This window comes from Dermacentor andersoni, chromosome 8 (genome assembly GCF_023375885.2).
Source record: "Dermacentor andersoni chromosome 8, qqDerAnde1_hic_scaffold, whole genome shotgun sequence".
In the NCBI taxonomy this organism is placed as follows: domain Eukaryota; kingdom Metazoa; phylum Arthropoda; class Arachnida; order Ixodida; family Ixodidae; genus Dermacentor; species Dermacentor andersoni.
The window spans coordinates 20,733,773-20,877,951 of NC_092821.1; the positions used below are offsets into that span (position 1 = coordinate 20,733,773).

General features: G+C 46.7%; 2 protein-coding genes across 4 annotated transcripts; both read left to right on the forward strand.

The window, feature by feature from the left end:
• The first annotated feature begins 7,364 nt into the window (after positions 1–7,364).
• Positions 7,365–92,318, forward strand: LOC126526617 (uncharacterized). 3 transcript variants are annotated; one of them, XM_055068259.1, is made up of 8 exons: positions 7,365–8,041; positions 36,081–36,150; positions 45,827–46,075; positions 49,320–49,358; positions 50,325–50,594; positions 67,249–67,489; positions 81,252–81,375; positions 91,883–92,318. In XM_055068259.1, exons 1-8 carry the CDS (start codon positions 7,694–7,696, stop codon positions 92,303–92,305), a joined length of 1,764 nt encoding a protein of 587 aa, XP_054924234.1. In that variant the 5' UTR covers positions 7,365–7,693; the 3' UTR covers positions 92,306–92,318. The 3 variants fall into 3 exon arrangements, with proteins under 3 accessions (XP_054924234.1, XP_050030441.1, XP_050030442.1); XM_050174484.2 differs by lacking the exon at positions 49,320–49,358 and having other exon boundaries at positions 7,366–8,041; XM_050174485.3 differs by lacking the exons at positions 45,827–46,075; positions 49,320–49,358 and having other exon boundaries at positions 7,367–8,041.
• A 20,755-nt stretch (positions 92,319–113,073) lies between these two features.
• LOC129383591 (uncharacterized) lies at positions 113,074–114,414 on the forward strand. The gene has a single exon (XM_055068217.2). The coding sequence runs from the start codon at positions 113,331–113,333 to the stop codon at positions 114,171–114,173; it is 843 nt and encodes a 280-aa protein (XP_054924192.1). The 5' UTR covers positions 113,074–113,330; the 3' UTR covers positions 114,174–114,414.
• Positions 114,415–144,179: the final 29,765 nt, after the last annotated feature.

The window sequence follows — 144,179 nt, forward strand, 5'->3', positions numbered from 1 at the left end:
AAAAAACCTACTCTGGAAGGTGCCAAGGATCTTTCCCATTTGTTAAGGTACTCGATGAAATCTTTGATGTTTTTCTCTTGAATGGACCCAAGTCTTAGAGCTTCGGATGGAATACGTGCTGTCATCGCCTCTATTAGCTTGGCCATTGTGCTGACAAATGCCTCAGTTGCTGCTGGGTCACCCCAATTCCTTTGAATTTCATTCTTGTAAAAGAAAAGGCCACGAACGACTTCTGAGCTGAAAAGTTGGAATGCTAAGTTCACCCTCATTTTCTCAAAATTATTGGGCTTCACGTGGCATGCACTAATTTTTGGCATGACCTTGAGGGTGACTGCACATTTATCTTCCTCGTGTGCCACCCTGATGTGCTCAATGTAGGCAGCACCATCCGGAGTTTTGTAGAAGCACTTCAGGAAACCGTTCCTTACGCATTTTATCAAGTGGGGAAAATCTGACATAAAAAAAAGACGTCTTTCTTTATCAACAGGATGAGCAACCGACGACTTCACACAGCTCGAGGAACCAGATATTCCAAATATGCGCCACATAGAGCGGTTCCATGAAGCGCCATCAGCTGTCACAAAATCAACCTTCAGGCCAGCTTTTTCGGCAAGAATCACAGCTTCTAGGACGATTTTCGACAACAGAGCTGCCTTCACATTGCCCCTTGAGGCAAAAACACCAAGTATTTGATGCCAAGAACCGCTTAGAGGTTGAAACATGACCACTAGACCGTGATCACAAGGCACATGTTTCTCACTTTCGGGGGTGAATTTTCCTAAGTCCACAAGTCCCTCAATCTTTCCCCCTCCAACTACACTGAAACACTCCGACAGTTTCATCTCATCTATTATCAGGCCACCGTGGCACCTGAATTCATCCATGGTCTTCGTTTTCTTGCCAATCCCTGCAAGCACAAGGGAGTTGAAGCCAAACCCGCTCTTATACTTCCGCATATATGTCTTCAAGCAGGTTCTGTTCGGGAGTGTTAGTATTCCCTCTCTTCTGACGTGCTCGTAGAGTCTTGGACTCTTCATGCGCATTATAATGCACTCGAGTAGCCAATCTGGGTTGTATTTCATCCCTCTCAGTGATTTGCGACGAGCTGCCTGAAAACACTGCAGTACCGCGAGCCTTTGCTTAGGTGGAAGAGCTTTTAATCTGTCTTCCAGGACGCTCTCTTCCAGTTCTACACTCTGCCTCTCAAGATCCTTGATGGTTTGTGTGTAGACTGACAACTTGGCCTTGAGTCGCCGAACAGTTTGCGTTTGAAGTTTTTTCTTCCTTGAGAGTCTGGGAGCTGAATTCTGGCTACGACGCTTTTTTGATCGCTGGTTCAAAAGAGCTTTTCTTAGATGCTTGCACATCACACATGGCCTACTGTCATGCGCTACACCACGACACTTTATGCTTGAAATGATTGCGTCAAAAAAGTGAAATTTCTTGCTTCCCAACGCAAACGGAAATTCATCGACTGTGCCGGCTCCAACACAGACTTCCATGCTGTCGACCTCTTTCAAAAGAGATGTAGGATCGGTGGATGACAGCCCCGACTGGCGCACTCCCTTTAAAAAAACATCTTGTTTCACACAGTTCGCTTCTTGTGAAAACACAACCAGCTTGCTTGCATATAGGACCCGTTTATCCTTCCCTGGTTTGCACACACTGTAAGCCACAGTCAACGGCGAAGGGTTCAACGTGTGCATGCCCCACGAACACGACGGTAAAGTGAGGTCCTGAAACGAAGCTGTGCAGTACGGAACCTCCTCGAAGCCCACACTCACAGAAACGGCACTGTCTTCTGCACATTTCTTCTTGGCTGGAGCTGTGGGTTCAGGCTTTGCGGGCCGCTTCCTGTCAGGCGGCAGTTGCTTCGATAAATACTTTGGTAGGTTTGGGAAAAGCGTGGGCACAGCTCCAGGAAGCAACAGAGGCCTGCTTCTTTCGATTCGGACGAGCTCTCCATTCACTGTGTGCTCAAAGTACCTTGAAATGTACCTTGTGTCGAAATGAAGCTCGCACACCGCAGAGTTCTTCTCGAGTTGTTTGTCAGCACGCGGTATAGCCCGCTGCCACTGCGCCAACGCCAGTTCATTCTTGGGTACACCAAACAGCGACAGTTTCATCTTGCACGATTTGTAGCCAGTAGTGCACCCAGGCACAAAACAGTGGCTCTGTTTTCTGGGCATCACCACACATACAGCGCACAAGAAATAACTCACACAACTGCCGGCAAAGCCGAGAGAAACACGTGCAGCACAGCTCACGCCAGCGTATGCCACCGCGCCTTGCCCATCGACTGACGTGCAAACGTCGTCGAGCGCCGCCTGTCGGATCCTCCTCAAAGGCCTCAGTGGACCGCATACGGCGAGCGGCGCGCTCCTCACACTTCCCCCTTGTAGCCACTGTACAGGAAGGGCTGTTTCGTAAACGTCATTTTGACGATGCGTGACGTTGCGCTGGGCCGCCATTGCTGAGATTTTCCGCCATAATTTTTGCTGCGACGAGCCGCGCGAATTATGCTAATGAGCAGCCATATGCAATGGCAGCCGAGAGGAATGCGTATCGCCACATTTTCCCCGTCGTTTGGCACCACGAAAATCTTTTGTTCATAACGCGTGCTCATAGTATTTGCATCGCTCTCGGGTGGTGTTGGCATTTGTGTTTGGGGCCATCATTTTTTAAAAGAACGCGTTTATACGAAATAATATTGGTTGAACATAGCAAACTTTCGGCAATGTTGTCCACTTTTCACTGCTGCATTTGTATTGTAATCAAGATTAATGCATTCTCGCACAATCAAAAGTTATGACAACGGCCTCTTTCTAATTTATAAAAAGAAATGCACGCAAGGCGGCACCTTGAAGTTTCCTCCCTCGGTGCGAGTAACCAGCGAAATGAACAAGAGATGGCAGCGCCGGCGCTTGCGTCGCTCTAGTGGATATCTCTGGCGCGCGCAACGCTATCGGTGATATCGGCCGTTTCTCAGCCAGCCGAGTCGGGCTGAGTCACTTGCGTTTCACGAGATAGCGATAACGTGGCCTAGAACGTGCGCGCATCACCACTGGTAGGTCGCGTATGTTGTCTCAAGCAAGAAAACAAGCGCGTTGGCGCCAACATGCGATGACTCATTCCATTTTTCGGGAACACGGATCCTAGCTATTCAAGCAGACGATGGCTTGTACGCAGCAGACGACGGAAGCGAGAAGCGTTTTCGACGGAATAATCATACACTTTGAGATAGCTGCTTTATTTTTACTGCGGAGGAAAACTGTTTTGCTTTACCGATAACGCTATATTCAGTGCCTTCATTTCAATTTCTTAGGCGAAACGTCAAGTTGGCGTCACGTTACGTAAGCAAAACGGGGCCACCAGCGCCATTTTGTTTGCGTCGCGCCTATGTCATGCATCGAAGAAAATGGCGGAATGTCCAGAATAGCGCCCCAGATTCGCTGATTACAATAGGCGGTGTTTCTTGGATGGAATCGCGCTTACAGTTTAAACTGCAGCTGGTGCAATTAAAGCCCCTCCATCGACGCGAAAGTAAACAACGCTAAAAAACAACAAAAAAAAAAAAACGTAGCGTCACTTCCAATCGGAACAGGAAGCTGCAGCTACGTAAGTTCCGTTTGACGCCGGAAGCTAAGGGGGTGAGTGGGAGAGGCGCGTGGAGGAGGAGGGTAGGTTGGCGGTACTGAACCTGCCCCTCAATCTCCCAAAGTAGCGCCATTCACTTCCCTCCTCCTCTGCTCGGCGCGGCCTCGACGGTGGCGCCGCCGGTGGTGGGCCTGCCGTAGCAGACGACGGCTAACACGCTACGGGAGGAAATCCGCAGAAAAGTTCGTTCGAGCCCTGCGGAGCAGTTTTTTCAATCGAGATCTTTCTTCGTCAGTCGGTAACTGGCCTTTAGAATTTCATGTTGGAATTGCGGAAGAAATAGAGAAAAGGACCATTATTCAAGGCGTATTTAAGGCGTAAAGCGCGCGACGTTGGGAGTTCGTGTTGCTGAAACACGACGCAAGCATGCGGTGTACTCAAATACGCGCGTAATTAGTAGTTTCAGGTGTTGACAGCGTGAAAGTATGTGTGCGTGGTTTCGTAGGTCCATTATGTACCTGCAGGATACTTTTGTTCGGCCGGCGCGTGAGAGATTGCTGACCGCTCACAGCCGGAATGGCTCTGTGCGGTCAGCAATGCCTGGCAACAGGGCCGTTTTTTTTTTCATTGCGGAGTGCTTTGGTAATCGTGACGATATATTTTTTTTTACAAGTACTGCTCCAGGAGGGCACATGTAATGGCTAACGGAGGCCTCTGAAGAGCACGTGACATTACAATAATGCAGGCGTCGCAGGGAGTGTTCGCATACAAAATTGGCTGTCCCCGATCTTATACCCCCTTGGCATGCACAGGCTTCGGCAAGCCCCATCCAGCCCTGGTTCTAGCTTTGGTGTTCCCGTTGCCGCTTCGGTGCCCTGGAGTCAATAATACGAAATAATGACAAGTTGTTACAACTAGTAAATAAAATTTATTGAAGAAGTACAATCGCGTCGAGGCGCCAACTTCTAAAGCAGCGCTAGCGCGCCCGCGCGAGTATTATGAAACGCCAACGAGGAATTTACCGGCCCACGTACGACTCTACGATCAACGTGCACGTTAAACATCCCCAGGCGAGCTAGATAAAGTTATCCGGAGCCATCCACTACGACCTCCATCCTAGCTTTAGTCGCTTCTTAACGTTAAAAACGTTAATCACCATAAACCAAATCAATACATGCGGGCGTACATTCGAAGCTAAAAGACTGCATCGTAAGTCATATTGAGCCTTGCAAAAGCGTCGAGAATGTGCCAACTTCTGGTGGAGCTCAAAACACACCCTGAATAAAGTCGCTTTTATGTCACAGGCCAGCTGCAGATGCGTGCATTTCACCGCAATACGAAACTACATGAAATAAAGAGAGCACATTCGAAAAAAAAAAAAAACCACGCAGAGCATGAACACACACTTTTTCGAAGCGGAAGGCGTGAACTAAGCTCGAAATAAGAGGTTGTGAGTAGCCGTGGCCCTTACTTCGCTAAGCCGTACGTTCTTTGCCATTTCCTTCAAGTCAGCCCGCCCGATCCTGCGAATCCACACTTCTTTTTGCGTTGCGCCCGCCGGACGGCAACGCAAAAAGCTTTTTGCCCTCGCTGTGTCTGTTGCGGCAACCGAAGGCGTAGCAGCATGGCATCGCAATTAAGTTCTCCGCCCTAAACATTCTTTTACGCTAACGCACTCCGTCAGTCCGCCTGCCGTACTTTCGTCGCGCAGGCCCAACAATGGAGGTCGGCGCGCGCTGGAAAGAAAAAAATATACAAAAGCGCGGCGCCTGCTCCGCGCTGGAAAGAAAAAATATACAAAAGCGCGGCGCCTGCTTCCACGTGACACAGCTTGACCAATGGGGGAGCGGAGGAGGCTGGGGCGACAGGAAGCGTGGAGGAGGAGGCGCCAGGGTGAGCGGGGTGGCGGAAAGATCTAAGAATGGCGCTACTTTTGAAAAATTGAGGGGTTTTAATTGAACCTGGTCGGCGGAAACGTGTATGGAAAGGCTTTAATGCTGCCAAAGGGTACCTCTGGTAGCATATACAGTAACTCTACCTATAGATAGAGTCACTGGAAAAACTCTACCTATAGAGGCGCCACTGAGAGCCACTTATAAATAATGGCATTGAGTATCTGACAGAGTACGAAAAGTATGTAACGACTAAAGGTAACAGAAATGCAGCGATTATGAAGAGTAGGGCACTGTGGAACTACAATAGGGGCGAAGTAGTACGAGCGATATGGAAGGGGGTAATGGTTGTGGGCCTGACTTTTGCCAATGCAGTTCTATGTATGAGTGCAGAGACCCGTGCACAGTTGGAAACTAGGCAACGTACGGTGTGGGTAGGTTCGCTCTAGCACATGGCAAGACACCAAACCTTGGGGTGCAGGGGGATCTGGGAGGGTCTTTCGAGGGCAGAGAGGCTAGTAGCAAGATAGCATTTTAGGAGCGATTGTAAAAAATGGGCGAAATACGGTGGGCTAGGAAGGTTTTTCAGTTACTTATACACGAGGAATGTTGACACAAGGTCGAGGAAGCGAACTAGAAAATTGTCAAGCAAATACTTGAGCAGCAGTGGGGGGACAGCTAGGTAAGGAATCATCCGTCAAGAAAAAGGCTAATTAAGGAGGCAGAGAGGGCTATGTGGAAAACAGAGATGCAAGCCAAATCAGCATTAGAGAGATACAGGACGTTTAAGCAAGAAGTAGCAAAATAAAATATTTACGATAACTCTAAGGGAAGCTCATTGTTGTTTGAGGCCAGGACAAGTGTACTGAAGACTAAAACGTACCGAGCCAGATACCAGGAGATATACTTGTTGTGCGAGGCGTGTGGAGAGGAGGAGGAAACGGGGGAACACTCTAAGAGATTACACCCTTTGGCGTGCCCCTTCTGCCACACAACAATAATCGTCATCTGCCTTGATGAGTTTCCTTTCGTTATCGCTGCGAGCCCGGAACTTTCCGGTAACGAACGGCACGCGCGTTATCAGAAGGGGCACTCCAAAGGGTGTAAACTGTTCTATGCTGATAACGCGCGTGCCGTTCGTTACCGGAAAGTTCCGGGCTCGCAGCGATAACGAAAGGAAACGCATCAAGGCAGATGACGATTATTGTTGTGTGGCAGAAGGGGCACGCCAAAGGGTGTAATCTCTTCTTAGAGTGAACACTTTTGGGTTTTAAAGACAGTGAAAGTAAAATAGAATTTGAACAGGTAGAAATAACTAAACTAGGGCTATCTGATTGGTGGACAATATCAACGCAAAGCTAAAGGAGTAAATACATAGGTACACTCTAAGAACAGTTTACACCCTTTGGCGTGCCCCTTCTGCCACACAACCATAATCGTCATCTGCCTTGGTGCGTTTCCTTTCTTTAACGCTGCGAGCCCGGAACTTTCCAGTAACGAACGGCACGCGCGTTATCAGAAGGGGCACTCCAAAGGGTGTAAACTGTTCTATGCTGATAATGCGCGTGCCGTTTGTTACTGGAAAGTTCCGGGCTCGCAGCGTTAAAGAAAGGAAACGCATCAAGGCAGATGACGATTATCGTTGTGTGGCAGAAGGGACACTCCAAAGGGTGTAAACTGTTCTTAGAGTGTATACCATTAAAGACTAGGTGGCGCGCGCCACCGCCGCCCGATTCAAAAGGTTGAGCCTCATTCATCCATCCATTCATCCATAAGCGGTGCACTAGGCGAGAATCGTGCGCCGGAACTGCCGTCAGTAAAACCCAAACCGAAAGCGCAGAGCAGACGACGCGTCCCATGAGCCTTTGCGAGTTTACGTTTCGAAACGATAAAACCAATGTGCTGCTGCGTTGCTGTCCACTGACTGCATCATGCTATTTGACAGGGAGTTTTCGGTACTCACATGTCGTCCACGTGCACTGTATTCGCTTTATCCGATTATCATTTCAGTGTTGTCGAGCGTTAACATGCGTTAACCATAAGACGGTTGTGCTCTAAGAGCTTGCGTAGCGCGGGAGCAGCATCTGCGGGAGCATCGCGACAGTCGCGCGTTTGACAGCACCTCTCAACCGGCTTGATACGAAGGCGTCTGCTGGTGCTGCTGCTACTTTTCGGGAACGGCGCCTGGTCGAAGAAGTCTAGCCATGGAGCGTACTACTCGGTGCTGCTGCGTGCCTCTGTGCGGCTCACGTTCCGCACCAAGTTTCATCGCGTGCCACCCACTGCCTTTGGAACCGCGCGTACGCCAGGCGTGGATAGAGTTCGTGCGTTCCTGTCCCAGTGGCGGCGAGCGCGAATGGGCGCCTCTGCAATCCGGCGAGGAAGCGGCGTTCGTGTGCCACCGACACTTCGCTCTCGGCTGCTTTGATTTCCGGCGGGAGGACGGTCGTCCGAGAGTGCTCAGGGCATACCTGAAGGCCGATGCCGTGCCCTCAGTCTACCTCGATGAGGAAGGCCGGTTGGTCGCCGCTGCGGACAAGGCAGGTGCCCAGGTACTGTTTTATTCTCGTGTTCAGATCTGTCATTCAAATTAGTTGTGCGGGCGCTTCCAACCTTTGCAAACACTAACTGTGACGAAGCTCATCTTAAAACTGCGACGCGCACAAATGACGAAGGACACAGGGAGTTTACAAAAAAGCGCCGTTTGTAGACATCCAATCGTTGTGCGCGCTGCAGTTTCACTATATGTTATTACGGACTCGCGCAGGTTTCAGTGTGGCACGTGCGCGCGGCACGGGCTTTTAGAATTGCAGGTTTCAGTTATATTTACCAACGAAATTTACGGAAAGGCGCTGGTCAGCACGTCACAGGCACGGGTCACAGGTCACGTGGCGTGCGTGAATACAACTACAGTCAATCGAATGCATATGCTGTCAATCTGCGTGAATAACGTTATCTGCTGCTAAGGTGAAGCGTTATCTTTGTCCATGTTCTACGTGATGTCCTACCAGCGCGAAGTCGGACGGAGCATAGCAGCATATCTAGGTCGACGCAAACGAGACTCGCATTTTATGCGTACTGTTAAGAACCGCGTTGTGTCACTTGCATAAAGCGCGGTCAACAATCCCAGCTTTCTTGTTCAGCGAGACCTTGTGTCATTGTTGATTCGTAAGCCTTGACTCAAAGCTACAGCAACCCTTGTCATGTTTGAATTAGAGTGAGGCATTTTACTGCTTCCTGTTCACTGTTTCTGTTGTGTGTAGACGTGCCAACTAGTCTGGCCTGACACATTCACTCCTTTAGCTGCCTGTTGTTCCATTCTTTGTAGTCGTTAATTTCAGTGTCACGGCCGGTTGCAACAGCCATACGACTTCTGATATTTTTGGTTGTGTAAAACTCATTGTATATAAGAGTACAAGGCTTTCTTAAATGTAATCATGGACCACTAAAGCTCGAGAGCAGCTGAAAACTGAAGAATTGAAATTACGGGACGATAGTGAGGAACGGACACACTTATCTAATGGAGGCCGGCCCTGTTTCTTTTTTGTCTGAAAAGAAACTAAGCTGGTATGCAAAGCTTTGTGTTGTCCCCCAGAGGGGTGTCTGCATCAGCAGGGTTTTGGTGAGCACACGAGGATTGGACCCTCCCACTTCTAACAGTGCGTGGCTTAGCCGTTTATGAGGAAAGGGGGATCCTGGGGGTTTAGCTGTTGCCGGGTGTTCGGACCTTTAAGGCCCCCCGGCGGAGGCAACACACCTCTTTGGCCTCTGCTTCACATAGACTGCACCTCCAGACTGACCCACCTGGAGGAAATCGGCAGTCGCCTTTTCCTGTCCCTCTGTTCAATCTTTCGCTTTCCCTCTTGCTGTCTCTTCTTTCCTGTCTTCTTATCACTTCTCACTTCCGAATTTCTGGGCGGCAGGGATTAACCTGGTGTAGGTATCCAACCATGGGTATATATATATTTTTTTCAAATCAAACATTTATTTGACATAATAGTTCTGCAGAAACCCGCAAGGTGAAGAGAAGTAATTAATAAAAGGAAAATGAGACATGCGTAGCAAATGCTACAAAGGAAACCCCATACGGGTTCCTCGAACGAAAAGCCTTGCAGTTGAAGAAAAATTTGTCCTGGTCTGGGACTCGAACCTGGGACCACCGCCTTTCCGGGGCAGCTGCTCTACCATCTGAGCTAACCAGGCGTCTAGCACATGGCAGGGCGAAGTCGAATTTGTCAACAACTCGAAGCAAAGGCAAGAGTTTGATGTAATAGCTCTGCAGAAACCCGCAAGGTGGAGAGAAGTTACTTCTCTCCACGTAATAATTCTGCGGAAACCCGCAAGGTGGAGAGAAGTAACTTCTTTCCACCTTGTGGGTCCCTGCAGGAGCGTCAGCAGGCATTTGGTGTGTTGCGACACCACGTACCTGAGCACATGAGGGTCTCGCCCTCCCACATTTAGCTGTGCACGGCTTGCCATATCTGGGGTAAGAAGGATCCTGGGGGTTGAGCTGATAGCAGGTGTTCGGACCTTTAAGGCCTCCCTTTAAGGTGGAGGCAACACACCTCTTTGGCCTCTGCTTCACGTAGATGGCACCTCCAGACTGACCCACCTGGGGGAAATCGGTAGTCGCCTTTTCCTGTCCTCCTCTTTGATCTTCGTCTTTCTCTCTCTCCTTTTTCATTTTTCCCGTCTTCACTGCTCCTCACTTCCAAATTTCCCGATGGCAAGGGTTAACCTTGTGTGGCTAGCCAGCCTTGGTTATGCTGTATTTGGTTATAGCAGCGATGTACGGCTGGCGTTGGCAGGGTTTCTCCTGCAGGAACTTCTCTCACGTCTCCCTGTTGGGCTCCATGGTGGGTGGATGGCACCGCGGCCGAAAACCCCATCTATACTTATGGAAATCTCTTTTCCTAAACTCCCCGATTGCCTTCAGAAACGAGGGCGCACCGAAGATGTCTTTCAGTTTTTCGGACGCTAAGTCCACAACTTCCCTCGTTCCCATGTAATTCACTCGGAACAACCAAACAAACCAGTGCGAATATTTTCACCATTTTTTGTTTTGAAGTCTCTTACTGAAATTTTTGGTCCAGGATGCTCGCAAGAGCGCGTGTCCAACGCCTCGCAAGAGGCAATAGACACAACAACCAGCCAGACTGTGCCACCAGCACCTAAGGAGTGGCGAGCCTCTCTCGATCACTCCAAAAAAGACAGAAAAGCATGTCACGGCCCCTGGAAAGGGCCCGTGAGCTAATCTCCATCTCTTAAGACACACAGCACAAGGCACATTTATCATCATGGAGACACAAATAATACAATGGAATGCTAGAGGACTTCTTCATAGCCTAGATGACATTACATAACTACCACAAACACACAATCTAATGTTGCTGTGTGTTCAAAGGACACATCTGAAACCTATAAACAAATTTTCTTTGCAATTACTTCATCTTCCGAAAGGACTGCGACGAGGCTAACACCTCTGGTGGTGTAGCAATAGTAGCTGACAAGTCTGTAGCTTGCCGACATGTCGCCCTTCAGACGCCCCTTGAGGGGGTGTCAGTTCGGGCTATTTTTTTCAGTAAATTAATCACTGTATGTTCCATTTATATACCCCCAACCCATCATCTCGAAAAAAGAGACTTTTATGACCTCATTATCCAGCTTCCCAAGCCTTACATACTTGTGGGAGATTTTAATGCTCACCACACAATGTGGGGAGACTCACGATGCGACGCGAGAGGTTGAGTGATAGAGAACTTTTTAGTAAACACTGGTACATGTCTGTTCAATAAAAACGAACCAACTTATTATAATATGTATCACAATTCTCATTATTCTATAGACCTAGCTATTGGCTCGGCAGCTATTATCCCTTACTTAAAATGGAGCATTATTAAGAATTCTTATGGAAGTGACCATTTTCCTGTACTTTTAAACTTAATTGTACAACATGAATGCCCTCCGCATGCGCCTCGGTGGAAGCTAGCTTCTGCCGACTGGGACCATATTAAGGAATTGACCTACCTATCATGAGATTTTATCACCGATTTTAGTATTGATGATGCAGTAGCCTATTTTACCGCTTTTATCGTCGAAGCAGCGAATAACTTCATTCCACAACCAGGCGGTAGCACATCCAAAAGGCGAGTTCCATGGTGGAATGATGAGAGCAAGGAGGCGCGGAAAAAACAAAAAGCGTGGGCCATGCTGCGATCCCCAACTGCAGAAAGTTTGATAGAATTGAAAATATTAAATCACAGGAAAGGCGAGCGCGACGGCAAGCTAAGAAGACAAGCTGGGAGAGGCTCTTGTCTGGTATTAACTCATACACACAGGAGGCAAAAGTATGGAATGTGCTAAGGAAAATTAAGGGACAACAAATTCATCCATTGCCCCTTGTTGATATAGACAGAAACAAGTTGGAAGACCAGCTCGACGCTCTTGGTGAGCACTTCGAGCATGTGTCTAGTTCCACACACTATTTGGAGAACTTTTTGAAACATAAAGCAATAAAAGAACTTAAGCCACTGAATTGGAAATGTATCCCAAATGATCCTTATAACCGACCTTTTACCATTGCTGAACTTAAAGTTTCCTTATCAGCATGTCAGAGCTCTACACCGGCCCCGATAGAATCATGTACAGTCGCGGACAGAATAAAATGGACCACGGGATCTCCGAAAACGCTCAATTCCCGAGCAGCCTGTAGCAGTAACCAGTAAAACTGCCCACGACAACGTTGTTAGCATATTCTAGTCGAGGTCCAAAATGCAAATACCAGATTGCGTTGTGAGGTTGCGGAGATATTCAGCTTTTTCTTAGATTTCATGGTCTGTAATATTCTGTCCGCGACTGTACAATATGCCTAAGCACCTGCACTCCGACACACAAATCACGCTACTCGCACTTTTCAGTACTATCTGGGCTGCTGGTTATCTCCCATCTAAGTGGGAAGAAGCTATTGTGATCCCTGTTTTGAAGCATGGTAAAAATGCTTCATTGCTTACTAGCTACCATCCTATAGCGCTTACGAGCTGCCTTTGTAAGCTTTTTGAAAAATGATCAATCGCCGTCTCGTACATTTCCCAGAGTCCAGCAAAATGCTTGACCCATTTCAATGTGGCTTTAGGGAAGGGTGATCTACAACTGACCATCTTTTGTGCATCGAAGCAAGAATTCATGATGTTTTCTGTTTCTTAATATGGAAAAAGCATACGGCACAACTTGGCGCCACGAAATCCTGCGCGACCTTTCAGTGCTGGCCATCTGTGGCAGTATATTAAACGTTATAAAAAGCTACCTAGACACCCATACACTTCGGCCGAAAATAGGTCATGCACTGTTACGTGCATTCATACAAGAAACTGGTGTACCCCAGGGTGGCGTACTCAGTTGCACGCTCTTTGTCATTAAGATGAACGCGCTTCATGCATCATTACCACCAGCTATGTTTTATTTCGTCTACTTAGATGATATACAAATAGGTTTCAAATCCTGCAACCCCGCAGTGTGTGAGAGACAGGTACAGCAGGGCTTAAACAAGGGGTCCAAGTGGGCAGACGAAAATGGACTTAAAATCAACCCCCACAACAGTTCTTGTGTTCTCTTTATGGGAAAGAGAGGCCTAGTTCCAGATCTTTTTGTAAAATTGGGTGGACAACAAATTCCTGTCAACAAAGAGCTCAAATTTCTAGGTGTTATCCTTGACTCCAGGCTTAATTTCATTTCACAAATGAAACGTTTTAAAGCAAAATGTCTAAAAACAATAAACTTTCTTAGAATCCTATCCCACACAGCATGGGTTAGCGACAGAAAGTGTTTAATGAATGTTTACAGGAGCTTAATTCGATGTCGATTGGACTATGGTGCCGTGGTATATCACTCTGCCTCCTTGAGCACGCTAAAGATGCTAGATCCCATCCTCCAACTGGGTATCCTCCGGCCACTGGGGCATTTAGAGCAAGCCCTGTCAGAAGCCTATACATAGAGTCAGATGAGTGGTCACTCCATTTTCAGAGAACATACATCAGCTTCACGTATTTTCTAAAAGTGCACTCTAATCAGGAACAGCCGTGTTCCACAACCGTTCACGACTTGACATGTGAAACACTTTTTCATAACAGACCCTCTATGAGACTTCCTTTGTCACTGTGTGTTAGAGAACTTAGCGAAGAAATGGATGTCTCGATTCTCGAACATTGCCTAATGCCTACTGCTAAGCTATTACCACCCTGGGAGTGGCAGGTGATAGACTGTGATGTATCCTTTGTAGAGGTCACAAAGCATGCTCCTTACCTCGAAATCGCTATGCGTTTTGTGAACTTCAGTCGAAGTACTCCTGCTCTGAATTCTACACAGGTGTGTCAAAATCACATGCTGGCGTATCTTATGCTCCCGTTGGTCGCTCTTTTTCTAAATGTGAGGCATTAAACCCCCTGGCAAGTATCTTCACTGCAGAAGCATATGCAGTACTGTCTGCAGTAAAACATATAAAGAAATTAAAAGTTGACAGAGCAATAATACTCACACAGTCGTTAAGTCTTGTAAAAGCATTAATTTCTTTACAAAAGCATACAAATCCTGTTTTCATTTAACTTTACTGACTCTTATGCAACATTTATTTATCACATAGACATGTAGTATTATGCTGGGTATGTACTAGCTGACAAAATGGCTGCATCACTAGCTATTATTCCTACGGTTGCTGTTTCTGTCACAGATCTGAACTCTCTTACGAAAGAAACTACGAAACCACTGGCAACGCATGTAGGATGCAGAGATAAATAATAAACTGCACGTTATAAAGCCACGGTTAGGTTTTTGGCCCTCCACTACAAAATCGCAACGAGCAGATGTCCAATTCTGTCATCTCAGAATGGGGTACATATTTGGCACCTACAATTTCCTGCTTACTGGAAATGAACCTACAACCTGTGGTAGATGTGTTGAGAGGCTAACTGTCCTCCACGTCCTCCTGGAGTGTCGGAAAAGCCGAAGCTGAAAGAAACATTTTCCTCTTGCATATCATTATTGCGTTCCTCTTCACCTGGCTATGTTTCTTAGTAAAGAACCGTTTTTTAACACCAAAGCAGCCCTCGATTCCTTGAATGATGTTGTCGTACATGTTATAAGCCCATTTAATTCATAGCGCATTCTTTCTTTCGCTGTGATAGTTGTCTTGTAAAGCACATGCCTCCAGGCCCTTGTCTCAAGGGCCCTAACGAGTCCGTGGTGCTCTAGTCAATTTTAGCATCTGACATATTTTGTATATACCCTTAAGGCGCGAATTAAGAGAAACGCGAAAGAAAATTGTGGTTCCTTCAAATGTTGCCTCTAAATACCGACCCGAACTCAGTGATACGAATGAAAACATGTTTATTGAGCCAACAAAAAAATTTTTCTGATGTGTACATTTGTACACATGGCGCCTCCAGGACGTAAATTATCTCGACGGCCACTTACACAAGGAACAACTGCTGTCAGTTGCTGTTAACTTGGCAAAAGTACTTAAGAGTGTATTTACAATGCATCTCAGCTTGCCTGCTTCGACGGATCCTACTTTTTGACGTGAAATTCATAGTAGCAATCCTTTGTGGCACTTAGGCAGAAGAAAACACCGCATTTGCGACAGCAAACTCGAGACTTCGAAGCACAACCTGTGTTTCGGCAACTTTGCGGGATGTTCGCACTGATGTGAATGGGCCAGTGGTTATTGCCGTCAAACCTTGTGGAATTTGTTGGCAGGGGCATACCGACGTGATTTTCGGACAGGATTTGGAGAGGTGGTGCTTGGTCTTCCCCTCCTGTTTGGCGCAGTCCTGTTTCTTGAAATCAAACGGCGTGCAATGTCCGATTGAAATGCCATAACATCTTTCACTTACTTTTAGGGCAGTCCTTCTGCATTCGTGTCGCGAATGTATTCAAGCCAGCTGTTGCACACTGCGAAGCAAATGAAGTGGGAGATAACTCTTACTGGCCATTTCTTTGTCTTTGCTTTGAGGGGATAGAGCGACATCAAAAAGTCCAGCTTGTCGACGCCACCCATGAATTGATTGTACTCGGCGATAACCTGCGGACAATCGATGTCGACATGTGCCTTGGCAGCTTCGCTCCACCTCTTCACCTCAGTGATGTTGCGTAGTCCTACAACTGTAGAGACCATGTTGACTGAACCATTGTCGTGCCAGTGAACAATGACGACGTCTTCCTCTTCGGTAATCTTGAAGTCGTAGCTTCCACGCCCTTCCTTTTTCAATTCTTTTTTGCTTTTGAGCTCCCAGCCTATAATTCTGTTAGCCCTAATCATACCAGAGGCCAAAATACCAAGCAATTTCAGCTCTCGGAAGAGCGGCACAGAAGAAAAATAATTGTCCATGTAGCATCTAACGTTCAGACCGTGCGGGAGTGATTCCACAAGTCGCATCACGACCGATCCACCAAGACCCAAATGTGAATGGTTCTTACTTAGATTAGTGCCTTTCCCTTGGTAGAATTCAAAATCATGCACCATGCCGTCCGAATTGCAGCGGACGAATACTTTTATTCCTTCAGGGTTTGGCTTATTCTTCACGAACTGCTTAGCAGGGACCCTTCCTGTAAAGGGCACCATGTGTTCGTCGATGCTGCTTTCGGCGAGAGGCTGCAGAGCAAGACATCGACTTCTGACAGCATCAATGATTGGTGCCACTTTCCAAAACTTGTTCTTCGGTGGATCCAGCGGAGCATTGCCATCAGTAACATGCAGTGCTGCTCGAAGCTTGAAAAATTGTTTGGATGTCATTGCATCCGCAATACATAGTATTCTTGTGTCCTCCTGCCAATACATGTGGATGTGAGGAAACTTCAAGATTCCCATGTGTATCATAATGCCAATGAGAACTTTGATTTCTGCCGATGTGATATTTAGCTCTACTCCATCTCTTTGCAGTGCATAAATGTTGGTGAAATGCGCTATGTCATCAAAAATGTTCTCTGGAAAATACTTCACAAAGTACTCAAGCGGCTCAAAAATAGCTGATCCTTGGTCAGTGTGAACCTGCACTCAGTGTTTACTGGTGAGAATTTCTTCTTAATCCAATTCACAACCGTTTTCTTCCTTTTTGTTGGCGGTGGCTGCACATTCTCTTCATCTTCACTGCTACTGATGTCGTGGTCCATTAGGTAAGAATCTTCATTTGAAGAAGTCTAGAATAAAATGAAAAAGTTATAGAACTAAATAATAGCAAAATATAAACATTCTTTTGAGTAGTGGCCAAATTGACCACAATTTCGGCAGATTCTTCGAATTCATCGTCTGAGAAGTCCCCATCTGAGATGTTCCCGTCAGCTATTCTGGCCAAAAAAGCCTAGGCCGACGTCGTTGATGCCTTTTGCCGGCATGCTGAATGATCTCTAAGACCTATAACGCGTAAAAGATATGTATAAGTTCAGCATTACTAGTTAGAAACAAAATAAAATGCCCAGGTAAAATGATCTGATGAGACAGCCTTGAGGCGCAATGTGTACAATTGTACACACACATATTTCATTGCCCGGCACCGAGCCATCCTTAAAAAAAAAAAAATTGTTTGCAACAAGCCATAACCGTATTTGTTAAGCTGATATGAATATCATTTTTGTAAACCAATTTTACACGAGCAAAAACAAGAATAATCGGAGTGCACTCACGTGCCGATCCGTAAAAGGTAGAGGCGTCCATCTTGAATGTTTGTTTTGACTTGTGCTTTGCCGTAAAAAACCTAGATGGCGCTAGCTGTCCACTAAAGCAGCATGTCTCGATGCTCACGTGGCGTGTTATGCAATTTGAAGCAAAGGCGGGCGCGCGACATGGCGCCAAATTTAATGTGTGCAATTGTACACACTGCCGCTGAAGGGGATATCATATAATTCTTTCGCACTGCACCTTAATGCTCATAGACGCATCATTTGTCATTGCCGTAATCTTATTACACATAGACTTTACGCAATTTAGAGTGACCATTTTTAAGGCCCCTTTACAGCCACGTCACATCAACTTCATAGAAATCCATGCGCAAGGGCCATACCTGGCCCTTGCGCCATTAAACATCAAACATTCATTCATTCACCTTGTGGGTTTCCGCAGAACGATTAGGTCAAACTCTTGCCTTTGCTTCGAGTTGACAAATTCGACTTCGCCCTGCCATCTGCTAGCTGCCTGGTTAGCTCAGATGGTAGAGCAGCTGTCCCTGAAAGGCGGCGGTCCCAGGTTCGAATCCCAGACCAGGACGAATTTTTCTTCAACTGTGAGGCTTTTCTTTCGAGGAACCCGTATGGGTTTCCTTTGTAGCATTTGCTACGAACAGGTGCATGTCTGATTTTCCCTTTATTAAATGTTTATTTGTTTTTTCAAAGCATGATTACAACAGGAAGGATCCCAAGGAAGGGTCCCAAGGTCACAAGACTGTACGAAAACCCGGGTTATAGTAGCTACATACAGCTGGCGTCTGCGTTTCCTCCTGGACTCATGGTGTCCCCATGTTGGGCTCAGTGGTGGGTGGCTGGTGTAGCTACCGAAATTAAATGAATTCTGTATGGCTTAGACGCCATTCCCCCTTCTTTCCGATCGTCCTCTTTCCAAAAGAGGGCGAACTGAAGAAACTTTCCAGCTGTTCAGCCAGCGCAAGGACTTCTCCCCACTTCCATGTGATACATGGCCAAGACCCTGAAAAGACAGTCAGAATTATTTTGCCTTTTATTGTAGCTAAATGTCTCACCGACACACTAGGTGCTGGCTACAAAGTGACAAAAATGACCAGTGGCGACCTTCTTCTTGAGGTCCGCAACCAACAGCATGGCAAACTCTCAAATCTCTTAGCATTCCGTAATGTGGCAATCACTATCGCCCTCATCGATCATTGAACACATGTAAAGGAGTTATCTCTGATGATCTCTTGAGCCTGAGCGAGGAAGAGCTCCTGGAGGGCTGGAAAGAACACAATGTAATTCAATTGCAAAGAATAAAGACCAAGCAGGACAACCAGGATATTCCAACTAAACATCCTCACCTTTGCGTTGAGTGTGCTACCGGAAACCCTAGAAACAAGATGTACCAAAATTCGAGTTAGACCTTGCATCCCAAATCCCCGAAGATGTTTCCACCATCATGGGTCGCAAAGCTGCCGAGGCCAACCGACCTGTGCAAAATGTGGTGAACACGAACACGAATCCGACAACTGTAGTGGCACACTCCACTGTCCCGACTGTGACGGTGTACACGCAGCATACTTTCGAACTTGCCCTTACATGGAAAACAGAAAGACATAATCACAATGAAAATCAAGGAGAACATTTCATTTCAAGAAGCATGGAAATTAGTTTCCTTTTTCTCTGCCTCAAGGTATGCTGATGCGTCGAGCAAATGGGCAACGTCGCGGCAGACTCCAGCATCGGCCCGGCCCACAAAGAGTGTGGTTGCGGCCCTGCCACCAGCCCCCTTGGCGACATCAGCCAGCGTTGCTACGTCATCCCTGAAGGAGGGCCCATTGACCTCTGGGTTGGTGGCCTCCAAGGCCCTGCTTTTCAAGGCAAGGCCGAAGTTGAAAACACCCCGTTCATGTGAACGGAAGTCCAGCAGCTCCCAAAAGTTGATGGACACAACCCCAAGCCAGATGGCGCATCCAGCACCTTGGGAGCGGCATGAATCTCGTGACCGCTCCAAGAAAGACAAAACCCGAATCCATGGGCCTGGAAAGGCTCCATAAGCCAACTTGACTCCTCTTGACACACAGCATAAAAACACAAACAATATGGCTACACAAATAATACAATGGAACGTTAGAGGTCTTATCCACAATCTCGATGACATTAAAGAACTCTTGCACAAATACATTTTAAAAGTGCTGCATGTTCAGAAGACACATCTTAAATCTACACAAAGAAACTTTCTTCTTCCGTACACCATCTGTCGTAACGACCGCGACGAGGTGAACACCTCGTCTGGCAGTGTAGCTATAGTTGTTGACAAGTCTGTCACTTGTCATTATGTCGCCCTTGAGACGCCCCTTGAGGCAGTGTCAGTTCGGGCAATCCTTTTTAATAAATTAATTGCCGTATGTTGCATATACCGCACTTATACCCAAATTACCACCTTGCAAAAAGCAATATTTATAACCGAATTGATCAGCTTCCGGGCACCTACATACTCATAGGTGATTTTAATGCCCACGACACCATGTGAAGAGACTCGCGATGCGACGCTAGAGGTCGTTTTTTCTTGTAAACTTTGGTTCACAGGAAAACAACAGGAAGGGGCCAATAACAACAGGAAGGAGCCAACATATCAACAGGAAGGCTCTTCAACAGGAAGGAGCCAACATATTATGATTTTTATCATAACTCATATTCATCAATAGACCTGTCGATTGGCTCTGATTCAATATTCAGTGACTTGCAATGACATGTAACCAAAAATCCCTATGAAAGTGACCACTTCCCTGTAATGTTAAATTTAATAAGTCAACACGAATGCCTCCACATACCCCTTGGTGGAAACTATAGCCTCCGCCCAGTGGAATCGTTTCAACAAATCCACTTACTTATCACAACATCTTATCACCGATTTTAGCGTAGATGAAGCAGTAGCGTGTTTTACTTGTTTTATACTCGAGACAGCAGAAAAAAATCATTCCAGAAACACAAGGACTCTCATGCAAAAGATGGGTCCCCTGGTGGAATGAGCAGTGCAGGCTGGCATGAAATAAACACAACAAAGTGTGGAGTTTGTTGCGTCGCTCCTTGTCTGCAGAAAACCTAATAGAATATAAATTGGCAAAATTACAAGGAAGGCGCATGTGGAGAAGGGCAAGGAGGGCTAGCTGGGAGAAGTTTCTCTCGGGCATCACATCCTACACTCAAGAGTCTAAAGTATGGAATAATGTAAGAAACCTAAAATGGCAGCAAATCCACCCATTGCCATTAGTTGACGACCAAGGGATTACCTTGGAAGACCAGGCCAATGCTCTGGGTGAACACTTCGAGCATGTATCAAGCTCCACACATTACACAACATCATTGCTTAACTCTAAACAAGTAGCTGAACTTAAGTCACTGGACCGTAAATGCCGTCTGAATGAACCAAGCAACCATCCTTTTAATATTGCCAAGCTTAAAGCTGCCTTGAGCACATGTAGAAGCTCTGCACCGAGAGCTGATAGAATCATGTATGAAATGATTAAAAATTTACACGAAACACAGATGACACTTCTGGCACTTCTCAACTATATCTGGGCTGCCGAAAACCTCCCATCCTCATGGAAGGAAGCTATTATAATTCCCGTCTTGAAGCTGGGTAAAGACCCTTCCTTGGCAGTAAGTTATTGCCCAATAGCTCTTACAAGTTGCCTGTGCAAGCTTTTTGAAGAAACAATTAATCGTCGACTCATACATTTTCTTGAACTGAACAATATGCTTGATCCCTATCAATGTGGCTTCAGAGAAGGGCAGTCCACAACTGAGCATCTTGTGCGCATTGAAGGAAATATCTGTGATGCATTTGTACATAAACAGTTTTTCTTATCGATATTCCTTGATATGGAGAAGGCGTATGACACAAGGTGGCGTTATGGGACTTTGGGAGACTTGTCGGGAGTGGGCATACGTGGAAATATGTTAAACATACTAGAAAGTTACTTGTCCAATCGTACCTTCAGCGTGAAAATAGGCAATGTATTGTTGTGACTTTTTATACAAGAAACTGGTGTAACCGAAGGAGGCGTGCTTAGCTGCATGCTCTTTATCGTGACGTTGAACATGCTTCATGCTTCATTACCACCAGTCATTTTTTATTCTGTCTATGTAGACGACATACAAATAGGTTTCAAATCCTGCAACCTTGCAGTGTGTGAGAGGCAAGTACAACAGGGCTTGAACAAAGTGTCCAAATAGGCAAGCAAAAATGAATTAAAAGTGAACCCCAACTGTTCTTGTGTGCTTAGGGCTCATTGCAGATCCCAATATTAAAATGTGGGGGCAACAAATACCTGTGAATAAAGAAAACAAGTTCTTAGGCATTATACTTGACTCTAAACTAACTTTTATTTCACACATAAAATATCTCAAGGTGAAATGCTTAAAAACAATGAACTTACTGAAAATTTTATCCCACACTACATGGGGCAGCAACTGGACGTGCTTAATGAATCTTTACAAGAGCCTCATTCGATCACGATCTGACTATGGTGCCGTGATCTATCATTCTGCCACCACGAGCACACTAAAGATGCTAGATCCCGTCCACCATCTAGGTATCCGGCTGGCCACTGGCGCTTTCAGAACAAGTCCCATTTAAAGAAGATACTATAGTGGGTAATATGCATGTGGCGCTGTGCGGACTGCTACCGCTGCAGCGCGAGACCGGAGCTCGGGCTGCTGATTCGAAGGACTAGGACTCGTGATCGAGAGCTACTTGCGATCCCTCGAACGAGCTGCAATAAACCTCATTTCATTTGGTGGAGCTGCTGGGTAACCTCGGAAACTGGAACTCCGAAACCGGACACTACTGACTGCTTCGACCATGCCTGACGAAACCACCCAGGAAGATGCACCACAGCCTCCGGCGGTCATTGTTTCTGGTGTGTTGCGCCAGCGTGATCCTGCCATCTTTAGCGGCACCGATGATCATGACGTGGAGGACTGGTTGTCATCTTACGAACGGGTGAGCCAGCATAACAAGTGTGGCGACGTCACCAAGTTGCACAACGTGCTGTCTTACTTAACCGGCGTCGCGAACCTCTGGTTCCGAAACCACAAACACGATTTTACAACATGGAGCACATTCAAGACAAGTTTCGCAGAAGTGTTTGGGCGCCCCGCTGTGCCCAAGCTTCGCGCAGAACAATGCTTACGGGAGCGTGCGCAACGTCACGGCAAAACTTTCACAAGTTACATCGAAGATCTCGTTGACCTGTGTAAGCGCGTGAATCCGTCAATGGCAGAATAGGACAAGATAAAACACATTATGAAAGGCATTGATGAGGATGCTTTTCAAATGTTGTTAGCGAAGCATGCGTGTACCGTGGCCGAAGTTATCAATTTGTGCCAAAGTTTTGACGAGCTAAGGAAACAACCCATCTTAGCTCGGTTCCCACCGCCTACGGAAGATTCATTAGCAGCATTGGTTATTGGCGACAACCACGCAACTTTGATGACGCAAATAAACGAATTTGTGCACGAGGAGGTCGCGCGACAGCTCTCGATTTTGCCGACCACGGATAAGCCTTCTCAATATTTGGCTCCAGCGATCCGACTGGTAATTCAAGAGCAAGTGACTGAAGCTCTTCCACCACCGTGTCAGCTGGCTCCCGTGGCCGCGCCTCGGACGTATGCTGAAGCCATTTTACGGGCGCCTTGTCTGCCGGGGTTGTCTCCTCCGCCTTCAGCGCCTCGCCCGCCGGTGTTCTCTCCTCCGCCTTCGCCTCGCCAGCCGGCGGCTCCATTTTTCAGTGCACTGCAGCAGGTTACAAATCCTTGGCGCACTGCTGACAACTGCCTAATATGCTATGCCTGCGGTACACCGGGACATGTAGCGCGCTTCTGCCGCCGGCGCTTTCCGGCCTTCGTGGGCACCCCGCGACCACCCAGCTTCGGCTTCCGACCATTCCGTACCGCTCAACCACCACCACCGGAAGTCTACACTGCTGATGACATACCAGCACCGCAGTCACAGCTCTATGGTACTTGGCGCTCACCTTCCCTTCGTTGGCGCTCACTCTCACTCATGCGTCGTAGGTCCAGTGCCAGTATTGGCACTGGGCCTACGCCACTTTGCGTACTACTGAGGCGGAAAACTGATTTCCGCAGTTCCTGAGGCACGAACTGCATCATCGGAAAATCAAAGTCCTTGTTTTTCCCCTGCTAACGTTATTGAAGTGTCCTTTGATGGCATCAAATCTCTTGCGCTCATCGATACAGGTGCTGCTGTATTCGTAATTAGTGAGAAGCTTTGTCGTGCATTACAGAAAGTGACCATGATGCCTTCGGTACTTTTGCTTAGAACAGCCAGTGCACAGCAAGTTCAGCCAGTCGCTATGTGCACTGCCAGGGTGCTGATTTGAGACATATTGTATTCGATTGATTTCTTTGTGTTAACTTGTTGCTCCCACGATGCGATTCTCGGTTGGGATTTTTTGTCGCGCCATCATGCCGTCATTGACTGTGCACGTGCTAAGATTCAGTTCTCCATTCCGTGCGATTTGCCATCTCACGACTTTCAAGTTCATGATATTAGCAGGATCTGTGTAGCTTCAGATACTGATCTTCCTCCTCACAGTGCTGTATTTGTCCCTCTTTCATGCGCATCCCTTGCCGAAGCGACGATCATGTTTACACCCGCTGCCATCTTCATTCGCTGCCAGCCTATATTGTTGCCTTTCGCCCTCCTCATGATTCACCATGGTTCTGCAGAAATACTGATTTCGAACCCAAATTCATACACTTTGACTTTGCACTGTGGCGCGACTATTGGTACCATCGAGACTGTGGACGCTGACATCATTGTGCATTTCCCTGTTGCCGACGACGTAGATACTGCCAACGTAACAGCACTGACACCCCATGTGCCAACTAACCGAGTATCACCGGACATTTTTTGTCGCTCTGTTGCTGATGACCTCGAGCCGACTCAACGTGAGCGGCTAATAACTCTATTAAATGATTTTCGCGCCTCTTCTGACTGGAACCAAACATTGTTAGGCCGCACAAGTACCGTCTCTCACCACATTGATACGGGACATCACGCACCATTATGCCAGCGTCCGTACCGCGTGTCATCCACCGAGCGTCGTGTCATCACCGAGCAGGTTGAAGACATGCTCGAACGTGGTGTTATCAAGCCACCCTGCAGCCCTTGGTCGTCTCCCGTAGTACTCATTAAGAAAAAAGATGGTTCGATTTGTTTCTGTGTGGACTATCGTCGCCTCAACAAGATTACATGAAAAGATGTCTATCCTCTACCACGCATAGATGACGCCCTGGATTGTCTACACCTTGTAGACAATCCAGGGCGTCATCTATGCGTGGTCTACATGGTGCTGAATTCTTTTCTTCTTTGGACTTGCGATCCAGCTATTGGCAAGTGCCAGTGGATGAATCCGACCGCTCGAAGACAGCTTTCATTATGCCTGATGGCCTGTATGAGTTTACAGTAATGCCATTCGGCCTCTGCAATGCGCCCGCGACATTCGAAAGGATGATGGACAATATTTTGCGAGGCCTCAAATGGAAGACTTGTCTGTGTTATTTAGACGACGTGGTAGTCTTCTCCCCTGATTTCACCACTCACCTCTCTCGTCTACGTGAAGTCCTTACTTGCCTTGCCACCGCCAGCCTTTAACGTGAAAAAGTGCCACTTCGGAGCACGCCAGCTGACCATACTTGGCCATGTCGTTTCCAAAGACGCCGTCCTTCCCGACCCTGACAATCTTCGTGCTGTCGCAGAATTTCTGCAGCTGACTACAGTGAAAGAGCTCCACAGTTTTGTCGGTCTTTGCTCTTATTTTCGACACTTGGTGCGCAATTTTGCCTGCATCATTGCTCCCCTTACGAAGCTCCTGGCTGGCCCTGGTGACCTTCGCGAGTGGACTGCGGCATGTGACCAAGCCTTCACCACTTTGCGTCGTCTACTTACCACTACCACCCGAGTGCACCGACCGAAGTTCATACGGACGCCAGCGCCGTTGGTCTTGGAGCCGTCCTTGCGCAACGCAAGCCTGGTTATCCGGAATATGTGATTGCATATGCGAGTCGTGCCCTCACGAAGGCAGAATCGAATTATTCTGTCACGGAAAAAGAATGTTTGGCTATAGTTTGGGCCTTACACGAATTTCGCCCTTACTTGTATGGCCGTTCGTTCGATGTTGTGACAGACCACCATGCGCTCTGCTGGCTTGCATCACTGAAAGACCCGTCAGGGCGTCTTGGACGTTGGGTTCTTCGGCTCCAAGAATTTGACATTCAAGTCATATATCGATCCGGGCGTCAACATTGTGATGCAAATGCGCTCTCCCGATCGCCCATGCGATCCGATGAAACGCCATCCTCATCCAAAGAGTGCCCGGTTGCTACGCTTGCCGTTACTGACATGCCGTCTGAACAGAGAAAAGATCCGTGGATTGTCTCTCTTTGACATTCTTAACAGTTCTTCAACGGCTACATGCCCTCGTGCCTTTCGTCGCCAAGCCACCCATTTCGTGCTACGGGACACCATCTTGCACCGCCGAAACTATCAGCCAGACGGTCGCAAATAGCTGCTTGTCATTCCTCGCCATTTGCATTCCGACAAATGCACATATTTCCACGCCGACCCACAACAAGCTCATGCTGGCGTCCTGAAAACCTACGAGCGGCTCCGCCAGCGGTATTACTGGCGCGGCATGTATTCTTATGTCCGCAAATACATTCGGTCATGTGCAGCCTGTCAGCGACACAAGACATCTCCTCATATGACAGGCCCTCTGCAACCTTTACCGTGTCCTGCACGTACTTTTGATCAGGTTGGCATTGACCTTTGTGGGCCTCTTCCATGCACTGCTAACAGATATCGTTGGATAATTGTCACTATAGACCACCTCACAAGATATGCTGAAACTTCTGCACTTGCTTCGGCTGCTGCTTGCGACGTTGCCGCATTCATCTTGCGGCATTTCATCTTACGGCACGGCGCACCGTTAGAACTGCTCAGTGATCGAGCTCCTCGCCGCATGCCACACTATTCACCGCACCTCTACGGCGTACCACCCACGGACTGACGGTCTAACGGAACGATTCAATCGCACTCTTGGTGGCATGTTCAGCATGTATGTTGCGTCTGATCATTCCAATTGGGACGATGTCCTCCCTTTTGTGACGTACGCCTATAATACCGCCGTTCAGGCTACCACAGACTTCTCACCATTTTTCCTTGTTTATGGACGTGAACCATCCACTACCCTCGATACCGTACTACCATATCATCCGGATACCTCTGAATTCACCCCTTTTTTCGAATTTGCTCGCCATGCTGAAGAGTGCTGCCAACTGGCTCGCTCATTCACGTCAGATACCCAAGGAATCCACAAAGATCGCCACGACAACGATCAGTCCACACAGTCCTTCGCCGTGGATTCGCACGTCTGGCTCCAGCTGCCCTTCCAAGCTCCAAGCCTTAGCCGAAAGCTTGCACCGAAATATCAGGGTCCCTACCGGATCGTCGCGTGTACATCGCCTGTAAATTATGTGGTCGAACCGGTGACGCCATCTTCGAGCAAACGCCGCCGTGGCCGCGAGACGGTTCACATCAGCTGCCTGAAGCCGTACCACGACCCCCTTATCGTGTGATCACCTTAGGTCGCCAGGATGGCTCCTCTTCGCCGTGGGGGCAATTGTAGTGGGTAATTGTGATCTGTGGTGCGGTGGTCGGGACGGACTGGAGCAGACGACAAGGAGTGCGCGCGCCAAGGCGAATTCCGTGCTGGAAGGAGAAAAACGACAACGACGAAGAGCGTCTGGCACGTGAACGCGCGGCGCAAGAAAACCAACTAAAAGAAGAAAAGTCAACCAATTAGGAAAGACCACGGGGCGTCAGGCAGCCAATCCGAGAATGCCTAATCGGCTAGAGCGGAAGAAAAGGCGAGGCACGCTGGCAGAAGGGGGAGACGCAGGGGAGACGCCGGGAGAGTTCCAGGAAGCGATGCCAGGAGGAGGTCAACCACCGGACCGGGAGTTGAACACGGGCTGTCGGGTTCCGGACCCGAGCCACCAGGACTTCACCCGACCGGGGCCTCCTGCCAGCCTGTTCCTGTGCGTCGCCCGTCTACCCGAGCGTGCCGCCAGCTGCTCAAGGCCGGTGAGCTCCTGCGCCCGTGGGCAGGGCGAGACCAGTCGGGCTACGGGCCCGAGTTCTACGCCAGCTGCCCGGCCAGAACGCCGCCCCCGTCTGTCGTGCCGCCTGCTGCCCGAGGCCAGCGTTCAAGCTTCTGTGCCCGTGGGCAGGGTGAGAGCAGTCGGGCTACAGGCCCGAGCTCTACGCCCAGCTGCCCGGCCAGAACGCTGCCGCCGTGTGCTCGTGCTGCCAAGCCGCCTGTCTTACCTCTCCAAGCCAGAGCTGGCGCGCTCCGGTCGCCCGGTCAACCAACTTACACCACGACCTTTGGTGAGACCAGCGCAACTCCTTTCGTCAACTTGCCGTCACGTCTCCGCGTCGAGACTGTTATGCGTCCCTGCCGTCGTGGCAAGCCCGGACTCGCGCATGAGGTAGCTCCATACTAGCCCCAAGTGTGTTTCTTTCTGCGATTATGTCTATTTGAGTGTTTCTTTTATGTTTTCTGTTTTCTCCTATTTATTTTAAGCCTTCTTTAGTTCCATTAGAAGTTTGTGTGTGTGTTCGAAACCAACGGCTTTGTCCTCAATTGGGTTCTCGGAGGCTCCGCCTAAGAGAACCGTCAGAACCTTTGAGTGCATGAACCTTTGTCTCCTATTGGGCATCACAGTAATATGCATGTGGCGCTGTGCGAACTGCCACCGCTGCAGCGCGAGACTGGAGCTCGGGCTGCTGGTTCGAAGGGCCAGGAGTCGTGATCGAGAGCTACTTGCGATCCCTCGAACGAGCTGCCATAAACCCCATTTCAACACGTAGAATCAAATGAGTGGTCACTCCATCTGCAGAGAGCATGCATCAGCCTAACATATTTTCTGAAACTCCACTCTAATCATCAACATCCGTGTTCCAATACCATTCACGATATAACGTGCTACGCTCTTTCATAATTGTCCCTCTGTAAGACAGCCTTTCTCACTGCATGTGAGGGAGATTAACGTTGAAATGGATATCCCACTCCTCGAACATTGCTTAATGCTTCCTCCAGCTAAGCTGCTACTGCCTTGAGAGTGGCAGCTGATAGAATGTGATATATCTTTTCTACAAGTTACAAAGCATGCTCTAGAGATCAAAATCTAAATGCATTTCATAGAACTCCAGTACAAGCACTCCTGCACGGAGTTCTACACAGATGCATGGAAGTCTCATGCCGGGGTGTCCTATGCAGCTGTCGGTTCATCCTTCTCAGAATCCGATGTGCTGCATCCGGAAACAAGTATCTTTACGGCTGAGGCCCATGCTCTATTGTTGGCTGGGAAGCATATAAGGAAATCAAAACTCCAAAAAGCAATCGTACATACAGACTCCCTAAGCATCGTGAAGGCCTTGATGTCACTCTGTAAGCACAAAAATCCCATACTTAATGAGCTCTATTCTGTCTTGTGTAAAGCGTACCTACCTATCTAAACAGCATGTCATTATATGCTGGGTGCCTATCTATAGAGAAATCGAGGGTAATGTTCTGGTGGACCAGATGGCCACGTCAATTGCATCGCAAGCTCTGAATCCTACCACTGCTGTCCTTGTCACAGATCTCGGGCCTTTCTTACGAAAGAAACTGCAAACTGTGCCCCACTGGCAATGCATGTGGGATGCGGAAACAAATAGGCTGCACGTGATAAAGCCACAGTTAGGTTTCTGGCCCTCTGCAACAAAATCATGCCGAAAAGATGTCCTATTCTGGCATCTAAGAATAGGACACACTTTAGCACCCATAATTTTTTACTCACTGGGCATGAATCTCCAACCTGTGTTAGATGTGGGGAGAGACTGACCATCCTACACGTCCTCCTGGAGTGTCGGGAAACTGAATCTGAGAGAAACATACATTTTCCCCGAGCGTACCGGCAGCACATCCCTCTTCATCGTATCGCGTTTCCTGGTCCAGAACTGTTTTTTTGATACTAATACAGTCCTAGGTTTTCTGAAAGATGTTGTCTTGTATGTTATTAGCCCCATATATTCGTAGCGCTTCCTCTCTTTAGAGGATGCCACTGCGATAGTAGTATTGTACAGCACATACCTCCAGGCCCTTGAGTTTAAAGGGCCCTGGTGAGGCAGTAGTGCTCTAGCCAAGTTTTTAATCTGACATGTTTTGTATACTGTACCATTTTTTAGTAGTGCATGGTATACGTCGTAGTACATGTCATCAGTCATCGCCATAATCTTATTAGACGTATATTTTACACACTTTAGAGCGACTACGTTTAAAGCCCCTTTACAGCCACGTCACATCAACTTCATAGAACTCACCACTCCACTGCGAAGTCAATAACACCGGCATGGCTCTCTTTTGCCATAACTGGCCCTTGTGCCAATAAACAACACACATTCATTCAGAGCTGTGCGTCATGTTGCGAGAGTGTTTGGGAGAGAGAGTGTGAGTAGGCGCATTGACTGTGAGAGGAAAGCAGAGAAAAATGATTGGGAAATGGAGTTTGTGCACAAAGTGAGGCACGAAATGGCTAGGATAAGGTGTCTCTGGCGCCTTGTCTTCATTTCTTGTGCAGGATCATTCCAGTATGTTGTGACATCGGAGTTTGTCAAAACTGCACAGTCGTGGTGCCACAAGTTCTGTTATAAATAATCCTTATAACTTCAGTCAAAAGCCTAGCTTTACAACAGTGACATACCTTCTGCGCAGTGGCACCTTTCTTTGATAGACCTTTCTTTTATTGTATTCTGCAAAATTAATTCTGTGCTGAAACCTGGAATGAAACTTCAGTCTTCAGATCCCCAGTTCATTGAGGCAGGGCTGGTGGAGCTTCACATTGCTCAGACAGAGAGGCAAGACACCATTCCATGAGGCACACCATGTGAAGAGGCATAAACGTTAGGCTGTTAAAATATCCATGTCTGGTTGAACAAGTCGCATACTTGGATATTATTGCCTTTCAGTGCACATGATTAAAATGAAAACCAACATTTGAAAAGATAATGTTGCTGGTTGTGTCTAAAGGAGAAAGGAGTGGGAAATCTTGGAAGCATTCTCAATGGCATCATAAAAACCACAACAATTTGTCAGCAAGCCATTCATTTTGTTATCAATGAAGGAGGTCACGTTTTTTATTTCTATACCGTAACCAGGAAAACATAACAAAGTTGAAAGGTTGCAAATGGTAATTGCAGGTTGTGTTGCTTGCTTTCTGTTTCGTTTTATTCATTGTATCTTCCTTTCTGTGCTGCTATATTTTTAGGCTACAAGCCTAGATGGTGTGGGAAAATAATAAGCAGCCTTGAGCTTGCTCTCATCGAATCCATGTTGGCTTAATGTATCCCTGTTTCCTTTGTACCTTGCAGCAGCACAGTTGTGACAGAATCATAAAGTACGAGCAGCTCGTACAACCAACTCCAACAGCTGCATTTTTAGGAATATAGGGCACTAGGTCAAGGAGAAATGAAGTATTTATGAGTGCACACAGTTTGAGAATGAGAGAAATTAGAGGAGAGTGCCAAAGGACACGAGAAAAAAATTAAAATGAGGAAGACAAGGCCATTGCTAGAATATATTCAGGGAGCCGGTAAGACAGGCTATAAGGATCAGAAGTCGGACAAGTACCAGATTAATTAATATTGTCACATGGTAGTGACTGCGAAGAAAGCAGCCAAACTGAGAAAGACGAAACTAGCGTTTTATTGGGCGAACTTGTGCCCTTAAAAACAGGCTACACTCAAAGAACTGCGACAGCGGCGAACACAGTCGGCGATCGGCGAAAATCTGATCAGCGGGTCAAGCGCGTCAGCTTTTATACAACAGTCGTCGAATGTTCCAGAGTAATTGCTGGGACCCGCGTGCCTTCCAGAAAGTTGTACATTATTCGTGTCCCGCACAGACGCGATCGGATTACACATCGTTCGGTTGCAGACAGCCGATGGGAGCATTGATAACATTCCAGAAACTTCCGATACATGCAGGCATGTCTTGTGCTGTGTGATAACATTTGTTAGGCAGTGAAACGTGTCGCCCAATAAAGACAAACAAGTACACGTGTCAATATGAATACACACACCAACCAACTCTCTTGAAGTTTTTGTGAAGTTTATTAACTTGTGCCCATGCTATGATTTCATAAATCTTTAAGACAAGTGTTACGAAGGCTAGGTTCTGCTCACAAAAAGAAGTTCTAAAGGCATCGCAAGATGGGGCAGTACAAAAGTTGCAGAAAGTGCGTTCAAGAAAATGTTTAATGGTCTGATCGATGATGGTGATATCATCGTTAAGTATCCGGAAGCCCACCGGACCACCCAGGAACTTCTGTACGTCGAAATTTGCCATGGCAGGGATGGGAGCACCCGCAACCGTGATTCACGATGGTCTCGTCCCCACCGGATGGGCCCCGCATAGGTGGAGTGAGCGGCACTTGGCGGGGTTAAGAGCGAGACTGAGTTCTGAAGCGAGAGCTTCAATACGATCAATGCGGGCCTGCATCACCCCGGCACTGGTTGCCAAGGGTGTCAGATCATTGGTGTACGCCAGGATGTTGTGCTGATGATCACCACCCTGTATGGCTTGGATGACGGGGTCGACGGCGAGGTTGAACAAGAGCCTGCTAAGAGGATAGCCCTGACGAATCCCGGCAAGGATGGAGATAGGCGTGGTGATCCGTCAGCAGCGATGGTCCTCGTACAGTAGTTGGCGTACTGGTCGGCTATGAGGTCGACAAATCGATTGCCCGCGCTGGCTCCCCGAAGTGCATCCAGCAACGCCTGATGAGGAATGGACCCATAGGCGTTAGTGAAATCGAGGAACGCGACGCAGATGTCCTCATGGCCACTGCGGGCTTTGTCTAGCCGTTCCTGGAGGATGAAGTTGTGCTTAAACACTCCATCATGAGGAAGAAGCCCCTTCTGGCAAGGGGAGAGGATGTGGTGCTCCCCCAGCCAGTCTTGCATACGTCCTCCCTGGCACTTGGCATAAAGCTTGGCAGCTGTGTTGCCAAGAGTAATAGGGTGCCAGCTGCGGGGGTCGGACTCGTCGCCTTTCTTGTGAATAAGGATTGTTCAGGAGGTCCTCCAGCTGTCTGGTGTACGATGGTACATTTCTTGTACAAGATGGTGTACAAGAAAGGGTGCCTGTGCCACCCTCTCGTGGCTGCGCAAGACACCATATACTCATCGGGCAAGTTTATCCAGACACTCGAAGCTAGAAAAATCGGCAGCAGCAAGTGCGCTAGAAAAGTCACTGCGGTCTTAAAAACGGTGCGTTGCTTTTCAATCGCTGCTGTGCACAATTTTCTTGCTTTTGGTATGCTGCATCTGTAGGTGGATTGTCGTTAATAAAGTGCATATGTATCTCACAAAAGATGCATGCTTAGGGCACAAAACTGCATTTAACATTCCGCTTTGTCACATCTGCTGACTTTTTATGACTTTTGGAGCTCACAGATTGGCAGGTATGAGTATGTGCAAGGAGAGATGTGTCCAGCGCGTTATTGTTCACTTGTGCATCAAATGGGACCAGCCTTGACCGCACACAATGGCTTAATGGCTGTAGCATTGCACTGCTTAGCACCAGCCCGCGGGTTCTGTTCCTGGCCTAGTTTCAGTGGAGCTTAAATGCGAAAACAATGGTGTACCGTGCATTGGGTGTACGTTAAGGAACCCCAGGTTGAGAAATTTAACCAAGATCCCCCACTGTGGTGTGCCTCCTAATCGTATTGTGGTTTTCGCTCGTAATATCCCGGAATGTTATTTTTTTATTCATTTCTTGAACACCGTGAATCACTAGCCAGAGCATTCAGGTACAAGATTTCACCTGCGTGCACCCTCTTGCACCACACCAAATACTAGTTGTGATGAGGCACAACATTGTTGTCTTTGAACATTGTCACTGCTTGCCACAGGTAAAAAGAGCACCGCTGTCATACTTTGCGTGCACTTAGCAACACTGTGTCTCGGGTGAAGCGTATGTGCACAACTCTAATGCAACAAATGCACAGGGCAGAATGACACAGCAACGTCCTCCTCTGTGTGGTTGGTTTCCACCTCTCTCTGAAGCCTGATTTACTGTTCAGTCCACTGCATGTCGTGCATGTCACACTGTTCCTTGAGTAAAAAGCGGTGGCAGCACATTCCCTGAAGAGGTGCAGTAAGGAAGTTGGCTGCCATGTAATTATCATGTCCAGGCATTGCCTCACTTTGCCTGTCTATGAAAATGAAAGATTACATGTTGCCTAAACAGCTAACCACGTGGCTTGCCCGCCATCATGTGCACGTGCAGGGCACTTTAGCACCTATCAGGCTAATGCTTTCACATTTTGATAGTTCTTGCCTTTGTGCTGCAGTGCTTGACCGCCAAAGCCTTAGTTTCACTGGTATGGTATACACAACGTGGTTATCTGCTGTGCTGGCTGAGTGCCTATGTCATTCTGCTGCTGAGTTTCAGGTCACAGGTTCAACTCCCGGCCATGGCAGACACATCTCAATGGGGGTGGATTGCAAAAATGCTTGCACATTTAAATTAGGTACATATTAAAGACCCCTAAATGGTGAGAATTAACTCGGAGTTCCCCACTATGCCTCTATGTTAAACCTCACAATTTGATTTTTTTTGTCCAGCAAGTTTGATTTTACGCAAGAAACCATCACTATTGCCAATAAAGAAAGCCACCTTGCTGTCAGGAATTTCTAGCCTCAAAGAAGGAAAGAGCTTGGGAAACAGGATTTTGGCTTTCAGCAAATATTTAGAACTCCTTGCTGGGCGAGTTGGTGCATGGCTATGTTAGAAAGAGTTGTGTGTATAAAAGGACGATCACAGGAAAAAGACGAAATAGATGGAAAGAGCGTAAACTATCAACTGATTTTATTCGTTTCAAATCTGCATATATAGCCAGCGTTCACACTTGATTAAAGAAGGGAATTAAAAGCAGAGCGGCAGCTCTATGCAGGGATTTTGAATTGTCTAGACTTGCAAATTCAATAAGTAATTGTAGAAAGAAAGCACTTTTGGTGTTTTTCACTGCAAGAACCCAAAAGGTCTCTGTGCTTCTCAGAACAATCATCAGTGAAAAGGGTTTGTGGCAGTTCCTAATTAGCCAGTATTCACAGAAACATTTCAGTGCTGTACAGGTTGAAGACCCATTAGCCACAAAAGAATTCTGGTGATGTACGTTTATTGAATACTAATGCTCATGTTGGCTACGTTTTTTCTGTTGATGTGAACAATTTGTTTTATTCCGTGCCTCATGATGAATTGTTCGTAGCCATCAGAGAATGCATTGAAAGGAATGGTGAAATAGGGTTTCAGAACTCCGCTGGGGTACCAGTAGACAGCTTCATGTGTTTGCTCAAATTTTGCAAGCCGCCTTTATATCTTTTAATTACTTTTACATGCAACGGCAGAGCATTTGTATTGGTTCATGTGTTACCCCAATCCTGTGTGGGATATATTTTTAGCTGACATTGACCGCTCCCTAAATCATGAGTTTTATATAGGTGGTTAAAGCTTTTAGATATGTTGACAACTTTTTAGTTGTTGTATCCAAACAAAGTATGTTAACCTGCACTGATTCAGTGAGCAGTATTCTAACCCTTTTTAGACAATATGGAAAGGGTTTGGCTTTCACGCACGAACTTCCTACTAACTGTTTGTTGCAGTTTTTAGATCTTACATTGCAGTTCGGCTTGCATCATATCTGCCGGCAGTATGGACCATGAGCACAGCGAGAGCTTTTACCTTATGCTACGCATTCGAAGATAGTTAAGAGGGTGATTGCAAGTTCGTGCCTGGAATCTGCTCTCGCAAAATCAGTGCAATGCAAGACAGCTTCCATAATCAAATTAACAGGCTGCTTTCAGCCGGCTTCTCCTACGAAGTCATCACAGCAGTGGCCGAGAACTTTCTTAAGAAGGTAAAAAAAAGAAGGAGAAAAACGTGGCAGCACCACTGAGTGCTTGCTCAGAAAGAAAGCCACTGTTGTGCCATATATGCACAAAGTTGCCTGCAACATAAAAAAAAAGTGGCGAAACGCCATGGTGTCCCTGTAGTTCTGCTCCAAATAAGCTCGCTCGGTTGTGCCCGAAAATCAGCGGAGAAGGAGCCAGATGAAGCAGTTGCAGAATAAAGCATGCCGAAACTTTCATGAAATGCGCCACTGGCGTGGTATATCAAATCTCGCTCAAATGTGGGTGAGTATATGTGGCCCAAATAGGGCGCCGCGTGCATGAATTTGCAGGCGAGCATGCATTGTCAATTCAGAAAAGAGAAGGAGCACACTTGCCCACTCATTGCCTTGCATGTAAAGGATGTAGACCACTCTTCAACAAAATTAAGATTCTAGGCAAAAGCAAAAACAAAATAGTGCATGAGTTTTTGGAAGCTTTTCACATCAAGGAAAAGGGCGACGACTGCATAAGCGATACTTCTGTTGCCTTTATTATGCTGAACACAATTTTCTGTGCAGCTTGTGTTGACATGAGGCAGATTTGATTTTCCCTCTTCTCCTCCTTCCCTCCCTTCCTTTTTTTTTGTCACATGTGAACACTGCCTATATATGCAGATTCAAAACGAATAAAACCAGTTGATTGTTTGCGCTCTTTCCATCTACCTCATTTTTTTCCTGTGTTCGTTCTTTCTTGGGCCCAACTCTTTCTAACATAGACAGCAAATATTTGCTGCTTGTTGCATCTGAATGGACCAAAAGTGCTTGTGTGCAGCTGAGAATCAAATTTTTTTCTGTTGTGGCCAACGTGTTTGTGGTAACTGCATTTTGGTTCTGCAGGGAAGCAGTGTTCGGGTGCAGGCCTCTTCAGTTGTCCAAGGTTCACAAGAACACAGCTGTCCAAGCACAAGTTAGTATGTGCTCTTGATTACCTTGAATTATTGGGATCGTACTCTCTGTGCTCTGTGTGAAGCCCAGTGAAAGTATGTGCTGCAACTGTGACCATTCTACCACAAACAAAAAAAGCTTCCTCACTACAGGAATATGCATTGAAGACGGATTCCTGCAAGTCACTGCCTGTTATAGGATCACGTGCCATATTTCAGGTTTGCTAGCGGTGATTGAAACATGTGATTATCAAAATGCTGCTGGGAATTTCACGAAGTGCTGAAAAATCCTAGAATATTGCTTTCAGCACTGCTTATTGGATCATGTTTGTACATTTGCCCACAATATTGACCAAAGGCCAAGCCAGCCTAATCCAGTTAGTATTGTTGTGGTGAGAATTGCCCTTTTGCGGGTGATCGGTGTTGAAGGTGAGTTGGTGCTCTTTCATGGTTATGGGCACCACGAACAACAAGGACAGAAAGAAATCGCACAAGCCATCGCTCGCCTATGTAATTTATTTCTCCGTCTTCATCTTTCACGCTGCTGGTAATTATGGATTGGTGGTGGCTTAATTGTATTTTGTCACATGCATACAAAAAAAAAAAATTTTTTTTTCCTTGTTGAGGAAGACATCGTTACTTTTTCATGTGTTCATACTGAACACTGCTTTAGTCCTTGAAAATTCATTGGGAGACACCGGGTGTCCTTTTAAATTTTGGAACTTTTTCAACAACTTATGCTACAATCCATTGGTGTGTTGACATTTGTCATGGCTACGAGGGAACTACACTCAGACCCAGCACAATACAGCCTCATGCAGCGCCAAGCTGGTCTTCTGCTTGCCTTGCCCCTGGTCTTGTGCTACCATGTTCATAATTATTTTCTTCGCTCTGGTTTTTACAATCTGATATTGTAGCACTTGTTTTGCCTTGTTTCGACAGGACGTGGGGAATTTCAAAGCCACTGTAGCAAATTTTCAGCACACAATTTGGGTCATTCAAGATCCAAAGGGTGCACTGCCTACTCATGGTTTGCATAAACCACTGTCAATAAAAAAAACTGGAAGACGAAGCATGGCAAGCTTTGTGACCAGCCTCAGTGGTTGTGTGGCTGTGGCTTTTGTAGCTTGCATCGCTTCCTTGCTGAACATCAGCAGTGTTTTCGGATCACCATTGTGAACAGAAATGGGGTCTTGCATACCGAATGTACTATGCTAGGCTGGCGGCGTCTTCACTTGCACTGATACCAAGTGATGCATTCGAAAAATGAAATTTGTTTTCCACTTTTACCACACATTTATTGAGCTGTATTCTACGAATTCCCATTTTGATAAATATGCGAGTTTGCTAGGGGTATGCTTCAGTGCCATTCATTCGAACGCTAAGGGTACTGAGGTAATGTCTTCAGCTGTTAATTTTTGTGTGTTAAATGAAGAAAGCCCCCCAAAAATTCTGGCAGTCCTCAGGCTTCCCTAAACAATTTAATTAGCTTTCTGACAGCCAGTTTCGGTAACGTTTTTGGTGTGTCATGACATCATAGTGCAGAAAGCAGCCACGAGGGAGGGAGCAGGACATTGCGAGGTTCTGACACTTGCTCTGGCTCGCTTGGTCACCTCCTGTGCCGGTGCGCATTGTGAGACCCGATTTGGCAGCATAGCAGACAACTGAGCGAAAGATGACAGCAAGTTGATAGCAACAAGATGTGTCCTCGAAAGCAGACTGAGGCTGTTCAAAAACTATAGTCACTTTCTTGTTCTTCTTCTTTTAAACCTGCTGTGGTTGCTCAGTGGCTAGGGTGTTAGGCTGCTGAGCACAAGGTCACGGGATCGAATCCCGGCCAGGGCGGCCGCATTTCGATGGGTGCGAAATGCGAAAACACATGTATACTTAGATTTAGGTGCACGTTAAGAACCCCAGGTGGTCGAAATTTCTGGAGTCCTCCACTACAGTGTGCCTCATAATCAGAAAGTGGTTTTGGCACGTAAAACCCCATAATTTTTTTATTTTTCTTCTTTTATGCTTAGCACTTATTCGTGCCACAGTTCTATGTTGCAGCCATGCGACCATGTAGGCTCTACAGGTAGGTAGGTACCTGAATGATAGGCAATATATTGTCACAGATATAAAACTATTTACACAATGTATTTAAGAGAGATACATAAGCAGCAGTAGAGAATCCTGAGAGGCTGTTGCCACTTTGTCGTCTTCACCGTTTGAATTACTAAATCAATCGGGCGTTCAGTCTCGAACACAGAGCCTTGTTGGAGTGATCAAAGCTTCTGTACGAGCCCCTTGACAACAAAATCAAAATGTCGACATTGTCCTCTTTTTCCCCCGTAACAATATTGTTACGGAAGGATGAAAGAAGAGAGAGGAAGAAGATCGCGGGACGCTAGCTGCTGCGTGTTGTTCGTGGTCAGCCATCTTAGCTACTCCGACTCATTTTGTATATATATTGTAAATGCACTCTTTCTATATTCCTAGCATCCCCGTAACAATATCAGTGCATTGGCGCTAGGAGCGTCAATTGTGAAAAAGAGTGTTCGCATCAAGTGTAGGAAATTGGCCACACCGCAGAGGTAGAAAGGGGATGAGAGTGCTTAGAAGAGCACATATCTGTGTGTGTGTGTGTGTGTGTGTGTGTGTGTGTGCGTGTGTGTGTGTGTGTGTGTGCGTGCGTGCGTGCGTGTGTGTAGGCAATTTGCTTTGTTATATCTAAGTACTGTTTTATTGAAATTTGATCTTTTATGCAAATAAGTACAGTTGCCCATCGATTTAACTCGTACGGAAGGGGCAGCAAAATTCTCCTAATTATCGGCCAAGCTAGAAAAGCAAATGAGAATGGGGAAAAAAATTAATTTTGTTGAATTTCCGAATCAATGATGAAAGATGCGGTTTCATGCAATGTCAATGATCTCTTCACATTGCCGGTACGAATTAAGCAAAGGCAGCCGTACTATTGCATCCATTCTGTCCCTGTGGCTGATAATGTCACCCGCAGTGGGACGACGCTACTATGAAAAACGCTGGCAGCAGGAAGCGACTGCTTCGTCCGCCTCGCGCTTCAACACGTTTTCGAAATTGGAGATTACGCAACCTCCAGTACTAAACATGTGGGAAGACGGCGCATATGATGCCATGGCATCTCAGCATGCCCACGCTTTGCACATGTTATTTATTATTATTATTTATTGATACTGTCAACCCAGGATGGTTCATTACAGGAACGGAATAAATACAGAAAGAACGTGCAAAAGTGTTACATTCTTTGCCAGGAAGTGTAAAAAAAGAAATTGCAAAATAACAAGCTGTACAGATGAAACATCGTACATCAATGTTGATTTTCTAGTAAGGATATTGTGACACATGAAAACTTACTAAAAATAGCAGTACCTAGGTATACAAAATCATAGAAAAGTGTTGTACACAAAGGCACACAAAATTGCCGTACAGAAATGTTGCATAGAAAGACATACAAAAGCGTTGCAAATCCTAGCAAGGGCAACAAACAGTATCGATTGAAACATTGCACTTCTATTACTGTTTTCTAGTTGAACGAATATTCTAACGGACGAACACTTACTGAAAAATTCACTGCAGAGGTATACTCATGAGCAATAAAGGTCACAGGCGTCAAATTATGTAAAATATAGACTTTTTCCGAAATTGATAGTTTCGCTATAGTTCCTGGTAGCCCATTTCATTCATTGGTGGCCCTAAGAAAAAAACTAAAATTAAAACAATCAACGAATACCAAGGGAGGGGCGATGTACATACTATGTCTGTGCCTAAAATAGGAGTCTGGTTGGATGTTAAAATAATTGTTTTTATTTAGGCTAACGAGATCATGAATGAAAAGAAAGAGAAATTTTAATCTTTCAAGGTAAGTTCTAGATTCTATAGAGGGAGATTGGAAATTTTGTTAAGTTCTGAAGAGGAGTCATGCCACCGATACTTATTATAAAAAAAAACTTAATGTGAGGCGTTGAATTTTATAAAGTTTAGATGTATTTGTTACCATGTAAGGTCCCATATTATTTTGGCGTACTCCAAGGTAGGTCTAATTATCGTTTTGTATGCCAGAATTTTTATTTCAGGAGTTGTACTGTGAATGCATCTTCTTAAGGACCATAGTGCATTGCGTGACTTGGTACATACGTCATCAATATGATCATTCCATTTTAAGTCGGAACTAATAGTAACATCAAGATATTTATGAATGGAAACCCTTGTTAAGGAAGTGTTGTCAATGGAGTATGTATGAATTAGAACTTTCTTTTTTCGTAACTCACATGGCAACAGCTTTCTTTATGTTTAATACCATTTGCCATGTGTCACACCATGTTTTAATCTTTTGCAAGTTTTATTCAAGAAGAATCTGGTCATTGGGATTTTCTACTTTGTTATACAAGACATATTCGTCTGCAAACAGCCGAATGGGCACTGTGATATTATTGGGCTTATCAATAATCAAAATGAGAAACAGCAGTGGACCCAAAATGCTACCCTGAGGTACACCGGATAGTACCGCTGAGGGGTCAGAGCAACCGTTTTCAAGCACAACATGCTGTTCTCTGTTGGAAAGATAAGATGAAAACCATTTAGTGATGAGTGGATTTTTGAAAATGTTCTTTAGTTTAGGGTGAGAAACTTTAACGAAAGCTTTGGCAAAGTCAAGGAATATTATGCCTGCTTGTTTGCGTTCATTCAAGGCACTTGCGAGATCATAAGTTAATCCAACCAACTGAGTTACTATCAAGTGCTGCTTACGGAAACCATGTTGGCAGCAATCTAGGATATTGAAATCGGCAAGGTATGCAAGGTATGACAATATGTTCTAGTACTTTGGCACCTGTACTAAATAATCAAATAGGTCTATAGTTACAAACATCCAACTTATTACCACTTTTGTGAATTGGAACAATTTTCGCACACCACCAAGCAGATGGGAAGCAGCCAATAGAAATTGAAGACTGGTAGGTAACTGTAAGGTATTTAGTGGCCCACTCCGCATATCCATACAAAAAACTCATTCGGAATGTTATCAAGCCCTGGACTCTTCTTACTATCAGTGTTCAATATGAGACTGAGATTTAATACACCCTGTTCATTTATTTCAATGTCATTCATGGGGGTATTGGGAACTTCAGTAAAATTAGGTGTGGAGCCGTCATCTCTAGTGTAAACGGCAGTAAAAAGAATGTCAAGAGGCTGAGCTCATTCTAAAGTATTAACCATACTGGCAGTGCAAGATGAGGGATTGACGTATCTCCAGAATTTACTGGGAACACTTGTGAGGAATGATGCCAAGGTAGTGTTGAAGAAGTTAGATTTTGAGTTTTTGCTAAGTTGCTTCAATTCCTGGCTCGTATTCTTGATAACATTATTGGTTTGTGGGCAACCAGACTGCGCAAGCACCTGACGCCTTCATTTTAATCTTCTGTTTACATGATAAATGTCTCTGGTTTTTCATGGTTTTCTTTTTCTAGTGTTAAGACGATGCGGAACATAGGAATTTCTGCAATGTTGAACCACATTGGAAAAACGATCCCAAAGTTTGTCAGCGCTCTCACCAGAATGGCACATGGTAATGAAATGTTCAAATGATGAGGCAAGGTGATCTAGTATGCATACATCATTAGCTTCTTTAAAATTCGGGATAATCCTTCTCAATCGGTCCTCAGAGATTCTTGCATCAAGCCTAAGACATGTGATAATCATTTTGTGGTCATACATTCCATCCTCAACCCAGGAGATAGATAGGGACGGAATTGCTCAGAAAGAAATACAAGATCTAGGATAGAGGAAGTATCCACACATACCTTAGTATGTTCTGAGACAACTTGGGATAAATTAAAGCAGAAGGTTAAATTAAGCAATTCTTCACAGGTCTGAGGTTCACATGAGCCAGGATCCACCTATACCCAATTGATTGTAGATAAATTAAAGTCGCCAATCAAGCATATATTATCTTTCTGACAAGAATATTTTTCCATAAAAGCTCTAAACTTTCCCATTATGCTATCGTAGAGCTGAGAGGCCTATAAAATGCTCGAGTAGGATACTTTCTAACACGTTTAATTTGTTCAGTATGCTACGGGCATTAAGATTTATGATCTTGAAACAGGCAAGGCCATTTGGATAAAGTCGCACACCCCTGCTTATCGAAAGATCTGAGCACGTATACAGTCTGACTTTCGTCATCCCAAGCATATACGGTTTTATTAATTTTTAACTTGTCAAAGATGAGCTTGACTCTAGCACCCCTCTTTTTTTCCTTGACTGCTGAAATGTGTTTTTCTTTAACCTTTGAGCAACTGATGAGCGCCTTCTTTCCCTGAAATCAGCAAAGCACAAGATAACTGGCCTGTTTCTTCCGTTTGTCTTCTTACCAAGCCTGTGGATATGTTAATTCGAGTTCAACTTGACTTTCAGTATTTGATCAAAAATGTCAGAATTTAATTTGTGCATGAGATCTTCATCTGTTTCTTTGTCTGCTTCAGCGATTTCTCTAATTATAAGGTTATTTCGCATTGAGTGATTTTCTGTATCAATTCTTTTAGCCAACAGGCAGATCTCGCCATCAAATTTACTCACAGCACAGTCAAATACTGAAAGTTGCTTATAAACATCGTCTATGGATTCAATTTTTTTTCAGTAGCTTGAAGTATACTGTCAACCTGCTAGAGGGAGGTCTCTGATGTTGCTTGCTTCTCTCTAATTTCCGTCACTTTCGCAAGTAGTTCTTTTTGAGACTGTGTGAGCTGCTCAAGCATGTTATTGCTAGATCCTGGGTTTTCTTCGATATCCCCATAAAATTTCAGTAGCAGGCTTATTATGGATAAGCATTCAGTGACACAACAACCAAGGGTGCGTGGACACAGCAGCACTAATAAGCAGATGTAATCACTGCAGAAATCATATTTGCTTTTACCAACCTGCACAAGAAGCGGAACTTCAGGTGACATAGTCGCGGCGGTGCTGCCGTGTCCACTGCTGGTGAATGAAGCCGGCATCCCTTTCAAAGGTGTCGGTCAGGTGATCACACAGGCATCTGTTGACCTCACTCTACGAGAAAGGTGGGCGTGACTCGTATCATCCACGTGCAGTACGGCTTGTGTGTCTAATGTCGAAGGTGCGTTGATCCTGACGCCCATGTGCAGATGCAGCAGAGCGCTGTGCCTGAAGACACGTCCATCAAATGGAAAAAGGGCACCGTGAACGATCCAAAGCAAAGACATCCGTAGAACGCCTGCACAAGAAGCAGAACTTCAGGTGACATAGTCACGGCGGTGCTGCCATGTCCACTCACATGTGGCAGATTACCTTTATTAAAAGAAGGTGTGCAGATAGCGTATATACATGCTCTGCTGTGGTGACAACCATGTGTTTCCTGCCACGGCCATGCTAGAAAAGGGTATAAAAGCCATGCTGCTCGCACTTCCTCCCCACTCCTCTCTCGTGCGCGCTTGATCACATCACTGTGAACTCGCTCTCTTCCCACCCACCTCGATTCCCCTCGCTCGCGTGAGAAGGTACTGGAAAGCAGCTTTTATCAAGTCATCATTTTACTCGACTCCCCCTTACACACTTTCACTCACAGCCAAAGAACACAACATGCGGGGTGCAAAAGTATTTTATGGCACTTTGAATTCGGGTGGAACATCGCACTGCTCCACTTTGGGGTTTGTGCGGCACGTGATTTGAGAGGTCTGTTCGCAAGCAGACGCTTGTAATTCAGCCATTTCACCATCTGCATCTGCGGAAGTTTCCATTTATTGTCTAGGTATTTCTTCGCAGTGTCAGTGAAATTTCATTTAATTGAAATTCTATATAAACAAACCTCATTATGTTGAGCCTTTAAATACATGGTGTTCCATGGACAAGAAGTTATAAAAGTTAAATGCTTCATTATATTGAGAATTTTGTTATACGAAAGCTTGTTATATCAAGGTTTAACTGTATATATATTTAGTGCAACTAACGGTGTTCTAGTGCAGACCGCCGCCAGTTGCATTTCGTTCCTTGAAGAGACAGGGTGTGTGTCGAACGAGCTCTTGAAGAACATTTTGCAATGTGGTGAATGGGGTTTATATCATGGATCCGGGTCTTCAAAGAGGCGTGACATAACACTAACATAATTCTTTCGTATCTGCCGCGACTGCATATTTACCACATGGCAGTGACAGGTTCAAGTGAGTGACATAGGGAACTTCAAAGCCAAAATCAGTCTTTTAGGCAACCTGTGCCCACAAAAGATCGTCAAACTAGGCATTCATATTGGCAACCCTGAGAACTCTTGTATAGTAACCAACATTGAGAGTGCATGTATCTTGTGAAGAGAGGAAAGCACGTGAATTCATATCATATGCAAAAGCAAGCAAAAGGCATTGCAAGCAAAGGACACGTGGCCACATGGTAGGGGCAATAAAGAGACACTTAAAAAAATGCAAGTCTGATAAAGCATTCTTTAAAAACTTTATTTGTATGAATGTTACGGTGATAGGTTGATTATTGAAAGAGAAAGCCGTTCAAAGTCCCATTTTTCAATTTGACGTTGTAACCCAAGTGCCAGTGCGCGATTGTAAAGTCGTGAATTTCAATAGCAGGTAGGTTTCATGTAGATCCGTAAAAGTTCCTGAAACTTGTTCATTTCAGTCTTTGGCTTCTTCATAATACAGCATACTTGATCTTTGTCAATAAATAATTAGCTGTGCTTGAGCAGGTGCCATTAAAATCTATGACGTCATGATGAGCTGGTGCAAGGACTTCAAGGCAGGGTCCTGCCTTTTTGCTTCCTTTCCGCTTTATCCTGATGATAGCAGCGGCTCTTTTGATATTGTAGAAGGATATTGTACTAACACAGGTAAATAATATTTCTATATGAGTGATCAATAGGCATTACGGCATAAATGTTTTCTGCTAAAGTTACTAGAGAGAACTTGGATACTGCAGTTTTTCAGCTACCATTGCAGCAAAGGGTAGTGCATGGATTTGATGCTTTTAGCCTTGAATGCTGTGATGCCTCTGCAATGGTTCATGCTTAGTTGTCACTGGATGGAAATAATAAATTGGTGCTGTGGTCCTTCAGAAAAAATGAAGAGACATGTGACCCACTGGTGCATGTGAGACAGGAATCTGAACCTTGTGTAGCGAACCTGGCACCTCCCCTGAATTTCCTGTAATGTTTACAAATTTCGGCTCACTTTTCAACACTATTACAAATGTGTCAAGCTCTATGAAAAATACATTCTGTTCGGCAAAAGGTTCCGTTGGAAGTCTTCTGATGGTGAAAGAACCCCAGTGTACTTGCTCGGAGCAAGTTTATACAGATAAATTTCTGAAGCAGGCAAATTTGGCAACAGCTAAGTCGCTGAAATAGCCAACTGAAAACGATGTCTTGCTTTTCAGTCTTAACTGTTCCAAGTTTGTGTGCTGTGTCTGAAAGTAAAGCATGGTTATTAAAGTGCAGATGTATCCCTCAGAAGACATGTGTTCAGAGCAAGCTTTAATAAAAATGCACGGTCTTCCCTCCCCCTCTCTCAACAACCATCGGTAATGCGTATCCAAGCTTCTCAAAATTTTAATGTACATGGGCTTGCAGGTGTGTTGTAAAGTTGCTGCTACATCAAACGCATCGAGCACTTGACAAGCTTGGGTCATTTGTAGCCCTGTTACGCTCCTTCTTTGTCTTTCTAGGCTCGCAAGGCAAAACTTGTCTCGGCAAAAAGCATCTCGTGCCATCCGTGATGGAGCAGCTTGTTGCAGCCAAAGTAGCTCGGATGGAACCAGGCACTCAGTCTGAAGTCAAGGCAGCTACAAAGTCCTTGTCAAGTACCGTTCACGCTGCTCCTTCATCCGTGGAAGACAGCATGCTGAATTCGTCGAGAACTGTGAATGTACCTGAGGTCTCCTTGTGTCCAAACCCAGAGCTGACTAAGAAAGAAGGTGATTGCTGTCTTGGTTTTAAAGGGGGCAGGCAGATGTAAAGTTTGCGGATTCTATCATTTACAGTTGTTTATTGGTGAGAGCAGCACTAATTCATCCAGTTTGGTGAAGTATTTAAAAAAAATTCAAGTTTAGTGTTTGAAAGATATAAGGTTCAAGTTTATAAAGATTATAAGTAATTTGGAATTTAAATTTAAGATTTAGATAAAAGTGTAAGGTTATAAGGATTCAAGTTTGGTGGCTAAAGGATATTAGTGGAAATGAAAAATGGTTAAAGTTCTCTCCTCAATTTTCACATGTGAATCGCAGTGCCGGTATGTTGGTGTGTCATTACAGATTTCAAAGAAGTTCAGCATGTTTGGTTCATCATGCAGGGTAATGCTTATTTAGCTCTAACCTGTTAACTGCAATAGAATCTTGAAGATATGAATCTCTTCGGATACGCAAGAAATTCATATCACCTAAGAACTAACAAATTGTGAAATTGTTCGCGGCGATACAAGGGGTGACCTGGTCAAATTTTTTATATTTTATATATATATTTTTTTATTTGTAAGAACTTGCTGTATCTCATGGCAAGATATTACGAAGAAATGCACAGGGGAACTTCAGACACTTGCACCTTTTTAGTATGTCATCTTCGAAATTGAGAATGAAATCGGGCTTGGGCAGGTGCTGTTTCACCACTCATCGCACGGTTTTCCGCTGATGCAATGCCACCATCTTGGTATCGCTGTAAGCACGAGAGATCAGAGGGGGAGTGACTTAGGTGCCCTGGCAACATGAATGGGACCAGAACATCAGCACGCCGGCTTTGCCAGGGATCGTGCGGTGACTGGGTCGTTCATATCACCTGCCGCAGCACAAAAGATGGTTCACAGCATTCAAAATTCAAGACGTCAGCTAATGAACTTGAGCTGCAACTCTTCAACAATTCTTATCATCCCAAAAATTAGTATCGGGCGTGATCGCATCACTGAAACTCTACTGAAGTCCCAACCAGTCGTTGTCCAAATCGCTTGACATCATTAGGAGCTAGCACAGGAACTTCGAGTACATCCTCCATTTTAATATGAATAGCATTTTTGACATTGTCGGGCTAGTTTGCTTTTTGGCTATATAGCTATCTTGCGAACAATGTGGGCCGATTCCAAAAGTAGTGCAGTCTAAAATGTGGGCCCTTCACGTGGATAATGCCCCGTGGTATCTGCTGCTCTTCAGTGAACCTCTTTTGGTGCCAAATTGGGTACGTGCCAGAGGGTATGCGTGACTCTGCAATGAACCTCATTGATTTGGCTTGCTGTCTATGTGCCACTGGGTATGCGCTGACTTCGGGGTGCCGGCACCAGAAGGTGCAGCATGTCCAGAGGCGAGCTGCAAGAGAGGAGCTTGGCTGCAGTACACGCCTCGTACATGACATGTCTTGGCTATTTGCATACTTGGGTAGTCAGTAATAGACGAGTTCTGCACTTTTTTTGCTTGCCAAGGCACCACTTAAAGTATGATTGATGCTTCTGGCATTCCAGACGTATAGTTTACAAGATTAACTTAATTAAAAAGCCTCCTCCTACGTACCTTCCTTTAGTTACATTTTTGAAATTTGCCCACATGTCATGCATGCCACTCAGTTGCTCAAGTTCCGTGTATCACGCTCAGTTTTCCTTGTAATGTATGTATGTATTTTCAGGAGTGCTTCTACTCTTGTTTGCACATTATGCTTATCGTACTCGTTGCACAGCAGTTGCTTTTTTTCTGGCCTGCAGATCACTGAGGCATGTCTGCTGTCATATTGCATCAGCCCAGCTCTATCTCAATTTCAGTATTCAAGATATAAAAAAAAAATAACTCTTTTCGATAGGGGTACGTTAATACCGAATACAGTAGTACATTTCGTATCGATATTGTGTCGAATACTGGAAAATTATTCACAAAATTCTACAAATTTTTGGGCAAGAAAACACAGTGGTGCACAAGCTTGTTAAAACTCCTAGCATTGCATAACAAGAATGTAGCATGTTATCGGTAACCTAGGTACATAGAAATCAAGATACTATACAGTACGGTCTACTCTTATACGGAACACCGAATTAGTGAGCCAGCACTTGTTACAGCTCGGTTCTAGTATGTGAAAGTCTGGAAAATGTTTTTTTATCAATTGAATTTCTGTTGAACAGAATCAAGTGTATTTCTTTCCCACTGAAGCTAACGAATTAGTGATATTGATCTGTGCTGAATACCAACAGGTTCTCAGTTTAATAGTGGACCTGTTTTGCATCAATCCTTTAATTATCGGATAAGATGTTTTGGTTACAGATATTTCTCCAATGTGCAGAAATTCTGCCCCAACTTTACGGCAGGTGGGTTATCATAAGGCCAATCTGTGCGACAGGCGAAATGACCGTGCATGACATGGCTCGATCACTGCTGATGGTAAATAAAGAGCAGGTGCTGTCCGTGCAGTTTCATTGTCAGGTTCGGCACGTGATTTGTCAAAGATTCTGAAATCTAGAATGACATGACAAGTTTGCACCACACCAGGTAGCTCATCAATTGTTTTCAGTCCCAAGATCATGCTTGCAGGTTATGGTGGCAGCTGCTGAAGTGGTATGAAGTTCGTCGCCGCATATTCAACACGATCCACATGCCTATTGGCAGCTACTAATCAGCCTGATCTTTGCACATGCTTTTGCACTTTACGAAATACATGCTGCTGTTGTTGCTGTTACTGCTGTCCATGTCACGTTATCATTTCAATCGGTTCTGTGGAACCGGATGAACTTTGTAACAACATAGCTGGCCCTGGCCGACACAGCATCATTGCATGCAATCTTGCATCGGGCCGACGTCGGGGAGGGCTCGCACTGACAGTCTGATGCCACTTCAGTTGGGGGTGGCTCGCCTGTGGTGTTCTCAGCGCTCCATTTGCGCCACTAACGAAGTGAAAAGCTCGTTTGGGCAGCATCGAGCATGAGCGACTCCATGGCTCACGCAACGTGTGGCACTACGTGGATCTCCATATAGATTATTCTAAAAATCGAATAGTAGATGTTCGACTCGTGAATTGAATTATTTGAATGTTCACTAGTCGATTCACCTCGGGGTTATTTCAGTATTTGCACACCCCTACTTTTCGGTGCTTTGTTGATGCATGCAAAAAAGGGGCATAAGTTGTTTCAGACATAGAACAGTACACAGTTTTCGAAAAAAGTTTCTAGAGGGAATTGATGCACTGTATTGTTTACAGATGCTGATACCATGGTGGTTCAGCCAGCATGGGGCACGAGTACGTGGATTTGTCTAAACTTCCTCTTTCTGGCTTGCGACTTTGGAAACTGACAATTTCCAACATGGTATTGCATTTCTGATGCAGTACCTTGTTGCAGTTATTGTAACTGTCAATTATGTGTTTACTTCCTTCATGGGTTTAGAAAATATGATTGCCCAGAAAGTTGGAAAGACCACGAGTAATAAATAATGTGTAACCTGAAGCCACCAAGAAGACAATTTCTTGGTGCTTCAGGTGACAGAAGAAACAAGAGAAAAGAAACCAAAGCATGGCATGCATGCTCCACCAGCAGTTGCACGACAGTGTGATAATTGGCAACATTGTTTACAACACTCATTCCCATGGTAGCCCAGCAATCGCAGCTCCAAAGTCCCCTCTACTAATTTATGTAGAAAACTGTGGTACCATACAACCTGCCTGAACACTCTAACCAATTTAGAAACATCTTCAGTCTAGTGACTATAGTAAGCGGATTTCTGGTTTAAGCCATCAAGTGTTCTATGAAAATTGTTGAAAATTGCAGAATTGAAAAAAAAAAAAAAGCTTGTGTATAAAGTTTACAACGCTAGCTTCACATTAAAAATGGATGTTACAACACTAAACTGCATTTAATAGTACATGTAAAGTGGATGAAATTAATGTATTGTGCACCCTTAAATGTAAGCCATGAATTTGTCTGCTCAAAAGATGCAGTTTACAGAACTCCAATAGTATCTGTTTTTGGTGCGGAGTTACAGATTTTTAAAGTTTGTGCTTCAATTTTTTTGAAAATCATAAGTTTTCTGGAATTTTGTTTGGAAATTCGAGAGCCTAAATCAACATTTTGCTTCCTAGAGTCGCAGTAATTTAGCATTCTTTCATTTAGCATTCATTCATTGAAGTTGAAGTTGAGCCTGAGCTGAAGTTTCCTTCTAAGTGCTCTGCCTCTGTAATGTTATCCTTCATGACATTGCTTTGCCCCAGTCTCGCAGGGCAGAAAACGTACCAGGAGCAAGCGGCAAGCAAGCTCTGCCATGAGGCAGCACGTCATGGCCAAAGTTGCTCGATTGCGAGCGGGCATGCAGGACAAAGTTGAGGCGGCTGCTAAGTCCACATCGTGCTCCATCAGAGCTGGTCCTACATCTTTGGAAGGCTGTGTGGAAAACACCTCCAAGAGCACGCAGGCCACTGGAACTTTGGATGCATCCGAGGTTGCCTTGAATGCAGAAATGGAGGAGCCAGCTGACGAGAAAGGTGAATGCAGCCTTGCTTTTCTTTTTTAATTGCAGATTCTTTAGTGCAATACTTAAAATGGGCAGCACTTGTTATACCCTTGGCCAGAGCCTAGTGAGGTTCTAAAGGAATATATGCAGGCAATAGGTTATGAAAAAATGCAGACAAGATACACGAAATTATTTTTTCAGCAACCACTATTGGTGCAGCACTGTCTATGTTCATTAAAACAGGTCTCCATACAATATACTTTTGATATAACTGACTATACTTCTTGCGTAGTTTGGCCTGCCTGTAATATCCCTGCAACAAAACAAATTCTACTTTTAATACATCCGGTTACAGTGGACTACTGGCTACAACAGACTAACTTTTGGGCTAAATTTTGTGTAGATACAGTGCACATAACATTGTAGTTTGCTACAGTGGTGTGTGCAGGTGTGTGTACTTGCATGTGTGCACAGCAGTGTGCCACATACAGCTTTTCCCAGCTGCTAGCCGATAGTGTAAAAGTACACTTTCTCTTGAGTTTACATACATACACACATGTCATCTACACATTTTAGTTTTATGTGCTGAAGCTTGGGCAAGTTTAGTGTTACTGTCACGTAAACGTTAATGCCTGGTACGCTTCCTTGAACAGGCAGAAAGAACACATGAACGCAAGGTGCAGCACACACACAACATTAATTCGATATGGACTTTTAACAACAGGAACATACGGTAATGTTCACCACTTATTTGCAAACGGACTGCGTCCTCCCTTGCTATGCTTTACGCTCGCACTATCGCGTTAACCAACGTCTGTGCTGCGATCGTCTATACGCTATAGTAGGGGCGCTTACAGTACCGGTTCTGTTTGGGCCGGATATCGACGTCCCCCGGTCTGTGGTCCGTCATTGCAATGCGGTCGTCTTCAGTCGTCGCTGCTGTCCGGCGTCACCGATGCCCCGGCTGATGTGACGAAGGCACAGTCACTGAGGAGCTGTCGCGCTCCGGCAGAGCGGGGCTCGTGCCGGCTGGCGCTTTTGGTGCGCGCTGGCCCAGCTTAGTTCGGTGACGGTGACTGGCTGCAGCCAGCCTCCGCGCATCTACGTTCAGCGGCGTAAACGCTGACGTGTCCTGGCAGGTAGGTCCAGGTTAGCGGTAGTTCCGGGAACGTCGGTCATCTGCTCGCCGAGCCTGGTACTCAGGCGAGACGTCGATGCATCGCCTAGGTACTGGGGCAGGACCCAGAGAGGCGATCTCCGGCCATCTTCTCCTGAAACGCTGCGCCCCGGCCACCACGTCCTTCTCTGCACGTGCCCCCTTCTCCAAGATGGTGGTTCCACACGCTCGCTTCACTCCCTCTTCCTCATCTTCTTTCTTCGTTTATGCTTATCACTCCTGACAGTTACTCTTAAGTGGGTTCTTCTTGGCGTTAGTGTCACTCACAAGTTGCACTTGACACTTGACAGGATCCACTTGCCAGAATGTCCATTCCGCAAACTTGGTTCACTTATATAAACGTGCTTTGGTCTCAAAAGTAGCAATGGTAAATATAAAAAACAACTGCACACAAATGCTATTGTTTTTCTCCTATAATATTGTTACGTAAGAAGACGCCGATGAAAAGCTATATACAAGTATATTTACAACGTAATACGCCGCACTTGGCCAGGATGCAACAGCTCGTGCTAGCCTCCAATCGTCGTCGTCTTCTTACTGCTCGCCTCTTCGTCATTGGAAATACTATTCCGTATAGCATTATCCCTGGTGGCAAAAGTGTCGTCCCGGAGAGACGAAAGGCCGAACTCGGAAGCAGTGTAGCAGGCCTTGAGCCTACAAATGTGCACGACATCACTAGATGCCAGAGTAGATGACGAGGTTGAGCTCACAGGAGCAATTTTGCACGTCACAGGTGTCACCTGGCGCAGCACGCAGTAGTGCCCTGTGTATCGCGAAAGGAGCTTTTCTGAAAGTCCGACGTGACGAGAGGGCTACCACAGGAGCGCGAGCACACTAGGCGAAAACTGTACATCACTGTGGCGGGCGTTGTACTGACGCTGCTGAGTGGTTTGCGAGTCCGTCAGTCGAGCACGGGCAAGCTGGCGTGCATGGTCGGCGAGGGCGATGCCGTCATGCGCATACTCGCTTGTTGAGATCGCAGCTGGAGGAAGTGCCGTGTCAAGGGGCAAGTTCGGTTCGTGACTGTAGAGTAGATAAAATAGAGAGAATTCGGCGGTGTCATGCCGAAAAGAATTATAAGCAAATGTGACGTAAGGAAGGGCAATGTTCCAGTCATGGCGGTCCTTGAAAACGTACTTGGACAGCATATCGGTAACAGTACAGTTTAACCGCTCTGTCAGGCCATTGGTTTGAGGATGGTATGAGGTAGCCAGCTTGTGTTGAGTGGAGCAGGAACGCACACTGTTGGCGATAACTTTCGAGAGGAAGTTACGACTACGGTCAGTAAGCAGCTGTTGCGGGGCGCCATGAAGTAAGATAATGTCACGCAAGAGAAAGTCCGCGACGTCAGTGGCGCAACTGGTAGGGAGAGCCCGCGTGATAGCGTATCGGGTGGCGTAATCAGTTGCAACGGCTACCCATTTGTTCCTAGAGGATGATGTGGGGAAGGGACCGAGGAGGTCTAATCAACACGAAAGAACGGTTCCACAGGGACGGTGATCAGCTGGAGATGACCGGCAGGTAGCACTTGAGGTGTTTCCCGATGCTGGCAGGTATCACAGGCAGCAACATAGCGTCGGACGGAGTGAGCGAGACCAGGTCAATAGAAGCGGCGGCGGATGCGTTCGTATGTGCGGGTTACCCCAAAATGTCCTGCAGTGGGTGCATCATGCACCTCAAAGAGCGCAGTCTGTCGTAGCTGTTTTGGCACTACAAGAAGAAGATCAGAGCCGTCAGGTAGGAAGTTCCTTCGTTACAGAATGTCGCCCTGGAGGACATATCAGCGAACGGATGCATCGGTAGGTGTAGAGCGCAGACGCTCGATGATTGCTCGCAGCGATAGGTCTCGGTACTGCTCATCGGTGATGTTAGCGAAGGCAGACACAGAGAAAATGCCGTTGGTGGTACTACTGTCGGCGTCGTCAGGCTCGTCTACCGGGTAACGAGACAGGCATTCAGCGTCCTTGTGTAGTCGGCCAGATATGTAGGTTACAGTATACGAATATTCTTGGAGGCGTAAGGCCCAGCGACCAAGTCTTCCTGTAGGATCTTTCAGTGAGCATAACCAGCAAAGTGCGTGATGGTCTCTGACAACGAAAAAGGGTCGGCCATATAAGTATGGGCGGAACTTCGCAACCGCCCAAACTAGGGCCAGACACACATGCTCAGTGATGGAATAGTTGCGCTCAGAAGGTGAGAGGAGCCTGCTGGCGTAAGCGATAACACGGTCGTTGCCGCGCTGGCGTTGTGCCAGTACTGCACCAGTTCTGTGACCGCTGGCATCAGTACAGGCTTCGGTAGGTGTAAAAGGATCGAAATGGGCCAGAACGGGAGGCGTTGTGAGAAGGTCGAATAGATGCGAGAATGCAGAGGCCTCGTTATCGCCCCACTGGAAAGGGGCGTCTTTTTTCAAAAGCTTGGGTTAGTGGTCGTGCTATGGCCGCGAACTTTTTCATGACACGGCGGAAGTACGAACAAAGGCCGATGAAGCTGTGTACATCCTTGACACACTTCGGAACAGGGAAGTGTGTAACAGCATGGATCTTGCCTGGGTCCAGTTGCACTCCGTTTGTGTCAACGAGATGCCCAATGACGGTAATCTGGCGACGGCCGAATTGGCACTTCGATGCGTTGAGTTGCAGACCGGCTCGACGAAAAACATTCAGGACTATCGAGAGGCGCTCGAGGTGAGTAGCGAACGTTAGGGAGAATACTATAACGTCGTCCAAGTAGTACAGGCACGTGGACCATTTGAAACCGTGAAGAAGGGAGTCTATCATGCGTTCAAAAGTGGTAGGGGCGTTACATAGACCGAACGGCATCACTTTGAATTGATAAAGACCGTCGGCTGTTACAAAAGTGTCTTCTCGCAGTTGAGATCGTCCACGGCAATCTGCCAGTAGCCAGAGCGGAGGTGAATAGAGGAGACGTAGCGAGCAATGTAGAGGCAGTCAAGGGCGTCGTCAATCTGAGGTAGGGGATACACGTCCTTTTTGGTAACCCTGTTAAGGTGCCGATAATCCGTGCAAAAGCGCCATGAGCCATCCTTTTTTACCAGTACAACAGGTGACGCCCAGGGACTACATGACGGTTCTATGATGTTCTTGGTAAGCATTTTGCGAACTTCTGCGTGAATAACTTGACACTCAGCCGGTGACACTCGATACGGGTGGCAATGAATAGAAGGGGCATCACCGGTATTAATGCGATGTTTAACAGCTGTAGTTTGGGCCAAAGGACGATCGTTAAAGTAAAAAATATCAAGGTGGGAAAACAGAACGCGGTAGAGCTCACGAGCGTGCTCGGACGGCATGTCGGGCGCAATAATTTTCTGTAAGTCGGCGATGGTACAAGTTGCCGACTGCGATGGTAGAAGAGGATCAGCTGAATTGTCGACTACTGCAGTAGATGCTATTGAGTGATCCTCGAATGAGCAAAGCTGGGCCAGAGGCATCCTGCGTGGCAGCACTTGTGTCATCAAGTCAAAATTGACCACTGGCAGGCACACGCAATTCACCCTAATAGATAAAACGGTATGAGCTACTGTGATCCCGTGTGTAAGTAGGACATCTTGCACAGGAGCTGTGATGTAGTGACCATCGGGCACTGGTGGGGATGACACTAAGTCAACGTAAGTCAGTGCAAAGGTGGCAAGCGAACGAAGTCGACGGAACTGAGGTGACTGGGGTGTGGTTCAGCGGGATCCAGAACAGGCAGGTCAAGGCAGAGAGTACTGGCGGAACAATCAATGAGAGCAAAATGTGCGGAGAGTAAGTCTAAGCAGAGGATGATGTCATGGGGACAGTGGGCGATGACTGTGAATAGCACGATAGTGGAGCGATCGTTGATGGAGACGCGTGCGGCACACATACCAATTACAGGGGCTGTTCCGCCATCGACGACATGGACAACAGGAGTCGGGGCGGGCGGGATTATTTTCCTCATCCGGTTGCGTAGGTCAGCGCTCATTATCGACAAATGCGCCCCAGTGTCTACAACAGCAGATACAGAAACACCATCGACTTGCACGTCAAGAAGGTTCAGATGAGTGGGCAACGTCAGTGGAGGATTTGGCGGCGTAGGGAGCAATGCAGCATCACCTCGAGGCGCTGCATCATCTAGTTTTCCGGCTGGGAGCGGCGTCCAAAGGAGTCGGTGAAAAGGAGCGACTGGGCTGGGGAGGGCGAGATTGTCGTCGTTGGGGCGAACGTGAACGAGAATAGGGGCGGTTCGGCGTAGGAGAATCAGTGGCGCCATTATCGGAGCGTGCGGAATAGGGATGAGAAGGGCCACCTGAGGGGCGAGAGTAGGCAGTATAAGCAGACCGGGTCGGGGAAGTCCAGCAACTGCGACAGTGCCGACAAATGCGCCCGATTCGAAGGCAGTGAAACAAATGGGCTTGTCGTCAGCAGTGTGCCATTCAGATGGGTTGCGGAAACGTGGTGGGTAAGAAGATGCGGAACGGTTGCAATCGAAGAAGCCAAGTGGGTATCAGGGCGATGGATGGTGTGGGCCAAGCAGATGGTGTGAAGACCCATGTTTTCGAACTCCTGGAGGACAACTGCGTGGATCAGTGAGACCGTGACTGCAGGTGCGTTGGTGGGGCTGGAGTCGAAGGCAGCCGGATAGGCGGCCTCAATCTCATGCCGGACGATTCTGGTAATATCGCCAGTGCTGTTGGGACTAGGAGCATCGGCACAGGAAGATGTTGCTGGGGTGTTGGGAAAACGGGCAAACTGCTGGCCGATACGTCGGCTTTTAGCGTGTTCCAGGCGGCGGCACTCTTTTATAACTGCATCCACCTTCGCGACGTTGTTGAATGCGAGGAAGTTGAAGGCGTCATCGGCAATGCCTTTGAGGATGTGGGAAACCTTGTCTGACTCAGTCATGTGGGTGTCAACTTTGCGGCACAGAGCCAAGACGTCCTGAATGTATGTGACATAGGGCTCTGTTGACGTCTGCACACGGCTGGAAAGCGCCTTCTGCGTGGCCAGTTGGTGACCATAGGGGTTGCCGAACAAGTCTTGGAGCTTTTGCTTGAGCGAATCTCAACTGCTGAGCTCATCTTCGTGCGTCCGAAACCAAACTCGAGGTGTGCCACCGAGGTAAAAGACTGTTGGCGAGCATGATAGTAGGGTCCCACCGGTTATTGCGGCTGACGTGTTTGTACAGGCTGATCCAGTCCTCGACGTCTTCCCCATCTTTGCCCGAGAATACGCCAGGATCATGAGGAGCAGGGAGAGTGATGTAGGTCGTCGAAGTGGCAGCAGGTGTCGGAGGCGGCTGAGTCGAGTTGTCATCGCTGGGAGCTATGAAAGAAGGCTCGACGTACCGTCCACTGCGAAGCTCCGTGACGAGGTACAGAGAACGTCCACCTCCACCAGATATTATATGTAAGAAGACACAGATGAAAAGCTATATACAAGTATATTTACAATGTAATACGCCGCACTTGGCCAAGAGGCAACAGCGCGCGCTAGCCTCCAATCATTGTCGTCTTCTTACTGCTTCCCTCTTCATCATTCGAAATACTTTTCTGTAGCAATATCTTGACAACACTTTGTTATGAGCACATGAAGCCAACAGATAATGAAGGCAAACAAAATGTGGCGGAAATTCTTTGTAGTTCTTAAATTGACATGTAAAAATGATATGATAAAGGGAAATGAAACTGGATGAAAAAACAACTTGCCCCTCATGGGAGTCTACCGGTGACAATTAGTTTCTACATCCAGTTTCATTTCCCTTTTGCATATCATTTCTGCACTTAAATTAATAACTAGAAATAGTTTCCCTTATGTGTTCCTTGGCTTCATTATTTGTTGACGCTTCCGGAGCAGCATTTCTGGCACTGTGCAGTCAAGCTTGGTATCTTTGCACAGGGCCAAGAACACTGTCTGCCCTGTACTTTGATGCATCCAGCTCTCATTCTCTCTAGTTCCCATGCAAGTGAAAGTATCTCTGAAATTGATGGGCCAATAATACCACCCCATGGCTGTTGGTGCAGCAAACTATTACCAAGCAATCCAGCATCAATAATTACTTCAGTTATTCCTGCTACATGAAAAGTAAACACAGCATCCTTGTGTCACGCAGTTCGATCCTTCTTTTTCAGAGCTTTATTCTTTTCGAGTAATTCAAAAATACATTTAATTTCAAGATTTCTTGCGGTCTGGTGGACTTCGAATTACCAAGGTTTTACTGCAGTATTCGGAGCCCAGAAGCAGAGACATGCCAGTGTAGCTTCTGTTGTAAACAAGCTTGGTGAATGCACACAACTTGCACATGCCTAACTGCCATTGTGGCAGATACTGTGCCAACAACAGAGGCTTTAGCAGCCATGTGACCACAACTTCATCAGATGTAGTTTGTGCTTTCAAGATGAAGGTGAGAGTACTTTCGAGCCCTCTGAGCTTGAGTGCACCACCATGAAAGAACTACAGTAGAACCTCATTGATATGTTCCTGCTGTGTACGTTTTCGTGGCACCAACGTTCGCAATCAAGAACACAAAAGATGACCCATTAAAGTTATGTTCATTTTTTACCTGTTCATACGTTCCTGAAAAATGCAATTCTTCGGAACTAATGTTCAGTTCATCGCCAAACTGCGATCGTAAGATAAGTTTTCCGGCTGCTAGATCTTATGCAAACAAGAAACTGCAAGGCGCGCAACCGAGAACAGTATATAACTGCCCACCGTGGCAGCTTCCCCGCAATACTCACCCACTCGTCTCTCGTGAAAACGCCAGCGTGCACTCAGTTTCTCATTTTGGCACCAGCAAATCTTCTCCAAGGTCGTTGCATGCAGCATTCACAGCTGTCACCGCCAATGCTATTGCAATGAGCATCTTTACTTATCGGTTTCACAACGTGTGGTGCCATTGGAAGCGTAGCGCATGCTTTTAACAGGCCAAAACCGAAACGGGCTGCCATTCCCTCATGCAGACTGCAATCGTATACGTTTTCCAACCACTAGATCCCATATAAACGAGAAAAGGCACAAGGCGTGCTCGATCGAGAACAGCACAAATATAGCCGCCAGTCTCACGTGAAAATGACTGCGTGTACTGTTTCTTATTCCGGTACCAGCAAATCTCCACCCGGGTCGTCGCATGCCGCATTCACAGCCATTGCCGCCGAACCTATTGTGATAAGCATTTTCACCTATCTGTTTTACAGTGCATGGTGGGTAGTGCCATTGGTAGTGTACTGCATGTCTTTAGTAGGCGATAATCCTAATGCATCGCCGTTCCCTGCTGCAGGTGGCATGATGTGGCCATCACGTTTCGCTTCAGCGGCATCCGGCGTCGCTCACCAGCTCAATTTTGTCTCGGTTTTCCGTTGCCCTCTTACAATACCACGCAATGGGAGAACAACAAAACACGTCTCGTGCTGCAACGATCCGCGCGATGCTTCGCATTACGTAAGATGTCCGTAACAGTTGAGTCTGTCAAATTTGTTTAGTTACTTCGGATCGTACGTTTCCCGGCTAGTATGGTTTTTCTCGTGATTTTCTCCAAAACGTATGAACGAGCTTCTGCTGTAAATGGGGGTTCTGAGCACTAAGTTTTGACTATAAAGCAAATGTACCGTTACTTATTCCACCATGCAAAGAGCGATGGAACGAAGATTGCTAGCCATAACTTTAAGAGACAGAAAGAGAGCGGTTTGGCTCGGAGAGCAAACTGGTATAGATGATATTCTGATTGACATAAAGAGAAAAAAAAATGGAGCTGGGCAGGTCATGTAATGCGCCGGTTAGATAACCGTTGGACCATTAGGGTTACAGAATGGGTTCCAAGAGAAGGGAAACGCAGTCGAGGACGGCACAAGACTAGGTGGAGCGACCAAATTAGGAAATTCGTGGGCGCTATTTGGAATCGGTTGGCGCAGCACAGGGGTAATTGGAGATCGCAGGGAGAGGCCTTCGTCCTGCAGTAGACATAAAACAGGCTGATGAGGATGATGATGATGATGATGATAATGACCTTCACTCAACAAGAAGCACTTCTAGCATTTGGTCAGCAGCCATCACTGCAGAGGGAGCTTGCCCATATACATGTTGTTTGTAAGTGCTTACTGACGAGATACTATGACAAAATTCAGGGTATAATGAAGCAGTTAACTTTTTACAACTTTTTGTCCAAGACACGTGTATTTTCTCCGAGCAGGAGAATCACACATGATGCCAGATGGAGACTCTGAAGACTAGTTGTGTGCACCTTGCTCACAGTGGCAACATAGGCTACGTGCCCCCAAGAGCTTATGCTGTCATGGTTCCTAGACATTTAGCATGACAATGCATTGTCCATATGAGCAGACGTATAACAGGCTATATAAACATCCACTAGCCAAAATGCTAGTTAGTTCCTTAGAGAGGCTAATGCTAAGTAATAGAAAAATTTACCTTGCCACTTAGGAGTACCAAACAAATTCCCACCCTTTTGTGACTCTGGGATGTCAAATATACACTAAATGCTGTCCTGTGGGCTGAACTACTACTAGCCAGATTGTGCTTTAAAATCAAAGATGTGCTTTCAAAGTTTTAAAATTTTGTCACAAAATGCTGTATTTCAAAATCCTGCTTATCCCCGCTGTTGTTGCTTAGTGGATATGGTGTTGAGCTGCTAAGCACGAGGTTGCAGGATCGAATCCCGGCCACGGCGGCTGCGTTTTGATGGGGGCGAAATGTGAAAAGACTCATGTATGTACTTAGATTTAGGTGCGTAGTAAAAAAACCACAGATGGCCAAAATTTCTGGAGTCCCCCACTACGGTGTGCCTCATAATCAAATCGGGGTTTTGGTTCGTAAAACCCCATAATTTAATTTTTGAGCCTGTTTACACTTGTCATACTGACACAAATAATTTTGAGTCTCTATTTGCATGCAATTTTGAGCAGAAGGAATGTCAAAGCTCAACAGATACAGTTGCAAACCAATTTTTCAAATTAGCTTCATTATCCTGACTAACTAGCCAGAAACTACCGCATTCATGCATGAAGTTCCTGCACAAACAGAATTCTTGTATATGTGCAGATGACTCCTAACTTATGGCATCCTCGTAAAATCAGCCCAAGGTGCCTTGTAAAACCATAATAAACCACAAACCATGGTTTGTGAAAAAAAAAAACATGGTTACCACAGTTTACAGGGCTCCTCACTAGGTCTGGCCATTTTGAGCTGACGAGCACAGAGCATACTTTGAGTGATAACGATCATGTCTGCAAAGTATTACATTGCTACGCACCGCGGAAAGACCTGAAATTTCAAATCGAATGCTGTTTTTTCTTCTCCTCGTGGCCGCCACGCTCCAAGCCAGGTGGTGACATAGTCGTGTCCCTGTGCCTATGTAGTCATGTGTCTGCAGTGTGACGTCGCTCGTGGTGTCGCGACTTCGAGAATTATTCAAGACATCTGTTATCTGTGTGATCTGTTGTTTGAATTGACGAATTGAAGTTTAGAGAAATAATAAAATATGCAAACGGAATGTCTGCATGTTTTTTGCTTTAGTTCGCTCCGAAAGAAGAGAGATGTACTTCCACTTTGTGTGCTTGTTCCCACAGTCATGCAGTCACATGTGCAGGTACTGAAACTATGCCATTTTCTACCGCGCTCCAGCGCATGATCATGCTCTGCAATCTGCTGGTTCAGCCTCAGTATTCGTGTAGCACGGAATTATGCCGCTAGTCATGTTTCCTTGTGCACAGCGTGCGCTGTGTGAACGAGACAACAGCTCGCGCGTGACGCCGTCAGCAAAAATGGGTAGCGAAAAAAAAGAAAGGCGGGGCCTGTGTTGTATGCGTCACGTGATCCTCGAGGTCTGGTATGGGAGGACCCAGGGAAGGAATTTCACTTGCCAAGGCTAAGTGGGGCGAGTGGAGAGGGCGTCTTGCTTGGCAGCGGAGCCCGCCTGCTGAAATCATGGGTTCGCGGCACTGAAATATTTCTATCTGGGCTATTAATGAGCTGATTCGAAAAATTTTTGCGGAAGAACGCTCTCTAGAGGACATGTAACAACTTCCAGCGTATAACCAAAATTTGCTATGGGGCCTGGTGAGGGGCCCTTTAAGGACACTGTATCAAACCATGACAAAGCATAGCTTTACACCACAATTTGACATGTAAAATTGCTGCCATTGCGAGTTAAGGTGCTAGTACGGAATTGCGATTTCACAGCATATAAAAAAGCCATCTATTCTTAGAAAAGCTAAACATTTCATGCGCATTTAGGAGTTCCATTATTTAGATAAGTGCATGAGCATATGTAGCCACTGAATTAACAGTACTAATAAAGGCCTGAGCTGAGGAAGTGTAAGAGTAAGGATTAAGATTACTATGCTAAGGTAATGTTCAATAGCATGGCAGGAGAATGAGAATTCGTGATTGGCAGTCAACCTCTAGAATGTGTGCAAGAGTGTTTATCTAGAACAATTACTCACAGGGGGACCCTGATCATGCTCTTTGGCCATTTCTAGCCTTCGCAGCTTAAAACCTCGTGCATCATCGTCATTAAAATAAGGAAATTTATGCGAGAGTAAAGGTGGGTTGGAGTGCGCGCATAAGGCAGGCATTACCAAATCATGACCGGCAGCTTACCGGTATCCTTGAAAAGAAAAGTGTGCAATCATTGCATTCCACTGGTACTAACATATGGGGCATAAAGTTGGAGGTGAACAATGATGCTCGAAAATAAGTTAATGGACATGGAATGTGCAATGGAAGGAAAAATGCTTTGTGTAATGATAAGAGACAGGAAGACAGCAGTGGGAATCGGAGAGCAAACGAGTTAGGGGGTGTCCCAATTGACATCAAGAGAAAACAATGGAGTTGAGGAGATCATGTAATGCGCAGGACAAATAACCGGCACTCTATTACAGATATAGAATTAGTGCCAAGGGAAGGGAAGCGAAGTTGAGGATGACAGAGAATGGGGTGGTGTCATAAAATGAGGAAGTTTGCAAGCACAACATCCTACAGTTACCATCAAAAAAGGCTGATAATAGTCTCAGCACAAGCACAGGCAAGAAAATGCATCGGCGCCTTACAGTGAAGATGTGTCGCAGCGAATGGAACAGCCTAGCAGATGATGCTGCGACTTGTGTGCACTTTAAATGCACACGATTGTCCTTGTGGATTTTACTGCTCTGCTCTGCTTCAAAGCACTTATGCACTACCAGGTTGGCTCTCACATGCTATTAATAATGAATTGCATGGCTGTACCACTGTGATGCTATTACACTGCTAAGCATGAGGTTGTGGGTTCAATCCTCAGCAGTGGCTGCCACTTAAACGCCTGCATACTATGCATTGAGTACTTGTTAAAGAAATCCAGCTGGTCAAAATTAATCCAGAGTCCCCCGCTACAGCTTGCCCCATAATCAGATTGTGGTTTTGGCACATAAAACCCCAGAATATAATTTCAATTTCTAACTGCAAGTTAATGTTTCCCACATTTGTTGGCACAGAATGAACAAAAAAGGGACCAGTGTTGTCAACAGTGATTGAAATAAAAAATTCATTAGTATTGCCATTCATAATTTGTGCAGGCCAATCTAGGTGCAAGATTGTAGAGCAGTACCATAGGTTTACAGCACTCCTAGCAAGCAACGTTGGTGAGCTTTTTATTAGTCAATGTATTTGATGGTAAAATTATTTATGGTTTTGTTTCAATACTATATTTAGACTGTGACTTGTGCTTTTGAAAAGTGGGCAATCAAAAATCTTTTGGCAAAGCCTACCAGATTGTGTGCCGTTGGCCTGTGTGCACTCACACAAAAACAACAAAGATGAGAAACTTGATTTCTGGCGCACTACCTCATGCAGCCGAGTGGGAATGAGAGAGAATGCTGTCCTGCGTAGCAGCACTCAATCTGTGACCAACCAACTTAGATGTTGTGCTAGTGTAATGTAGGAAAGACATATTAGGGGTCACGAAGCAGTCGAGTGTGTCCATACAGTACATACAAGTAAACCTCGCTATAACAAAATTCAGGGTATAATGAAGCAGTTAACCTTTTACAACTTTTTGTCCATGGAACACCATGTGCTTTGAGCTTCAATATAACAGTGTATTTATACACAATTTCACTGCCATGCAAAGGAATACTAAGGCAATAAATGGAAACTGCTGCAAATGCAGTTGGTTGAACAACATTCAGCTGCTTGCAAACACAGCTCTCAAATTGCATCAAAACAGCTGCCCAGAGGGCAACTGATGAAGCAGAGCAGCGTAAAAGCAACACCCTTGCGATAGCACATTCCTTACAAGGTTGAAGAGCGATAAGATACTATCATTCCCCATGCTCTGTATGCAGTTGGTGCGAGGGAATCGCTTGTTTTCCCTCTCACTTACAAAGAAAGATGGTAGCTTGCCCCCACTGCAAGCGCAGCGGGGGCAAGGAGGGGTGGGAGCAAGCACATGGTAATGTGGTAATGAGGGGGTCATAGCCCCCTGCTGGGCTGCGGCTGTGTGCATGGCTTTCAGTGCTGCTGAGTGCACACGATATCCGCACATCCTATTTTCAGTGGTGATGTGCAACAGGTGCAAGAGTTGGGTGAGCCAAGATGGCCATGGCTTCATGTGCGCTGTCTTTCCACTTTTTAAGTGCTGTATGTCACATAATCTCTGGTTTTTGAGACGTATTGAAGCAAGAGGCACACGAGGTGTTCACTCCCCTGTGCCTGCAATGTTGATAACGTTGGTTGTGGAACCCTATCAACCGTGGTGGCAGAGTGGACACGAAAGCTTTGCAGGCTACATATCGAACCGGCAATGTGAAGGTATCCTCTACATGGCATGAAATTATAATTGGTCACTAAATGTCAAATTCAACGAAAAAAATTTTTTTTGTCATTCAACTAGCTTTTTCTTTAGATTGCCGGATAATTTGCGAAATTTTGCAGCCTATTCTGTGTCAAAAAAATTCATCAGTGACTGTACTAATTCGCATAAAGGGTTGAATGTCCAGATAGCTTAATTTCGATATAACGAAGTAAAGTGCCAATTTTACTGACTTCATTATGTTGAGGTCTAACTGTAGTGGTGGGTGGTCACAGATAATTTCAAACCTCAGGTTTACAACTTGTGGCTAGTACCTCTAAATTTTTATTGCAATAGCAATTGTGTGGACACTTCAGCCATGCTTGTAGCAATGCTATAGCCATGCTGTTACAGATGTAGCAGTGCATAAGCAGCCCATGTGCGGTATGTTGGAGGTCACATCTGCCGAGTTCCAGAGGTTTGGCACAGTGGAATGGCAAAGGGAGTGACAGTATGAAATGTTCACTTTAGGAAAAACGTGCATGCTCCCTGCTTCTGTTGCACCTAATCACGTGAACGTTGTGACTGCAAGTACTCAGTCATTGAGTGGACTTTGTTGTCCATGTACACCTTTGGTCGCTTAGCACCAGGCATGTTTAGTTAGTAGGTGAATGTTCACTGCTATTTATACTGCCAATAATACTATGAGTACTACATTGTGTAATAGTTTTATAACCAAAGCCATGTGCACCGAGCACCGGTTTCCCCTGCTTCACTTGGGCTCCGACGTAGACTGTTCCATAGTTCTGCATCACCGGTAAGCCATATGGCTTATGCCACAAGGTGGCTTTGTGCAGGCACTGCTTGTAACAAGCAAGATTGTGCACATTGATTCAACGTGTTGTGTGCACCTGGTTGACCCTGGCATGTCTAAAGCCAGTCATCAGGCCATCTTATTGAGTTTTTCGTGTTAAAAGTACTGGTAAAACTAGTTTGTTTTGCAGTTGGATATTTGCTATTGCTGTTGATGCTTCACCCAGATGAAGCTATGACTTCTTTTGTCTTAAAACTGTCCTAAAAATACTTAGTAGGTTTTGTGTGTTGTATTACAGTGCATGTATTACGTGTTCTTTGTATAGACTTTGTTTCATTGGGTGAGGAAGAAAGTGCATATGGCTAGCATTTCCTGCTCTCTGGCTTGGGCGAGCCGGCATGGTTCTGTCTGAATGCGTGGCCGTTACGTGCTGCGGAAATATTCGCCATAGAATTGACCTGAAGTCTGTTCATAAGATGGTCGTCAAAGAACCACTCTGTAGCCTTTCGGTGCAGCAATAACTACAGTATGAGGACATTTCTCTTGGTTGCACAAGCATGCGACATGGATCATCAACCGTGGTGTTTGTATGTGTTGTGCATTGTTTTGGCTGTATCAGTTTTTACTCGGCAAAGATCAGCAGCCTGTGTATTGCCAGTGGGAGCCAAAATTGCCTTACTGTCTGATTGCTTGGCATTAAAACTAAAACATAAGAGAGCTTGAATACGGCCAACCTAATGCAGCAGTGAAACATGTAAGTGCCAATCGTAAAATGTTTGCGTTAGCCACTGACATCGTACTCGCGCATTTCAAATCTAGTAAACTTGAAGTTACTATGCTATGTCAACATTGGTCTTCTGTATGAAGCCGATGGCATTGCTCGACATAGAGATCACTGCAGTTGGTAAACCGACATGATACATGTAAGCTTTGTGCTTTGTCATTGCCTTTTTGCCCTGTAAAGCAATAATATCCAAATGGGATCGCATAAAAAGAATGCAGTGGCCATTTGTGAGGACACCAAACAAAAAGAGATTGGTGTTCATCCTCCTTTCTATTGCAGAAAAGAAAGAAAATGCTGGCTAATGCCATAATAAGACCGTGCATGGTCATGCCGCATGCTTGTACCATGCCCTATACAGAACAAGTGGATCTATAACCCAGCATCTACCGTTTCTCATGCATTGTGCAGCCATTCGCACGACCACTAGACAAGTGGGATTCACACTGTTCGGTATGCTCTTACTAACCCAGTTTATTTTAGTTGTGGGCAGAAATCTTGTCCAACAAACTAGGTAGTTGCGCAATGTATCTACAGATAACCATTTGAATGCTAGTCAAAGTAAACAATGGCAACTAATTCTACAAGCTTGGGATCATCATACGTTTCGTAACTACTTATTGGTGCTAGACCCCGGCTTAGAATTACAGTGACAATGCCGCAGTAAGGCCACTTTTGTGAAACAAATTTTTGGTAATACACAACTGATCTTCGAGGCTGATTGTAGGCTCAGATGAGAGTGTGCACATTGTGCTGGGTGCTCCGTACGTCTCAACACTAGCAATAACGGCAGCCATGCTGACCTAAATCACTTCAATGTGTCTCGCAGAACAGTTTTGCACTTGGAAGCTGCCATGCCATACTAAATAGACCACATTAGTACAAAAACTGCCAGAAACTGCCGCCGAGCCTGTACCTAGCATACAGCACGGAACACTCGCCCAAGCCAGCATGCCGGCAGCCACCGACATAGATGGCGCTACTGCTTGTGCTATATGGTGGCGCCCATAAAAAAAAAAAGTCTATAGCCGTGACCATGACTAGGCAAATACAAGTCCAACTCAATTGAGGTGAGACCAATGTGTGGCACTTGCAATAGCTTGCACAGATCAGTTTGCCTTCACTAATAGATAGAATGATGGCCCCTGCAGCTTTGGAGTGGTGTCCAGCGGGACCGTCTTCATGTGACCGTGTCCGTTGGCCTGATGCTGTGACGAGCAATCTCATAAGCATTTGGGAAGATTACTTCCCTAAACTGAATTCCAACACGGAGGACACATCCCTTTACGAGGAAATGGTTGCAAAGCTCAATGCTGGGCTTTCACCTGGTGATGCATTGTATACGGCTAAGCAAGTTCTGGCCAAGATAAACAGATTGAAGAAAAATTATTGGTAAGTGTGGCATGCATTTGAATGTTCTTGTTTTGTGAGGTTTTAAAGGAACGCTAAAGGGAAATAAGCCAGGTTAGTTCAATAGACTATTCGTCTAGAAGTCTATATAATCATCTGTGTGCCAATGTATGACTGTTGTGTAAAAAATCACCTCCAAAGGTCCTGCTGCTGCTTCTCAATATTAATTGCTAGTGCTAAGACGGAAGAGTTGTGTTGACATAATCGCCACCTGACCTCTCTCTGTTTTACATAATTTATTTTATCTTTTTAGTGGCTGACTCTCGTTTTGCCCATGCAGCAATTCGTTGCCACTTGTTTCGTGTTGTGCCATGCCGAGCCAGTGCTTAAACTCTTCGTGAATCAGCCAGTGTGAATGTCGCCTGGGAGGTACCGTACTCCAAAATAGGTGACCCCACTCCAGTTTTCATCTTCATTATTTTCTTGCTTACAAAACCTCCGCTTTGTCTACGAATGACGAATTTGATATTACAGAGGCCTGATCATTCAATCTTGGTTGGCCTAGCATTTTCCCTTAGTGACCTTTAAAAAGAGTAATAATGCATATTTGAAGTTTTAAAAGACCTGCTACAATTTTTTAGCACACTAAATTGCAACATTTAGTAAATATGGACATTGGGGGAAATTTGTAATTTTGCTTTGGTACTGAAGTTTTGTTCCTGAATGCTGGATCTGCTGTCATCTACGTTTTCGTGACATAGTGAAGCATCAAATTTTGTTGAAGTTGCATAGCAGTGAAGAGGCACGATGTTATTTCTTGTACAAAAATAACGAGAGTGCTGCTTGCACTTCTAGCTCTGATTGCCCATTGCGGCTGCAGCATTTGCGGTACGGAATCAATTGGTGTATCCAGACGTCGTGATGCATTCACCTCCTCGGCATTTAAACTTATTCGTACAAAGACGGGTGTTATATTACATTATACGGGCTGTTGCAAAACTAGCTAGTATATTCTTTTAGATTTACTGGACTTTGACCTTTACTAAAAGGGCTACTGTCGCAACAATTTCGAGTCTCCCTTATTTTTTTACTTTAATTGTAAGTCTGGTAACTCTGAACACCAGGAAAAGTACTGTCAAGGCTCGGAGCACTCTAAATAATTTAATGTGGTAAGTTTTCTACAGCCTGTTCCAGTTTTGTTCCTACTATGTTACGATCCCATGACACGGTACGTGGCCATGTGGGAGCAGGACATTGTGATGTTTTGACACTCACTCCAACTCACTCACTCGCCTGCTATGCTGCTACAGCGACCCTTGAAATGTGTCGTAGCATATGAGGTGACCAAGTGAGCCAAATTGAGTGTCAAAGCATCAGAATTTCCTGCTCCCACGTTGCCACGTGCTGTGTCGTGGTGTCACAACGCAGTATCCTCCTGGGAAATGAAATCAAAATTTGTTGTAGAAAAGCTAATATATGAAATTATTTACGACACCCTGAGGCTGGTCACTACTTTTTCTCAAGCTTAGAGGTCTAGGACCTTCATTTAACATAAAAGAATGAATACCTGAAAATGTCAGTAGTACTTCTTTAAAGAGACACGTGAGGCATGGTTTCATTTGGTTGAACTTGGTGTTTAATGAAATGAGTCATAATTTTGACAGAACCCATTTGCTCTGTTATTGTTTCAGCTTTCATATATTCAAAAGAAGTGACAATTAAAATTCATCTGCCAATGTGCTACCAGCTGCTTGCTTCCTGTTGATAGAGCGGCTCTGTTGGTCTAAACTACGCAGATTAACCCAGGCTTACCCACTTGAACCGGATATCAACTGTTCTGTTCAATACTTTTGTCTTCAAAACTACCTATATGGGATTGATTTGTAAATGTTGCAGTCTGCTTGTGAATCAACTTCTTTTGTTTCCATCTTGGTGTTAGCATTGTGTGTGAAATGTCACACATTGGTGGAGAAAATCGAAGTTTGCCTAATCGCACCCACCAATGGGTGTGGAGAATACAAGGTGTTCCATCTTTTTTCTAGTTGCTACCATGCAAAGAAAACAGATGGTAGGGCCAGAGAAAGTATAGGAGACATTAAATATTCTACAACGGGGATGTTCGCCCAGCAGTACTAATTATAGGTTTGTAGCGGTAGGCTGAAACAGGTCGGTGTTATAGCGAAACGGAGAAGCAAGCGGTTCTCGTCGTCGTGTTCTTTTTCACCTGCACCATGCCCACTGTACAGTGCCTTCAGTACAATCACTCCCCACTGAGAGAGTAGCCATCCTGGTGGCCTAAAGACAGGCGAACATAGGGGGGGGTCATGGCACTGCTTGAGCCGGGAGACGTGGATGTTGTTTAACTGAGACAGACGTTCAAATTGAGAAAATGTACAGGGGCGTGCTTGCCACAGCTGCTTAATAAAGCATCGCATGTGTAATGTGGGAAATGGGGGTTTCGCTCGTACCTGCGGCAAGTTTTTTCTTCTCTTTACATTTAAATTAAGTATAAGAATTAATATTTACTATGCTTTCTCTGGCTTCATTGTCTAATTTCGTCACGTTGCTGTAATCAAATCGGTGTCATTTAATTCTCCAGGTTTCACTGTATTGTCATGGTAGGCATTCTTTTCCAACGACAGCAAACCCATACATAAATTGGCAAGATAATTTTTAATTTTCCGGTCTACTACAATTCAGTGCCTTTTTACCATTTTCTTCTTTTTTTTTTCATAATTCATGTTTAGCTCTACTGTGCCTGATGTTGCCAGATGTTATCTCATGGCAATTGCTTTGGTGATCTGAAAGCTGTCCCCACCAACAGTTTACCTCTCGCACTGTTTTCTTGCCAGTGCATCCAGTGATAAAGGTCCCAACTACTTGTTCTGCATGGATACTGAAGTTGAGGCATCACAGCAGCTCTTGCATGTAGTTGCATTGGCACGGCAACACTGCATACAAGGGTGGGACTCCTGCGCCAATTGCACCATTTTGATGCAAATGCAAATTATTCCTGGGCCAAAGAGAAGATTGGCGGAAACTTCGCCACGCTGCGCCAGATCGGCTTCAGCATATGTTCTCTGGCAGTGGCCACGAACAGCTAGCGAATTCGTTCTCCAAAAAAGAGTGCAGCCATTCACATGCCGTACACTGCGTGATGGCGCCTCCCACACAGAAGTTTCACGCTTATAACAGTGGACATCCTGGTGCTTCTGGCGCGCACATGGCCACTTCGGTTGCTGTGTTTAGAGTGTACTAGGATACGGTTGAGTGGGCCGAACTGCACGGCACACCCTGTAGCTGAGGCGCAAAAAAAACAAAGTAGGCTGGTGGCGCTGCAAGCGAACTAGACATTAGAGAGTTTTAGAATAGGGGCCCCAAACGTTTTGGGGCCCCAAAGAAATAGCGTCGAAGCCACTGCGCATGCACGAGACGCGAACTGCGTTTGGGTTTTGCGTTAGGAACGCTATTTCACCGATTTAGCGGGAGTCCAAATAGCGGTCCCAAAAGCTTTGCGTCAACAAACATGGCGGCACCCATCGAAGTGGCGGCTCTAACCTAGCACCAAACTGGGTTTGATTCGCGGTAACGCATGAAGTTCGCAAGCTAGGAGAAGTGACTGGGGTTATCGCTTTCTCTCAACTAGCGTGTGTTATGAAGATTGATTCATTAGACGCCGCTGATTCCAAATTCGAGTGTGGATTCTATGGCTCGTAGGCCTAACACGGCTAAGCTTGGCTGGTGAAGGCACGTAAAGTTGGGTTTGTTGCTCAAAACTAAGCGCAACTAATTGTTTGCTGTTTGAAGAATAACCTCTAAATTGTAATTAAACGCGAATACACGCAAGTCAATATTATTATTCCTATCATAAAATGGTATATTTTATTGAATTATTTCTAATAGCTTTTCTTAGACGCCGTAGTGGCGCTGTGAGCGCAAGACACGATCCGCAAACGCAAAGCCCTATTCTAAAGCTCTTCACTCCTGCGTGCCCCAACGCTAACACCCGCAAAGCTCTTTGGGGCCCCAAAATATTGGGGGCCCCTATTCTAAATCTCTCTATTAGGGAAGCGCACACAGCAGCACGTTCAGTGGGGGGTGTGTCTCTGTCCCCATGGCTGGTATAAATTAAAGCTATTCCAATCTGTGTTTATAGCCACATAGGCGAGGCGTGAGCCATTTTGACCTAATGGTGGATTTGGAATAAATAGTCAGTTTCGCCCGAAAGGCAAAGGATCGATTGTCATAGCAAATTAGTAGACAGCTATACGAGTCAAGTCAAGTAAATTTTATTTCAGCATGTCTTTTCTACAAAGAAACATAGAAGTAAACATAGTAGCTTTATCGGCCATATAAACTGGTAAGCATTCACTTACAAGCTAAATTCACAAGCATGGTGTCACGTGAGGCCAAGCAGACGCGAACAGATCTCACTCGATGACCGTGGAAACTCATTGTCAAAACGTTGGAGGGAGGAAGCGCAGCAGCAGGGGTGAGCGAATCGACTTGTGGACTGCCTCTTGCTTCAGTGCAATCTAAGCACCGAAAGCACAGCACACACATAGCTATCAGCACTCGCACTCTGTCCCCATTGCAGACTGCTTTCAGGATAGGGCCCGCACAGCCGTGCCATACGCAGCAGCCACCGGAGTAGAACATCCCCTCCCCATCCCCTCGGTGCCTTGCGCACAGTGGAAGATGGCACGCATCCTCTCCGCTTAGCTCTCTTGCACGCTTGAGATTGAACTGCCATCGTCAGAGCACCCTTGCATGCTTTCACTCGCACAACAGCATAAGGTCGCGGTGAGAATGTTGTCGCCCCTGTAGTTTATATGGAACATCATGGCGATGCCAATGGCAGAAATACGCCTGGAATGTCCGTACAATTGCTATCGTAATAAAAAGAGATTGGAATAGCTTTACATTATACCAGCTCAGGGTTGATCGCAGCTCTCTGGGTCTGCGCCAACATATGGCGACCCAAAAGTTATGTTACTGCCTTGATTGGACTGTATACTTTTAGAACATTTTCCACTATCGTCATGATCGTCAGCGCAGGAATATGCAGTTCGGTCATATGGCCGCCAATATTCTCGGCTTTATAAGAAAGCCGGCGCCGTGCCGCCTCTCGACACACTCTTCCATATTCTAGTATGCTATAGCTACAAAGCGCACTTATACATGCTTGGTGTTGTTCAGTTTGCTGTTTCATCATGGTTTCGAAGTGTGCTGCCATATACCATACTCCATTTTCCACTAAAGTTCAGATTGGCCTCCTCCAAGCTGCTCCGAAATGCAATTTCACTTGCTCCAAAAATTGCTCCAAAATGACTTTGGGCTGTGCGTTGTGCATGTGCTGGCATGCAAATCCTTTTTCTCTGGTTTGATTCTTCAAACTAGCAATGTAGGCGCTGTTTGAGCAAACTAAGCTTCTCCTTGTGTTAAAAAAAGAACACAAACATCCTCAACAAGGGTCAAGAATTCTGCTGAAGCATGTTGAAGCAGAAAAGGCGGATAGTTACTGAAGTGGTCTGCAGAGGGCAAACCACATTTCTGAATTGACGACGCAGGCAGCACTTTTAACTGATTTATTTAGGCATTGCAAGAATATTGTTTGTGATCTGGCACGTGGTGTGCCGTGGGCTCTTTATGTGTTAGGACGCACACAGTCTTGTCCATACTTTCAGTATGCCAGCATATGCCAGAACATTATATAAATTCCACTTCCAACACAACAGATTTTTGGCCTCATTTTATTGACTTCTGTTTCAGAAAACAAATATTTTCGCATAACTTGGTATGACACGCTCAGAAAATTAATGAAAGTGAAAAATGCATGACATGTACATGACTACTAAACAACACAAAAGTTCACAGACAGTGAAATAACAAACACGAAGGCCGTTTCATGTACACACATATAAAAGATATTTATATATTGCCCTAAAGACTAAAGTGTAGAAGAGCTTCTGATATGTGCACTGCGAGCTTCTGATATACTCACCTAGATATTGCAAAAAACTGGACAACTTGTATGACATTGTCATGACAACTAAAGAAAGGGAAAATTCACTGGTAGTGGCAAGAACAATCACACACAAAATACCTAGAAAATAGAATAAAATGCTAAGATTTATTTATTGACCACCATACAAAAAAACAAAAGAACTTATAAACCTGCACAAAAGTATATATGAAATACGTGACATGGTTCCTTACTACTGAACAAAATGAAAGACATGGCAGAACAAAAATAACATTGTACTAAAAACGGAAACACACATTGTCACATTATTTTGCACTCGGCCACAACTTGAGTAACGATGGCAAGGGGAGCAGAAGGTAGTCAGCTTTTGCAGCAGCACATAGAAAACGTTAGCAGAAATGCCTATTCTTCAATCAAAGACCAGGTGAAATAAGCCAACAACACGACTTTTCTTTCACCCTGCATGCAATGCTTAGCAGTAAAGTTACGTCACTTAAAGCACTAAGTCATACTACTGGGCACTTGTTGTGTAATCAACACGAACTGCAAAAATCTGCATATAGGACACTTACGATGCTCATGATTTCCAGAAGAAAAAAAAAAAAGCTTGTCATGCCTACACATGAAGATTGTTTGCGCAGTTTTTCTATCGGCAATTACTGAGATAATACATAAACACGAACAGTAATTTTTCAGCTGTTACTAGTACGTTTGTACAACGGTGACACACAGAAAAAGCACTGTGGGCAGAATGGGAAGCTGGGCAAGTTACTGCATAAAGTTGCAGAATGAGACTTGCCACAGAAAAATAAGTCGTCGACCAGGTGACAATGAGGAGGAACATCTATTCGTCAACTTTCTCTACCGGTAAGAGGGAAGTGTAGCACAATCAAGGTGCAGTTACGTCTGGAGACTCATGGAGCACACACATGCACAGGGCCATGTTTGTGTACATGTGTCTTATGTCTTTGGGTCTCCCCACTCACTTGTCTTTAGGCACCCGGAAGAACCTTGCAGGGCTTGTTTTGAGCTATTCGTGCACCACTGCACGATGCACAAGCGGTGCGAGTCGTGAAACGGGTGAAATGTCGCGGAGCACTGGCACACAGCTATTGAGGACCACAAAACTGATGAAACTGCCCACGTTGGTCAATGCACAGCAGCGCACGCTTCCCAATAACAGCAGATAACCAAACATGAAACTTCATGCAGCGGGCTAAGCTGGCACCATGTTGCCGGCATGCGCGTGCGGAGACAGTCGAAAGCGAGAGAGCTGCGAGGGAGGGCAAGGGGAGAGGAGTTGAGAGGAGGGGAGAAAGGGCACGGCCTCACGGATCGGCGCGCGCCGATCTAGGAGGCTGTGCAAGGGAACCGGAGTTGCTTTCCCGCCCTCCTGATGGATGGCTCCAGTTACCTCTGTCACCAAAGCGGTGGAGTTTCTGAGGTCGGTCGGAGTCCGTTGGCCGCGTCCGGTTACGCTGGCTGCACTAGTGTGTCGAACCATTGGTCTAACTGTAGACTCTGTTCTCGCCAACGTGACGTAACGTGTGCTCACGCTCGCGCTACGTTGGACTATATTTAGCCCGCCTGCACCCGCAGTCGAGTGACGCCGGAGATCCCGATGGTGTGCTAGGCCTAGTCCCATGAAGCGCTCCTGGCAACGGCCGCGTTTCATCAACGTTTCGGCACGATGCTACTATTCCGCAGCCAGAATTTCTGCGGCGTATTGACAGTGAAGCTCAAGGAAAACTTTAAGCATTAGTATCAACTCCTGCTACTGACCGTAAATCGGAACTACTAGATCACGTTGACGACACTGCTGCCAGGACAAACGAGATGCTGGCTACATCTGCTGAGCATGCATCTGCTGAAAACTTGCAGCAGGTGCTCAGGAGGCATGACTCTAGTGACACTAGCCAGACAGACTACATTCCTGGAGGCAACTAATGCAGTAGCACTTGTATATATTGCTATGGGATAGTATTTCCAATGACGAAGAGCCGAGCAGTAAGAAGACGACGATGACGATTAGAAGCTAGCGCGGGCTGTTGCCGCTTGGCCAAGCATAGCGTATTTTCTTGTAAATATACTTGTACATAGCTTTTCGTCTGCGTCTTCCTACGTAACATATCTGGTGGAGGTGGACGTTCCCTGTACCTTGTCACGGAGCTTCGCAGTGGACGGTACGTCGAGCCTTCCTTCATGGCTCCCGGCGACGACAACCCGACTCCGCCGGCTCCGACACCTGCTGCCACCTCGATGACCTACATCACTCTCCCCGCTCCCCGTGATCCTGGCGTATTCTCGGGCAAAGATGGGGAAGACGTCGATGACTAGATCAGCCTGTATGAACACGTCAGCCACAATAACCAGTGGGACCCTGCAATTATGCTCGCAAACGTAGTCTTTTACCTCGGTGGCACACCTAGAGTTTGGTATCGCACGCACGAAGATGAGCTCATCAGTTGGGATTCACTTACTGCCGTATTCATAAATGTAACTTAATTTCAAGCTCATGCTTGACTTGATTTAAATGACGCCTGGCATTAACGTGCCCAAAGACGCTCACTGCGTTTCCTTCGGCACGTTCCCGATAGGCGTCACTTAGATGAAGTCAAGCATGAGCTTCAACTTAAGTTGCATTTCTGAATACGGAGGTTAAGGCACAGCTTCGAGACTTGTTCGGCAACCTCTACGGTCACCAACTTGCCGCGCAGAAGGCGCTTACCGGCCGTGTGCAGACGTCAACAGAGCCCTATGTCACGTATATTCAGGACGTGTTGGCTCTCTGCCGCAAAGTTTACGCACACATCACTGAGTCCGACAAGGTCTCCCACATCCTCAAAGGCATTGCCGATGACGCCTTCAACTTGCTCGTTTGCAACAACGTAGCGATGGTGGATGCTGTTATAAAAGAGTGCCGCCGCCTGGAACTCGCTAAAAGCCGACGTATTGACCAGCATTTTGCCCGTCTGCCCAACACCCCAGCGACATCTTCCTGTGCCGACACTCCTCGTCCCAACAACACTGCCGATGTTACCAGGATTGTCCGGCGTAAGATCGAGGCCGCCTATCCGGCTGCCTTTGACTCCAGTCTCACCAACACATCTGCAGTCACGGTCCCACTGATCCGGGCAGTTGTCCGCCAAGAGTTCGAAAACATGGGTCTTCGCACCATCTGCTCGGCCCATCGTCCTGATACCCGCCCGGCTTCTTCGATTCCGCCCCGTCCCGCATCTTCTTACCCACCACGTTCCCGCAACCCATCTGAATGGCGCACTGCTGACGACAAGCCCATTTGTTTCCACTGCCATCGAATCGGGCACATTTCTCGGCACTGTCGCAGTCGCTGGAGTTCCCCGACCCGGCCTACTTATACTGCCTACTCTCGCCCCCCAGGTGGCCCTTCTCGTCCCTATGCCGCACGCTCCGATAACGCCGCCGCTGATTCTCCTGCACCAAACCGCTCCTATTCTCGTTTGCCTTCGCCCCAACGACGACAATCTCACTCTCCCCAACCCCGTCGCTCCTATTCGCCGACTCCCTTCGGACGCCGCTCCCAGCCAAAAAACTAGACGATGCAGCGCCTCGAGGTGACGCTGCATTGCTCCCTACGCCGCCAAATCCTCTACTGACGTTGCCCACTCATGTGAACCTTCTCGACGTGCAAGTCGACGGTGTTTCTGTGTCTGCACTCATAGACACTGGGGCACATTTGTCCGTAATGAGCGTTGACCTTCGTAACCGGCTCAAAAATATTAGCACACCCGCCACGACGCCTGTTGTCCGTGTCGCCGATGGCGGAACAGCCCCCGTAATTGGTATGTGTACCGCCCGCGTCTCCTTTGCCGATCGCTGAACAATCGGGCTATTCACAGTCATCGCTCACTGTCCCCACGACATCATCCTCGGCTTAGACTTCCTCTACGCTCATTCTGCTCTCATCGATTGCTCTGCCAGTACTCTCCGCCTCGACCTGCCTGTTCTGAATCCCGCTGAACAACACCCTATTCGCCTCAGTTCCGTCGACTTCGTTCGCTTGCCACCTTCGACACTGACTTACGTTGACTTCGTGTCATCCCCACCAGTCCCCGACGGTCACTACATCGCAGCTCCTATGCAAGACGTCCTCCTTACACACAGGATCACAGTACCTCACAGTTTTATCTATTACGGCGAATTGCGTCTGCCTGCCAGTGGTCAATTTTGGCTTGACACAAGTGCTGCTACGCGGGATGTCTCTGGCCTAACTTTGCTCATTCGAGGATCACTCTGTAGCATCGATTTCAGTAGACAATTCAGCCGATCCTCCTCTACCGTCGCAGTCGGCAACTTGTACCATCGCCAACTTACAAAAAATGATTGCACCCGACATGCCTTCCGAGCACGCTCGTGCGCTCTACCGCGTTCTCATTTCCTACCAAGATATTTTTTACTTTAGCGATCGTCCTTTGGCCCAAACAACAGCTGTCAAACATCGCATTAATACCGGCGATGCCCCTCCTATTCATCACCGCCCGTATCGAGTATCACCGGCTGAGCGTCAAGTTATTCACACCGAAGTTCGCAAAATGCTTGCCAAGAACATTATTGTACCGTCATGTAGTCCAAGGGCGTCACCTGTTGTGCTGGTAAAAAAGAAGGATGGCTCATGGCACTTTTGCGTGGATTATCAGCACCTTAACAGGGTTACCAAAAAGGACGTGTATCCCCTACCTCGGATTGATGATGCCCTTGACTGCCTCCACGGTGCTCGCTATTTCTCCTCTATTGACCTTCGCTTCGGCTATTGGCAGATTGCCGTGGACGATCTCGACTGCGAGAAGACTGCCTTTGTAACACCCGACGGTCTTTATCATTTCAAAGTGATGCCGTTCGGTCTATGCAACGCTCCTGCCACTTTGGACGCATGATCGACTCCCTTCTTCACGGTTTCAAATGGTCCACGTGCGTGTGCTACTTGGACGACGTTATAGTATTCCCCCAACATTTGCTACGCACCTCGAGCGCCTCTCAGCAGTCCTGGACGTTTTTCGGCGAGCCGGTCTGCAACTCAACGCATCGAAGTGCCAATTCAGCCGTCGCCAGATTACCGTCCTTGGACGTCTCATTGACGCAAACGGAGTGCAACTGGACCCAGGCAAGATCCATGCTGTTACGCACTTCCCTGTTCCAAAGTGTGTCAAGGATGTGCGCAGCTTCATAGGCCTTTGCTCGTACTTCCGCCGTGTCGTGAAAAATTTCGCGGCCATAGCACGACCACTAACCGAGCTTTTGAAAAAAGACGCCCCTTTCCAGTGGGGCGATAATGAGGCCTCTGCATTCTCGCTTCTAATCGACCTTCTCACAACGCCTTCCGTTCTGGCCCATTTCGATCCTTCTGCGCCTACCGAAATCCGTACTGATGCCAGCGGTCACGGAATTGGCGCAGTACTGGCACAATGCCAGCGTGGCCACGACCGTGTTATCGCTTACGCCAGCAGGCTCCACTCGCCCGCAGAGCGCAACTATTCCATCACTGAGTGTGAGTGTCTGGCCCTAGTTTGGGCGGTTGCAAAGTTCCGCCCATACTTATATGGCCGACCCTTTTCCGGTGTCACAGACCATCACGCGCTTTGCTGGTTATACTCATTGAAAGACCCTACAGGAAGACTTGGTCGCTGGGCCTTACGCCTCAAAGAATATTCGTTCTCTGTCACCTACAAATCTGGCCGACTACACAAGGACGCTGACTGCCTGTCTCGCTACCCGGTAGACGAGCCTGACGACGCCAACGGCATTTTCTCTGTGTCTGCCTTCGCTAACATCACCGATGAGCAGTACCGAGACCTATCGCTGCGAGTACTCATCGAGTGTCTGCGCTCTACACCTACCGACGCATCCGTTCGCCGATATGTCCTCCAGGGCGGCATTCTGTAACGAAGGAACTTCCTACCTGACGGCTCTGATCTTCTTGTAATGCCAAAACATCTACGACAGACTGCGCTCTTTGAGGTGCATGACGCACCCACTGCAGGACATTTTGGGGTAACCCGCACGTACGAACGCGTCCGCCGCCGCTTCTATTGGCCTGGTGTCGCTCACTCCGTGCGACGCTATGTTGCGGCCTGTGATCCCTGCCAGCGTCGGAAAACACCTCAGGTGCTTCCTTCCGGTTATCTTCAGCCAATCGCCGTCCCTGTGGAACCGCTCTTTCGTGTTGGATTAGACCTTCTCGGTTCCTTTCCCACGTCATCCTCTGGGAACAAATGGGTAGCCATCGCAACTGATTACGCCACCCAATACGCTATCACGCGGGCTCTCGCTACCAGTTGTGCCACTGACGTCGCGGACTTTCTCTTGCGTGACATTATCTTAGTGCATGGCGCCCCGCGACAGCTGCTTACTGACCGTGGTCGTAACTTCCTCTCGAAAGTTATCGCCGACATTGTGCGTTCCTACTCTATTCAACACAAGCTGACTACCTCATACCATCCTCAAACCAATGGCCTGACAGAGCGGTTTAACCGTACTCTTACCGACATGCTGTCCAAGTACGTTTCAAAGGACCACCACGACTGGGACGTTGCCCTTCCTTACGTCACATTTGCTTAGAATTCTTCCCGGCACGACACCGGCGGATTTTCTCCATTTTATCTACTCTATGGTCGCGAATCGACCTTGCCCCTTGATACGGTACTTCCTCCTGCTGCGATCTCAACAACCGAGTTTGCGCGCGACGCCATCGCCCTCGCCGACCATGCACGCCAGCTTGCCCGTGCTCGACTGACGGACTCGCAAACCACGCAGCAGCATCGGCACAACGCCCGCCACCGTGATGTACAGTTTTCGCCTGGTGGACTCGTGCTCCTGTGGTCGCCCTCTCGTCACGTCGGACTTTCAGAAAAGCTCCTTTCGCGATACACAGGGCCCTACCACGTGCTGCGCCAGGTGACGCCTGTGACGTACGAAATTGCTCCTGTGAGCTCAACCTCGTCATCTACTCTGGCATCTAGTGATGTCATGCACATCAGTAGGCTCAAGACCTACTACACTGCTTCAGACTCCGGCCTTTATTCGCTCCGGGACGGCGCTTTTGCCGCCGGGGGTAGTGCTACGGGATAGTATTTCCAATGACGAAAAGCCGAGCAGTAAGAAGACGACGACGACGATTAGAAGCTAGCGCGAGCTGTTGCCTCTTGGCCAAGCGCAGCGTATTTTCTTGTAAATATGCTTATACATAGCTTTTCGTCTGCGTATTCCTACGTAACAATATTCAAATATCTTGTGGTGGTCTGTTATAAAAATAAGCTCATTTTGTTTTTTTGAGTTTTCTCAGAATCTCATTTTTTGTGTTCTTTAAGCTTGCCGCTATGTCTGTCTTCAGGGCGCATAGAACCATAATTTTAACAGCGGCATGTAGCTACATGTGTGTACTACACAATGCTAGGAGCAGATTTTTTAATTTCACTTTTGTAAATTTTAAAATCTTGCTACTAATTGGACCACATGACCGCCATGTCTGGAGATCAAGTTTCATATTGCTGTAAAATTGGTAATACCTGCAATATAAAAAAAGTGGTCCTACAGTTGTGTTGCTTACACTTTGTAGTATCCGGCCATATGACTTTAAAACATTCTGGCTGATACTCTTCTTACAATTGTTCAGATAAACAATAGGTGATTAATTTTAATGATATCTGGAACCACTCTGTCAATTTAAAAAGTAATTCTATTTTTGAAATCAGCATGAAAGCTCTGTCTGGATGACAATATTTATTCAATTTTATGAAGATTTTTGTTCGCACTGAGACTCAATAGAATATTGTCACTTTCCAGGAAGGAGAAGCATATGGGCTGCGCAAGGGTGTCCAGTGGTCAAAAGTGGTCCATCCGACTTCACAGTTTTCTTGGATCACTGCCAGCCAGTGATGACGATCAGCTCATGGATCAGAATGTGGAGGTGAGTCTTGACTCTTCACGCCTAGCCCATCATCCGCATTTTGTTGAAAAGTATTGAGAGTTAAAACAAGTTAGTGCAATTGTGAAGCATTAATTTCTATATTTACACCTGTAACACCTTGTGGTATTATTGGCAGAAACTTTGCTTTCATGGGTCTTGCAAGGAGGGCAGTATCATTGTCGTATACATACGTCTTCCACTCTAATTTTCATGCAATAAAATAACTGAATAAGCATTGCGTTTGCTCTAACATGTAACCAAATATCTACACAGCTACCATGACTGCTTCATCTTGGCTATTTAGCAGAAATTGTAGTTTTAGGTGCGAACATACTGTCATGTGGTAGTGACTGTGAAGAAAGCAGCCAAACTGAGAAAGACGAAACTAGCATTTTATTGGGCGAACTTGTGCCCTCAAAAACAGGTTACACTCAAAGAACGGCGACAGCTGCGAACACAGTCGGCGATCGGTGAAAACCTGATCAACGGGTCAAGCGCGTCGGCTTTTATACATCAATCGTCGAATGTTCTAGACTAATCGCTCGGACCCGCGTGTCTTCCACAAAGTTCTACATTATTTGCGTCGTGCACACGTGCAATCAGATTACACAAGGTTCGGTCGCAGACAGTGGATGGAACCATCGATAACATTCCAGAAACTTCCCACACATGCAAGCGCGTCCTGTGCTGTGCGATAACATTTGTTAGGCGGTGAAACGTGTCGCCCGATGAAGATAAGTACACGTGTCAATACCCCCCTCTTAAAAAAAGCATCGACCCGATGCTGCAAACAAACGCAAGTAATAAAAAAAAGCAGTCGTAGCAACGAAAACAACAAAATAAGGAAGTTCGTCAGCGTCCGTAAAAGGGTTTAAGGCGCACCACGTGGACCACTTCAGATCGTGCACGGCACCGCTGTGAATGCGAAATGCCATCTGGCACGACCTCATAGTCCAGTGTGCCAATACGTCGGACGACCTTGTAGAGTCTGAAATAGCGTCGCAGTACTTTCTCACTGAGTCCTCGTCGGCGTATCGGGGTCCATACCCAAACACGGTCGCCGGGCTGGTACTCGACGAAGCGTCGTTGGAGGTTGTAGTGTCGGCTGTCAGTCCTCTGCTGGTTTTTGATCCGCAGGCGGACGAGCTGTCGGGCTTCTTCGGCGCGCTGGAGATAGCTAGCGACGTCAACATTCTCTTAGTCAGTTACGTGCGGCAGCATGGCGTCAAGCGTCGTCGTCGGGTTCCTGCCGTAAACCAGCTTGAACGGCGTGATCTGTGTTGTTTCTTGCACCGCCGTGTTGTAAGCGAATGTTACGTACGGCAGGACGGCATCCCAAGTCTTGTGTTCGACGTCGACGTACATTGCTAGCATGTCTGCGAGAGTCTTATTCAGCCGCTCCGTAAGACCATTCGTCTGTGGGTGGTAGGCCGTTGTCCTCCTGTGCCTTGTCTGGCTGTATTGCAGAGTGGGTTGGGTGAGCTCTGCTGTAAACGCCGTTCCTCTGTCGGTGATGAGAACTTCTGGGGCGCCATGTCGCAGCAGGATGTTTTCGCCAAAGAATTTCGCCACTTTGACTGCGCTACCTTTGGGCAGTGATTTAGTTTCAGCGAAGCGGGTGAGGTAGTCTGTCGCCACGACGATCCACTTATTTCCGGTTGTTGACGTCGGAAAGGGTCCCAACAAGTCTGTCCCGATCTGCTAGAATGGTCGGCAAGGAAGCTCGATTGGCTGTAGTAATCCAGCTGGCCTTGTCGGTGGTGTCTTGCGTCGCTGACAGTCTCGGCATGTTCTGACATAACGGGCGATGTCGACGGTCAGGCGCGGCCAATAATACCTTTCCTGTATCCTCGTTAGTGTCCGGGAAAATCCAAGGTGTCCAGTGGTCGGATCGTCATGTAGGGTGTGCAATACTTCTGGACGCATTCCTGATGGGACAACAAGAAGGTAGTTGGCGCGCACTGGTGAGAAGTTCTTCTTGACGAGTAGGTTGTTTTGAAGCGAGAATGAAGACAACCCTTGCCTATATGCCCTAAGGGCAACGTCGGTATGCCCTTCCAAATACTCGATGAAGTTTTTCAACTCCGAGTCTGCTCGCTGCTGTTCAGCGAAGTCTTCCATGCTTAAAATGCCAAGGAAGGCGTCGTCATCTTCGTTATCTTGTGGCGGCGAGTCAATGGGGGCGCGTGATAGGCAATCGGCGTCAGAGTATTTTCGTCCGGACTTATAGGTTACAGTGATATATTCTTGCAGTCTTAGGCTCCACCGCGCCAGCCGTCCTGAAGGATTCTTTAATTTCGTTAGCCAACACAAGGCGTGATGGTCGCTGACGACTTTGAATGGCTTGCCATATAGGTAAGGATGAAATTTCGCTGTAGCCTAAACGATGGTGAGGCATTTCTTTTCGGTTGTAGAATAATTGGCTTCCGCTTTTGACGACTGGCTAGCATAGGCTATCACGTGTTCATGTCCATCTTTTCTCTGGACTAGGACGGCACTGAGGCCTAGGCTATTGGCGTCAGTGTGGATTTCAGTATTGGCGTGCTCGTTGAAGTGCGCAAGTATGGGCAGCGACTGCATGCGTCGTTTGAGTTCTTGAAATGCGTCAGCCTGCGGCATTTCCCACTTGAACTCGACTTCACATTTAGTTAGCTGTGTCAGCGGCTCAGCGAGGCGTGAAAAGTCCTTGACAAATCGCCTGTAGTAGGCACACATGCCAAGCAATCTACGCACTGCCTTCTTGTCGATGGGCTGCGGGAACTTTGCGATGGCAGCTGTCTTCTGTGGGTTGGGCCAGACTCCAGACTTGCTGATGACGTGGCCCAGGAACAGAAGCTCATCGTAAGCGAAGTGGCACTTTTGCGGCTTCAGAGTGAGCCCTGATGACTTGATGGCCTCTAATACTGTCGGAAGCCACCTAAGGTGATCGTCAAAATTTTCGGCGAAGACGATGACGTCATCCAAGTAAACAAGACAGGTTTGGCACTTCAATCCTACTAACACTGTGTCCATGACGTGCTTGAACGTTGCAGGCGCTGAGCACAGGCTGAATGGCATGACCTTGAACTCGTAGAGGCCGTCTGGCGTGAGAAGGCGGTCTTTTCGCGATCTCTCGTGTCGACTTTTATTTGCCAGTAGCCAGACTTGAGATCCATAGACGAGAAGTATTTTGAGTTGCAGAGCCGATCTAATGCGTCGTCTATCCGTGGTAGGGGGTATACATCTTTCTTTGTGGTCTTGTTCAGTCAACGATAATCGACGCAGCAACGTAAGGTTCCGTCCTTTTTCTTCACCAGGACAACAGGGGATGCCCACGGGCTTTTCGACGACTGGATGATGTCGTCGCGCAGCATTTCGTCAACTTGTTCTCTTATAGCTTCACATTCTCGCGGTGAAACTCGGTAAGGGCTCTGGCGGAGTGGTCGAGCGCACTCCTCGGTGATTATGCAATGCTTGGCGACTGGTGTTTGTTGAATCCTCGATGACGTCGAAAAGCAGCCTTTGTATCGTCGGAGCAGACTTCCGAACTGCTGTTGCTTAATCACAGGGAGACTTGGATTAATGTCGTCGTCTGGTTCGGGAACCATGGTCATCAGGGTAGATGCGGGGGAATCCGAGAGGACAAATGCATTACTGGTTTCCAGAATTTCCTCGATGTACGTGATCGTCATGCCCTTGATGTGCTTGAACTCCTGGCTGAAGTTTGTCAGCAACACTTTCGTGTTTCTTCCGTGCAGTCGAGCGATCCCTCTTGTGACGCAAATTTCACGTTCCAGAAGTAGATGTTGGTCGCCTTCTATGACACCTTCTACGTCAGCGGGTGTTTCGGTGCCAACCGAAATAACAATGCTGGAGCAAGGTGGGATGCTCACTTGATCTTCGAGCACACTGAAGGCGTGGTGACTACGAGGGCTCTCCGGCGGTATTGCTTGATCTTCCGACCGCGTTATTGACTTCGACATCAGGTCGATGATTGCGCTGTGTTGGTTCAGCAAGTCCATGCCGAGAATGACGTCTCGTGAACACTGTTGCAGGATAACGATGGTGGCAGGGTAGGTCCGGTCATAAACGGTAATTCTTGCCGTGGAGATTCCAGTCGGTGTGATGAGGTGTCCTGCAGCGCTCCGAATTTGAGGGCCTTCCCATGCAGTTTTCACTTTCTTCAACTGGGCGGCGATGTGTCCACTCATTATGGAGCAATCGGCCCCTGTGTCCACTAAGGCGGTAACTGCGTGGCCGTCGAGAAGCACGTGGAGGTCGATGATTCTTTGTCAGGCGTTGCAGTTAGGCCTCGGCGTCGGATCATGGCTGCGTCGTGTTGAACTGAAGCTGGAACGTCGTGTCGTCAAGTCGTCTTTTGTCGGTGTAGTCTTGGCTTCCTGACTTCGTCAGGACAACGGCGTGTCGTTATTATGTTGTCGAGATGGTCTCTTCGGCGTCTTCGTTGGCGGCGGAGGATCTTCGTCAGTTCGACGAACAGCAACCGCACCTTCATCGGTTGCTGCTTTTAGTTTTCCGGATATGGGCTCGCAGACCGGCCCCGGGCTGTGCCAGTGTATGGTCGGCGCTGTGGCGACAGGTAGCGGCGTGGTGACAGCGAACGGGATGGTCATCAAGCGCTCCACTGAGTGGCGGCAAGGTAGTCGGCCATTTTGCGAGCTCTTTCTCCAAGCTGTGGTCGTGGCGCTTTAACGGCGAACCCTTGCAGTCCCTTTTCCCGGTATGGGTATCGGCGGTAGATGTGACCCACTTCTCTGATGTGGTAGCACAATGTGCGGTGGTCAGGAGCGCGCCAAATGTCCGTCTTCTTCGCATATCGGCGCTGGACGACGGAATTGTGGCATTAAAGTTCCCTGGCGCAGTCGTGCAGTGGGGCCTTGGCCGCGGGCGGTGGCAGTGTAGGTCATCGCTTCCGGCTAGGGCTGAGGTGATTCTGGTTGCACCTCAGGAACTCCAAGGGATCGCTCAAGCTCATGTTTGACGATTTCGGCGATTGAGGCTACGTGAGGGTGCGACCTAGGGTACAACTTCTGCAGCTCTTCCCGTACGACCGCTCTGAGAGCCTCGCGCAGATCGTCGGTGGCCAGCGATTGAATCCCTGTGTAGTTGGTAGAGTTCGTGCGGCAATTGAATTGCCGGTTCCCCATTTCGAGTGTCTTCTCGATGCTGGTGGCCTCGCCAAGAAACTCTTCTACGGTCTTCGGTGGGCTGCGTATTATTGCGCCGAAAAGTTCTTCCTTCACACCACGCATGAGAAGGCGGACTTTCTTCTCGGGTATATTGGGGTCGGCGTGGTGGAACAGACGGTTCATTTCTTCCGTGAATATGGCAACATTCTCGTTAGGTAGCTGCACTCGGGCGTCCAGCATGGCTTCGGCCCTTTCCTTGCGTACGACACTCGTAAAGGTGCGCAGGAAGCCGCTACGGAACAGGTCCCATGTTGTCGTGGTTGACTCCCGGTTGTCAAACCACGTTCTGGCGGCGTCTTCTAAGGCGAAGTGCACATGCCGCAGCTTGTCGTCGGAGTCCCAGTTGTTGAAAGTAGCGATTCGTTCATAGGTCTCCAGCCAGGATTCCGGGTCTTCAGTAGCTGCTCCGTGGAAGGTTGGTGAGTCCCGAGGTTGTTGCAGGATAATGGGGGACGCTGGGGCAGCCATTGGGGTTGTCTTGGCCATGATCTTCTTTGTCGTCTCAGGTAGAAGTCGGTGCTCTGGGGGCAGTCCTTGCAGTCTGTGGCTAGCACGCTGGTCTTGGGCGAAGTCAGTTTTGTGCTCGGGCTTCGGGCTTGGATTGCGGCGGCTTTGCGGGGGCGTTCGGTACATGAACGCACAAGCACCTCCACCAGATGTCACGTGGTAGTGACTGTGAAGAAAGCAGCCAAACTGAGAAAGACGAAACTAGTGTATTATTGGGCAAACTTGTGCCCTCAAAAACAGGTTACACTCACAGAACGGCGACAGCGGCGAACACAGTCGGCGATCGGCGAAAATCTGATCAACGGGTCAAGCGTGTCGGCTTTTACGCATCAATCGTTAAATGTTCCAGACTAATCGCTGGGACCCGCGCGCCTTCCACAAAGTTCTACATTATTCGCGTCACGCACACATGCAATCAGATTACACAAGGTTCAGTCACAGACAGTGGATGGGACCATTGATAACATTCCAGAAACTTGCCACACATGCGTGTCCTGCGCTGTGCGATAACATTTGTTAGGCGGTGAAACGTATCGCCCGATGAAGATAAGTACATGTGGCAATATATCGGACATGTGCATAAACATGCATGCTTTCAGTATAGGTGAACAGTTAATCCAAGGAAATGGTGTGCAACTCAACGTATCGTAACGCTGCTGGATGAATAGGAAGTACAGTATAAAAATACTAACTATAGGTAGCTTCTACGGGTGGGTCCACTATTAGAGGGAAGACACAGGTGCATGGCTCATTCTTAGTGCAGCGCCATGTACAGTAGCGAAAACCAAGCACATGCGCAGGATGACACAGGGGCAGTGCATGCTGCGCGTCGTATATTGCCGAACCACCCCACCACCTTGCTCGCACACGGCTGCCCTGCCATGCAATAACACATCACGAGAAAACCATTTAATAACGAATTAAAAAAAGAAGCACATAAGTGCACTCATTTCTACTACAGTGTCGTAGAATGTGAATAAACAGCAGCAGAAATATTTTGTTTTGGAGACTGCATTTTTGTACAAACGTAAAACATTGCTCTGCTGTGGCTCACGCGAGCGCTCCACAGACGGAAACACATTCATAACACCATTGGCAACTCGACAGAATGAGTGCGACGTAGCCAGACATCACTGAAACATGCCGAAAACAAATTGTGGTGTGCTCTTCACGGAGTCATACGGCGTGCTTCATTCACAAAATGAATGTGTTTTGATATGACTATGATGTGCAATAACATCCAGATGCAAAGCTTCCAGCAGAAAAATAGGGCTTGCTGCCACCGAGAATGTTCTGAAAGCCCAATCATTTCCATGCTCTTAGCAACTAGGTGGCTGCAGGTCGAGCGCAACTTTTTGCTTTAAATCATGTTCATCGCAACCGCGGCTCAAGGTGTGCAGTTGCCCAGCCAAACAGCCTCATGCTGTGGGAAGGCGAAACGATGGAGGTTCAGCAGCAGATGACGCCCCAAGGCAGTTTTTCGTGTGCACTTGGTTTTTGCCGCTTGCTATACATGCTGCTATGTGGAGCATGTGCCACACGCTTGTGTGTTCCCCCTAACAATGGACTGACCTGTACATAAGAAGTCTGACTTACAAAGAAAACTTCTAACATATATATTATGCCGTGGTGCATGTGCACATTGCATTGCACTTACTGTGTCCTTAGAATGTCGTTAATACGTTTTGGAAAAGAAAGAAGGAAAGTGTTAACCAGGAAAGTGTACAATGTAAGGTCACTAAAAAAAGATTAAGCGATGATTACGAGACTCCCTAATGTAAATTTGAGTGCAGCTGTATACGTGTTTTCAGCTCGCGATATATTGGCGGGTGCAGACAGTTTGTCTCGTGCGGCGTGTTGCAAACGGAATGATGTGAGGCCCGACTGCCTCGCCAATCGAGAGATCGCGAGAAACAGTGCGTGGGTGACGTCTGGGTGCGATTCACAGCAGCTGTCACAGACAGGCCTCCGGTCATGCAGCACTTTGTTTCCATATAGAAGTTGTGCGCTGCTCCGACGCAATCTCGTTGCCATTGTTGCTGCAAAGCCTGACTTGCATGGCACCACACTTTTCTTGTCACTTGCCATACCCTCCTCTTCCGCTTTCTTCCTCATGCTCTCTTTGCCATCGTCATCTTTCATCTTCCACTGCGCTCCGCATTCAACTTCATCCTTCGCAGTGTTCCTTCGCTCGATTACGAGGGCAACGCCAATGCTCGCCGCAGGAACGGGTGCCTAAGAGCTGTGCACTAAAATTTGGCTGACTCAACTGTAGTTGACAACTACGTAATGCAAAGTGTTGTGGGAATCGGTGCTGCACGAGACGATGATGCATGCTGAGCTGGTGGAGCTCGAGAGGCCCAAGACCCACATTGTCATTCTTGCGGCTTCGGCAAGCTTAATTTGCACTCCTCGAATGTTGCTCGAGTCAGCGGCTTCTTTGGGTGGGGAATTTTGTCAGGAAGTGATGATGTGTCCACTCTGCAAGAATGGTGTTTTGTGTGTCCAAAGTGTAAAACCAACATAGAAATGACTTTTAAGTTTGTAACCAAAGTAGAAATCTAAATCTTGTAAGCAAAGTAGAAATCAAATTCTTGATGTGACCATGAGCGGTGCAGTTGTCAATGAAGAGCACGACACGTCTGTTCTGAAGGTCAAACTTCCCGTCCAACCTGTGGATGTAACTTTCGAACAACTGCTGAGTCACCCATGCCTTTCTGTTGGCTTCGTACAACACTGGCAGCGTTACCCTTTTAAAGCACCTCGGGTTCTTTGACTTCCCAATTACTAACAAGGGAAGCTTCTCGCTGCCAGACATGTATGTTGCTGCCGACGAGAACGGTCAGCCGTTCTTTACTGTGCTTGCCACTATGGCATGGGTCACTAGCAAAAGCGAGCGTTCTTTCCGGCAACATCTTAAAAAACAAACCAGTTTTGTCGCAGTTGAAAACGTTGTCAGCAGAGAAATGCTGCAACAAAGACTGAAGTTTTCCGTTGCGGTACTGCTCAATAACTGCACTGTCGACGGCGCCGCTCTCACCGCACGTATTCTTGAACTTGAGGTCATTCCGATGTTTAAGGTTCCTCAACCATCCATCACTAAATTTAATATCCTCAATGTCCATTTGAACCGTGAGAGTTTCCGCTTTTTCTTTCAAGATGCAGCCCGAGACCGGCAACCGCTTTGATATCATCGAATTAAGCCACACGACGAGAGCTTCCTCAAGCTTTGGATGAACACCTTCGCTTGCATTCTTTTTTTGGGCACCAGATGGTTTTTCGGCCGTTTCCAAGATCTTGCCCCTGTTCTTGAGGAAATCCGAAACTGTTTGCTTAGAAATGCCGAACTCCTTGCTCACGTCAGCCTGCAATCGGCCGCTCACGACTTGCTTAATAATGGTGGCTTTCTTCTCCATCGTTAACCGACGGTACTGCTTTCCGCGCTTCGATGCCATCGGCGAGGACGACGAAGACGGAGCGGGGGCCATCGAAAGCAAGCGAAATCCTCAAGTTGCGAACAGTGGAGTTCGCTGACGAGAGTCGAAGCATCTAGGCCTAGCGTCGCAGAGCACACTTGACACAACAGCACAACCACACACCACGCTAGCTAAAATGTGGCCTGCGCAAACAAACGAAATGGCGCCGCTCCGGAAACGCTGCCGGAGGTGGAAGTGCGGCGATGAACATAGCCAGAGTGGCCAGACCAAATTGGTGTGTGACAGCTAGATTCGGCTAGTTGTGGTTCAAAGCGGTGATATGCATCGGCTGCAAGTCGATTTCCTTCTCAAGGGCGCTGCGCGAGGGTCCAAAGGACCTTCCGTCGCGTCAAAAAGTCTGGAAAATTGGACGGTGGGAGGTTCGAGCGTCCAAAACTTCAGATGTCCTTACACAGATTCTATGGGGCTCGTGGCGGTGCCACGAAGACGTCCGAAATATCAGGCATGTCCGAAAATTTGGGCGTCCGAAAATTCAGTCGTTGACTTAGTAGCAGTAAGACAAAATGCATAAAAAGTAAATTTATGTTTAAAAATGGGAAGAGAAAAAGGTGCGTGGTGGTGATTTGTCTTTACTCTGTATCTGAGATCGGTTTTAGTCACAAGTAGTACCGCACTAATTCACTTGACTTTGCCAACTTTATGAATTCCTTCTTGCATTCTCACCACCATTATTGCCATTGTATTTGCAGCAGTGCATGCTGCAGTGGCTCTTTCTGTTTTTGCATTGAAACCAGTAATAATTCTCAAATGGTGCACTTTGTCTATCAATTTTTCTTTATATTCCAGTTGTCTTTGTTAATGAGGCAATGCCACTTTAATACAGTTTACTTTCGTTGCTTTAACTCCGGCTAATCTTACTTTTCAGTTAATTCGATCCCGACCAAAGCTGCAGGTTGTTGCCCATACATGGGTCGAAACTGTATTTATATAAACTTGAAATTGACCTCTGTCGGATAAGTCGAAGATGATGGGTCGACACGAACATGCCCGACCGAAATGGTAACTCCAGTCGTGACCTCAACGGCTGCAGTGTCTGTTTTGGTGATGATAGGGGATAGTGAGTGCGTCAAGGGCACGCTATCTCCCGCCAAAAATTTGTATTTTTAGCCTCCCAAAAATACTCCTAAAGCCTCCTAAATTTTAGCCTCCTAAAAAGACTTTTCAAGAAAAAACAGCGGCTCTCAATGAATAATTACCACATTTCCTCGCTAAAAGAAAATTGACATATTTGCCTGTTTCCGTGTTAACTTTTTTAGCAAGAAACTTGGTCAGAAAATTTCCTACATGCTTTCTTTCTGCATTTTTTGCTCACAGATCAAAGTGGCGGCCGAAGAACAAGAGGAAGTTCAAGCACCTCCATTGCTTGACCAAGGCGCAGACAAAGCGAAGCGTTTGGGTAGCAGAGAGAGCGAGTCAGACATGGACGACTTTTTGAGCTCAACTAGCGACTCGCAGGAGTCATCAGGTGTGACGACCAGAGAAAGCAATGGCAGCAACGAGGACGGTGTCAGCAACGCTGCCGTGAAGCGAAGCATCCGCAGAGGAGTCTCCAACTCTTTCCTGTGGCAACTTGTAGCAATTCAGAAGGAGTCTGCAAGGCGGGCAGCTGAAGACGACCGCAGGCACCTGGAGATGAGGAACAAGATGCTCAAACTTCAGGAGGAATCCACTCGCATGAACACAAAAATGATGGAAATTCTAAACAATTACTTTACTTCGGAAAGTAATAAAGAATAGCATTTGTGGTCTAGGCTCTGTGTCTCACCTTTACATTCGCTTCCTGCTGCTGGCGCTTTCATGACAGCATCATCCTACTGTGGGTGACACTATGAGCCGCGAGGATGGAGTGGACGCGAAAGTGTGTTTGCTTAACTTTGTACTGCTGGTGTGAACAAAATATAGTCGACACTGCATGAAGCCGTACCTTTTGTCACTGGCTCTCAAAGTCAGCAAAATTATCTTCTTTCTCATTCAAATTTTCTGTTTTTGATTACACAATGATTCGGAAAACAGAGTGGCCCCTTCTGTGTAAGAAAACTGGTTTGCACAAAAGATAGAATTTCACTATAACAAATCAAATTGTCAATTTCACCGACTTTTTTATATTGAGGTTTAACTGTACAAGTAAAGTGAGAGTTGCCCTCCATTCGAATTTTTGCGGCTTCAAGGTGCCCTTTCACTCTCCTATAATGTCATATGGTGCCATGCAGTAGCAGCAGAGCATTAGCCAAGCCTGCTAAGTGTGTTGATGGCATTCCCATGGCCTCCGCAATCACATGGCACGTACCATTGAATCTAGGAGGCCATGCCATCTCTTCTATGGGTACAACAGCCTTTGCGAAAGAGGCTATTGGCGCGTTAAAGCAATGCGTGAAAAAACGAATTAAATTCTGGAATTTTACATGCCAAAACGATGATCTGTTTATGAGGCATGCCGTAGTGGGGGAGGTACTCTGGAATGTTTGGCCACCTGCGGTTCCTTAACATGCACCCTATGCACGCTATGGGCCGTTTTTGCATTCTGCCCCCATTGAGATGCGACCGTTCCAATGGTTGCAACACCTCGCCCAGCACTCTGCAATGTCGTAAAGCGAAATGCCGTAGCTGTCTTCGCAGTACTCGCAATATTGTGCGAACATAAATCGCACAGTACAATTTTAACCAACCATCATAGCAGCACTTGCACATCACATATATAATGCACGAGCACACAAAATCGCCGCATCGAGGCAATACCATTGGTTCCCAGCAAGCTTTAAAGCTTTGATTTGGGCGAGTTGGTTCATAGCTATTCAAAAGGTGCAGTGCAACTGAGATGGAGACAAAGAAACACAAAACCAGATCAAAAGCACTGACTAACAAATTGTTTTATTTGCACTAAAACCAGCTTATTTATGCACAAAGGCTCGCCATGCGATTCCACAGTTGACTTGGATATGGTCACACGTGAGCAACCAAAGCAAGATACCGCAGGTAATTACGAACATATTCTGCTAAATCCGCAGAAACAGAAAGAACGGGATATGTTAATGGCACTGGGTTTACTATTGGCCACGTGTCTCAATGCTGAAGGCTAAAGCGAAGTCACTATTCGAAAAATTATAATGAAAACAAGGAACAAATGCACAGAACATGGGAATCCACGCACTTGGCTTGAGAGCCGTCTGTGACAAAAGAGCAAAAAACAACTTTGAAAAGGTAGATAGTATTTTATGACTAAAGGACAAAGAAAAAATGTTTAAAAGATCACAATACTCATCGTTTGGCACAAAAGAGCCACTGTCAGATTTCAGCCATATATCATGCACTTTCCGCATACTTGCAACATTCCAGAACTTGCAAGGGTTAGTGGACAACAAATTTGATAGTTCTGTAAAAAAAACTCCTGTTTGCCATCTCGAAGGGCTTGTTTATACTCTGAAGTGATAATTAGATAAGCAAACCAGCTGTGCAAATTGAGGGTGGCTTTACAACTGCGAAAAACGGCTTTTTTTCTGTTTAAAAGCCGCTTTAAAGATGCATTGAACCACGGCAACTTCTTTGCGCTGGGTATTCATGAAGGGGTATATATTTGTTTGTAAGATCCGACACTGCATTTTTAAATAACCAGTTTTCTTCAACGGTTCTTTCCCATAACTTTGGGAAGTAGGCACCTGCATGAGAAGCTTTGTAGCTCAATGTTAATGGTTTGGAAGTCCACTCTGTTGTAGTTACGAATATTCTTATATTGTTTGGAGGGGTGGGGTGAATACAATGGCATGGTAAAATGTATCACTGAATAGTTGCTTAACCCTGGTAAAACTGTTAGACAAGATAGCATGCGGAGACGTGGTTAGTACTAGATCAAGTATATTTGCTGATGACGATGTGACTCGAGTGGGTTTGTTAACCGGTTGGGTAAGATTAAATGTGGAACACAAATCAACAAAAGCAGAACACTGTGAAAAGCCTTTAGTAGTTGTATGAGAAGAACGAGACCACACAATACCAGGAAAATTAAACTCACCGAGAAGGAACAGTGGCGCATTTGTAAATCGGACGAAAATTTTGTTTAGGCAATCATGCAAGTCATCGCATGAAGTAGTAGAAGAATTTGGGGCTGATAACAAGCACAGAAAACCATATCTTTGTGATTCAGGCAAATGCATGTACTGATCAGTTCAGTGGGTGTTTGCACTGGGATTTCCTAAGAATCTAAATTGCGAGATACTGCTATCAAAATGTGGCCAACAGAACGATCACAGTGATCGTGCCTATAAGCCTGTGGGTGAAGAAAAACCAGACAGATGCTGATGCCTGGTGTCCCCAGATTATATTTTTAGCCGAGCCCGCTCAATCAGGCGGAAGCTTGATTACGCCGATTCCACTGCTTATGCACCGTCAAGTGTGCTGGGCGTGTCCTGGGTGCGTCCTCGTCGTCTTTTGTGACCGGACCATTGTGGCACATACTAGTGCGCTACAGGGCCCCCCTTCTAGTGAGGAAGCCGTGAGCTGGACAAATGGCAAAGCATAGATGGCGGTGGTATGAAACATGCGTTGAGTAGGACTGGCCTGGTCAGTAGAGAGTGTGACAGCAGAAGTGGCTAAAGCGTCGCATTCCAAGTTGGCAGGTTTCTTCAGACAGTCAACGGAGACATATCTTCCTGGCCGTTGATGAGCAATGGAAAGTGTTTAGGTGCACGCTTGAGTACTTTAGCTGACCATCGTACTGGGGCTGTAAGGGAGGACACACAGCGTCGTGGCACACAAAGACATGCATGCAGTTCTCAAGGCCTGGGTTGACGTATACATGCCGGGAAGAGCGTCATTGAAGGGGAACGACCGTATGCATAGTGTTGTGTAGACAGCAAGTGTAGTTGGAAACATCAGCAGGTATGGTGGGCAAGTCGTCGAAAAATTGGCGAGGGATTCGTAGATTGGTGCCAAACGTAAGCTCAGCGGCGCTGGTGGAAGAGTCACCGCCAGTCACTTCCGGGTCACCAATTTGTGGGTGAAGAAAAACCAGACAGACGCTGGTGCCTGATGTCCACAAATTATATTTTTAGCCTAACCCACTCAATCAGGTGAAAGCTTGATTCCGCCGCTTGCACTGCTTGCACACCGTGAGTGTGCTGGGCGTGACCTTGTCCTCGTCTCTTGTGACCGGATCATTGTGGCACATAGTAGTGTGCTACAAACTCCATATAATCATTTGTGCAAGTAAAGCGCTTGTAGCTGTCGATCTTGGCAGATAGCCATGTCTCGGTCAAGATGATGACATCAGCGCATTAAGTGTCAAAGAGCAAAGGATATTGCATTTCTTTAGGATACTTTTTATATTTGTCAAAAGAAATTAAAGTCATGGGTACATTTTACCTCAGCAGCAGCCGTTTGCTAGGCAGAGCTAGTAGCTTGGGCTGAAGAGGCACCAGGCCCACTACTTACAGCTGGCATATTCTGTGTTTTCATTTCACAAATCCTGTCTTTGAGTAAGCAGTGCATGTAACGATTTGTTTATGTAGAGCTTATTGTATTTTACAGCAAATTTCTGTCCACTTTTCTTACCTAAATCTGTTAATCTGCTGTGCAAAAGCCTAGTAGCTTTACAGAAGTCTTTATGCATAGCAATTCCAGTCCCCTTAAGTTTAGATTTCCATGAAAATATTGAATCTTTAAGCTTAAAAGAGGGAAATTGCACGATTAGCGGACAGTTTTTGTTTGAAAGGTAAGTGCCTAAGCAAGGTTCATGTGCATAGCTTCTATGGGAAGTTGCAGCGCAAAATTTTTCTGAAAAACTTTACGTAGAGGTTCCTCCACTGTTGCCCACGTCTCATTCGGATTGTCAACTATACCGTCGGAAACCAAGATAGTTCTACGTCTTTGATGGCGTCTAAAACAGTGTGGTGTATGTCGGCATTGTCACGAAGTTCCACTATTGTCCTAACAATTCATCTTCCATGGCTGACAGTCTAGCACTCAGATTGGTAACGCAGTCTTCTATTCTAGAATCTTCTGCTTAGCTTTGACCTCGTTAAGCGAGGCCATTATTTTAGCGTGACTGGATTTCGTAGTGTTGGTGAGAGTAGCTAGTATGCCTCCGTTGTGGTTAGGGTCTGATTTAGGAGGCCCAGGATTAAGTTTGATGTCGCCGTAACAAATAAGCAACATTGCAACTGAAAATCAATCCGCAGCAATCACGAAGAAAGTTAGTGGGCATGGTACGAGCAGCAAATATAGATTACTGGTTCGTTTAGAATAAAGAACATGAACCAACCTGTACAAAAAAGCACCGTTGTCAGATAGGAAGCGGTCTTGGTACCCATAGCTACTGCATCCCAGAGCTTTCATGTACTCAACAACCCAGCATCATTCAGTACATTGACCCTGGCGCTCCTCCTCAACCCGGGTTGACTGGCTTTGGTTCAGGCCAAAAGGGGGACTGCTGTGGAGCAGGATGAACTGAGCTACTGCGCTCACCACATAAACAGCCATGTCGGTCTTACGGAACATGAGCTCGACAGATCCTCAGATTGCTTCAACACAGAAGAGGTCAAAGAAGACAACCATGGAGATCACCAAAGCCGTCCACGGTGCAGCGGGGCTGCACGAGGGTGCGCCCTGAGCAGTTTTGGTCCTGGGTTCCATTAAAATGAACAAAAACATATGGATCGACTGGAACACACGGCCAAGTCTGGAGACCTTAGACGCATACATCATAAATGAATAGAGAGCTTTCCATTTGAATCGTCAAAAATCATAGCACGGCGAGCTTGCACTTCGAGAAGCTTGTCGCTAAGCGAAGCCACTCTTGGGTGAGATGGAACCAGACCTCCATCCGTGCTTTTGTAAGCACTTCACGAAGGCCTGGTACCTGCCTGTGACAATTGTTAGTGTTGTGCTGCTAGCGCCACTGGCTACTAGCGCCACCTACTGCTGCGAGCAGAAGAGGGAGTGACAAGAGCAAATGAATGAATATTTGATGTTTAATGGCGCAAGGGCCAGGTATGATGAGAGCAAGGCTGGGGTAGTTTGAATGAAGCAATAAAAACTTGTTTTGTGTTCGCTGTGAGCACGGGTCTTGGCTCCACTTCTTCCGGCTGTACATGAGACAAACTGGTGACAAGGATGCACCGAACTGCATGAACAACCATGCCTACCTTCGGTAGGATCGAAGTGTTCGAGAAGGAAGGCAACGCCTGGCCTGCTTACGTGGAGCACGTCCAATAGTTCTTGGAAGCCAATGATGTCGTGCCAGCAAAGAAGAAGAAACTTTATTAAGGAATAGTCCGGCAGTTCTTGCTGTGGTGGCCTCAGGTGATGGCTCGAAGTCATTGGACTCGAGTGGCATCTTTGGCTTGCCGGACGGCCCAGAGCTGGTCTGCCAGCTCCGAACTTCTGATAGCCGCCTCCCAGCGGCGGCGACGCCTACGGAGAAGGTCCCCGGCGGCTCCCGCATCCGGGGCGGCGTCGGGAAGAAGCGAGCTCGAGCCTTCTCCTACTCTGGCAACGGCCACGATAATGGACGCGTCGCGAACGGAGCTGGTTTGATTACCGTTGTTGCCGGCACACTCCCAGAGCATGTGTCGCAGCGTTGCTTTCTGTCCGCATGTTTTACACGCGTCTGTTGGATATAAATGCGGATAGCAGTGGTGTAAGATAGCGGGGCTAGGGTAGGTGTGTGTCTGGAGCAAGCGTAAGGTTACGGCCTCGTTCCTGTTCAATTTATCGTGCGGTGGCGGGAATGTCCGTCTTTCGAGTCTGTAGTGTTGGGTGAGGTCTCTGAACGTGGTTAGGCGATCGCCCCACGCCCAGTGTGTTTCTTGTTGCTGTGTTTCTGTTGTAGTGTCCCGATCCGGCAGATCCGATGCGCCGCTCTCGGGGGCGGAGGCGGCCACATAATCAGCGGCGGCTCGGCGTGCGAGACCTCGAGCCGTGGCGTGGGCCGCCTCGTTTCTCGCGAGCGGAACATCGGTGTGTGCTGGGGTCCAGAGGAGGAAGACCGTAGAATTTTGGGGTTGCGAGGGCGATGACGAGTCGCCGTCGTCAGAAATTTGGAGTATGCGGGCCGCTTCCCGCGAGACACGACCGCGCGCGAAGCCGCGGATTGCCGCCTGCGAGTCGCTGATCACGATCGCAGCGTTCGGCACCGCGACGAGTGCTAGGGCTATCGCGGCTTCTTCGGCCGCCTCCGTGTGTCCCGTGGTCCCCGTGGCGCTCGCGAGGCACTTACCCGAGCGGTCTACAACCGCTATCGCGTGTGCGCTTCTCCCTCCTCCATATCGCGCCGCGTCTACGTACACCGCCTCGTTGCTGTTACCAAACTTCTTCTGAAGGTCACTTGCTCATTTGTTGAGTCTCCCGGCGTGATGCGTCGGGTGCATGTTCTTGGGAAGCGGCGGGATGATCAGGCGGTCGCGAACAGAGGCGGGAACCGCCATCTTTTCTCCATGCTGAGTGTGGTACGCTATGCTGAGCGACTCGAGGATGCATCGACCTGCCTTTGACCTCGATTATCGTTCGTATTACTCAACGTCGTGCGCCTCGATTAACTCGTTAAGGGAGTTGTGAACTCCGAGCGCTAGAAACTTGTCGGTGCTCGCGTTGAGTGGAACGCCGACCGCCCTCTTGAAAGCCTTTCGGATGCATTCGAATTTTTTTTCGGACCCGATCCACCTCAGGTAGGGGGCAACATACGTTATGCGGCTTATCGCGTACGCCTGCACGAGACAGATCGCGCACTCTTCACGCATACCATTGCGTCTATTCGTGATGCGACGCAAGAGTCGGATCGTGTCATCTACTGAACGACGAAGTATTCGCACCGTCTCTCCGTTATGGCCGTTTGCCTGAAAGTGTAACCCTAGGATTCTAATTTTCTGTACGTGCGGTACGGGAGTACCATCTGCCAATGTAATGTGTATTTTGGAATATTCCCGTTCCTATTCGCGCAGGGTTTTACGACCTTTCCTTGTGGGTTTGTAGAGTAAGAGTTCGGACTTGGTAGCCGAGCACTCGAGGCCCGTTCCACGCAAGTAATTCTGAACCGCATCTACTCCTGCCTGTAGCCTTCGCTCGACGTGACCGTCACATCCTCCCCCGGGAACCCAAAGAATAGGTAAATATTTTTGAGTTGGTGCAGGCCTCATACCTATGCACTACTTCGCAACCTTGTAAAGCCGGAAATGCCCCAAGATAAAACGCTCGATGAAATACTGGCTGTACTTGGCAGGCACTATGCCTCCACCCCATCCATCATAGTGCAACATTTTCGCTTCAATTCAAGGGGGCGTTCCGAAGGAGAAGCAGTCAGCGACTTTGTTGCAGCCCTGAAGTGTTTGTCTGAACACTGCAATTATGGAACCAAACTCAACAACAAGCTGAGAGGCCGAATAGTATGTCGCATAAACAACGCAGTGGTTCAGATGCGGCTACTCGAGTGTTCCGACCGCACATTCGAGGACGCAGTGAAAACTGCCCTGGCGATGGAAGCCACTAAAAAGGATGCTGGTGAACTGTGTCAGGCAACTGCATGTAGTTTACCCAGTTTGCCTACTCAACGGGTAGCGTCCGCGACCAAGAGCATGTCGTGTTACCGCTGCGGCGACAGAAGTCATTTAGCGTCGCAATGCAGACACAGCAAGTCGCCGTGTCGCTACTGCAAGAAAGTGGGGCACTTGGCAGTTGTCTGCAACTCGTGGAAGGCCGACACATTCGCGAAGGAAAACACGTCTGCTGTGAGGACTGTCCCAACACGATCAACACATTCCGCGCAGGTAAACGGTGTTGACGATGTCGACATGCTTCATGTTCCTCGCGACGCGGACTTTTTTGACATGTGGCACCAAAGTGGTGAGCCGACTGTATCGCCCTTCCTTGTCACCGTGAAAATGTTCGGGAAACAGTTTCCGATGGAGTTGGACACCGCTGCAAACGTCTCCGTAGTGCCACCACTAGACAAGTTTCAACACGCCTTTCCAGAAGTGAGCCTAGAACATTCAAACGTATTTTTGCGCGGGTTTAATGTTTGCGTTGGATACAAGGGGCACGAATGGGCCCTTCCGTTGTACCTCACGAGTGGCACTGCTCCAACGTTGCATGCTCAGGCCCAATTCTAGTTCCAAGCTTTGGGCATTGGCGTCGAAGGATTCGAACAAATTAACCAAGTTAGTGATGTCAGCGAGTTGATTCCTTGTTTTTCTGAGGTGTTTGCAGAAGGCATTGGCACGTTCAAGGGATTTTCTGCCAAAATTCTTGTGCCTCCAGATGCAGTGCCGAAATTCTGCAAGCCACGCCCACTTCCGTTCGCGTTGGGGGACCTCGTAATGCAGGAGATCCTGAGGTTGCAGCGTGAGAACATTCTCATTTCCATGAAGACAGCCAAATAGGCAGCGCCGATTGTGTCAGGCAAAAAAAAAAAAATAATAATACGGCACAATACGAATTTGTGAAGATTTCAAGCAAAAAGTCGGTGCTGTGTCACGCATGGAATACCCAGTTCCGCGTCCTGAAGAGCTGTGGGCAGCCATGCCGGGAGGTCAGAAGTTTACAAAACTTGGCTTGCGAGACGCCTACCAGCAGATATCTCTGCATGCAGAAAACCGTGAATATGTGACCATCAACACACACATGGATCTCTTCCAGTATACACAATTACCTTTTGGCGTTTCTGCTGCACCTGCTATCTTTCTGCGAGAGATGGAAAATCTGCTTCGCGGTGTGCCGAAAACAGCTGTGTACTTTGATGACATTGTTATTACAGGCATCGACGACAAAGACCATTTGGCGAATCTGACGATTGTCTTGCAGAAACTTCGGGAAGTGGGTGTTAGGTTGAAGCTGGAGAAGTGCATTTTCTTCACTCCCGAAGTGTAATACCTGGGCCACATTATGTAAGCAAGGTCTAAAGCCCGACCCCCAAAAAGGTAGAGGCCATCATCAATATGCCAGAGCCACAGAATGTGAAGGAGCTTCATAGCTATCTTGGCTTGCTTAATTTATAGATGGTTTTTGTCAAGCATCTCAACAAGACTAGCTGCGTCCCTTGCTTCAGCTGCTTCTTGAAGGGGAAAAGTAGAGGTGGGGGAAAGAGCAACAGCAAGCATTCATCACAAGTAAAAGGCTCTTGTCAGATGCACCTGTTCTGGTCCACTACTGTTCTGAGAAATCACTTGTGTTCAGTTGTGATGCGTCACTGTATGGTGTTGGTGGCACAGACCAAAGCAGATGGAACCGAAAGACCTGTAGCTTTTGCTTCACGTACCATGCTTGCGGCTGAGTGGAACTATAGTCAGACTGACAAGGAAGGTCTCGCTTTGGTATTTGGTGTCCGCAGATTTTATCAGTACCTGTGGGGAAGGCCGTTCACTGCTGTAACAAACCACCAGCCATTGCTAGGACTTTTTGGCTCAAGTCGAGGTGTGCCAAGCCAGGCATCACCGACAGTCCTCAGGTGGGCACTCACACTATGAAGCTATCAATTCAAGCTCGTCTACAAGCCAGGCAGTATGCTACCTCTTCCCGCAACTGAGGTTCATGACCTACGCCTGCCAATGTCTTCATGATAGAACAAGCATACCCTGATGTCTTCCAAGATTCCGGTACGCTCGAGGTCATGAGGCATTGCGTATACAGGGTGGCCAGTTTTTCTAGAACAATCTACCCACCATCCTTCAACAAATCTGCTGTTACCTGATCCTCCCCAGCTGCCTTCCCCCTTTGCATAGCTCCCAAGGCTTTCTTTACTTTTTCCAGCATTACTTGTGGGATGTCAAATTCCTCTAGACTATTCCCTCTTCCATTATCGTTGTGGGTGCCACGGGTACTAGGTAAATCTCTATAGAACTCCTCAGCCACTTGAACTATCTCATCCATATTAGTTATGATATTGCTGGCTTTGTCTCTTAACGCATACATCTGATTCTTGCCTATTCCTAGTTTCTTCACTGCTTTTAGGCTTCCTCCATTCCTGAGAGCATGTTCAATTCTATCCATATTATACTTCTTTATGTCAGCTGTCTTACGCTTGTTGATTAACTTGGATAGTTCTGCCAGTTCTATTCTAGCTGTAGGGTTAGAGGTTTTCATATATTGGCGTTTCTTAATCAGATCTTTCGCCTCCTGCGATAGCTTACTGGTATCCTGTCTAATGAAGTTACCACCGGCTTCTATTGCACACTCCTTAATGATGCCCATAAGATTGTCGTTCATTGCTTCAACACTAAGGTCCTGTTCCTGTGTGAATGCCGAATATCTGTTCTGTAGCTTGATCCGGAATTCCTCTATTTTCCCTCTTACTGCTAACTCATTGATCGGCTTCTTATGTGCCAGTTTCTTCAGTTCCCTCTAGGCTAATTCGAGTGCTTACCATCCTATGGTCACTGCAGCGCACCTTGCTGAGCACGTCCACATCTTGTATGATGCCAGGGTTAGCGCAGAGTATGAAGTCTATTTCATTTCTAGTTTCACCATTCACCATTACCATGTCCACTTTCGGCTATCCCGCATGCGGAAGAAGGTATTCATTATCCGCATATTATTCCACTCTACAAACTCTACTAATAACTCTCCCCGGCTATTCCTAGAGCCTATGCCATATTCCCCCACTTACTTGTCTCCAGCCTGCTTCTTGCCCACCTTGGCATTGAAGTCGCCCATCAGTATAGTGTATTTTGTTTTGACTTTACCCATCGCCGATTCCACGTCTTCATAGAGGCTTTCGACTTCCTGATCATCATGACTGGATGTAGGGGTGTAGACCTGTACGACCTTCAATTTGTACCTCTTATTAAGTTTCACAACAGGACAGCTCTCACAACAGCTCTCGTTAACGCTATAGAATTCCTGTATGTTACCAGCTATATCCTTATTAATCAGGAATCCAACTCCTAGTTCTCGTCTCTCCGCTAAGCCCCGGTAGCACAGGACGTGCCCGCTTTCTAGCTCTGTATATGCTTCTTTTGTCCTCCTAACCTCACTGAGCCCTATTATATCCCACTTACTGCCCGCTAATTCCTCCAATAGCACTGCTAGACTCGCCTCACTAGATAACGTTCTAGCGTTAAACGTTGCCAGGTTCAGATTCCAATGACGGCCTGTCCAGACCCAGAGATTCCTAGCGCCCTCTGCTGCGTCACAAGTCTGACCGCCGCCGTCAGTGGCATAGCCAGAAATTTCGTTCGGGGGGTGGGGACTCACGTTGCAGCTCGGCCTCCTCCTTATAGAAATTGTCGAGGGATCAAATACATTAATAATAACTGCATTGCCATTGCGAAAGATGCTGCAAATGAATTCTTGAAAGCTACACACATCAAGACAAGTAGGATATGTATTTTCTTTTCATAAAATAATATACTACCACGTCTCGATAATTGTGCCCGAAAAACCTAATATCAATGCTTCCATATTTTCTGTCTATTTAATAAACAGAGAAAGCATCACACGAACTTTAGAACTATATCAGTTTGAAACCAGCGACGCAGTGCATGCCGCTGATATAAAAAATGTAAAGGCCATGAAATGAACAAGTTGAGGACAAATATTTTAAAGAAGCTTTGTTAACCTCCCTGCTTTTCTCTTATTTGCATTTCGCTCTCTCTCTGTCATTCAATAACCTTGTTTACATTTTTGTACATATGCAACGACTAGGGAAAAATCTCAATGACGCTATCCTTTGTTACAATGTGTTGCGCAGGAGCAGCTGTCACCGGTCGTGTATTGTAAGTAATTGCACCGAAATTATAGTCGCAACAGAGAGCACATATAAAAAGCAGGAGTGCTGCAAAATATACGAGGGCGGCTCAAATGAAAGTGAGCCAATGCGAATATGTGACAGGCGCTTTATTCAAAAGTAGTATCCATGACCATTTAGACATTTGTCCCACTGACTAACGAGTCGCGTGGTTCCCGTATCATAAAACTCCTTGGGTTGCTGTTTAAAAAAGTCTAACTGACTTTTTAACGTCATCGTCCGACAGGAATTTAATTCTCTTGAGCTGTTTTTCAACTGCTCCAAAATGTGAAAGTTGCCAGGCGACAGGCGTGGACTGTATGGCGGATGTTGCAACGTTTCCCACTTGATCTTTGCCAGTTTTGTATTAAGCACATCACTGATGTGGGGACGGGCATTGTCGGGGAGCAAGATGACCTCATTCCTCAATTGCGCTCGTCATTTCTTTTTGACTGCGACACGCAGCCTATCCGACGTTTCACACTATCGGAAACGATTGATAGTCTGACCAGGGTTAGCCAATTGATGAATAGTGGCTCCTGACGATCAAAAAAAGAAGTCAAAAACACCTTTCTGGTACAAATGACTGCCTTTGCTTTCCTTGTGGTGGTGATTTGAAATGTTTCCACCGTAAGCTTTTTGCCGTGTTTCAGGCTCATGGTAGTGGCACCAAGATTTGCCCCAGAAGTCACAATTGCAGACAAGAAGTCGTCATTTTCATTGTGATACTGGAGAAGATGAGTGAAGGCAGCACTGAACCTCTTCATCTTCTGGCGGTGATTCAAAATCTTGGGTATCCATTGCGTACACAAGAGCCGATAACCGAGATGGTCATGAATTGTGGTGTGACCCGAACCGTGACTGACGTTCGCAGGCCCTGCCAATTCATCGATGCTTGTCCTCCGTTCTTGTCTAACCAGCCTTTGCAATTGTGTTGGGGGGAATTGCACGGTGGCTTTGGCCCGGTCTTGGATCGTCTTTGCAACTTTCACATCCTTCTTTGAACTGTTTCTTCCAATGCTTCACACTCGCCAATGAAATGCAATGATCAACGTACACGGCAGCGACACGGCGACTAATTTCTTTTTGGGAAACATCTTCAGCTGTCAGAAACGTCACGACAACAGGCTGTTCAACTTTTGGAGTGTCCATTATGACACACAACCATGTTCAACCTAGTGTATGAGAGCATTAAAGAGCCTTTATATTCTCACCTGCGTGTCACTTTTGTAAATGAGAGATGCCTCTATGCTACGCACATGCTGCCCACATAATGAACCGAACCATTATTTTGCGGGGTGGGTAGGCTCACTATCATTTGACTCGCCCTCGTACATTAGATTCTCCTCGCTTTTCTCCCTTGCGCACACAAGACTGAGCCACCATCGTCGGCTCACCCATGCCACCGACCCCCCCCCCCCCCCCCCCAGCTCCGTGCGCTTTCACTCGCACATACAGCATACGGCGAGCGGTCACGATGTTATCGCCCATGGATTTTTTGCAGAACATGGGGGTGACGGCGACGGCAAGAATTCGCCTGGAGTGTCTATAACTTCTGTCGCAATAATATATTAAGAGAATCGGGCAGCTGAAGCGTCCCGTGGCCTATTACTTTCCGCAACATAACAACATCGAACTTTCACCATGCGAGAATTTGTTGCGCTGCAAAATGTCTTGTGTGTGTGTGCGTGTGCGTGTGCGTGTGTGTGTGTGTGTGTGTGTGTGCGTGTGCGTGTGCGTGTGTGTGTGTGTGTGTGTGTGTGTGTGTGTGTGTGTGTGTGTGTGTGTGTGTGTGTGTGGGCCGGAGGCACGGAAATTAAAAAAAAAGAACGCAAGGAAAGCATGTTGGCCACAATGGAATGCCGACTTTGGGCACCTAATGTGGCTACCGAAGGAATCTCGAAGAAAACATGAGACGCTTGGTTCACAGATAACCATACGCATACTGCTCCGTGTCTTACACCGGTTAGACAAAGTTTTCCCGAGAGGTTGCGCTCAAGCAAACGCGTTGCAGTCCATCGAGACCCCGCAGTGATGGCGGCGAGCGACAATGCATTGTTTCTTTTTCTTGTCTGCTAGCCAGAAAGCGTCCAAAACTCTGCCAGACCAAAATTCAGTCGGCCAAAGAAAATCGAATGCGACACGAAGTGCGCCGCGCGGTGGTCGGGGCAACACGAGAAAAACGCATGCGCCCTGGCTGGTTCCGGTAGCCCGCGGGTAGCGAGAAAAATTAAAAAGCTCAATATGGGGGTCCTCGCATATAAAACTAAAAGTATAAAAATGAATAAGAGCGTAGTTACCTTTGCGGGTTTTAATGACTCGACATGAATGCTTTGGTGCAGATGAAAAAGAATGTTGATATTCTTTTCTGTGACATGACAGCACAAATGAACCAACCACAACGCTTTGTCTCATAGGACCTCGCTGCGTGCTTTGTCAACTTGTCTCATTGTATGGTCCGATGTACGACTTTAGAAAAGTCATTGCACATTTTGCATCAAATGGTTATGACAGCATTAAACCCACAAAGTTCCTGAATTGAAAATTAAAAGCTCGAATTTGGAAATGTCAGTGCACCTTTGCATCAAAAGTTTATGAGAACTGTATACCCATAAAGTTGCAGAATTGAAATCCATGCGCTCCGTAGATTCCGCTGCCTCCTCGAGACACCGCGATGAGCCCGCTCGCTATCAAGACGCCCTTGAAACTTCGTGCTTGGATGGGGCTCCTTGCTTTACGATACGTGCACTCCCAGTGCATGGGCATTACCGCGAAATCCAGGCTGATTTCGCAGTGTTCACGCTCAAATGTCTTTTCTAGAGCATTTAAAAGGCCATTCTAGACAAAATACAGCATGGTTTCCGGCGCCGGGGGTTGTTTTGGTCGGCGGCAGATGACAGTATGAAAAAATTTGGGGGGGCTGAAGCCCCATAAGCCCCCCCCCCCCCCCCCTGGCTGCGCCCCTGGCCGCCATGGCCAGTTGCTGGGCACTGAGGGCCGGGGCTTGATTGTTGATTGTTCACTGATTACGAGAAAGCCTTTGATTCAGTCGAAACCTCAGCAGTCATGCAGGCACTACGGAATCAGGGTGTAGATGAGCCGTATGTAAAAATACTGAAAGATATCTATAGCGGCTCCACAGCCACCGTAATCCTCCATAAAGAAAGCAACAAAATCCCAATAAAGAAAGGCATCAGGCAGGGCGATATGATCTCTCCAATGCTATTCACAGTGTGTTTACAGGAGGTATTCAGAGACCTGGATTGTGAAGAATTGGAGATAAGAGTAAATGGAGAATACCTTAGTAACTTGCGATTCGCTGTTGATATTGCCTTGCTTAGTAACTCAGGGGGCCAAGTGCAATGCAGGCTGTTAAGAACGGCCAGCCGCAGTGCAAGTTTGCCACCCAGTTACGACTATGGCGGAAACATTCCGGGAACGTCGCCGCCAACCTCTAGCCACAGCGTGACTAAATCGACTTTGTGTCGGGGAACAATACGCGCATCCTCCACTCTCTGTCGCTTCAGCTAGGATGCGTTCGATGAAGCAGGCTTTGTGCTGAAACCGCCGCCAACCTCTAGCCTCATCGCCGTTGTGACGGAATGAGTTCGGCGGGCCAACTATTGTTACCAAACTCCCCAACGCGGACCTGATCTGCTACGGGTGCGCGAGTTGCCGCGGGAACGCCGTTTTGCGCTCCTTCCCACGCACCGACCAAGACGCAAGACAACGCGCTACCCGGAACAGCTTTCATATCATTCTTTCCGACAATGGGCCAGCATTTGCCAGCAGACAGTACGCTGAGTTCCTGAACAGGAATGGCATCCGTTGCATGCTGGTGCCTCCATAGCACCCTGCTTCCAATGGGGCTGCAGAGCGGGTAGTACAGACTATCAAAGATAAACTGAAGAAAAGCACACCGGGTGAATTGAGGACACAAGTGGCCAGGGTGCTCTTCCACTACCTCTCAAGGCCTCATGAAGTAACAGGCCGTGCGCCGTGCGAGTTGCTCATGGGAAGAAGAATCAAGACACCCTTTGATGTCATGCGCCCAAGTCTTCGATCGTCTGTTCAGCTGAAGCAGATAAAGTAAAAACTGCTTGCGGACAAGGGTTGCCGCATTGCGCCACTAATGGACACGGGTGCCCCAGTGTTCACCAGGAACTTCCAATCAGGTCCACCATGGGTACCTGCTTCTATTAGCGGTCCTACGAGCTGCGCCTCATCTGAGGTTGTATTGCAAGATGGAACTGTGTGGCACAGACATGGGGACCACATTTGCCCTAACTTTGTACAGCCACCACCATCTGCAAGCACTGTGCCTCTAGATTAGCGAGCTGAGCAACAAGCAACAGAGCCTCTGGAGCCTGCAGGAGCGGCTGCTGAGCGAGAATAGCCACAAAGTCAGCCACACAACAAAACTGGGCTGCCAGCAGCAGTCGTCCTATTGGAAAAAAAACCCTGTTGCACTGCGAAAAAGTGCTCGGAGAAGACGCCCTGTGAACCGGTATTCTCCATGACAAGAACTAAAGGCGGAGGAGTGTGACAATTGTTAGTGTTGTGCTGCTAACGCCAGCGGCTACTAGCACCGCCTACTAGTGAGGGAGTTACGAGAGCAGGGCTGGGGCAGTTTGGATGAGGCAATAAATACTTGTGTTTGCTGTGAGCTCAGGTCTCGGTTCCACTTCTTCCGGTTATACATGTGACACTGCCCCTCAAATACGATGTCACAGCATGCTAACCAAACTTGGTATGAGCACTCGACGAGAAGAAGCATGAACTGGTTGATCGCCTGCTTTGGCAATGAACAGTCTGAAACGGACAGTCTGAAATGGAACACCTGGGAGGCTAAAAATATTAGCAAACCATTGAAGAAGAGCTACGGGAAGCAAACACTGTGAAAAGATATGAACCAAATCCTCATGAAGGCCACAAAAAGGCCACACTCCACGAGCCGGGATGGCTGTGAAGCGCCTGTAACTCATCGGCAGGCACCCTCGTGCCTGGCGGTACATGAACTTAGCTCGTCTGGTGTCGAGGAGGCTGGCCGTAATGAGCTTCCAGCTTGGCGTGTGGAAGGACAGATCGAACCTTTGGCAATGCAGAGGGAGACCTGGGGTGAGGATATTGACTAGTTCTTGAATTGCAGTAGAAACTGGATCGATGCCGGGATGAACCTTGCGGAGGCGTACGAGAGAATTGGCAGCTGCCACGTAAATGGTGCACGAAGAACCTGAGCAAGGCACACAGTGAGAAAAAGTGCTTTGGGAAAAGAAACGGAGTCGAGTGTTAAGAAAATAGGAAGTAACGCTTCAAGTTAGGAGCATATCTGAGTTAAGGGCGACTTGGGTCCACCTGATATGCAGTGCAGTAGCCACGGTGCCCAGGTCGGGAATTCTGAGTCCTCCCTTATCCTTGGCCAACTTTTAAGTGCCTGCTGAGCTACACAAATGGTTGCACCTTACCAGAGAAAACGAAAGAAAACCCTTTCCAAGATAAGCTTGATTCGGTTCGAACAGGAGACACATGCTACATAAGTGAGAAAGGCGTACAGAAGGAACCGTAGAATTGTCGCTTGAGCTGTCAATAGACACATCAACGCGCTGAATTCCTGAATTCTGGTTTCAAGCTTCTCCTTAGCCTGCTGCCAGTTATCAGGAGACAAACCGTCTGGATATAAATTGAAAGCTAGCATTTGCAACCGCGTTTTCGCGAGTAGACCATGAACAAGATGCGGACTGCACAGAGTGTAAATTGAGCACATGGCTGTACTTTTCAACATACTCAACCCTGCACCACTCTCCCTGCAGTAACCGTCCATGACATCCAAGGTGGTGAACCCAGGTGCAGTATAGCGCAGTCGGTGTCAATGTGGTTGTCTTGAAAGAACGGAGTTCCATCGTGGCCAAGATATCACAATATCATGGCCACTCTATAAAAAAAGCAAGGTGCGGCCAGCTACGTCGCGCCGTGGACAATAGGCGGGCGCGTCTCGGCCGAGTTTACACTTGCGACCGCTCCTCTTGGTGAAGGGGCCACTGCTCGGGGATACTAGTCTACAGTCTACAGTCTAGTCTACAGTTGGGAGCCCTGCTCAAAACAGAACTGCAGGGAAGTCAAAAAGAGTACGCAAAATTAAATAAGGAAAACAGCGCAAATAGCGGCCGGCATAGAGGAAGCAATAGAGAAACATCCCATGGAACAGTGGGATTATAATCAGAACTACTCATTAGTATAAAAATAAAAGAAGTAAAAGGAGTACACCGCTGGAGAGGAAAGAGGGAGCCACAAAGTTGATGGAATGAGGAAATTAGGGAGGCCATCGAACAGTGATGGTTGGCATCACGGGAACACAGAGTAGCAAAGAGGGTGCAGTTATCTGAAGAGGAAATAGGCCTAAAATGGGAATCTTATCGACAAAAGAAACAACAAATGCAGGTCCTCGTCCAGGCTAAAATAAAGCAGTCCTCTGATCGTTGGCTGGCTGAAGTTCGTGATGCAACTAAAGGGGGGTCAAGAAAATTCTGGAACCATATAAGCTGGCTGGGCAAAGCGAATCACAGAAAGCAGAAACAGATTCACGATGCCGAGGGAAATTGTTTAGAGGGAGATGACGAGGTGAGCTACATTGGTTCAGTTATAGCTGAGTCATTTAGGAAAGACGATAGGGTAATCGCCCCAAATGAGGAAGCAACATAGTATAGCACAATAGAAAACAGCTTAGAACTGACAAATCGTAACTGGAAAAAGGCGGAAGCAAATGTTCCAAAATGCACGTCCACAGGGATAGATGAAATTCCAATCAAGTTAATTAATGAACTTGGCCCAAGAAGCAAGGAAACGCTGATAAAAGCATTGGGGGCAGTCATAAAAAATAAGCAAATTCCGCACAGCTGGAAACAGTAAAATGAATTTGATTTATAAAGGGAAAGGCGATAAGACGAACATAAAATCCTTCCGACCAACTACTATAACATCAGTTATATATAGGCTGGAAATGCAGGCGGTGAAATTAAAAATGCAGTCATGGGTGGAAAGTAATAGAGTACTCGGAGAACTACAGAACGGGTTCAGAAGTGGTAGGCGCTTAGTGATAGCCTGTTCGTGCTTACCCAGTGCATAGAAATAGCTAAGGCGGAAAATAGACCTCTTTATTTAGCCTTCCTGGACATAAGCGGTGCATACGACAATGTGAACAGGGAACCCCTGTGGAACATGTTAAAATATGAAGGTATCGGTCATGAGGTAATTGATTTTCTACAGGAAATATATCGAGAAAATAATGTTGAAATAACATGGGAAGGAATTAAGAGTACGACAGCTGTCGAGGTATACAAAGGATTTAGGCAAGGTTGTCCTCTATCACCGCTGCTGTTCATGCTTCATATGATAAGTATGGAAAGAAGGTTACAACGAAGCAATCTAGGGTATAATCTGTCGTGCAGATTAGGCGGAAAGGTTTTTGAGCAATGACTACCGGGTTTAATGTATGCGGACGATATTGTACTGTTAGCAGATAGCCAGGAAGATTTGCAAACTCTGGTAAATTACTGTGGAGACGAAGGAGACAGTCTAGGTTTCAGTGTTAGTGCAGCTAAGTCTGTTGGGATGTTTCTCAACAATACAGCTGATCAGGAGCTTATAATACAAGGCTATGAAATACCCCAAGTGGCCGAATGCAAATATCTCGGGGTACGGATAAACAAAGAGCAGAGATACACGGAAAAGCAAGAACAGTCTCTCATAGCAAAAGGGCGAAGAGATGCCGGGATAATGAAACATAGGACACTGTGGGGGTACAACAGGTATGAGGTACTGAGAGGTATTTGGAAGGGAGTAATGGTGCCGGGGCTTACTTTCGGGAATGCGGTCCTGTGTTTAAGGGCAGAAGTTCAGTCGAGACTAGAAGTAAATCAGAGATCTGTTGGAAGATTAGCACTAGGTGCCCTCGGGAAAACCACAAACGAAGCAGTACAGGGGGATATGGGCTGGGTATAGTTCGAAGCACGGGAAGCTCAGAGTAAAATCCTATACAAAAAACGCCTGAGGAATTTGGACGATAACAGGTGGGCAGCTAAGGTAATTAAATACCTATACATAAAGAGCATTGTCTAACAATGGCGGAAAAGAACTAGGAAGCCAACCAGTAAGTATGCCAGACACGAGGACGGAGAAAGACAGAGCATTAAACGACAGGGTAAATACGCGAAAGGTAAAAATTTAATAAATTCAATGGAAAAGAAGCATAGTGTTGAACTATATTGAGACTGGAAACAGCAGATCAGGAAGGAAGCGTTTTATGATAACTCAAGAGGCAGTGCCCTTCTCTTTGAAGCTAGGTCAAGATGTCTTAGAACGCAGAGCTATAAGAAGAAATTTAACGAAGAAGACACATGTACTGTGTGTGGAAAATCTGTAGAAACAATAGAACACCTCATACTAAAACGTGATGGTATCCATCCCGATGTCGATGCGGGCACAGTCACGCTTCCTGAGGCCCTAGGGTTCACAGATAACAATAGTCATGTAAATAAATATGCGGTGAAAATTAGCCAAAAGCGATTGGAGGATTGGTGACTCAAAAGCAGAGAGGTGACATAAGGTTAAAAGTGTAGGAAGACATATTTAAAGAAAATGGCGAATTTTAATAACTTCCAACACAGTTAAACAAAAATAAAAAGCTGAGCATGGTGGCAACTGCCATCACTTTGTTTCAAAGGGGACGCTTCTACCTTCCATCCATCCATCCACTTTCGCGACTTCGCGCCGGTGCTAAGCGGGCGTTGGTTCTGTGCTGGAATGTATTTCTCTGCGGCTGAAAGCACGCTTCCGCAGGGTGCGCCGAGTCATTGCGCCTGACGCATGTATGGAACCACGTGTCACTGACGTCACGCTGGTTCTACTTAAACGGCTGTGGAAATAAAGACGGGGCTCTTTCCCCTTGCTGGCGTTTTGGACTGCAGTCGTCTCCTGTCTTTCGTCGATCGCGCACTGATAGCGGCGGCGCCGATACGACATGGTGTCAGAAGGTATGCGATCCACCCACTTTTAAAAGCGATGGAAAAGAGCGTCGAGACGTCGTCAGAAAGGGAAGCTGCAATGGCCACTGCATCGCCGCCGGGTCTTCAGCAGCCGCCACCGCTGGACTTCGACACTACCTCAGAGTGGCCGGCGTGGATACTGCACTTCGACGACTATCGCTATGCGTCGGGCCTGAGTGAGCGCCCGGAAGAGGCACAAGTACGCACTCTGCTTTATACCATGGGTCGACAAGCAAGGGACATCTTCGCCAGCTTCAATCTTTCTGCAGAAGATTCGAAGAAATTTGAGCTGGTCAAAAAGAAGTTCGACGATTACTTCGTCAAGGAGAGCAACGTTGTCTACGAGAGCGCTTGCTTTCACAAGCGGCACCAGATGCCTGGCGAGTCAATAGACCAGTTTATGACTGTTCTACACGTCTTGGCGGACAAATGCGACTTCGGAGAATACAAGCAGCGCCTCATCAGGGACCGGTTCGTCGTGGGCCTGCGGGATGAAAAACTTTCCGAGTCGCTCCAAATGGATCCCAAGCTGTCTCTCGCAACAGCTCTGGCGAGGGCCCGCCTTAAAGAGACCGTTCAGCAGCAGCAAGAAGAACTTCGAAACTGCAACGAAGTCCACGAATACACACCGTGCAAGCCATGTGAGGACGTCAATGTCGACGCAGTGGGCTACCGCAGGAAACCGCGACGCTGCAAGGAAACCCGGCCGACATCAGCTCGTTCCGAGGGACCGTGCATCTTCTGCGGAGGCAACTCGCACCCAAGGACAGCCTGCCCAGCGAGAGGCCAGAGGTGCTTCAACTGCGGCTTAAAGGGACACTTCGGCAAGGCGTGTCTCAAAGGGACTTCTCCAGGCTAAGCGGTCACCGCTAGCGCCAGTCAAGACCTCGTCGGCCTTTTCCAAGCTCGTGGGAAGTCCTGGAAATGATGCTGTAACTACGGACACTTCTGCGCCTTAGTCGACCTTTGCAAAAACAGGTACGGAGTTAATACCTGAACGTAACGCGCTTTGGCGCGAGGCGCCTCGACCGCGCCCAAAAAAACCTCCCCACTGTCCTTTTGTACAGACGACACTTGTACCTTTCGCTGGTAAATGTTCTGGGCAAGTTTCAGGCGGATATATTTTGGAGGGGACAAACTTCGCGCCAAACGTGTTATGTGGTCAGTCCTTTGCGCCATGTACTGCTGGGTTTGCCGGCTCTCGAAGCGTTGGGAGTCATCAAGTTCGTTGACTCTGTGGCTCACAAGGAACCCAACTACGAAGTTTTGTTCCCTCAGGTTTTCAACAACTTGGGCACTATGCCCGGGGAGTATACAATAAGGCTTAAACCAAATGTTGTTCCATTTGCAATAAGCGCACCGTGCAGGATTCTTATACCGCTTCAGGAGCCTGTGAAACGAGAACTCGAGAAGATGGAACAAATGGGCGTCATTCGTAAAGTCAAAGAGCCAACGGAGTGGTGTGCCGGCATTGTACCTGTACAAAAGCACTCGGGAGATGTAAGGATCTGCGTAGACCTTACGCAATTGAACAAGTTTGTCTTAAGAGAAAGATACACATTGCCTACTGTCGACCAAGCACTGGGCTCTCTTGCCGGTGCAAAATGGTTTTCCAAATTAGACGCGAATTCCGGCTTCCATCGGGTGCGACTCAGCAAGGCCTCAGAAGTGCTGACCACGTTCATTACACCGTTTGGGCGGTACTGTTTCACTAGGTTGCCATTCGGGATTACATCAGCTCCAGAGTATTTTCAAAGAATGTCTGAAATTTAGGCAGGCCTTCCTGGCGTCGTTAACCTGATGGACAATATTCTCATTTTTGGCGACAGCAAAGCGCAACATGACTCTAGGCTATCGAACGTCTTAGCTAAGCTGGCCCAGTCTAACGTAACTTTAAACAAAGCAAAGTGTGTGTTCGGTGTCCGAAGCATAAGCTTTCTGGGCCATTTACTCAGCGAGGAAGGCGTACAGCCGGATCCGGCCAAACTCAGAGCCATTAAAGAGCTGAAAGCACCCTCTGATATATCGCAATTACGCAGTGTTCTGGGCACGGCTAATCACCTAGGCCGTTTTTTGCCGAACTTGGCGCAAACCACTGCCCCGCTACGGGAGCCTTTGCAGAAAGAGACACTGGGCTTGGGGCCCTGCTCAGAACTCGGCTTTTGAAAGCTTTAAATCTCTTATCTGCTCAGCAAAGCATATGAGCAAAGTGCATGGCTATGTACGATCCACGCCTTCCCACGATTCTTTCGGTGAACGGTCTTACGGTCTCGGTGCCGTCCTTTTCCAGAAACAACGCAATGGCGAGCGCCGGCCGATAGCGTTTGCTTCAAGGTCACCAACGAAAACTGAGCAGCGCTATGCGCAAGTGGAAAAGGAGGCACTATAGCGTTAACATGGGCTGCCGATAGATTCGACGAATACATAAGTATCGAGGTGATGCTTGAAACAGACCACAAACCTCTCGTTTCGTTGCTTGGTAAAATGCCTATTGATGTGTTGCCGCCAAGGGTTCAGCGCTTCAGAATGCGGCTGATGCGGTATCACTTTAATATTGTGTACGTTCCCGGTAAAAGCTTGATAACGGCGGACGCTCTTTCAAGAGCACCGACGAAAGAAGATAAACTAGCCGGGGAACTGACAGTCTCAGAAGTGTCGTCTTTCGTCAAAGCATGTGTGCAAGGGCTTCAAATGGGTGACAATTTTGTTAACAGAATACGCGATGTGGAAAACACTGACGTCGTTTGTCAAGCCTTGCTTAAGTTGTGTCGCCAAGGCTGGCCAAAAAAACCAAAGCTTCCTTGCTACTTACACTATCAGAAATCATCGAAGCGCAGACCAAGGCACTGCAGGTCGTGCGGCTGTCGACCACCAGGGCCGACAGGCGCATCCTAGAAGAAGCAGGAATAAATGCCGAGGCAGAGTGCAACGCACGCAAGATTGCGCTCAGCGCGGCGGTTAGGGGCACTTTCAAGGTAGAACCGCTTCCGAGAAACGTCCAACCGCAATTCAACGATGGGCGCCGAAAGGCGAGGGCCCGAGCACTGCTGAAATCGACCGCCAACTGCCCGGGCCTGGCGGCATTTGTAGACGCGGCCCAGTACGGACGCAGCGACCGGTACGCGGCCGTCTCGGTACGCTGGGATGGCACGATAATTAACGCAGCATCGGTCAAGGGGGTAACGTCCGAAGTAGCCGAACAGGTGGCAATAGCCATGGCAATGAGACCCCGAACGTCCTTACGTCTACACAGATTCGCGATCGGCGGCAAGAGCATTAGCCTCGGGCTCGATATCCCGGGAAGCGGCGGCCGTCCTCGGCAGCGAGGGAGCCGCGGGTCAGCACATCGTCAAATGGTTGCCAGCCCACATGGGGGCCGACGTGCAACCCGAATTTCCCAACGCCAACGAGCTGGCGCACGGACGCGCGCGCGGACTCGCGCACCGCGGCGATCGTGGCGAGCGAAGTGGCGGGGAGGGAGGGGAGCACCGAGACCCGCTGCTCACCTTCAACGAAATAACAACACACTATCAGCTGTCGAGGAGGACCTTCCCACTCCCCCACGCTAAACTCGCTAGACCAGTCATCGATATTCAGAATGCTTCAGACAGGGTCGTTCTCCTAGAGAGGCAGACTGAGCCGTTATTCACCAGAAGTAGAGCCGCAATGTCCGGATTGTGGCGAATCGTACTGCTCGCTAGCGCACATGCTCTGGCAATGCTCCGCGTTAAGCGGCACCGTGTTCACTAAAGACTGGGTGGACGCCCTGCAAAGCGACGACCACCAGACCCAGCTCCGGGCCGTCCAGAGGGCTCACGAAAGGGCGGAGGCTCACGGGCTTCCCGTCCCAACGTGGGTGCGGCCCGCGACCCCTGCCTGCCACTAAACCAAGAGTGGGTGGGGAGGGGTTCCTCAGGACACAATAAAGTTATTTCCTCCTTCCTTGCTACTTGGTTCCGTACTGGCAGGAAAGAGCACTAATTGCCGAATGCAATGGCATGCTGCTAAAAGGGACCAGACTGGTTGTACCTCAGTGCCTAAGAAAGGAAGTACTAAAAAAAATCTACATGATGGACATCAGGGAATCGCGAGAACTAGAGCTTTGGCAAAGGAATTGGTCTGTTGGCCAGGCATCGGCGAACAACTTGCGCGGCAAGTGAAAGAATGTGTTACTTGTGCGCGCTTTGTCAACCAGAACTCGGAGCCATTGATTTCAACCCCAACGCCAAGTTTCGCGTGGGAACGAGTTGGGGTCGACTTGTGCTTTATTAACAACTGTCATTATCTTGTCGTGGTCGACTACCTGTCACGGTATCCGGAAGTAGCCCTCCTTCCCTCAACAAAAGCTAGGGCGGTGATAGAAAGGCTAAAAAGCATTTTTCCACGCCATGGCATCCCGGAGACCGTAGTGACAGACAATGGACCACAATTTTCTTGTACATAGTTTGATAAGTTTGCACACGATTATGGCTTTGGTCACGTTACTACTAGCCCTAGGTACCCTCAGGCTAATGGGGAAATCGAACGTATGGTGCAAACAGTTAAGCGCCTGATCCTTAAATCTAAGGACCCGTACCTGGCTCTGCTTGCCTACAGGGCAACCCCAGGCATTCTTGGCCCTAGTCCGGCTGAAATCTTCATGGGCCGGCGTCTTAGGACAAGAGTTCCAATGACGCCGCAGCTGCGTGGTCCAGTGCAGCCACCGCTGCTTAATGTTGCGGCCAAAGACAGTGCCAACAAGAAGCTACAGGCGCCACAGAACCCGAGAATTGAACAAACTAAAAGCTGGTGATTCCGTTTGGGTAACGGACATGAAGACTAGAGCAACGGTGCTAGCCACAGCCGCCACACCGCGGTCCTACATAATACGCACCCAGGATGGGAGTACGCTCCGGCGTAACCGACGAATGCTCAACCACTTGCCAGAACAGAGGAAGGCAGAAGGCAGCTACCAGTTTCCAAACGAAAGTGATTAATCCGAATTGGTGTTTACGAACCGGGAGTCACGCTCTACCTTAACAGATGCGTTACCTTTAGCATCGGGGGCTATGACTTCAACTTTAGTACCTTCTGCCTCAGTGACTGTGACCAAGTCTGGTAGAGTGGTTAAGCGACCAGTTCGATACGGGATTGATGAATAAGGTTTTGTTCGTGGTAGAGTACCACTGAGGGTTCTTGCTTTTTGTTCATGTGCGGGTGTGCTAAATGTCATACGCGAAAACCACTTTCATTTTGCAAAAGGGGGGATGTGCTGGAATGTATTTCTCTGCGGCTGAAAGCACGCTCCCGCAGGGCGCGCCGAGTCATTGCGTCTGACGCATGTATGGAACCACGTGTCACTGACGTCACGCTGGTTCTACTTAAACGGCTGTTGAAATAAAGACGGGGCTCTTTCCCCTTGCTGGCGTTTTGGACTACAGTCGTCTCCTGTCTTTCGTCGATCGCGCACTGATAGCGGCGGCGCCGATACGACAGGTTCTCACGTCAGAATGTGTTTGCCTCGTGCTATGTGCATTCGTCTCGTGCTTTTTCGCGTGCTTGTGTGAGCAAGTTCGCGTCAGAACGTGTTTGCCTCGTGCGATATGCAATCATCTCGTACTTTTTCGCGTGCGTGTGTGTGAGCAAGTTTGCCTGTGCTTGCTGGGCTTCGTTAAGGCTCTTCGGTGTGCGTGTGGGCCGTAGCCAGCCTCGTTCATGTGGCGCGATGCCGCGCAACTGTTGTGTGCCACTCTGCAACACAAATGCCAAAAAGGACCCGAATGTGAAATATCACGAGTTCCCCTGCGACTTGGAGCATCAAGAAGCGTGGCCGAAAAATATCTCTCGCCAAGGAGTGTCGGGAAAAGGAAGCAAGCGGGAACCGAGCCACAGCTAGGTCTCCGGTATGTTCCCTGTACTTTACAGAAAATGACTATAAAAAGAACACGAAGCTTAGGCTCCGGCTTCCGACTGCAGTACCGACCGTGTTTTGCAACTATTCACAGTACTTTTCCACAAATATCCACAGTACTACAGAATTTCAAAAGCTATGGTCGGATGCAGAAGCAGATCTTGAACCAACACCAGTAGCTTTTCTGTCTGGGTACATTGTACAAGCTTGTGAGAAGGTACGAACAGTTTTTTGTAGTGGACACAAATCTTGTTTTAAATGGAGCCTAATGTTAGTGACCTTAATTTTATTACTTTTTAATTGACCTAGCTTAATGTGAGTTCTTTTGGAAGTTCTGAAGCCTGTGCATAACTTCGCGCTCCATAACTTTATTTATACTGTTACGCCTCTTTGAGCAGAATCCTTCCTTACCACAATCAAGTTGTTGCTTTATGAAACATTGGACACCGGTTTTCAGGTGCCACACAAATTTTGCAAGACCCTGCTAGAAGCACCCGAACCAACCGGGCCACTCTACGGGCTGATAGCAAATATGGGCAATGGAGGCTTGTCATGCCCTAAAATGGAAGTTGTTAGGTTAGGCCAGCTGACTTGCACCTTTGTTCAGCGGGTCATGAAGACAGATTAGATTCGAAAAAGCAGCAATCTGTGCCACCTGTTGATGTCAGTATTACTTCCACATTTCACACAGCGTCGGGAGTTAATGTGTGGGAGAAATGACCATGCTCAAACTGAGGAGCTTTGCAAAATATTCTTGAAGTTGCTGTGACCCCTCTTAGCCAACTGGGCTGGGAATGTTAATTCAACAGTGGAGCGACTTTTGAGGTTGTCGCATAAATCTCTCTCAAGGAAGGTTCTCCGTTTGTGAATACCAGTGAATATATTCTTCCCTGCTTATGACAATGCAATAAAAGTATCAAGCTGCTGGATGAAGCATTTTTTTTACTTTTCTTGGTTGCAGCTGCACTTGTAAACTTCCGACAACTTCACCGTATTGAATTGTTTGTTTCAATTAATTACTTAAATGTGGGCATCCAGGCATATAGCCAGAATTTTTTTTTTTGACAGGGCTTGAGGGGATTTTGATGCCAAGCAGGATGGGGACGTGGGTGGCGCTGTTGGGCGAATCACGGCCGCTCGATGCAAAAGCGCATTGTTTTTGCAACGAGCGGCCGTGGGCGAGTCATACTTGTCAGGAACACTGGCAAGAGAGAGGAAAATTTAAGCTTCGTTAAAAGGGGCGCACTCCTTAGATAAGCTCCAGCATCACTCAACATGCTTCGTCTTGATGAGAAACAATCTACTGATGATTATTTGCAATAATAAGGGTTTTTATTCCATCTAAGTTAATTTGCATTACTTTGGAAGCTCTGTACAAGTTCTCCCTATAGAATTTTTACTTTGCGTACGTGTTCACGAGAAGTGAATAAAAGTACTTATAGATTCCTTCAAGCAGAACCTCTTGATGAAAGTGCGTTACCCGGTCGTGCATCGTACGGGCAACCGTCACGGATAGCGTTCAAGCGTATTGTAGAACAGATTTCCACCCCTGTGACAATCGGTTGGCGTTTGTGGCGTGTAATGTCTACTCCCGGCGCAGGAGTTATCTCCGTGGAGATAAAAAAGGCTGGACTCGGATGAAACCGAAGGAAGCGTTTATTCCCTCTGTGTTGAACGCCGTGCTTCCGGTGGCTCACTCCGTCCCAGCCCAGTTGTCGCACCGGCGTTCTTTCGTAATGCACGTAGGGGGGTGCTGCTTGTAGTTTGGCTTTTCTTATCTATGCTACAAGGCGTAATGAACACTTCTAATGATGACCTTTATCTGCAATTTCCAAATATAAAACGCATTATTTACGCCTTCATTGGAGTGGAGATCGCGCGTGCCGACGCAGCTGTGAAGGCGCTCCCTATCAGCAGCCTTCCCCAAGCAGTGGCGCCGCAGCGGGCGCACGGAGAACTAGGCCCGAGATGCCTTTCAGCGCAGCGGGCCGCACCCTGTGCATTTGTATCGAGTGGCCGTGACAATACCAAGCCAGATCTTGGAAAGAGGGACACGGCACTGGTTGTGAAAAGTTTGAAGATGCTCTCGGTCGTAACCACAGGGGGTTTTCCGGCACCACTGATGGCGTAGGCAATGTGCCAGAGGCACACAACATCTGCACAAAATAGCAAATTGGATTGAGCGTCCACTGCTGCCGCTCGTCCATGTCTCACAGCCATGAAACACATGGCAATAGTAAACCGAGTTCCATGAACATATGTTGTTCTTTCTGTTTCTGTGGCTTTATATTCGTAATCATTTGCAGTATCTTGTTTTGGTTGATCACGCGTGACCATATCTGAATTAACTGTGATGTCACGTGGCAAGTCATTGCGCATAAATAGGCTGGTTTCAGTGCAAATAAAGCTGGTAGTCAGTCAGCACTCGTGATGTGGTTTTGTTTCCTTGTCTGTGTCTCAGTCGAGCTTCATCTTTTGAACTACAAGCTTTCCCTGGTGCCGTTGCAGGACCCATTTAAAGGCTCTGTCAACCAATTTTCATGGTCTTTTTATTGCAATGGAAAGCTTACAAGTCAGTGCCTAATCATAAAATACCAATGCAGAAAGCGCCGTGGAACATTTTTTTATCAGAATTTTTCGATCTGTAGTGAGGACGTAGTCGTTTACTAGAAGCAAGCTTAAAACAGTGATATGTGAGTGAGATAGCGATTATGCACCAGCATTAGTAGGAGGCATACGAAAAGTGTGGCACCCGCCGTGGTTGCTCAGTGGCTATGGTGTTAGGCTGCTGAGCACAAGGTCGAGGGATCGAATCCCGGCCACGGCGGCCACATTTCGATGGGGGCGAAATGCGAAAACACCCGTGTACTAAGATTTAGGTGCACGTTAAAGAACCCCAGGTGGTCGAAATTTCCGGAGTCCTCCACTACGGCGTGCCTCATAATCAGAAAGTGGTTTTGGCACGCAAAACCCCATAATTTTTTTTAAAGTGTGGCGGTAGATGTGAGAAAGTATTATATCGTTAATTTATTTATTTATTTATTTATTTATTTATTTACGAGTACCTTACAGGCCTTCGAGAATGCATCGTGTAAGGGGAAATACGGTAACATATTCGTATGAAATCGAGGAGAAAAAAACATCAGTAGAACAAAAAGAATACTCGTACAACATGGAAAATTAGTACAACATTAGCAAATACAATATGAAGAGCAATAATAAAAAAACAGTAAACACAGTAACATATTAGTATAATAACATTATAAACGTCATTGCGTGTATACAGTCAGAAGTTCAGTAAAAATTTAGGATCACTGAAATTCTTTTATAAGCTTGCAAAAAAATGCAGGAAAATCAGCCGATGCTCCTGCGATTTATGTTTTCCGAAGTATGAAGTTAAGTTTACAATAATAGCTACGTGTTTTCATGGTTTCCTGACCAACTGCTTTGGTCATTAACTTTACGTAAAGAGTGTTTTTTAGCGAAGTCGAGTTAAGTTCTTGAAAGCGGAACGACACTTTAACACGTGATACGCAGACCATGATATGCAGACTATACGCAGACCATGGAACAATGATGTTGGGCTGCTGAGCGCGAGGTCGTATGAAGGAATCCCGGCCATGGCGGCCGCATTTCGATGGAGTCGAAATACAAGAATGCCCGAGTAGTTAGATTTAGGTGGCACGTTAAAGAACCCCAGGTGGCCAAAATTATTCTGGAGTGCCCCACTACGGCGTGCCTCATAATCAGATCGTGGTTTTGGCACGTGAAACCCCATTTTTTAATTGTCCTACATTATTTTTAGCATAAACTTGAGCAACGGGGAAACATAGTAAAGAAATGCTATGACTGAAACCTTAGCGATCTTTATGCGAAATAATTCTGAATACGCCCAACTTATTGATTTTTTAATTGAGCCAACTAAACTCGGAAGAAATATGTTCACCTATGACGCCACATGAAAGAAGCACACGAGTTTAATATTCTAAAATAAGTCTAGTCATTTCAGCTACTTTTACACCTCATTAAAATTACTTTTTTTACCTGAAACCAACTTTTGCCTTTTCGAGGAAAGTTCAAAAAGCACTTATGCCCCAAAAATTTGATACAAGGTACATACTTTGGCGAAACGTCACACAATCACGAAGAAGCCCAATTCTTTTCCAAGAGAATCGGTGATGTACACTATTGAGGTCTCCGAATTGTATCGCGCGGAATCACGCTGCTGCAATATGTCAAGCGGTAGAGGGAAGTTGTGTGCAGTAGTTGGCTGCGAAAAAAAAGTGACTGGCAAATTATGGAATGGAATGAATCTGTCTGACCAATTGCATGGAACGCTGCTACACAAGGACTGCATGTGCTGTCGGACACCTTTCGCAATGCCTGGCTGTTCCTAGAGGATCAAAATAATTCACTTTTTCGTCACTGTTTGATTGCGGACGTCCAAAAAAAGGACTTCAATCCCGAAACGTTGGCAAGAGAGAGTACCACTCGTTACACGGTGACACAGGCAGCATCACCGCTTCCTGGCATAGTAAGTTTCTCGCACTTTATCCAAACGCATCCACCTCAACTTACACGAAAACTTACAGCTACTATATCGCCCACGTATCAAGAATAAGTGAATGGGCTCACCCTTGAGTCAAAGCGCCGAAGCATGAGTGAGGACGAATACACCGACTACGCACGAATGTTCGAAGCTGAACGTTTCGTGACAGCTCACATAATACGCGAGTGACTAGCGATAATATGTCTTTGCTACCAGATTTAACCAAGTACAGATCATCTAGGCTTGGAAATGGGCCACAGCGACACCGAATAGGATAGCGACCACACCGACGAGCATCACTGAGTCACAAACATGACAAGCCGCTACTTCAAAGTGTTTGCCAAATGAAGAACCAAGAGCGAAACACACTGATCCTGCTTTGATTCACAAGCGGGAAGTTTGGACAGCTTGGAATAAATTTCTGGCGCCGCTTTTATTACAAACACCGTATACTCTGCTTGCACTGCTTGGATAAGGCCTAATGAGCACCGAAAGTCCTTGCATGTCCTCTGAAGCTGTGACCAAAGCTTCGTATGGTCCACTCAATCACCGTCTAAGATATCCACCGAAACAGAGGTTTTGCTCAGCCGCACCAGGTGTCATTCACATCCATTGTAAACACGGAGGCAGCACAGGCAAGCGATGGACGCGTCACCACGGGACTAAACATGGCGGAGCCTACGAGATCGTCGTGAAAATGGTCAATACGACAAGATTGCTATCGAGAAGAGCAGCGTAAAAGGCGGCCAGTGTACGATTCTGCTGGAGCCTACCTGTATTAAGTGGTTTTCTGTGTGCCCACGATCGACTATTAAAAATTTGGCGACAGAAGGAGAGTTGACGCACGATATGATGTATTACGTGACGCTTTTATATGGTGTATGACTGCAGTGGTGGCTCTCGGGAGCCGATTCTTGATTTAGATCCCGAATCTTTAAAAAAAATATGGCTGAATAACTACGTTAAAAACTACGAATCATCTGTACAACATCATAACTCTGCAATAATTACAGATACAGCAATTCGGAAAACTGCATCAGCTAAAAGCTTGTCGAACCATCGGCCAGGTTGGCCGCTTCCACGCGCGGGGGAAATTGTGTGAGCATTATTTTATCCCTTCATCTTCTTCATCTCTATATATTCATCATCATGGCCAGCGTCTTCGGCTTCAGCGCGCGAGCTGCGAAATAAACCGTTGAGGCTTAACAGCTGACTCGCAATATCTATATCTATATATATATATATATATATATATATATTTGCACGTGTGCTTGCTTGTTTATGTTTCTCCCACCAGCGCTGTTCACCGGCTAACAAATGTTGGACGTTATCGCTCAGCGCAAGGTGTGCCTGCTTGAATTGGAAGTTACGCAGCTCCTCGCCGAACCTTGTTTTATCATATTGCGTAAAATCGTCGTAAATTGTACAGAAATAGGCGAATGTACGAGAATAGGCGAAGCGCAACCGAAAGCGAAGAGACACATAACTAATTAGCATTTGTGAACTTTGGCCGTGCTGGGTTACCGGAAATGCGACAGCGGCGGTCTTGAAATGTACAGGAATAGGGGAAGCGCAACCGAAAGCAAAGAGACACATAACTGATCAGTATTTGTGAACTTTGGCCGCCCTGGGTTACCGGAAATGCGACAGCGGTGGTCGTAAAATGTACAGGAATAGGGGAAGCGCAACCGAAAGCAAAAAGACACATAACTGATTAGTATTTGTGAACTTTGGCCGCCCTGGGTTACCGGAAATGCGACAGCGGTGGTCGTAAAATGTACAGGAATAGGGGAAGCGCAACCGAAAGCAAAAAGACACGTAACTGATTAGTATTTGTGAACTTTGGCCGCCCTGGGTTACCGGAAATGCGACAGCGGTGGTCGTAAAATGTACAGGAATAGGGGAAGCGCAACCGAAAGCAAAAAGACACATAACTGATTAGTATTTGTGAACTTTGGCCGCCCTGGGTTACCGGAAATGCGACAGCGGTGGTCGTAAATGTACAGGAATAGGGGAAGCGCAACCGAAAGCAAAAAGACACATAACTGATTAGTATTTGTGAACTTTGGCCGCCCTGGGTTACCGCAAATGCGACAGCGGTGGTCGTAAAATGTACAGGAATAGGGGAAGCGCAACCGAAAGCAAAAAGACACATAACTGATTAGTATTTGTGAACTTTGGCCGCGCTGGGTTGCCGGAAATGGGGCAGCGGTGGTCTTAAGATGTACGGGAATAGGCGAAGCGCAACAGAAAACAAAGAGACAGATAACTGATTAGTATTTGTGAACTTTGACCGCGCTGGCTTACCAGAAATTTGACAGCGGCGGTCGTAAAAAACGATAGCATCTCCTCCACGCACGCCTTGGAGTTACCAGACGAAGCGCTTGCGACCGCGTGATCGACCGCTCGGAGGGGAACAAGTCGAGCTGTTCGCACCGGTGAGCGGAAGCGCAATTTCAAATATCTTTGGACGACTTCTTAGTGATGGCAGTATACGTCTAAACAAGCGGCGCTGTCTAATACGCATGAAACATCAACCATAACCTCGGCGCCGTACAGGTATAGCAAAAACCTTCAAAGGGTATAAAAAATGAATATGGCTACAAAGAAGCAAAACAACTGTGTAAAATTTATTTCTACTACTGGAGTGATTATGTAGGTGCAGCGGGCCTGCTTTGTTACGGAGCAGATCACAATGCAGACGTGTTTCACCTAGAGCAGTGGCTTATTTAGTGATCTCGGAGGCCGTGGAATGCATCATTGGTATTAAAGGGCCTGCGGATCGATGTTCCTCGAAACAAGTGGACCGGCATCTTCACTTCTGCTGTGTCGGCCAATCATAGAACTCGATGGCCAACGTGCTAAAAATACGGTCTCTCTGATTTCATTCTTTGAACGGCAGTGGCATAATGTGGTTTCTCGCAACCGTGTCTGGCGACATCCTTTTGATTTCCGGTCGACTCGTGCATTTTACTATGGCCTGATGAAATGCAGAAAGCATGCAGTCTTCTGTTACAACACCTTTCAGGCGTTGTCGGTGTTGAATTTATTGGCCTCTGTGGAATTTGCCATTGACTTCCAGGAGCGCTGGAATTATTTTGCTGTGGCAAATTCAGTGCAACATCCGGCTGTGAACTAAACGGAATAATTAGTGACAGTGTACTCAGCGACAACAGCGAAACAATCGTTTGTAACTGTTTAATTTAGAAAATAACTTAATTACTTCATGGACGTAGTACGGTCCATTCAAGTGGAACCGAGGTTAACGGCGAGGATAAAAGCGTTGTAGTACTTCTTGGAAAATATACGCAGACTTGTTAAGCAATACTAACAACATCCAATATGCAGAGTTTTGAGTTCAGTTTGTAACGAATGATCGTGCGAAGGTAAGTAACGGTGATAAGTAACGTTGACCAGCAATGTAAGATCAAAGCGCGAGAGCACTGTACGTTTCCATCGATAGTGGCGTCAGTGGCTAGATAGCGAATTCATAGTTCACTTAAGGGGACGCGGATAGGGTAAACAAAACGGGAATAAGGTGATGAACGAAACTAAACGCACATCGGTTCTGGCGCAAGTCCAAAGTCCGTGGCAGAATCGCGTGCCCCCGAGTTCACGAGTGCTACAACTACTGCTGTATAAGAAACGCTCGCCGTGACGCAACGCCGTGGGTCTCGACGGCCGAGGGAGTCAGACGAACAGGCACTGTCGGACAGCTGGCGGTTGGCAGCCGAAGGCGGTGCCGAATTTGGAACCGTTGACGGCCAGATTGCACATGGAGCGGGCGCGAAGCAGGGGCTGGCTGTCGCAGTAGTGGCTGCAATAGCTGATGTAGAATATCTGCGCCGCGTCCATCGACTCCAGGTACTTGAGCCGCAGCGGAGAAGTGTTCCTGCTGGCGGCGCGGTTCAAGGCGGCGAGGGCGACGTCCAGGGCGAACAAGTCGGCCACCGCGCGGCGCTCTTGCGGGCTGGTGGCCGTGGTCAGCTGGCACTCGGCGTGCTGCAACGTCTCTCTGTCAACTCGTATCGGCAAAGGTCTTTTTAATCGCAACAAGTTTTCCAAACGCATCTGTGACACACCGTACAACTACATTACAGACATTACTTTCACAACGATTCATAGCGCGTAATTAACTATTACATGACGCCAGCCTTCTTTAATAAATAGTTTTTACTAGGTAACTCATGGCACGTACCGCAATTTACGAATTGTAGCTTGTGCGTGTGCAAGGCATATTGACTTGTATCAAATTGTGGGGATGTCAACGCGCTGTTTCGAGATACGAGCCGTCGGACTTGCAGCAAAAATGCGCTGTCGCTCTACTTACTTTTTAAAGAAGACGTTATTTTACGCATTGAAGCACAAAAGTAAGAGAACGCCAATGGATTTAGTCATACACTACAAAAATTCATATTGATATGTATACTTGTCTTTCATCGGGTGACCGCGTTTCACCGTCTAACAACTATTATGCTCAGCGCAAGACGCACCTGCCTGCATCGGAAGTTTCTCGAATTTTATCTATGGTTCTTTCCGTTGTCTGTTCTCGTTGCACTTTATGAAATCTGACCGTATGCGCGACGCGAATTCTGCAGTACTCTCTCGAAGACCCGCCGAAACCAGCGATTACTCTGAAACCTCCGATGACTCATCTATAAAAGCCGACGCACTTGACCCGCAGAGCAGATTTCCCACGATCGCCGGTTGCGTTCGCCGCTATCGTTGTGCCTCGAATATAGTTTGTTTTTCTGAGCACACGTTCGCCAAAATGAATAGAGACGCCATTCACACCTTTGCTACTGTGTCCTTGACCGTCACTACCACGTGACCATATCTCAAAACTAGTGTCATCATTAGAATTCGTTCCTAGTGGATACGCCTTGTGAACTCACGGACTACCGTTCATAAATTGCAATGTGTTGAGAAGTAAATAAAAAAACAGGTAATTCTTGTAAATATGATAGTTCCTCAATTAAGCACTTGGACTTCTCGTTAAGGTAACGCCCGCATTATGCAACAAGTAACGTCTTCTTTATAGAGTAATCGAGCTCAAGATTTGGAATTGTTCTGTGAGCCACAGGTAATTTAGAAAATTTCTCTTTCGTCTAAAAAACGACCTGGTATAAGACAGCGTATAACTTTTTGTACATTAACTGTTTACGGGGTGTGTCACTTACTCCCAGTTCATTTATTTATAAAAGCAATCACAGGCAAAATTGTGCAGAGAGAATCGTATGGTTATTCTGAAAGCTGAACTATGACTACCCTGTATATCAGCACTTAGATCTGCGCTGTAGATCTAACTTGTTTGTTAGATCGAACTATTAACACTATGAGGTTTTTGGTGATTTTTCTAAGAAACTCGAACCCGGAAAGCATACCCTGGAATTCTGGTCATTGCCCCTGTGGCCATCTGTCCAACTTCCCCGCAATGCACAGCATGATTCAATGGATAGCATTTCTACATATATTTCAAAAGGACGCACGAGCTTCAACTTTCAGTTAGTAGGTGTGTAGTTACGGCACCTACTCGTAACTTTCCTGCTACACTATAGCAATGTTTTATACGTGATCGAAATTCTGCGATAACACAGTGAAGACGTTGCAGTTAAGTACCGTAAATAAGCATGTTACTAAAAAAGCCTGTGGCCTCTACACTTTGCTGAGTTAAAGTTTTTGAAATTCGTGCAGCCTTCTGAACACTTTTTTTTTCTGAAATGCTATCTATTCAGTTACACCGGTGCACTGCGGGGAACTTTTAAACAATCACCATCCTGCTGTAAACATTATCCAGGAATGGAAATCATTCAGAGCTTTCAAAAATAGCATCACTATGTATCCGCTGTCACTGCAGGCATGACCACTCATTTTGTTTGTTTTTTCTGTTGTTTCTTACAGTATTTTACCAATTGTACATAAATGTTCAATATGAAATAACTCCAGTTTCAATGTAAACCAACCACTCTGTATTTCCATATTTCCATATCGTTTAGTGTTTATTTTATGCGCTAAATGTCTTGTGCTCTCGAATAGGAGCAAGAAGGGCGCAGACTCCTTGTCAGACATCCACTTGCCTTTGGTCTGCAGCCTGGGCAACTGTACCGTACGTTGTCTGAATAAACTTTTTGACTCTTTGAAAGTTGAATAAATAGTTGAAGGGACAATGTCTAAAATTCCTCGGCATAGCTAGCACGAAATCACTGCCTGAAGATCACAGCATAGCTTTATTGTTCTGCCATTGTCTTGTGTTCAATGTTGAGGTTTACTACGCATGTGAGCTGAGGGAACGAGGGGGGGGGGGGGGGGGTGTTAACGATAGGATGCGAGAGCGCTGTACTCAAATGCACAGCGTATTACGCACACCAGCGCTTTCGCGCCACCAGGAGACCGGACGGCCGTCGAAGCTAAGCGTACGTCCTCGTTTGTCCACGACTCGCACCAGCTGACGCGCCAGCTGGAAGCCCAATCCCGCGTACGTCATGGCCTGAGATCCGTGACGCAGGTACGAGGGCGGGAACACAACGGCGAGGCCCATAATCAGCCGGTTGAGTGAGTACAGGTACTGAACTCGCGTGTGGCGCCATCGGTACCTGGACCGTGGAAGAACGAGAAAAAGATTAGGTTCGACTCAGGAAGAGCGGTGTTTGGACAGCCAAAACATGGAATATGGATATCACAAAAACAAGGATGCCCTGAATTCGTAATGGAGTTACAGATACTTTTGTTTGTGAAAGCCCGTTCGAGTAGGCAGCTTTCAATCAAGATATGAAAAGGGACCGCTGTTCCTTTTTGCAATGCAGTGCAAACATGATGGGACCAGCGGACAACATGCATGGGGTTTAAGTGAGGGCTCGAAAAAGTCAATACAAGCATTGAGACTCTGGAGCCATTACAATTTAAAAGCCATTGCGGGAGATTATCACAACATTGTTAGAGGGATAAGAATATAGGGTGATAGAGCAAATGTGTTGGATTACGAAGGAAACTTATCTCGCATTATGATAACGTGACACGTGTGATAACGCTTATACAAATACCGTTCGATATCTATCTATCTATCTATCTATCTATCTATCTATCTATCTATCTATCTATCTATCTATCTATCTATCTATCTATCTATCTATCTATCTATCTATCTATCTATCTATCTATCTATCTATCTATCTATCTATCTATCTATCTATCTATCTATCTATCTATCTATCTATCTATCTATCTATCTATCTATCTATCTATCTATCTATCTATCTATCTATCTATCTATCTATCTATCTATCTATCTATCTATCTATCTATCTATCTATCTATCTATCTATCTATCTATCTGGGGTTTCACAAAATGCGTCCGAAATTCGTTAAAGATGGGACAGGTGAGATGATTAATTTATTTCCTTTTGATTGCTTCTGGGAGTGGCGAAGACGACGGAAAGCGGATGCGTTCACGCCGGCTCCGTCATCTTCGAATGATTGCCGGCGTTTTTTCGACTGGAACTACGAAATTCACATCTCAGAAGAAGCAGGAAGACCTAAGGATCACCTGGGCACCTAATCAACCAGGTGAGCCATTTCCAGATATCATTTCAAACAGTTTGCCACGCCGACCGGGAAGCCTAAGCCTAGCGAGCGCATCCCCGTCGCCATGTATCACCAGCCACAACGACTGACGTGCTGAGCCTAAGCCGCGATCAGAGCCGGAGAAAACCCCTCTACTCGGCTTTCGCAGAGCATTAAGGTTAACAATGAGGTGGTGAACGTAGACGGTGAAGATATTCAACCAGAAGAATTGGACCAAGGCCAGTGGTTCGAAATTAAAAGAAATCATCGAAGTGATAAAACCCCACTTCAGCGAGCTCACGAAGCTACTTGGAACAAGAAAAAGGGCAATCGGCAGATTCGACAATTAATCGTCGCAAGCCGCATGCCACACTCACCAGTGGACGACTACAGGATCATTATTAAACCAAGAGGCGGACTCAACGTGACCGAACACGGTGCAGACCGCATCTACCACAGCGTACGACGTGCTGCAAATATTGAACGCACAGCGGATGAAGAAGATAATCTTCGCCTCAACCAGACGCAGAACATTATAGTCCTCAGCACACCATCGAAAGAAAGAGCCCAAAAATACGTCGCAATAACCAGTCTGAGCATTGGCAGCAAGGAATATGAAGCCTGTGCCTATCGCGCAGCACCGGGGAACACCTCGAAAGGAATTATCCGAGGTATCTCTGCCGATGAAAGCCCGGAAGACATCGTTAGGAAGCTGGTCACTCCACGCAACCCCAGCGTCCTCTATGCCAAGCGTATGGGCAATACAAACAACGTAATTGTCATTTTTGATGGATATTACGTCCCTAGCTATGTGAGCTACGAAGCTGCGCTCGTTCGTTGCGCACTTTACAAGAAACAATCTGACATCTGTTACAAATGCGGATAACTTGGTCACCGAGTGGACGTATGCCCCAATCCTACCGATAAAATTTGCCGGAGTTGCGGCACCAAGAATCCAAAGCAAGACCACGAATGCAAAGCAGAATGCCAACTATGTGGAAAAGACCACCCGACCGGAGATAAACGATGCCAAGCAAGGTACCGCATCCCATACCTCACCAAAAGACGAAGATGGGAACGTGCCCGGAGAGAGGAACAAGTGGAACACGAAAACTACGGCGATAAACAAAGAAGACCAAGTACAGCCAGCAGGAACAGAAGAGCCAGAAGCAGATGACGCTCCGGCAACCGATCAAGGTCAGGGTCAAGGTCCCGACCCCGCAATGGCAGCCCCATCAAGCCACCACAGACAATTGGCAACAGCAAGGGCACTACCGGCGACTACACCACCGGATCCCCATTACAGGTGAGCTGGGCTGACGTAGCTTCCGGGGCGCGCGCGGAGGCAGAGGCTGCACCTAACACTAGAAATAGAGAGTTAGAAAAAGAACTAGCAAAGACGAAACAAATGATGCTAGAACATCATCAGCGGATTGTCGCTCTAGAAGAAGAAAACAGTAGACTGCGGAAAGAAAACATTACTCTTAAAGACGGGCGGGGTATTACACTAGATAGTATTGAGGAAAAAGAGGCAGATATGGAAGAAGAGGCTAACACGCCAGCCAAGCACAAAGCCACGGACGATAATGAGACGGTCACAGTTAAAAAGAACAAGTCCGTTAAACCTCTTGAGAACAGACAGAATGAACTTGAAAGCAAAATTGACATTCTAGAAAATAAACTAGACATCATAGATACACGCTCTAAAGACCTGGGTACGCAAATTACCCAGCAAGTTACACAGGCTATTATGACTCAAATATAACAAGAATTTAACACAATCCCTACAAAATTTACCAACATTGAATCTCTTATGAAGTCATGGGGACCACAAACCAGTGGAGGTGGCCCCATCAAAGCAACCAGTAAACCATATAATAAACCCCCGACACCTACGGTGGAGGGAACCGGAAAACTGTAACTGCCGCCATGGATCGACACGACCATTATACTATCTGGCAAAGGAATTGTCGCGGATACAGTAGAAAAAGATCCCACTTACATCAACACCTAATCAATAAGGAACATCCTGATGTCATAATGCTACAGGAGCCACACTGTAAGGCCAAATTATCTGGGTATAGATCATTCTGTAGTGCAGACGGGGAGACGAGAGCTGTCAGCACTCTAGTTAAACGTGCCTACACGGTCGTTCAGCATGATACAGGCATTACGGATGTAGACAATGTATCAATCGAGTTAATACCTACCAGAAAAAACAATCACAGTCTATTTCTCCTTAATGCTTATAGTAACATAAGAAACAAACGTCCCAATTTCCGATTACTTCTCCGCAAGACTCTCAGTATCACAGAAGGCAGAGCCTTAGTGATTGGTGGGATTTCAATGCTCAACACGCGGCATGGGGATACAAATTTGAAAACCACAAAGGTAGACACCTATGGCTAGACGCACAACAAGAGGGCCTTACTCTCATCACAGACCCAACAACACCTATGAGGCGGGGTTCTAGTGTTAATGTGGACACTACGCCAGATCTCACCTTTACAAAGAACATTAAGGATGCGAAATGGATTAACACCCAAGAAAATCTAGGCAGCGATCGTAACATCCTCGAAATCACTGTTAAAGCAGGGCCACGCAGATCTAAGGGCAAACAACTCAAAATTGTAGACTGGGACAAACTCAGACAAATTCGCAAGAAAAATGATAATACTATCACAGACATCGTAGACTGGAGCACGCAGCTTAAGCAGGGTGTTAACGCAGCCACACACGTAATCCCCCAGGACGCGCAAATGGAACAGGTAGACAGTAAACTCCTACATATGTGGGAAGCTAAAGAAGGTCTCTTGAGGAGATGGAAAACTCAGAGACACAACAGGACGCTCCGACGAAGGCTGGCCCGACTTAACAGAGATATGGAAGCATACGCACAACAGCTCTGTAACCAACAATGGGAAGCAGCATGCACCAATATGGATAATCAATTAGGATTGTTCAGAACGTGGAACTTCCTCAGGCACCTTTTGAATTCTGAGGAAAGTAAAGCCACGTGCAGACAAAACATAAACAAAATCTTACATGCATATATCAAAACTGAAGCAGCTTTTATCGATGAGATAGCCGCAAGGTATTTATCTCGGGCTAAGCCATCAGTTCACCCAGATTACACAGGCTCCAAAAACAGATAATTAGACGAAGAGATTAACGAGGCGGAGTTGAGAGCAGCTCTACAAAAGCTTAACACTATATCCGCGCCGAGACTGGACGGAATAACAAACGAGACGATCCGAAATCTCGATGATGCCTCTCCAGAACAACTTACCAAGTATATGAACGAATGCTGGCAATCCGGTACAATACCACAACAATGGAAAACGGCCCAGATTATCCTAATACCTAAGCCAGGCAAGCGGCTACAGTTGGAGAACCTGAGACCCCTTTTACTCACGTCCTCTGTGGGCAAGCTAATGGAGCACGTTGTCCTAACGAGACTGACCAACTATCTCGAGGATAACGACGTTCTCCCCCCTACAATGTTGGGCTTCCGGAGAAATCTGTCCACACAGGATGCAATGCTCCAACTTAAGCATCAAATTATAGATAACACAAGTCGAAACACCAAAGCTATCCTAGGATAGGACCTGAAGAAATCTTTTGGCAGTGTTACCCACGAAACAATACTAAACAGAATAAATGAGATTGGCCTAGGCCAGCGAGTATACAGTTATATACGAGACTTCCTTACCAACAGAAAGGCACACATTAAGATAGGAGACCTGAACTCCGAAGAACTACAGATCGGAAGCGCAGGTACGCCCAAGGTTCAGTAATATCACCAATGCTGTTTAACCTGGCTCTTATTGGATTACCAGCAAAGCTACAGGAAATCGATGGCCTCAATCATACCATCTACGCTGACGATATCACCCTCTGGGTGAGCGATGGCAATGATGGACAGGTTGAAAACACATTACAACGTGCCATAGAAGCAGTTGAACAATACCTAGCAGGAGCCGGACTGACGTGTTCGGCAGAAAAATCTGAGCTCCTCATTTATGTACCGTCGCGACGTAGCCGAAAGCCACGAAACTAAGAGGAACGAAACAATCCAGAAATTCACCTAACTACGGCAGAAGGTACGCCCATACCCAAGGTTGACAAGATCAGAGCATAGGGCCTCATCATTGAAAGTAACGGCTACAATGGAGATACCATATGCAAATTAGACAATATAACATCTCAAATCATGCGGCTACTTAAACGAATCGCCAACAAACATAGTGGAATGAAAGAGGGCAATCTGATTCAACTAGTCCAAGCGTTCGTAATAAGCAGAATAGTATACGTGGCACCGTACCTACGATGGTACTCGTCAGGAAAATACAAATCAGACTGCTTAATAAGAAAAATCTACAAGCAAGCAATCGGACTCTCCATCACCACTAGCAACGACAGACTACTGCAGCTAGGTCTCCACAATACACTGGATGAGCTAATCGAGGCACAACGAATAGCACAATACGAACGCCTGTCCAAAACTAAAACAGGTAGGCAAATATTGGATCGCCTAGGTATAAGGTATCATACCCAATATAGCGTCAAAGTAGATATGCCCAGACACATCGGAGACATGATAACCATCCCTCCAATACCCAAGAATGTGCACCCAAGAATGTGCACCATCAGGGTAGACGGGAAAGCAGAGCGCGCAATATACAGAAGAAATTCGGTAACAGCAAGGACACCACATTTGTAGACGCAGCCAGATACTGACACAAGCGCGCCTACACAGCAGTGGTGATACATTACGAGGGAAAATGCACGACGAGTGCTACAGTCAACACGCTACATGCAGAAACCACAGAGGAAATGGCTATTGCGCTAGCCATAGCACAAACACCAGCGGGCGTACTCATCAGTGATTCCAAGACGGCCATACGAAACTTTGCCAACGGTCGAATCTCCCCAGAGGCACTACGACTCCTAAAGTTAGCTAATAACCGCGACAAAATTGTCGATCTCATCTGGACACCCGCTCACACACTACCAGACGGTAGCAATGAGGTGGCGCACCGCATGGCTCGAGATCTTACGGATCGAGCCTCGGTTAGCCCCGCCTCACCGACTACCGATGAGTGGGAGGGGGAAGATCGAATGACCAGATTTCACGAAATTATACAACACCATAGATTGCAGAGGCGTACATTCCCGCCGCCGCATCTAAAATTAAGCAATAAACCAGTCTGTAAAATGGCGGCAGTTACAGACTAGATCCTATCCGAGTCCAGCTATTATGCACCTAATACACCCAGATTTATACCCAACGGACAAGTGCAGACATTGCAACTATAGAGCCACCCTGGAGCATATCCTATGGGAATGTACGGCTGTAATGCAGGGTAACGGTGATGCAGCCTCAAACAGCGACAGCCTCCGCGTGCGCTGGGAGTCTGCGTTGCTCAGCTCGGACCTGCAGCTTCAACTCTGGGCCATCCAGCGAGCCGAGGAAGCTGCCAAGGGCTAACAACCCTTGGCTGAAGCCTAGGCGGGGTCCAGGCTCACCCCATCAAATCGCAGGGCACGGAATAAAGTTATTTGAATGAATGAATGAATGAATGATTGCTTTTACCATAGTCATGAATTTGAGGATGACTCGATAATGTAATTAAGCAGTTATAATGCAAATTAGACTACATTTTTGCCAGTTACCTACCTTTTTATAAAAAAGGTTTGAAAGAAATTCCGAGGATTGTCTAGTAATGCATAAGCACTCTTTGCTCGGCTGCTACTTCGATTTTGCTACTTATTTAGCTAGCTTATGTATGTTTGCCCATCGATATCAATCATATACTATTACACTATTGAACCGTTTAAATGTGCTTACTTGATCAATTACGCATTTATTTTGCAGATACATCGTATCAACTGAGCCGGAACGCCGTCACCACCGTCTCTTCCTTTTTTGCCTCACAACAGCTTTTTATTTTTCGTCTTTGTTACGACCTTGACGTGGCGACGACGACGTAGCCAGTATTCCTTTTCAACGCTGCCAATCCATGTGACTCACACAGACATGTGTCTTAACACGGCAAGCTGCGAATTGGCGCTTGAACATGTTCCTATGGTTGTGTCGGCAGACATCTGTCTGCCGCGCTGCGGTTCATTGTTCGAATCCCGGTGAGAAGTTTTTACTTATTTCCTTTTTTTAGAACGTTAGCGATCATTTAGTATTACACTGTTACCAGTTTTGCATTTATTTTGCACATATAAGGCGTTACGGGACGGACAGATTTTGCCGAGGTATTCGTCAAAGAATACTTAGGCATTAAAAGCTACGTGACATATTCCAATCGAGGGGCTCACAACCGTTTCCGCAAAAGCAAAAACTTAACGGTGGTAATTTTTAGTGCGTAATAAATTCCGGCGAATTTCATACATAAATGCGAAACTGGAGAGCTGGAGAAAGCAACTGAAACGTCCTTTGCAGACGCCCATCAGTGACGTGCTGTTTCTGCGTCACCGTTGGGCCAGCACTAAGCATCGGAGATCGTGGCTTGAATAGAGCGCTCGCTTGAAGCTCGCCTATCTGTGACCATGATGTACAGTTAATCTATACTACGTTTCACAACTTGCCTGCAGGGCTGCCGAAGGTACAAGGCGTATACACGCAATATCCTTGCGCAGGCGTACATAGTTCCGGGCGTAACTGTCTGATTATATGCATGATTACAAATTTTTGTTTTTCCTTGGTACATGACACGTTACAGCGATACCTGACATGCTAGGATCTTCGCGCACACCCGTCGTCTTCCGCGAATTCAACAGCCGTTGAGCAGACGACAGGGCTGCGATGAAGAGATCTCGAGGGGCATTCGACCTTCGTATTGGTGATAGGGAGCCCTGCAACTGCCACAGTGCTACAAACAACTTGTGATAGGGAGTATAATAGCTCCACTCAAGCCAGAAAGCCGTGGCAGAAAATAGAAGGGTTAAAAAGCAGCGCTGCAGCTAGGCTAGCGACACCAATGCAAAATCGTTGGAGCCCAATGCCATAGTTACCTGGCCAGCATGAACGTCGCGTAGTAGTGGTTGTGGAGTGCATTCCTGAGTGCCTTGCGAGACTCTACCCACGCGGCGAAGAACGACGCGGTCTTCAATGGGAACTCAGCGTACAGCAGGCCCAGAATCTTGCAAAAGGCAGGAGACAAATGCGGGGGTTTGGGGAACATGCCAGTCAAGACCGAAACATCAATGTCAGTAGTTTATTGAAAACAGTAGTAGTTACTTTATAATATTCTTTATTTGTACTAGTAGTTATTATTATTGTTATTAGTAGTAGTTTATTACATAAACAGAAAGAAAGGCCACAGGAAAACATCCTATTTTTCAGTGGACATATGAACTTCCTCACAACCATAGGAATGACAAAAGTAGAGAGGAGGTATAGAAAAGTTACAATAAAAATGCTTATAAACCAAGGAAAATGATGAAAAGAACTTTGGCTGCAATAAAAACAGACGTTAGACTTCCATATAAGCTGAACTAATAAGGTAACAAAATGACTTTTTCGAGACTCGCGTATAGGCAACAGCCATGTCGCGTCATGCGCTAGAGTATAAATAGCATGCAAGCGACCTTGCGCACGACGGCGACAAGCGACGCGATTGAGATGGCTGTCGAGCCTGTTCGTCGCCTACAAGTCGTCCCTACGCGAGCCACAGATGTAAGCGACGACTTCGAGTGACGTCTCCCCGGTGTTGGCGATATGGGGGCAGCTAATAGGCGCTGAAACTGGCGTGACGCTTGCTGTGTTAATTTATGTTGATGAGGTTTACTATAAAGAGTAGCATAAAATATTTCTGAAGATATTGCAGTAGTTCATTATCCTTCCACGTCTCGAAATTTTGTCGTTTACTGGTTCCGTTGGGCAGCCGGTAGTACTTGACTGAAGTACACTCGGCCACAAAAGTTTACGGATCACAGGATCTCAGAAAACGTTCATTTCCCGAGCAGCCTGCAGCAGTAGCCAGTAAAACTGTATACGACTATATTGTTAGCATATTTGAGTCGAGGCCCGAAATGCAAGTACCAGGCTGCGTTGGGAAGAGGTGGAGACATACAGCTTTTTCTCAGATTTCAAGGTCCGTAATATTTTGTGGCCGGGTGTACATCCAGTTCCGGTTTCGCGCTATTGGCTGGTCGCTCGTAGCACTTCCTGGCGACGAGTGATGAATTCTCGATTCCCAAAACCGAGCGATCGAGCGACGATAACGAGCGATCTGCTCGCGCGACCGCCCTTTCCGTCGCTGGAAGCGGTCGCTCGTCGCTGTCGCGCACGCTCTCATGGGGCTCGGTCTTGACTGATGCATCATTCACCGAGTTTCGCTTGTATAGCTAAACCACTGGCTCGTTTGCGCTGAAAAAAATAGAAAGAAACAAAATGATTCTGCTTTCGATGCTGCAGCAGCTAGGCAACCCGTGGAATGCCAATTATGCTCACTCGAATCTTACTCCATGTAGTACGCTGACGGGCACTTTCATAAGCGAAAGCTATCGACATACACTGCGGTTACTTTAATGAAAAACACGGCTGGCGTTACTTTGAGGATCTTAAATTTCTTGAATGTGTAGCCAATGCATCCCTCCTCCGAGGTTACCCGCGTGCACAACTGCGCGTTTCTCGAAGCATGAATTCGACGCTTAATTCATGTGTCTGTGATTCTTACCGCTGTGTTGATTTTTAAGCTGTCTATGCACTTCTATATGGATAGGATAAGTGCCTAAAGCAAGAATGTGCTTTCAACGGTCTTTGAATTTGGTGTTTTTCTTGAGCATGCGATGAAAGAATAATTAGAATCGGCTCAGCGACAGAAAAAATTTGGGCATTTTTGGGTTTCACATGTGACTCAATGAATTGAAAACCTCAGAGGTCAAAAAGCACGTTTTGAACCGGCGCACATCAATGCACCTGCAAACCCGCTAACACGCCTGAAAAAACGCCAAAACTCGCTGAGAAATGTGACAGGCATGAATACACAGAGACCCACATAGACTAACTCTGATAAAAAAGCTCGCACAAACGTATACAGCCCTCCGAAAATGCTCGCGGGACACGGGATTCGTGACCAAAAAACAAACAAAAAACAACAAAAAAAAAAAACATTCCGGCGAAGCCTATGTAGAGTCAAATTCAAAGTTTTAATCTGCAGTAAATGCACCAGCATATAGACAGCGATGCATTTAATCATGAATCAATAAAACAATCTATCAATCAATTATTTCCGTGCCCAGGAACAACTATAAGATCTGAACGGGGGCCCACGCATCCACTAAAAGAAGCCGCAGGGGAATATAAATAACAATAAGAAGAAAAAAACTCAATAAAAAGTTGAAGATAAGAGTGTAGATACGACAAGACACATGAATACAAAAGAAAAAGGAAGAGAATAGCAGTTGAACCATGTGTCGAAACATGACAAAACAACGGAGAGCTCGGAAAAAAAAATGACATGGAGTTAGGAAAAATATCGGCATCGTGAAAATAGGCGTTATAAAGACTCAGTATTCGTACGGTTGAGTGTTGGTGATGAAAAGAAGGAACATGCAGAAGTCTGTTCTCTGGCGATCTTGCGAGTAATGCGAAACATGATACAACTGACGAGTTCGGGGCAGGTGAGAATGCCGTGAAGGAGTTCGAAAATAAACGGAAGTTCAGCGCGATCACACCGGCACTAAAGTAAGGTGAGTTCGAACAGTTCTAGAACAACGTCCAGTGTTCTAACAAAGCGGTGATAATGTGTGCTGAGAAACTTTTTTTGGTCCCGATCTATAACGTAACCTTTGGATCTAGAAATGCCATTCCAGGTGACCGACGCGTATACGACTTGAGAAAGACGGATTGTTCTGTACAACTTGCGGAGCGGTGTAAGAGAATTGAATTCCCTCGATCGTCTGCCAACAGAGCCAAGAGAGCGCATACCACGCTTTTCATAGAGTTTTGTGTGCGCAGAAAAGACTAACATATTAAAAACTACACCGAGATCATCGATCTCACAGGCCTTACACAATGGTACAGAATCTACAAAATAGGAAAAAGGAGTGCTTCCTGTTTTGCGTGAGGATTTCATAACCTTGGCTGTAGCAGCATTCAATGTGAGGTTATTATCTTTGCACCATTCAGAAAAAAACAAACAGGTCAGACTGCACGATGCTACAGTCATCAATGCTATGAATGTCCTCTAAAATATCGATGCCATTTGCGCACACAAGGAAAGAGGAATTTCAAATAGCAGAAAGAACGTCAATACTAAAAATTTTAAAAAAGTTGTCCTAATGCTGATTCTTGAGGGACGCTGCTTGTCGCCATGTAAAAGGACGACATTTCGCTACTGACGTAAACATAACATGCCCTTTGACGTAATAGTTATGTCGTGAAACCCGCAAGGTTTAGTGAGGCAATTAATAAACAGAAGAAGATATCCACCCAATCATAAGAATTGCTGCAGATAAAACCCATACGGTTTCCTCCAAAGAAAAACTTTTCTTTCGAGGAACCCGCATGGGTTCCTCGATACCTAATGCACTTTGTACCACCTCTTGTATTTCTGCACATTGGTGATGTACTCTTGATGGCTAATATTGCGTGTTTTCCATGAAAAACAATATTGTAATACCTTCACTACTCCACAAGAAATTAGTTCGCCTGTATACTCACTCTTCGATTTGTATTTTTTGTATTGTGCGTTTCTTGCCCTCCCTGCAATAATCCCCTCTTGGAATTTGCAGTATGTTAACATAAATAAATAAATAAATAAATAAATAAATAAATAAATAAATAAATAAAGTTTTTCATTACTAAGAATTTGTGTTTTTCTTGAACTTTTGATAAACTAAACAGGCTGGAAATAGGAGGATAATTATGCACACATTTATTATCACCACCTTCAAGAAGTGGCCGAACTACGGTTGCTTTCAACCGCGTAGGAATGCTGCCGCTTGTAAGTATTCCGTTTAGGATTTCTAACAAGATGTTATTTAGAACCCTGAAGTTTTTGAAGAGATCAAACTTGCGAATTTTATCGAATCCTGGTGATTGATGCCGACCGAAGCTGCGTATAGTCAAGAGTAAAGCTCTTGTTACGTGATAGCGGGAAGGAAAGCAAACTCGATTGCCGGAGTAGTAGTGCTGGCAGTGTAGCACGATTGCTTAGACAATGCAGAAAAGTTAGCCAGGAATTCGTTATTTTTGTTAATGACTGTTGTTAAGTCTGAATCAAAATTATTTTGAATATCGTTAGCCGGATTTGAAGATAAGCTCCCGCTTAGTTTGTCAGAGACCACGTTTCCTTGATATTATTACGACATTGATAAAAGCGGTTCCTGTTGTGCGGCGGTTCCTGTTGTGCGGACGTTGGGCCGCATGAATAACGACATTTATTTTATTTTGAGAAGTTTAGAACTGTAAAAACAGGACTGTAGCATTGCGCGTACGTCTGCAGAATCGCCATAGTAGGCCTTCTTCACTGACAGTGGATGATATGAGACTATTTATCCAGTGTTGATACGAGCGATGTTGGCGAACGTAAACTTTCCGTTCACTGGATTTGTAAATATGCCCGTCGAACGCGAAAATGGAGTGCACAGTGTGGACCTATTTAGGACAACAACAACAACAACAACAACAACAATTGTATTTAGTTAACAGAGATATACAGTTATCGTCTGGCCTAAGCCAATAAGGGTTTGTGGGAAATGGCCTTGCAGATTTGGCAAGACAATAAATTAAGATACGAGAAGATTCAGATATGAAAGAAAAATCACGGCATTATATAAAGTGCAGGTGACATTATATTTGGCTACGCGAACCTCACACAGCAAACAAAATTGAGGCCTACCAATAAGGAAAACCCAAGTACCAAAAAGCAAGCAAATAAACTGCAACATTGGAATCTTTGAAACAATCGCCACATAGCTGTCACGTAAGGTAAGCAGCTAAAGTAATCAGGGTATGGCACAAGTTCAACCTAAATTATACAGATCATGCTTTTCAGTAATGTTTTTCAAGTTTCTGAGAAAATATCCTCTGGTAGATTGATCAACAGGTCTGGAACGAACACAAAACGTTGTGCGCCACCGTATGTCGTTGAGGAACGAGGCACAGTAAAACGCCAACCCGAACAGTTCCAAGTGTACAGTCCCTTTTGAAAACCGAGTTTCCGAAATGGCGCAACACCACTGTTTCAACGAGGAAAAGAAGGAATACCTGCGACGGTAAACATTTTTCTAGAAGAATGTATAGGCGAGTTTTGCGCTACAGTTTTAAATATGTTTTTTACAAGAACTTCAGCCCGGCTCTGCCAACGCACAGAACAAAGGAGAAAATTGTGATGCCGTACCCTAATATTACATAAACTTGCACAACTGTTTGCACGAGCGAGCAGGGAACTGCAATTTTACAGTGATAAAGTAACCATGAAACGTTCCAAAGTTTGCTACATCCATGTTCTAAATATGTTTCCTACGATAGATTTGAAAATATTGTTACGAAGAGGAAGCCCGATGCACAAATGTATTTAGATCTATTTACGTGGGGTAAAGTTACGTGGAGAAAGGCTAATCGCGCAGGCTGGTACATAGGTAGCAGCTTCAGGGGACAGTCTATCACTTCCTATTCGCCTCCGTCTTGCGCGCACGGTCCTGTCCAAATGCACCGTAACGTAACCCCCGGGAGCTGGAGCGCCGTCCCGGCGCTTCCTATAGAATGATAACGAACTAGCTGTACGGTTTTAAACGAGACACGTCGACGACGTCAGTTCGTAGCTGGGACGAGGACGGCATGTCTTCAACAGGGGCGATTTCTTAATTTAATTGACCTCATCGTCGCAATGCCCGATAGGGTC

Excerpts from the sequence above, each read along its gene's own strand:
- LOC126526617 (XM_055068259.1), top strand. The coding sequence starts at position 7,694 with ATGGAGCGTACTACTCGGTGCTGCTGCGTGCCTCTGTGCGGCTCACGT. Across the intron at positions 49,359-50,324 it reads TCAGCCAGCATGGGGCACGA|TCTCGCAGGGCAGAAAACGT; the intron begins GTACGTGGATTT and ends GCTTTGCCCCAG. Across the intron at positions 67,490-81,251 it reads AGATTGAAGAAAAATTATTG|GAAGGAGAAGCATATGGGCT; the intron begins GTAAGTGTGGCA and ends GTCACTTTCCAG.
- LOC129383591 (XM_055068217.2), top strand. The coding sequence starts at position 113,331 with ATGGAAAAGAGCGTCGAGACGTCGTCAGAAAGGGAAGCTGCAATGGCC.